Source organism: Aquarana catesbeiana, linkage group LG06, assembly GCF_042186555.1.
Source record: "Aquarana catesbeiana isolate 2022-GZ linkage group LG06, ASM4218655v1, whole genome shotgun sequence".
Lineage (NCBI taxonomy): Eukaryota > Metazoa > Chordata > Amphibia > Anura > Ranidae > Aquarana > Aquarana catesbeiana.
In genome coordinates this window covers 59,245,878-59,390,056 of record NC_133329.1, presented here as the reverse complement: position 1 = coordinate 59,390,056, position 144,179 = coordinate 59,245,878, and the positions used below count along the sequence as shown (strand labels likewise).

The following is a 144,179-nucleotide window of genomic DNA, read 5'->3' as shown; positions in this document are numbered from 1 at the left end:
TTTTTAATGCACAATAAAACAAATGTGTAGAATAATACTTGGATATGTGTTTTAGTAGGCAGTTACATTTAAAAAATACAATGTAAAATTAACAAGGGACACCAACATAATTGTATCTTTGATCTTAAAAACTACGGGATAATGGTGTTGTGGTAACTTGCCCAAAAAACAAAAAAAGCATAATAATATTATTCTTGATATCACTAGAAAAAAAAAGCCTTTGAAAATTTGTTTATTTATAAAAAAAATAATAATAATACTTTCTCTGACACCATGCTGCTTTTCTGGGTTCTAAATGCCAATTCAGCCTCATGCAGTTCCATACAGCTCTGACACCTCTCCTATCCAAGATCCTTTACCTTATTTTCTGAATGGCCCTAGAGAGCGCCCAGGTTTGGCCATCAGTCTCAGTAACTTCCAGCCAGGGAGGGTAACTAGCATTGCATCAGGTGGAAAGGGCCTGCAGATAAATGCAGAAGCACTCTTACAAGCCTGCTGAATCTGACTGCAGTACTTCAGAAGCCAGAGGATGACCCTTTTCCCCCTTGTAGATGTATCCTGTATGATGTAATCCTCTCCATGCTGTTCACAGGTCTCCTTAGTTACTGCTGGTTTTGCAGACGTGACAAAACTCAAAGCAATCTAAAGTGAAGTTCTGCCTTGTAATCGGTTTTTCTTGTGTTCCTGTGTAATGGGTGGAAAAGAAGTCGCAATCCGTCCAGAAATGACCATTTATGGATGAAGAAGGAAAGTGGACAGATAGCAATGTTTATCTTTATACAGGTCAGTATGAGGGCTGCATTATATATAGTACAAATAATGATGGACTGAAAAAAGTCCTCATCAGGGCTACATTAATCCAATCAGAGTCCACCCTTATATCATAGTCCCCAATCAGAGTCCACCTTTATATCATAGTCCCCAATCAGAGTCCACCCTTATATCATAGTCCCCAATCAGAGTCCACCCTTATATCATAGTCCCCAATCAGAGTCCACCCTTACCTCAGGGTCCCATCAGAGTCCAGCCTTATAGCGGACTCCATCCTTCCATCAGGGTCCCCATCAGAGTCCTCCCTTACATCAGGGTCCCAATTGGAGTCCACTCATATCAGAGTCCCCATCAGAGTCCACCCTTATATCAGAGTCCATCCTTACATCACGGTCCCCATCAGAGTCCACCCTTCCATCAGGGTCCCAATCAGAGTCCACTCTTATAGCAGAGTTCCCTCTAGAGTCCACCCTTCCATCAGGGTCCCAATCAGAGTCCACCCTTCCATCAGGGTCCCAATCAGAGTCCACCCTTCCTTCAGGGTCCCAATCAGAGTCCACCCTTACATCAGGATCCCAATTGCAGTCCACTCATATCAGAGTCCCCATCAGAGTCCTCCCTTACATCAGGGTCCCCATCAGAGTCCACCCTTATATCAGAGTCCATCCTTACATCACGGTCCCCATCAGAGTCCACCCTTCCATCAGGGTCCCAATCAGAGTCCACTCTTATAGCAGAGTTCCCTCTAGAGTCCACCCTTCCATCAGGGTCCCAATCAGAGTCCACCCTTCCATCAGGGTCCCAATCAGAGTCCACCCTTCCATCAGGGTCCCAATCAGAGTCCACCCTTCCATCAGGGTCCCAATCAGAGTCCACCCTTCCATCAGGGTCCCAATCAGAGTCCACCCTACCTTCAGGGTCCCAATCAGAGTCCACCCTTACATCAGGATCCCCATCAGAGTCCCCCTTTTATCAGGGTCCCCATCAGAGTTCATCCTTACATTGAGGGCCCCATAAGAGTACCCCCTTACATTTGGGTCCCCATCAGAGTCCACCCTTACAACAGGGTCCCCATCAGAGTCCCCCTTTACATCAGGGTCTCCATCAGAGTCCCCCTTATATCAGAGTCCATCCTTACATTACGGTCCCCATCAGAGTCCACCCTTCCATCAGGGTCCCAATCAGAGTCTACTTATACTGTATATCACAGTTCCCATCAGAGTCCCCATCAGAGTCCATCCTTATATCAGAGTCCATCCTTCCATCAGGGTGCCAATCAGAGTCCACCCTTATATCAGGAACCCCATACGAGTCCATGCTCATATCGAAGTCCCCATCAGAGTCCACCCTTATATCAGGGTCCACCCTTATATCAGTCCCCATCAGAGTCCACCCTTACATCAGGGTCCCCATCAGAGCCCTTCCATTTATCAGAGTCCCCATCAGAAAATCACCCCTATATATCAGAGCCCCTTTTACATCAGGGTCCCGGTCAGAGTCCCCCTCACATCATGCCCCCCCCCCCCACATTAGGGACCCCCTGATGGGAACTCTAAGGCTGGCTCTGCTGACCTTAATCCTCAATCATGCATGCTGCTGTGGCTGGACAGGGCTGGATGGTGCACCGACTTGTACCAATGTTTTGGGCAGTATGTGCCTAGGGATGAATGACTGGAATGCAAGCAGTCTACATTGTGGGCATTCATCCCAGGGTACATACAGCCCTAGAAGATAGTGCCGCTCAGTGCTCATTCCAGCCACACCAGCTGTTAGCCTCCCATAGACTTGTACAGTTTGCTGGCAGTGGGGCTGGACGCTGCACTTGAACCTTCCATCAGCACTTGCTGGAGCCTCATTTCCTGGGGCTAAACGCCCAGTGTGCATAAGGCCTAAAGGTCCAGTCAACTTCCAGTCTATATACATTGTATTTGGAGGAGGTGTTTTTGGATCCCTTGGAAATGCGTTGGCTACTTTTTTTATTGTCCCCCTGACCCTTATTGGAATTAAGTAAAGTATCTTGACCTTTCAGCAGTGGTGTGGCACTTCAATTACCTTTTCGTTACATTATACTACAAGCAGTGGAGATTATGGAAATCCTCTGGGTTGTAGGAGCTGCCTGCCAAATAACCAGATCACCTACATCAGCATCATTACATTAATTTATGCTGGACATCATAAATGCACATATAGATCATATTCATCCCACATGTTCAGAGATGTGTCCGTGGTCCCTATAGTGGACGGTACACGACGGTACACGAACCTGTACATTGCGCTGTGCCTGAAAATGCTTCGGCAGCGGTTTCCAAACTATTGTGGGCAAAAAATTGTAACTTCAATAAACTCACCATGCCTCTTACTAAATACCTTGGATTGTCATCTTTACAAAAAGGGGTTATTTGGGGGGTATTTGTACTGTCCTGACATTTTGGGGCCTCAAGAAATGACATAAGGCCGTCAGTACTTCAGGATTGATCCATTTTCAGTGATACGTAGCATAGCTTGTAGACTCTATAACCTTCCCACAAACCAATTATCATCATACACTTATCAGGATTTTGTTTACCAAAAGACACGTAGCAGAATACTTTCTGGCCTAAATTTATGACGAAATTTGATTTCATTGGATTTCTTTTAACCACTTGCCGACCAGCCGCCGTCATTATACTTTCGGCAGGTTGTCACGATCCCGTGAACCATCGTTAGCTATACGTCAGTCCCTTTAAGCGGGATAGCAGGTGCGCCCGCACGCCTGCTGCACAGCAGGGGTGCCAATGCTGGTGGGGGGTCTGCGCTGATTGTTTATCAGCGCAGCCCCCCCGCAGATCACCACACTGGACCACCAGGGATCGCCACTAGGACCACCAGGGAAGGGGCAACATGTGGATGGCCAGGTATGTACCCCACGGCCATCCACATGTGTTCCCCAGTGTGCCAAATCTGTGCCAATCAGTGCCCACAAATGGGCACTTATTGGCACCATTATGTTGCAGTGATGCCCAGCAATGCCACCCTTAGGGGCATCACTGCAAACAAGCAGTGTCATCAGTGCCCACATCAGTGTCCATTCATGCCACCTGTCAGTGCCCATCCGTGCCCATCAGTGCCCGTCTATCAGTGCCCATCCATGCCCATCTGTGCCAACTATCAGTGCCACCCATAAGTAACCATCAATGCCACCTACGAGTGCCCATCAATGCCACCTATGAGTGCCCATCAGTGCCGCCTATAAGTGCCCATCCGTGCCACCTATGAGTGCCGCATACCAGTGCCACCTATCAGTGCCCATCAGTGCCACCTATCAGTGCCCATCAGTGCCGCCTATAAGTGCCCATCCGTGCCACCTATGAGTGCCCATCAGTGCCGCATACCAGTGCCACCTATCAGTGCCCATCAGTGCCACCTATCAGTGCCCATCATCAGTGCCCGTCAGTGCCACCTCATCAGTGCCACCTCATTGGTGCCACCTCATCGGTGCCCATCAGTGCCGCCGTATTAGTGCCCGTCAGTGCAGTCATATCAGTGCTTGTCATTGAAGAAGAAAACATACTTATTTACAAAAAGTTTTAACAGAAACAAAGAAAAACTTGCTTTTTTTCAAAATTTTCGGTCTTTTTTCAAAATTTTCGGTCTTTTTTTATTTGTTGCGCAAAAAATAAAAACCGCAGAGGTGATCAATACCACCAAAGGAAAGCTCTATTTGTGGGAACAAAATGATAAAAAATTTGTTTGGGTACAGTGTAGCATGACCGCGCAATTGTCATTCAAATTGCGACAGCGCTGAAAGCTGAAAATTGGCATGGGCAGGAAGGTGTCTAAGTGCCTGGTATTGAAGTGGTTAAACGGAATTTCCCTGATGGTTTCCTTACTAGGAATATGTGCGAATAGCACCCTTTCCCTTCCTCTTCAGGGGGAACAGTTATAATCACCCTGTGTTGGATGAGTTCCTGAAGTAGAGCTGACATCCCTAGAGATTTTTCTAGGTCCCGGGAGCCTGGGTTACCTAAAAGTGATTTGAAGGGGATTGAGAGAATTCCAGTCTGTAGCCCTCTGCTATTATTTTGAGGACGAATGGACTGGAGGTCGCTGTTTTCCACTGTGGAAAAAAGGCTTGCAACCTTCCTCCCACAGTCGGAGGACTGTCACTGGTTCTTTGTGGTTTGGCCAGGAGGTCGGAATAGTACCCCTGACTTCCCCCTTCCTCTTTGGGACCTCCAGGGTCTTTTATACTCTGTCTCCTTCTTATCTTCGGTTTGTCGAAAAGAATGAAAATTCTTCTTGGTCTGTGGAATTTCTTTCTTTTTTATTAGGGAAGGCCTTTTTCTTATCAGCCATTCTATCAAGTACGGCTTCCAGATCAGGACCAAAAACTAAGTTCCCCTCAAAAGGCAACCCACATAATTTTGCCTTTGCGGCAGTATCCCCTGACCATGTTTTAACCCATAAAGCTCTGCGAGCTGAGTTTACCAGGGCCACGGATCTTGCCAACATTTTAATAGATTCGGCAGAGGCATCTGCCATGTACTCTATGGCTTTTTGTAGTACAGGCAGAGTGTCTAACAGGTCCTTGCGAGAAGTCCCTGCTTTGATATGTGTTTTTAATTGCTCGAGCCAATGTTCCAGGTTCCTGGCCACCACAGTTGATGCCATAGCTGGTTTTAAATTGGCTAGAGTTGAATCGCATGCCTTTTTTAATTGGGAGTCTGCCCTCTTGTCCACGGGGACTTTCATGACGCCCATATCCTCAAAGGCCAAGTCTGTGTTCCTTGACACCTGTGAAAAAGCCACATCAAGCTTTGGCTTTTTATTCCAGACCTGATTACTATTGTCCTCGAAAGGGAATCTTCGTTTGAGAGATGTAGGGAAAAAAGGGGCCCTCTCTGGGTTCTTCCATTCTCTTTTCACCGTTTCGGATACAAACTTATGCACTGGGAATACCCAATGTTTCACTTCCCCCACGCCCTGGAACATTTTATCGTGCAAGGACAGCTGAGCCCTGTCCTCTTTGATGTTTAGAGTTGTATGTATAGTCTTTAAGAGATCATCCACTTCTTCTAAAGACAATCTATAGCGAGAAGAAGAAACTTCTTTTTCTTCATCCTTCTCTTCCTCAGAACCTGGGGAAACACTTCTCTCTTCGTCCTCTCAATCACTGTCCCCTCTGGGTGCAGAAATACGTGGACGAGAACAGGATGGTGAATTGCCACTACTGTTTGTCTGTGCCGCCGGGTGTTTATCCAAAAAAGAATGGAACGACTCAAACGTGTCCGCTAGTTCTTTCCGGAAGGTGTTTAATAGTTCTCCTGGTTGGGTAGCAGGTGTAGCTGGGAAAGTATCCTCCCTAACTAGATCTGCTATGCAAGTCCTGCATAACGCTTTAGCCCATGATTCCCTAAGCGTATTCTTGCAAGATGGGCATTTCCTCTTAGGAGGAGGGGAGGAATGTTTGACTTTCTCTTTGGCTTTAGCCTGAAATACACCAACACAAGGCCTTCTATTAAAGCATATCTATATATATACATAAACATGATAAATGATTAACGGCTTTAACCCCTAGAAAAGACCATAACCAGCTGCCAAAGAGAAGAGCTAACCCTTTAGCTCCTATATTTGTTACCATAGCTTCCTCTAGCGACTCTCCCCCACTGAGTCACCATATACAGATAAAAACACACTTTCCTTAGTACTAAGTTTTTTTTTAAAAAGGGAGAGTGGTGCCAGCTCCCTTGCATCCCCCCAGGGGAGCAAGGGAGGGAAGAACAAGACCCTTAGATAAACTACAAGGACCTCTGCCCCTGCTTACCTGAGTCTGGCTGGTGTTAGTGGCTCCTGCTCCTGCCACCGCCGTCTGTTCCTCTTCCATATTGCCAAAGCTGTAGCGCCGCCCGGCTGCTTTTATTTAGAATTTTCCCAGTCCTTACGCCGCTGTGCGGACCCGGAAATAACACCAGCTTGAGGCCGCCTCCTCCCCCTGCGTTCCAGCGGCTGGAACCGGAAGCCGCGTCGCGCTGCCGGAAGTCCCGCCCCCGGCCGGAGTGACGCACTCGCCACCCATGACCCGGAAAAAGCATGGAGACTGAAAAAAGACAGAGAAGACGCCGCTCTCACCTCTGTGAAGCACGCCATCCTCCTTCCAGCCCACAGCCACCGGTCTGATGAGAGCGGGACCCCCTGCAGCCTGAACCCTCGCCGGGTATGAAGGGGAGCAGACACCGGAGAATACCCCTCACTTAAGGGGAGATGCTGGGCTGGCCTGCCTGAAAAAAAATAAAGCACACAGGTATGTCTCATACTGTCTCCACCTGGAGAGAGCTTAGCACACCCCTGGTTCCCTGCAACGCTTCCACCATGGTCGGAGGAAACACTACAACTGAGGCCATGGTGGAAGTGTCCGGTCTATAAAGATAACTGACTGCAGTGTTTCCTGGGAAAGTGGGTGGAGCTGCGCTCTCCCCCAGGTTTTGTCCTGAAAGACGAGCTGAGAAAAAGGACGTCAATTTTGTTTGGGTCTAACGTCGCACGACCGCGCAATTGTCAGTTAAAGCAACGCAGTTCCATATCTCAAAAAACGGCCTGGTCATTGAGCAGCCACTTCTTCCCGAGCTGAAGTGGTTAAAACAGAAAGTAGAAAATATATTGTTATTTTCAAAGTTTTCGCTCTTTTTTCGCTTGTATCGCAAAAAATTAAAAACCCAGTAGTGAATAGATACCACCAAAATAAAGCTCTATTTGTGTGAACAAAATGATAAAAATACTACTACATAGGGGATTTTTGGTCCCCTGTGTAATAAAAGATACAGTTTGTAGCCCAAAATAATGAAAATAGTATGGCTGTTTTGCCTCTACGATTTAGCCCCAGAAAGGGCGAAACGCGTTGGAGAAGTTCTCTACAGGTGGAGAACAGGAACTGAAGCCATCGTTTACCCATCTCATCCACATTTATGCAACAGGGAGTGTTTTTGAGTGTACACCATTTTGTTGTTAAAAAATACAGTTTAGTGGGAAAAAAAAATGTAGAAAAATTTAAGTTTTATCTAAGCACTTCAATAAATATGTTTGACCCCCTTCTCCACCCATTCCCACATACACACACATACAAACGTAAACAAATCCTCCCCCTGAATCCCCACTCCTACTGTAAATCCTCCCGCCAAATCCCCCCTCCTAGTATAAATCCTCCCCTAAATCCCTCCCTTTATATAAATTCTCCCCCCACCAAATCCCCCCACCTAGCACAAATCCTCCCCCCAAATCCCCACTAGTATAACTTCTCCCCCCAAATCCCCACTCCTAGTGTAACCCCCCCCCTTAAATCCCCACTCCTAGCACAAATCCTCTCCCCCAAATTCCCTCTCCTAACATAAATTCTCCCCCCCCAAATCCACCCTCCTAGTACAAATCCTCCCCCCATATCCTCACTCCTATTGTAAATCCTCACCCAAATCCCCACTCATAGTACAAATCTTCCCCCCAAATCTGCCCTCTTAGCACAACCCCCTCCAAATTAGCCTTCCCAGCACAAATCCCTGCCCCCCCCCCCCCCAATTCTCCCCTCCTAGCACAAATGTTCCCCGATTCTGCCCCCTAACACATATGTTGTTGTCCCCCCCCCCCCATATTCCTCTATCTAGCACAAATTTCCCCTATTACTCTTCCTTTCCCAGCACAAACAGCCCCCCTCCCGAATCTTATAGCAGTAGTGAGGAGGTGTGGGCTCTCTGTGCCCCCCCCCTCCCCAGGCTGGCCCCCCCATGAACTTTGTACCCACGCCCGCTGCAAGTCTGGGCAGAAGAAGTGTCACTGAGGAGAAATCTGGGAGGAGGTGTGGGCTTTGTGTGCTCTCCCCGCTCCTGTCAGTGAAGCGCTCCTCCATACAGCAGATCACACAGGATCTTCTTAGATTGCACAGTACATGGCTTGATTACCCGTCCCCTACCTACCCCAAGGACTGCTTTACTCCTGGAAATGTGGGTAGAGGGCAGGTAATCAAGCCATGTACTGTGCGATCCAAGAGGATCCTGTGTGATTTGCTGTATGGAGGAACGCTTCACTGACAGGAGCGGGGAGAGCACACAAAGCCCACACCTCCTCCCAGCTCTATCCTCACTGACAATTCTCCTGCCCAGACTTGCAACAGGCGTGGGTACAAAGTTCATGGGAGTGCCGGCCAGAAATGGGCACAACTCAAATCTGGGGGAGGCACAGCCTACCCCAACACCGCCCCCTAGATCCGGCCATATATAGATGGGTGCCCTTCTAGGAAGGGCACCTGTAGGCACATGCCTAGAGTGGCTAATGGGAAATTCAGCCTTTGGGGTACCTATGTACAAAACTGGTGATGGTACTACACGTTATGTTACGAGTGAGAGCAATAAATCTAGGGCCATTATTCATGGTTAGAGGAAGGTGCAGTACCCACTGCAGGGAACTGTGATTACCGGACCTGGAGTCTGTAACACCTGTGCTCAGGCTTGAAGTGTCCTCCACACACTGATGAAGGATATAAAAACCACAAGATGGGCCGGCTACTCGTAAATCTGTTCTGAAAGTCTTTATTGGCTACATATCAGTGACAAGAATGAGCTAACGCGCAGGGCTGATGCAAGGATTTTTGACACCCTAGGCGAAACCTCATTTTGCTGCCCCCATTGGCCCCACCCTTGACTCCACCCCCTTTGCACTGCCCATGTGACTGGAGGTGGCGCTATACAGGAAGCATCGGCTTTGCTTCCTCTAGCGCTTGCTCGAGTGCTGCGCCTCTAGTTACAATACCGGACGGAATAGCTGTCTGAGACTGAGTTAGTTACATGCTGCAGCCTGCAGAGCATGCGAACACGGAGGGAAACCAGCGGCCGGGCCCCCCTAGACAGCAGTGCGCCCTAGGCCTAGTGGTAGCACCGGCCCTGCTAACGCGTTTTGTTGAAAGCCTTAATCATATCTCAGATCATAGCTATGATTAACCTCTTGGCACTGTCGGCACGCAACTATGCGACCTCTTGGCAGGTGGGCCTTGGCACCGGGCGACTGCATATTTGCGTACCACATTGCAAACACAGCTGTGCCGAGAGCGCGCGCCCTGCGTGTGCGCCCAGCACAGTTACCGCCCGGTGGCTAACGTAAAAGCTCCCGATCACTACTTGCGATCGAGAGGTTTCTGATCATGTGACCACTGTGACAGCCAATCACGGTGGTCACATGATCATAACCCCCACCCCACCCCCACCCCCCCGTTTCCTGGCAACTGAAACCCCTTAAAGGGCCGGGAGGCTTCAAGGGGTTAAAGTGTTCATAAAGTCTTGTTTTTTTATTTTTTTTTTTCTCTAAGAATAACAAACATGTTATACTTACCTGCTCTGTTGCAGTGGATTTGCACTGAGCAACCCAGATCCTCCTCTCCCCGGTCCCTCTTCGGTGCTCCTGGCCCCTCTCTCCTGTCAAGTGCCCCCACAGCAAGCAGCTTGCTATGGGAGCACCCGAGCCAAGTCACAGCCCCCTGTGTCCATTCAGACACGGAGCCCTAGTTCAGCCCCACCCCTCTCTCTCCTGATTGGCTAACTGACTTTGCTTGACAGCAGCGGGAGCCAATGGCGCCGCTGCTGTGTCTCAGCCAATCAGTAAGAGAGTCCCGGAGGGCCGAGGCACTCGTGGACATCACTGGATCGAGATGGGGCTCAGTGTAAGTATTAGGGGGGGCTGCTACATACAGAAGGTTTTTTTATCTTAATGCATAGAATGCATTAAGATAGAAAAAACCTTCTGACTTTACAACCACTTTAAGGCTTTTGCCGAAAGCAAAACGGATTTCCGCGTTGCCGGTGTCCTGTCGAGAAAGGTCCCCCAGTTGGATAGTGTCCACCCTGTACTGCGCAGGCGCAGCACTTGCACAGTACGGAGGACAAAGGAGACGCCGAAAGTCTCCAAACATGAACAGCTGTCCATCAGCTGTACACGGCGCCTGCGCAATTAAGACTACATTGTGCCACACGCTCCCGATGCTTGTGCAACTCTGCAAGGGGCGGGTGTAGGGGCGGATGCATACAGAAGAGGCCGCATGATGGGCAGAGCTCATACGATGGGGGTGGATTTCTCAAAGGGGCGGATCTTTGCGGGGCTTGCAAAACCCACCCTTCAGTTTGATAAAACCACCCCGAAAACCAACCCCAACTTATCAGCTCCTCCCATCATTGCAAAATACGGCCTCTTCTGTAGGCACCCGCCCCTTACACTCTTCTCAATAATACATCTGCCCCTTTGAGAAATCCACCCCCATCGTATGAGCTCTGCCCATCATGCGGCCTCTTTTGTATGCATCCGCCCCTACGCCCGCCCCTTGCAGAGTTGCATGAGCATCGGGAGTGTGCAGGAGCGTGTGGCACAATGTAGTCTTAATTGCGCAGGCGCCGTGTACAGCTGTTCATGTCCGGAGACTTTTTGGCGTCTCCTTTGGCCTCCGTACTACGCAAGCGCTGCGCCTGCACAGTACAGGGCGGACACTATCCGACGGGAGACCTTACTCGTCAGAACACCGGCTCATGTTGTGGTTTCACATTATTCATGGTTGACATTAAACTGATGACCTGTAGGGGGTTTTGAAGTTTCGCCCCTGGGAAAATTTCGGTAGGAAAGTTTGTCGCCATTTCTCGGGAGCACTTGATATGTTGGGTATCTTTTTACTTCATCTTTTATAGTTAGTGTATATTTTTACGCTTGATAAACTGTTGCGTTAAAAATCATGTGACATAGAAACTGGAAATACGGACATTTTATTTTCCAGGGTTTCATACACTATATAATGGTTGAGGGGGGGGGGGGGGGTTAAGTAATCTTCAGGCCTATAATGATTTTATGACCATGTGTGCAAAAAATGCAAAACAATGGCTCTGACAGCAGTGGGGTTGTATCAATGTTAGTTTTATTCAGCATTAGGATCATCCTATCTGTGAAATCCAGAGGTCTCCTTTCTGTGGGTTTTGTTGACGTGACAAAACTGAAAACGACAAAAAAAGTGAAGTTTTGCTTCGTAATGATTTTTTTTTATTTATGTTGCAACAGCCAGAAAAGAATTCTAAATCGGTCCAAAAAATTACTATTTAAGGATACAGGATATGAAATGTCCTTTGGTACGTGGAACAGATGAGAACGATACTTCAGTTGTGCATTTAGATGTTCGGCTTTAACCTTCACCGGTTCTGGGGCTTCATAGGTGACCTATCAGTACAAGTAAAAAAAATGTGAAATTTCCCCTTATAAACATATCACAATATACAACAAAGGTAACAATTTTCAGAAATGCTCCATCTTGTATTATTCAAAAGTCATAGCTCCCAACTGTCCCTGATTTCGAGGGACTGTCCCTGATTTGACGCATTGTCCCTCATTCCTCTTCATATGTCCCTCATTTTGGTCTGATCTATATAGTTGTATATAAATGCACTTTTTATCTATCAAAAAGTGTTTTCCAGCATTAAACCTTTCATCTGATTTCTAAATTGCTGCATTTGTAAATTCCAAAAGCCAATATAAAGGAATAGTAGTGGTAAAAAAAAGCACATGTGGGTTTAATCAATCTTGGTTTTTTTGTACAATTCTCCTTTAAGGGGGTGTGACAAGTGGTGTGTCCTATGCCTGCATGCTTTTGTTGATAGGTGTCCCTCATTCCCATCTCAAAAAGTTGGGAGGTGGTTTGCAAAAGTCATCTTATATTTGCACTCCAGTGACTTTGCCTCGGCTCAGATGATGTCATCACTCTGCTGCAGGCAGGAGGAAGCATTTCCTCAGTTTCCTTTTGTTCAGTGGCCAGATTGCAACATTGTAACTTTTATCCAACATATTTTATATTAACCACTTCATGACCACCCTATAGCAGTTTTACTGCTACAGGGCGGCTGCTGTGTGCGGGATCATGTATATAAACGTGATCCTGCACTTCTGAATGCGTGCTGCCGCCGGCTCGCTCCAGCTGTGATTATACACAGCAGGAGCCGATCAGCGAGTACTGGAGACTTGATGTCCACCGGCACCCGCTGATCATTTGGTACACAGGCAGAACGGCAGTCTGCCTATGCAAACAAGGCAGATCGCCGTTCTGTCAGTAGGGAAGGCATAAATCTTGTGTTCCTGCAAAGCAGGGACAAGGATCCATGTCTTTCCCTAGTAAAAGCACCTCCTGCACTGTTAGAAAATACTGGCTAGGCACACATTTAACCCTTTGATTGCCCCTGATGTTAACTCCTTCCCTGCCAGTGTCATTAGTACAGTGACAATGCATATTTTTAGCACTGATCACTGTATTAGTCTCACTGGTCCCCAAAAAGTGTCAGTTAGTCTCTGATTTTTCCGCCGCAACGTCGCAGTCCCGCTATAAGTCGCTGATCTTTTACCATTACTAGTAAAAAAAATTCCATTAATATATTCCAACATTTGTAGACATTATAACTTTTGCGCAAACCAATCAATATACGCTTATTGGAATTTTTTTTACAAAATATGTAGCAAAATACGTATTGGCTTAAATTTATGAAGGAACTAGATTTTATATGATATGTTTTATAGCATGTAAAAAGGTTGTTGTTTTTTTTTCTTCAAAATTGTCGGTCATTTTTTGTTTATAGTGCAAAAAATAAAAACCGCAGAGGTGATCAAATACCACCAAAAGAAAGTCTATTTCTGGGGAAAAAAGGACCTCGATTTTATTTGTTACAGTGTCGCACGACAGCGCAATTGTCAGTTAAAGTAACGCAGTGTTGTATCGCAAAAAAGGGCCTGGTCATGAAGGGGGGGAAATCTTCCGGGGGGAGGGGGCTGAAGTGGTCTAATATAAGTAGCACCCTCTAGTGTGCTAGAAGAGTAATGTAGTTTTCTTGTGAGAGTAGGTAAAATTCCAGGCTTGGTTGGCAGCTAAGCCTGGGTGTGTTTTTGTGATGTTGGTTGGGATTGACCTAGAGTAGTGCTGGGTGACTCACAGGTGGTGTCACCAGGACCTCCCACTTCTTTCCAGAATCTTCTGGTACTTTCTGGAAAGAGAGGTGGAGAGGGGAGGTGGAGCCACCTGGGGTGTTCTGAGGAGCCCTGACCAATCCCATACTTACCAACTGTCACAAATTTCCCGGGACATTCCCGGGATTTAGATCCTTTTCCCGGTTTCCAATGCCGCCATTTTCTTGAAAACCAGAACAAACCAGAGGCCGGATGGCTGCCAATAGAAATTGAGCTGCGGCACCGCCCACCTCACGCCCTGCTGCCGGTTTGTCTGTGACCTGATGTGGGAAGGGGCGGGTGGTGATCGGCGCCGCAGCTCAATTTCTATTGGCAGCCACCCGGCCGGCTCCGCCTATTTTGTTCCACTGACTCTGCCTGTTCGATCTGGTTTTCTGTAATGGCGGCGGAGAGAGTCTCCGCTGCTGGGGGATACCTGATGAGAGGGGGTCTCTGACTGGGGATATACCTAATGAGAGGGGGGCTTCACTGGGGGATACCTGATGAGAGGGGGGCTCCACTGGGGGATACCTGATGAGGGGGGGGCTCCACTGGGGGATACCTAATGAGAGGGGGACTCTGTTGGGATTGCCTGGTGTAAGGAGGGACACCGCTGGGATTGCCTGGTGTAAGGAGGGAGTCCGCTGGGATTGCCTGGTGTAAGGAGGGACTACGCTGGGATTGCCTGGTGTAAGGAGGGACTACGCTGGGATTGCCTGGTGTAAGGAGGGACTACGCTGGGAATGCCTGATGTAAGCAGTGACTTCGCTGGGGACACCTAATGTAAGGAGGGACTCTGCTGGGATTGCCTGATGTAAAGAGGGACTCTACTGGGATTGCCTGGTGTAAGGAGGGACTCCGCTTGGGACATCTGATGTAAGGGGGATACCGCTGGGAATGCCTGATGTAAAGAGGGACTCTACTGGGGATACATGGTGTAAGAGGGACTCCGCTGGGATTGCCTGGTGTATGGAGGGACTCCGCTGGGATTGTCTGGTGTAAGGAGGGACTCCACTGGGATTGCCTGGTGTAAGGAGGGACTCAGCTGACATTGCCTGGTGTAAGGAGGGACTCAGCTGACATTGCCTGGTGTAAGGAGGGACTCCGCTGAGATTGCCTGGTGTAAGGAGGGACTCCGCTGGAAATGCCTGGTGTAAGGAGAGGCTTTGCTGGGAATGTCTGATGTAAAGAGGGACTCTACTGGGATTGCCTGATGTAAGGAGAGACTCCGCTGGGAATGCCTGATGTAAGGAGGGACTCCGCTGGGAATGCCTGATGTAAGCAGTGACTCTGCTGGGGACACCTGATGTAAGGAGGGACTCCGCTGGGATTGTCTGGTGTAAGGAGGGACTCCACTGGGATTGTCTGGTGTAAGGAGGGACTCCACTGGGATTGCCTGGTGTAAGGAGGGACTCCGCTGGGATTGCCTGGTGTAAGGAGGGACTCCGCTGAGATTGCCTGGTGTAAGGAGGGACTCCGCTGGGAATGCCCTATGTATGGAGGGACTCCGCTGGAAATGCCTGGTGTAAAGAGAGACTCCGCTGGGAATGCCTGGTGTAAGGAGGGACTCCGCTGAGATTGCCTGGTGTAAGGAGGGACTCCGCTGGGAATGCCCTATGTATGGAGGGACTCCGCTGGAAATGCCTGATGTGAAGAGAGACTCCGCTGGGAATGCCTGGTGTAAGGAGTGACTTTGCTGGGAATGTCTGATGTAAAGAGGGACTCTACTGGGATTGCCTGATGTAAAGAGGGACTCCACCGGGATTGCCTGGTGTAAGGAGGGACTCCGCTGGGAATGCCTGATGTAAGGAGGGACTCCGCTGGGAATGCCTGATGTAAGCAGTGACTCTGCTGGGGACACCTGATGTAAGGAGGGACTCCACTGGGATTGCCTGGTGTAAGGAGGGACTCCACTGGGATTGCCTGGTGTAAGGAGGGACTCTGCTGGGATTGCCTGGTGTAAGGAGGGACTCCGTTGGGAATGCCTGATGTATGGAGGGACTCCGCTGGGAATGCCTGGTGTAAGGAGAGACTTTGCTGGGAATGCCTGATGTAAAGAGGGACTCTACTGGGATTGCATGGTGTAAGGAGGGACTCCGCTGGGAATGCCTGATGTAAGGAGGGACTCCGCTGGGAATGCCTGATGTAAGCAGTGACTCCTCTGGGGATACCTGATGTAAGGAGGGACTCCGCTGGGATTGACTGATGTAAAAAAGGGACTCTACTGGGATTGCCTGGTGTAATTAGGAACTCTACTGGGATTGCCTGGCGTAAGGAGGGACTCCGCTGGGGACATCTGATGTAAGGGGGACTCCGCTGGGAATGCCTAAAGTAAAGAGGGACTCTACTGGGGATACATGGTGTAAGAGGGTCTCCGCTGGGATTGCCTGGTGTATGGAGGGACTCCGCTGGGCATGTCTGATGTAAGGAGGGACTCTGCTAGGAATGCCTGGTGTATGGAGGGGACTCCGCTGGGGACACCTGATAACAGGTGATGTGGCAAGTGACACACTCGGGGATTTCACTGATACTACATTATGGTGAATTTAACTATTTCTTTTTATATTACAATGTAATAATAGAAATAATGCACTTCAATCATCCTGTCACCATAACAACCATGGTGCCGGGATGATTGAAGGCCAACAACAGGTGTTTGGAGTATCCTTATCTGCTGATTGTTAAACTTTCTGAAATACATATGTTTTTATTGTGGTGTAGGATCTGGGCCTGCTGTCCCTCCATCCCTCTTCTTTCTTTCCTTCTTTCTTTCTTTCTTTCTTTCTTTCTTTCTTTCTTTCTTTCTTTCTTTCTTTCTTTCTTTCTTTCTTTCTTTCTTTCTTTCTTTCTTTCTTTCTTTCTTTCTTTCTTTCTTTCTTTCTTTCTCTCTCTTTCTCCCTTTGTTTCTCCCTTCCACCCCTCGTTCATCTCAGACTCTAACCACACCCCCTTTGAGTCACATCCCCTTTAGATCGGGTGGAAGATGGAGATGGAGTGTTAGGCTTTAGGTCGGAGGGGTGACCTTTGGCCTGGGCTCAGGTGTGGTCAGGACCCTCTTATAACCTGCAGAGGTGTCCTGACCAGGGAGCACAGGAGGAGCAAGAAAGGACAGTGGGATAACACTGGGGAGTATACATACTGCCGGGAGGACTGGGGGGCACGCCTGAGAGGACTGAGATGCAGCGGTCTGGAGGATGGTGGTGGCAGTGGAAGGGGCAGTGCTAGCTAGTCTGTAGAGTGCAAGGAAGTAATGTGCTGTAGGAGTGAGGTGTGATACTCTGTAAGGAAGTTTAGGAGGTTAAGAGGAGATTGTATATACCATGGTGTATATAGTTGATCCAAACATTGACTTTTGATTACCTGGGCATCTCATAAGTTCCCTAACCCCATCCAAGTTTAATTCCCCTCAATAAAAATACAAAAACAAGTGCAAGGACTGCTTTCATATCTCTGAGCGAGTGAAAAGTGTGTGCCTGGCTGGGGCAGGGTGGCAGATGGACCACAACAACAACCAACAGGCTGACTTGGCCACTCCCACCCTCTCCACAGCCCAGCGCTCCAGTGAGCGCGGAGGAGGGTAGAGCAGAGAGCGGTGACTGACAGTCACCAGCTTTCTGCTTAGGGAGCTCGGAGAACCAAGCGATTGGCGGTGTTTGATCACTCAGTTTGTGTAAGTGTAGAGGCCCATACACACGATCAGACTTTTTGATAACAAACATGCAAATTACCTGTTTTAAGGCAACATCAGATCGTGTGTACGATCCATCGGACAAAATTTTTCGGTTTTCATCAAACAAATGTTGGCTGTTTGAACAGACAAACTTTCCTGCAGCAAAAGTCCTACATCGCCTAGTCCGATCGTGTGTACACAAATCCATCGGACTTTAGTCCAAAGTACAAACACGCATGCTCAGAACCAATGCAAAAGATCAGACAACAATACAGAAGTTGACCAAAGGGTGGCGGTAATGAGCTGAAAAACCACGTGATTTGGTGAAAGTTGGCTGAAAAAGTCCTGCCGTGTGTATGCATACCAAGTTCACGGCCAACGCCCTTTGGACAGAAATCCACGGAAAAAGTTTGTTTGAAGTCCGATCATGTGTACGAGGCTTTAGGGTAATTGGCGCTCCCTATCACATGAAAAGTGACAGACCCTGATCGCTTGTTAGGTGCTATGTGCCTCTAATGTGACTAATAAATGTGCATAAACCAATAGTGCAATAGCCAATGTGCATATAACAGTAGTGCAAAACCTCACTAAATGCCAAGTTAATATGAACTATGATGATAAAGCAAATTATTAAGACAAAAAATATAAAAAATATATAAATGTTAATGTTTTAAATAACATAAATGCAGGTATAAAAAAATAAAGATAAAAATAAAAATAAAAAAAGGCCAGTCCCAAATGAAAAGTGTATGGCAGGTAATTAGATCTTTTATCCATAAGGAGTACCAGATAAAGCTTCTTAAAAGGGAAGTATGTTTTTCTTTTGGGGGGGGGGGGGTTTAGACTTACCTAGGTGGCTCCAGCATCGCCCCCCCCCCCCCCCGCCAGCTCTCAGACTGAGATCAAACTGAGTGATCAATTAAATAAAGTAACGGACCCGTGCTTAGGGGAGAGTTGATATTTTTTTAGGTGTGCAGCCTACCCTGCTAGGTCCCCAAAGGGGACTAGATTGATAATATGTGTAAGTATAATGCCGTGTACACACGAGCGGAATGTCCGACAGAAAAAGTCAGATGGAAGCTTTTCATCGTATATTCCGATCGTGTGTATGCCTCATCCGACTTTTTTTATTTCGAAAATTCTGACGGACCTAGAAATAGAACATGTTCTAAATATTTCTGACGGAACCAATTCCTAATCGGGAAAGATCGAATTACCTGCCACAGTACTCATGTTACCTACGTGATCGAATGCCCCTGCCACCTTCAATATGTGGGTAGAACCACTCGTCCCTTATATGTTCGAATAAGAGAGCATATTAATGATTATCATGCATTTCCCTAATATTATGTATTCTCAGTATCTCTGGACTGAGCTACTGATGACTTTTACCAGGTAATATCAGGTTTGCACCTTTACCTGATTATTCTTATGGCTACTTTCACCAAATCACGTGGTTTTTCAGGTCATTACCGCCACCCTTTGGTCAACTTCTGTATTGTTGTCTGATCTTTTGCATTGGTTCTGAGCATGTTTGTACTTTGGACTAAAGTCTGATGGATTTGTGTACACACGATCGGACTAGGCGATGTAGGACTTTTGTTGCAGGAAAGTTTGTTCACACAGCCAACATTTGTTTGATGAAAACCGAAAAATGTTGTCCGATGGATCATACACAGGATCGGATGTTGCCTTAAAACAGGTAATTTGCATGTTTGTTATCAAAAAGTCCGAAGTTTTCTCCGATGGAATTCCGCTCAAGCGGTCTTGCCTACACACGGTCACATCAAAGTTCGACCGTCCAGAACGCGGTGACGTACAACACTTACGACGGGTCTAGAAAAAGGAAGTCCAATAGCCAGTAGCCAATAGCTTCCGTCTCGTACTTGCTTCAGAGCATGCGTCGTTTTTGGTACATTGGAACGGCATACAGACGAATGGGTTTCCCGATTAGGAATTGGTTCCGTCAGAAATATTTAGAACATGTTCTATTTCTAGGTCCGTCAGAATTTTCGAAATAAAAAAAGTCGGATGAGGCATACACACGATCGGAATATACGATGAAAAGCTTCCATCTGACTTTTTCTGTCGGACATTCCGCTCGTGTGTACGCAGCATTATACTTACACATATTATCAATCTAGTCCCCTTTGGGGACCTAGCAGGGTAGGCTGCACACCTAAAAAAATATCAACTCTCCCCTAAGCGTGGGTCCATTACTTTATTTAATCGATCACTCAGTTTGATCTCAGTCTGAGAGCTAGCGGGGGGGCGATGCTGGAGCCACCTAGGTAAGTCTAAATCCCCCCCCCCCAAAAGAAAAACATACTTCCCTTTTAAGAAGCTTGAGCAGATAAACACAAAATAAGATAAATACTATACTCTCTTTGATGCATGTTTTATTCTATACCACAATATATTACTCTCTGGAAGGTTTTTCTTCAACCCATTTCTACTACTAACCCTTCCCTTTTCTTTACCCCCTACTTATAGTACAAATAGGGGCAGAAAATTTGCTCACCTACTATCCCAGGGAATACCAAGCAACAATGACGGACCTGATTGTAGTTTATAATCCATTATTGTTTTATATTGCTTTTTATTATTATTTTATCATTACCTCTCTCTAACATTAGGTATTTATAATAATGCCTGACTAATGTTCTTACACTTGTAATCTAATTTCTATTTTGTACATTCTATTTTATTCTTCAATGCAAATATTCTAACGCAATGCATTATCTATTATATAATCTATCATAATATACTACAATCTTACCTTTATTTTATTAATTCTTGTTTATATAAGAAGTTGTAATGTATGTTTTGACTTTATCTCGTAATACTTGTTTTCTTACATTACTGATTTATTGTAATTCATTGCAGTCTATAAAAAATAAAAATTATTTAACGAGAAAGAAGCTTGAGAAGTGTCCTCACTGTTTTGTGCCACTGGAGTATCCCACGGCTGCCCTTTACCCTGTCCAAGTCCAACTTAAAATAAAGCACCGATAGTTGATGCTTTAGCTCCAAAAAGAGTGACGCGTACTTTGTTGACAATTCTACTGTATTTGGCTAGGAAACGAATAGTGCTTTCATGGAAAAAGTCTGCCCCTCTGACTATTTCAGCATGGAAGGCTGTTGCCAACAAGGCCGCCCCACTATATAAGGCTACTTACATTAGTAGAGGTATACCACGAAAGTTTGATAAGGTGTGGGGTAGTTGGATGAATAGTGTGTCCACAGCTGTCTGATTAAGTGGCTATTTATGGGCTAAGTGTATATCGTTCCAATCATATGTGTGGAAACAGATTTAGGATGGGACAACTTGCTTGTTCTTAACATTGGAGTGATGGTGCGCTCTTTCTTCAATACATACGTCAAGGGTGCTGATATAATACATGAAGGGAGTACATTCTGGTTGGGCCTTACAATCTCATTCTGATTTTCCTTGGGTGTGGATCTCGGGGTTATCCAATGAGCCAAATGCTGAAGAAGCGTATGTTGTAATATTGTGTGTGTGTCCCGTTGGGCTTTTATTGTTCGTGTTCTTGTATTTGTAAGTGCAAAATGTATAAATAAAACTTTTCAAACAATAAAAAAATAAAATAAAGCACCAAAAAAAGGATACCCTTAGACTGTTTATTGAGCCAGAAGAGTTACTGATCCGGTATGCCTGGCTGCTGGTACACTAGTTTGGGGAAAAAACCCTGGGACTACTCAGCGGGCCCTTTAGGGTGAGCGCTATACCTGATAATTAGATGAATTGGCTGGAGTCTTTAGCCTCGTACACACGGTACGATTGTTGGCAGGGGATTGTCTGTTGACATTGTTGTCTAAAATCTTACCGTTAGTACGCTCCTTCTGACAATTGTTGCCCAACTTTCGGCCAACAAATGTTGGATGGCAGGCTAGTACATTTTCGGCGGACAACGGTTTGACGTCAGATTTTCATATGGTCAGTACACAAATCGGTCACACAAAAGTCGAAAGTACAAACATGGATGCTCGGAATCAATGCTCACCAAACACAAAATTAGCAGAAGGGGCCAAAAGGGTGGCGCTCAAGAGCTGAAATTCCTCATAGTATGTCACTACATTTGTGTTTGTGGCACGACAATTGTGTACCATTAGTATGCAAGACAAGATCCTGGCACACGCCCTTTTGATAAAAATCAGATGCTCGGTTGGCCAACAATCGTACCGTGTAGGGTGTGGCTTTAGGATGGAAGCCAGAAAATTCCCAGCTTTGGTAGTCAGACAACACACCTGCAGAAGGCTGAACCGTTATACCTACCTCCTCTTCATTGTCTCCCATAATCGTTAAGTATGGCAATAAAGCCACCTTCACCACAGTCCACATGGCTAGAACTGCCTGCTCTTCACTCCCTCTGAGAACCCCCACGCAGTCCTCACAGGACAGAGCTATGACCAGATCATAGGACCGAAGGGTGCAGTCAGACGGCTGAAACACCGCAAGAGGAAATCCTGGGAAATCATACAATAAATTACCAGCAGATACAGTCATGCACCAAGGAAGAGGAAGCATGAGTATAAAAAGTCTTAAAGAACATCATAATTAAAAGGAAGATTGCCTAATAAAAAAATTAAATAGGCTGAAGAAATATCTGAATACACCAGCCTAAAAATGAAGGCCTTTCCTTTCAATGGTAAAGTAAAAAACTCTGCGATCTGTACCATTTGATGGTACTTGTGCCCACATCCTCCTCATCTGCAGCATTAGCACGCTCTGCCAGCTCATGAAGGACAGGCAGGGTTCTTCAGCAAGTGGGTAGGGCCTGCTGCGCCTGTGCACATGCAAATTTACTTCTCGCTGAGTGCTTATCAATATCCGGGACCAGGCGGGGACTGTGGTCATGCAAAGAATTTAAGGCCGTTCCCCAACTTAAAGACAAGCTTTACTATGCCCTCGCTGAGTTAACCTTTTGCAGCGATGTTACTCACACCCTATAGTGCTTTACAGATCCAGGTTCTTTAGAATACACCAGAACTCAAAATGCACCCTTTTTAATAACTTCAGACCATGCTCAAAGCAACTTTAATGTAAACTTGCAATAACAGTTGCAACAGAGTAAAACATCCTTTCCCTAACTAAACCTATCTGTGGCTGCCCCAGCATACCTACACAGGAAGGGTCCTTATAAGTAAAGTCCATAGTTTTGACCAGATGCATTTTCTTCTCATGGTTCTCTCGACTCCGACTTTCTCCCCTTTTCCAGCCTCCTAGGCCGGGACCCCTGTTTCCTTTTTATATAGTTACAGGACCAGTGGATCAGACCCAAAAAGCATGCAAAAGTAGACCGGAAACAGCGGCAAAAGTTATTAACTCCTCCCCCCTGGATCAGGCAGCCATGCTAACTAGCTTGCTGTAGGCAACCTGCTAACACATCCCCCTCCTTTATCGCAAGCCGCCCCGGCTGTGAACAAACTAAGGATACAACATAACTGCACATCATTACAATTAGTAGTGGAATGCAAAGCTAAATCAGATTACAGTTAGCAGTGCAACTCAACAATAATAATTTAACCAGATATCTAGAGAATAACACAGTGAAAAAGCGGCATACATTTTAGACATAAAAGTCCGGATCCGGGAGATACACTGGTTTACTGGTGGTTGGGTGGGTTCCCTTGACACAGTGGATAGTAGGGAAGAGGCACCCAGGCTTGACGATTTCAATCCTGTCCATGTAGATGTGCCTACTGATGCTGTACTACTTGTAGAAGTGATGGAACTCGGCTTTAATTTGATCGTTTTGCTGCCAGAAACTCTGAAGGTGCTCTGGGACATAAAACCTTTCCCAAATGGCACAGCTGTACATCTTGGGCCGTTCCTCCTCAAGCTGATGAAAGAGTGCCTCTGGCACATAAGGGAAGAGGCGCCCATTCCCATACGTGGGCACCAAAGTATCTCTGAAGTAAAGCTAACTGAGTGATCCTGAGTGTTACCTTGAGGCAGATATGCAGCTGCCAGGCAGTGGTACTCGAATTTGGTTCGTTCAATAGGGGCCTTTTGAGGGCTAGAAGGTGCCCCTGGGATGGCGAGGTAGGGCACACAGGGCTCTGGTGACGGTTGGGACTCCTCATTGCTGTCGAAAACCAGAGCATCCCATGAGATCCTCTTGGGAGACTCCGGATGGGAAACTTGGAGCCTCTTTTGCAGCTGTGGGTGTGGGTATGGCTGTTGCAGCAGAACGCAGGAGGGGCCACTGTGAGAGGACCGACACAGGGGAGTTTAGGATGGTTGCGGACAAGTCCAAAGCTGGCGGTGATGACACCTCCAGGATGATCTCCAGAGGTTCAGCAGGTGGAGATCCAGGTGCGGGAAGGCAGAGGTGCAGCTTAACCCCTGGTTCAGTGGGGACGCCATCCTAGGAGAGTTGCTCGGGGTCGGCTGAAGGATCTTGGCTGGGGGTTTTTGTGAGGTGGCGGCTCTGGTGCCATTGGAAGCCATGGGAAGGCTGTCGGAGCTGAGGTCTCGACCTTGAGCATCTCCTGGAACAGGCAGTCCTCACAAAGGGGAATGGGAGCCTGCGGGTGGAAAAGTGTCAGGCCGGACAGATTACCCGGAGTTCTTTGCGGGTGCATGTGCTACAATGGGCGAATCCGGCAGTAGGCAGAAATCAGACTCCGGTATCAGTAGTAACCTGCAGCTTCTTCCATGGTAGTTGCTGTCCAGCCATGAAGGCTCATAGCACAAATTTTAAAGCGGGGTTCCCAGTTAAAAAAAAAAAAAAAGTTAAAAGTCAGCAGCTACAAATACTGCAGCTGCTGACTTTTAATCGGACACTTACCCGTCCCAGGGTCCAGCGATGCGGGGGATCGAAGGCCCACTCATCCCCCCCCTCTGCTCGGCGGCGCCGGCATTTTAACTGCATTTTAACTTCACAGCCGGGCACCCACTGCGCATGCACGAGCTGTCACTGGCCCCGCAATCATCTGGGACCGGTCACGTGTCCCAGATGATTGACAAGAGGGAGGGTGGAGAGGTGATCTCCCTTCCTGCGCCGAGGGAAGTGACGTCAGGAGCCCAGGCACCAAAGGAGGCAGACTATGAGGTACCCCCTAGCAACAGGCATTTAGAGGTGAGTAAAAAAAAAAATTTCTCCAAATGATTTTTTTTTTTTTTTAAGCACATTACTATTTTTTTTTGGGGTGGAACTCCACTTTAAGGACCTAAGCATCTTTCCGGGACCAGTTGCTATATACGCCCCTTATCATCTTTTCCACCAATCTGGTGAGGGTACCTTATGCAGGAGCCAATCAGGAAACAGACGTGTGTAGTTCATGTGGAGTATTTCATGGCAAGCCTGGACAAGTTCTAACTAAAACAGCCATGGTCTCCTTAGGGCCCGGGGTGGTCTTCAGGTGCATGTGGTGGGCATAGCTTGCTAACGGAGGACTAGGTGGAGACTGCAGTTATGTAAAGAATCAAACATTAAGGCAGTTCCCTGATTTAGAGATGAGCTTCACTATGTGTAGTGTTGAAGAGTCCTGCCGAGCACATAGCCCCATGCGTGCTCATTAACTCTTTCCGTCTTGTACCTCGTGAACTACACTATATTACCAAAAGTATTGGTACACCTGCCTTTACACACACATGAACTTTAATGGTCTTAGTCCGTAGGGTTCAATATTGAGTTGGCCCACCCTTTGCAGCTTTACCAGCTTCAACTCTTCTGGGAAGGCTATCCACAAGGTTTAGGAGTGTGTCTATGGGAATGTTTGACCATTCTTCCAGAAGCGCATTAGTGAGGTCAGGCACCGTTGTGGACGAGAAGGGCTTGCTCGCAGTCTCCACTCTAATTCATCCCAAAGGTGTTCTATCAGGTTGAAGTCAGGACCCTGTGCAGGCCAGTCACGTTCCTCCACTCCAAACTCGCTCATCCATGTCTTGACATATGAAGGACCTAACCCACCGTCACTTACCCCACCCGTTATACATAAACTTTAACCCCTCCAAATCCCCCCACAAATGACGTGACAAGATTTTGGAGTAAATGGCCTGACAGCCTTTTATTAACAATTACCATAAATTAAATAAATAACATTTTTAAATAACCATTAACCAACTTTCTATATACTTTTTTGGGGTCTTCGAGGGCAACGACACACAACTGGTCACTGTGACCAACTTCTTTTAAACTTTAGGCCTCCAGTTACAAGCCCCCGACTCAGAGACGATACTCAACCTTCGCAGTGACCTGACTTTTACCCCTTCCTGGTTAACCCCTCGTTAACCGTAAGGTACCTGAGAACCCCATACCACAGATGGGTACCAACCAACCAGGCAATTCTAACAACTAGTGCAGGAGACAGTGCACAGTGCACAGCCAACCAGCATCCGCTCCACTCTGCTCCTGAGAGTCTTGCTGACTGATCCGAGATTCCTGGTGGTAACTTCTTGCCGGCCTGGCTGCCGCCCCCTGTTAAATGCCGCCTGGAGCCATGGTCCCATTGGGTCCCATGGTAGGTCCGGCCCTGCGTTCATCCCTTCTTCTCCTTTTACTCCAGAACTCCCTTTATGGACCTTGCTCTGTGCACTGGTGTGCAGCCATGTTGGAACAGGAAGGGGCCATCCCCAAAATTGTTCCCACAAAGTTGGGAGCATGAAATTGTCCAAAATGTCTTGGCATACTGACACCTTAAGAGTTCCCTTCACTGGAATTAAAGGGCCAAATTGTCGGCACTATATAAATGCCTGTAATAATAAATTAGATATGTGCCTTTTCAGTCATCAGGCAACACAGTACGTATCTTATTGTAACTAAATAGGATCAGATATTGGAATGCTAGCTTGGTATGCAGATGACATCCTTTTTTTTTTTTTTTTTCTTAAATATTCTTTATTAACATTTCTTTAAAATTTACATACCTTCCAACCACCGAGTTATGACAACACCAGGTTCATATAAACAAAATTTGCTGGGGAGAGGGCAGCATACCCCACATCCGTACATACTATACACTATAACACATGCCTGCTCTATCCACAAATTGACACAAAGTGCCCTGTGTTTAAACAACAAATAACTGTTTACCCTACCCCTCCCTCCTACCCCCCCACCCCTCCCATCCCATCCAGGATCCCAAAGTCATTCAGTTAATCCTTACATCCAATGCTTATCAACCAGGGGTTCCATATCTTTTCAAAATTTTTAAGGTTCCCTCTTCTAATATATAGGGCTCTCTCCTTCCAAATTATCTCATTTACTATTTTTGCCCACTCCTCAACCATCGGGGGCGAGACTGTTTGCCATCTTTGCATGATCAACTTCCGAGCTTGATACAAACACCTCAAAACTGCTGTTTTTAGCGTTGCCTCCTCCAGACTCCATACTCTATATCCAAGGATGCATAATCTGACATCTGTTTCCAAAGATATCCCCCACTTGCCACTAATGGCTCCTACTACCCCCATCCAATAACGGACTAGCTTGGGACATCTCCAGACCATATGTATCAGATCACCCTCCTCACCACACCTGGAGCATTTAGCATCTAATCTTAAACCAAATCTAAATAGTTTTTTTGGGGTGTAATATGCTCTATGTACCAGCATTAAATGAGAGACTCTCTGTGCGGGGGATACTGAGACCTCCTGCCCGATCTCCAGAATTTTTCTCCATTGTACGTCGGTTAATTTCCCAACATCCACTTCCCATCCTTCCCTACAACCAAGATGTTCTGCCCTTACGGTACTTTTACTACACAATTGCGCATATATTCCTGAGATAAAGCCCTTTATTTTCCCAGATTTAACCACTTTCTGAAGCAATGCTGCATCGGTCCACACTAATGGGCACGTCCTAAACTGAGCATTCAAAGCAGCTCTCATTTGTAGGTATCTAAAGAAAGTTTGTCTCGGGATTCCATTTTCAGTTTGAAGTTCCCCGAAGGATTTTAATACGTTTCCTTTATATAACTGGGATAGTCTATTTATGCCCCGTCTCTCCCATTCTCTGAACTCCCCCAGGGCCACCACCTCCTGTAGATTCCTATTGTGCCACAAGGGGGCATATTCTGTGAACCCCACATATCCCATTAAGCTCTTTGTTGCCTTCCACACCTTTGTTATCATCCTAATTGTGGGGCCGCTACCAGGGAGAGAGTCTGCCTCCAATGCCTCCACCACTGTCTTATGTGGCGCCTCCAGAGTCAACAAACCTCTGTCGGCACTTCCACCTCTTATATGCTGCAACTGTGCCGCCAGAAAGTAACACCTTGGATGCGGAAGAGCCATTCCCCCCTCCTTAACTGGCAGTTGTAAACTCTGAAGGCTAATCCTAGCCTTACCCTTCCTCCATACCAGCTCCCTAAATAACATATCAATTTTCTTAAACCACTTTTTATTCACCCATACCGGTGAGTTATGTAACAAATACAGTAACTGAGGCAGCCAGACCATCTTGATTAAATTGCCTCTCCCTGCTACTGTTAAGGGCAGCCGGTTCCAAATGTCTATTTTGCACTTAAATTTATCCAGTAGTGGGGCTAGATTATCTTCAATATACTCATTGGGATCTTTTGTCATGTTTATACCCAGATAACGTATTGTTGAGATTACTTTTAATTGTGGGATTCCCAATGTCAAAGGATTATTAGGGGTATCTTTTGGCAAAAAGAGCCGATTTCCTCCAGTTCACCACTAATCCTGACAGGTTACCGAACCTCTCCATTATGTCCATTACCTGCCTAAGGGAGCCCTCCATATCTCCAAGAAACAACAGGACATCGTCGGCATACAGGGAAATTTTCTCCTCTCCTGTTCTTCTTACAAACCCCTTCACCTTTGAACAGGACCTAATATAGATTGCTAATGGCTCCATGGCGAGGGCGAAAAGCAAGGGAGACAGAGGGCACCCCTGCCTCGTCCCTCTTTCTAAGCAAATTTTTTCTGAGCTTTCATTATTAACCTTAATCCTCGCGCTCAGGCCCTTATACAGTATTTTTATCCATTTTATAAAAACGGAACCTAGACCGAATTCTTCCAGAGCCCGCCAGAGATAACCCCACTCCAGGCTTTAGTTATGTCTAAAGACACCATGGCTCTTGACCCCATGTTCTCTGTCGGGGTCTGGAGATTCAGGTATACCCTCCTTATATTCATACTCATGATCCTGTGGGGGATAAATCCCGTTTGATCCGAGTGTATGAGTTTATAAATAATTTTATTGAGTCTGGACGCCAGCACCCTTGCCGTACATAGCAAAGATATTGGCCTATATGCCGATGGTTCCAGCGGGTCCCCCCCTTCTTTATGAAGCAGGATGATATTAGTTTTGGTCATAGAGTCAGGCAACCTCCCTACCTGTAGTGCCCAATTCAATGTTTTGAGTAATTCTGGTAACAGGATTTTCCCATATTGCTTATAGGTCTCAACCGGGAGACCGTCTGGCCCCGGGAATTTTTGGTTTGCCATTCCATTCACCACTTGGCTTAATTCAGCTAATGTTATTGGCGCGTCTAGACCCTCTCTGTCCTCTCCTGAAATGGTAGGGATTAGTATATCCTTGAAAAATTTCTCCATATCCTCCTCTCCGACAATCCCCTGCGACCTATACAGGTTTTCATAGTACTTCCCAAATGTGTCGATAATCTCTGAACTCTGAGAAGAGATCTCACCATTTGGGGTCCTAATTGCAGGAATTGTCGACGAGGAGGAGTTGGTTTTTTACTAAATAGGCCAACATACGCCCCACGCTTTCTCCTTCCCCAAAGACCCGTTGTCTCTGAAAAAGTTGCTTATTCTCCCCCCTCCTTAGCACTGCTATTCTATAAGACTCTTGTTTCTCCTCCCACAATTTCTGCCTCTGTAGTGTTGGATCCTCTAAAAATTGCTTCTCTGCCATCTCCAGATCCCTCCTAATCCCTTCCTCCCACTCTCTTGCTTTCTTCTTGACCCCACCCCCTGGATCAGTATACCCCTGAGGAATGCCTTCAAGGTGTCCCATTGTATGCCCGCTGTAGTTGAGCCTTCATTGGATCTTACAAAATCTTCTAACTTTATTATTATCCTCTCTGGTTCCTCCATTAACTCCAACCAGTATGGACTCAGTTTCCAGAATCCTCGAGCCTCTCTACCCCCAGTATTCACTGAGACCACCATCAAAGAATGGTCGGAGACACCTCTCGGGAAGTATACTATGTCCTTTATTATCGGCAACGCTTCTGCATTCCCCAGAGTCATATCTATCCTGGAAAAAGTGGAGTGGGAGGCCGAGAAGCAGAAATACTGCCTCATTCCAGGATTCCGAACCCTCCATACATCTGTCAATCCTGCCTCTACCAAAAACTGGCCCAAACGGCCCTCTGTTAAATTATGTGTTTGAACTCTCGGAAATCTATCCAGACCTTTGTTCGTCACCTCATTAAAATCTCCCACGACTATTACCGGAGTATCCGTTTTGTCCAACATGAATTCCCTTAGGTTGTACAACACTTCGAGTTTAAAAGGTGGGGGGATATAGATGTTAGCTAAAACAAACATTCTGTTTTCTACTGAGCAATACAGAAAGATATAACGGCCCATACTGTCTATACTGGTCTGCCGACAGGAGAACGCCACGACCACTTTTCACCAATATGCTCACCCCTCTGGAATAGGAGGAGTAAACCAAGTGATATTGGGCCTGAAACCTCCTGTTTTGAAGATATTTCGTTGTGTCCTTTATCAGGTGGGTCTCCTGCAAGCAGACCAAACCCACCCCCCTTATTTCCAACAGCGAAAAGATGGCAGATCTCTTATTCGGATTCCCCATCCCCGTATATTCCAGGAGCCTATTTTAAAAACCTTAGACTGCATCAGAAAAGCAAAGGGCAGAAAAGGGCACCTAAAAACCCTGTAATACAAAAACCAAAAAAAAAAAGAAAAGAAGAAAGAAAAACCCAGCTTTAAGCTTAGTACAATATGTTGTGCAAAGAACCTCCATACCCTCTGTGACTCCAAGCCCATAGGGCAACTAGCAAAAAACCCTGCTACCAATTCCGTAAAGTACATTACATAAAAAGAATATAAAAAGAATCCTTAATTACCCTCTGTGCTTTAACGCCCATAGGGCTTATACTACTATTCTTACTGTTACTATACATTCTGGTGACTATTCCAAGTGTTCCCCCTCATCTTCCATTTTCCTTTCATATTTACCACACTTGTGCTCAATCCTGCGTCCCCTTCCCCTACCTCCCTGCCTTCCATCCCCAATACTAAATGTATTCTAATTTCACTCTGTCTTGATTTTACAAACCCCCCATCTCCCCACCACCCATCTGTCCCACCCCCCCACCCCCCTCAAACCAACCACCCCAACACTCTCCCACCCCCCCCCCTTCCCCCACCTTACCAGGTTCGCCCAAGGGGCTTTATTCGTGACCACCTCATACACTCCTTGTGCCATTCCCATTCCTACCATGATTCCCCCCACCCCCTACTGAAAAATGTACACATGTGCCAAGTTTTAAGTGTAATACCATCCCCTTCTCTCTCATTCCTACTTTAACATGCAATATCCCTCTTCCACCCTTTGCCAAGTCCATAGTTCTTCCCAAAGTCCCAAATCTTCATGTCGGTTATCCTAACTCACTTGGCTCCTCTCTTTGAATTTCAGTCTCTGTTTATTTCCTTCAAACCAGCGTGTTACTCCTGTCGGAGAATCAAAAAAGAGAACCTCCCCAATTGCCTCTACACGTAACCTAGCTGGGTACAGTTGAGCATACTTGATTTCAGATTTTTGTAAAGTGCGTTTGATCTCCACAAACCCCTCCTTGCGTCTCTGCAGCTCTGGTGAGAAGTCCGAAAAAAATGAAATTTTGGCCCCTTTGTAGAGGATAGGCCCCTTCTCTCTAGCTTATTATTATGATTATCTTGTCATAGTGATTCAGGAACTTCATTAATAGAGACCTAGAGCGACCTCCTGGAAGCGGAGCCCTGAAGGGGACCCGATGAGCTCTTTCAATCGCAAACTGTAAAGAAAATGCATCTCTTCCGAACACTTCTATGAGCCATCCTTCCAAAAAGACAGTAAGATTATGCCCCTCACATCCTTCTGGAAGCCCCACTACCCTTACATTGTCCCTTCTCCGACGGTTTTCCATCTCATCCATTTTTTCAGTAATTCTACCCAGTTGATCCTTCATGATTTTAACATCTTGCTGTAGGGGAAATACGTCATCTTCCATTTGGCTCACCCTTCCCTCCAGAGCTGTTATCCTTTCTACTGCCTTTTGCAACCCTTGTTTTATTAATAACAGTTCATCTTTAACCTCTTTAATTTGGCAGCTTAGTCCCTCCAATGATGTTTTACACGAATTGACCGCTTGTAATACTTCCCTCAGGGTGGGTTCTGCCTCTATAGCGGGAACAATGGTTGGTAATGGTATATGATCTTTTTCCACCATCCCTGTACCTTTATTATTGTTCGCATTCTTGAGCCCCACTCCTACTGCGACTGATGATGCCTGTCCCTGACTTTTCCTATCCCCAGAAGCTTTAACTTGCGTTGCTTGCCCATTTTTTGTGGGAGTCTGTTCAGGGGTATGTGCAAATTTCTCTAGCTTTGCCACTGCTGCTGCCACCTGACTTCCCTTCTCCTTTGCAGATCGCAATGACTGAGGTCCCAGATTCTCCGTATTAACTGGCTCCTCCCCTCTTTTTCTTGACATTGTTAACTTTGAATATATAAATAACACAGAGAAAAAAAGGGGGGGGGCACAGTGAGCGGCAGGACCCAGAGTGATCACAGACAACAAATGTCACTGAAAGCAAGAGCAATATAAGCGGCACTACGACCTTCAATCAGGGAGTATTTATACTGTACAGTATTAATTTGCTCAGTACTTTAAGAGTTGTACCACGGATGCCCATGCACTCCTCGGTCCCCTTGTCTTGTAATGCAGGGTCACTTGCAGGGTCACCATCCCTTGGCAACAAGCACAGCAAACTGTCAGGGCCTATACTCTATTTCAAAGTCCCGCTCACCGGCCCTCTCCGGTCCCCGGACTTCAGCGGCGCAGCATCTGGACACCAGCCAGCCTCCACAGGAGTTCTGCAGCAGACTCTTAGCAGGGGTCTTCCCGGCTACCCCAGCTCCAGGGCCGCCAATCTTTCACCCTCACCGCTCCGCTGCATCCAAGTGCTTACAGCTCCCCGGGCTCCAGTTGCGCTGGCGCAGTAGCGGCAGCAGCTCCGACAAAAAGCCACGGTGTAGGGCGGCTTTTAGGCTTCGGGCGCCGGTTCCCCCGCCAAGCGACACCTCCACACCCGTCCACTTCAGCTCAGGACACCAGGGACCCACAAGGCACAAAACTGCCTGATAATGTCGGCCGGCCGCATGCTCCGTCAGCAGAGGTAAGCAGAAAGGAGATTCTCATCCCACTGCTCACTCACACTCCACACTCCGTCAACACCAACCGCAGATGACATCCTTACATATTCCTGCCAGACAAAACCGTCAGCAACCTTACTTCTCTCTACTGCAATTAAGCAATGACCATATGAGTCAATGACCCACGCACAGTCTATTCCCTAGACCAGGGAACTTCAAACCTTTTAATATGATGGCCACATCATATATTTTACAAATTTTTGCCAGCTGAAGAAAATCAGTTTTATACAGTTATCCCCCTTATATCCAGACGTGCCTATCAGAGAATGCCTTACATCCAAAAGTGCCCAGAGTCCCCCCTGATATATAGGCATGCCCACTAAAGTCCTCCCTTACAACCAGGAGAGCCATCAGCTCCCCCCCTTACATTCAGGAGTGTCAAGCAGGGTGTTCCCTAACATCCATGTATGCCTAGCAGAGTCCCCCTTACACCAATGTGTGACCCCCTTACATCCCAAAGTGCCAATCAGAGCTCCACATACATTCATAAATGCCCATTAGAGTCTTCTCTTACATCCAAGAGTGCCCATTAGAGTTCCCTCTTACATCTGAGCAGGGGATGTGACGTTCTCCATATTATGATACACAGACCAGCACTTTTGTTTTGCTTTTTTTTTTTTCGGTCCGTCAGCGGAGCAAGAGAAGAAGAAGAAGACTTCGTGGGACATTTTTATTTTTTTATTTTTTAATAAAGGACTCGTCCCCAAGCCATGTCATGTCATTTTTACCATTTTGACACTTTATGTGAAATAGTAGGGGTACATTTGTACCCCGTTACCATTTCACACAGGGGGGAGGCCGGGATCTGGGGGTCCCCTTGTTAAAGGGGGCTTCCAGATTCTGATAAGCCCCCCCCCACCCGCAGACCCCCACAACCACTGGGCAAGGGTTGTGGGGATGAGGCCCTTGTCCTCATCAACATGGGGACAAGGTGCTTTGGGGGCTACCCCAAAACACCCTCCCCATGTTGAGGGCATGTGGCCTGGTACGGTTCAGAAGGGGGGGCGCTCTCTCATCTCCTTTTCCTGTGGCCTGCCAGGTTGCGTGCTCGGATAAGGGTCTAGTATGGATTTTTGGGGGGACCCCCACGCCATTTTTTTTTTAAATTTTAGTTCGGGGTTCCCCTTAATATTCATACCAGAACCAAAAGGCCTGGTAATGGACTGTGGGGGAATCCCATGCCGTTTTTTTCAATGACTTTTATCTGTATTGCCGAGACCCGACAATTCATTATAGCCGCGAGTAGTTTTAAATGACTTTTTTTCTAAACACGGGGAAACATGCGCTACTTTAAAGGCATACTATAGACACCCCCCAGGTACGAAATTTAAAGGAGTATTTCACTTTTATTGTTTCACTTTAAGCATTATTAAAATCACTGCTCCCGAATAAACATCTGTTTTTAAAACTTTTTTTTGCATTGATCCATGTCCCCTGGGGCAGGAACCAGGTCCCCAAACACTTTTTATGACAATAACTTGCATATAAGCCTTTAAAATTAGTACTTTTGATTTCTTCCATAGACTTTTAAAGGGTGTTCCGCGGCTTTCGAATTTGACGCGAACACCCCAAATTGTTCGCTATTCGGCGAACGGGCGAATAGCCAATGTTCGAGTCGAACTCATGTTCATCCCGAACATAAAGTTCATCCCTAGTGTGTATGTATTCACCCCCTTTGTTATGAAGCCCATAAAAAGCTCTGGTGCAACCAATTACCTTCAGAAGTCACATAATTAGTGAAATGATGTCCACCTGTGTGCAATCTAAGTGTCACATGATCTGTCATTACATATACACACCTTTCTGAAAAGGCCCAGAGGCTGCAACACCTAAGCAAGAGGCACCACTAACCAAACACTGCCATGAAGACCAAGGAACTCTCCAAACAAGTAAGGGACAATGCTGTTCAGAAGTACATCTCAGAGTTAGGTTATAAAAAAATATCAAAATCTTTGAGTTGCACCATCAAATCTATCATAACCAAATGGAAAGAACATGGCACAACAGCAAACCTGCCAAGAGACGGCCTCACACCAAAATTCACGGACCGGCAAGGAGGGCATTAATCAGAGAGGCAGCACAGAGACCTAAGGTAACCCTGCAGGAGCTGCAGAGTTCCACAGCAGAGACTGGAGTATCTGTACATAGGACGACAATAAGCCGTACGCTCCATAGAGTTGGGCTTTATGGCAAAGTGGCCAGAAGAAAGCCATTACCTTCAGCAAAAAACAAAATGGCATGTTCTGAGTTTGCGAAAAGGCATGTGGGAGACATGCCAAAATGTATGGAGGAAGGTGCTCTGGTCTGAAGAGACTAAAATTTAACTTTTTGGCCATCAAAGAAAAGCTATGTCTGGCACAAACCCAACATATCACATCACCCAAAGAACACCATCCCCACAGTGAAACATGGTGGTGGCAGCATCATGCTGTGGGGATGTTTTTCAGCAATCGGGACTGGAAAACTGGTCATAGTTGAGGGAAAGATGGATGGTGCTAAATACAGGGATATTCTTGAGCAAAACCTGTACCATTCTGTGTGTGATTTGAGGCTAGGACGGAGGTTCACCTTCCAGCAGGACAATGACCCCAAACACACTGCTAAAGCAACACTTGAGTGGTTTAAGGGGAAACATGTAAATGTGTTGGAATGGCCTAGTCAAAGCCCAGACCTCAATCCAATAGAAAATCTGTGGTCAGACTTAAATATTGCTGTTCTCAAGCGCAAACCATCCAACTTGAAGGAGCTGGAGCAGTTTTGCAAGGAGGACTGGGCAAAAATACCAGTGGTAAGATGTGGCAAGCTCATAGAGACTTATCCAAAGTGACTTGGAGCTGTGATAGCCGCAATAGATGGCTCTACAAAGTATTGACTTTAGGGGGGTGAATAGTTATGCACATTGACTTTTTCTGTTATTTTGTCCTATTTGTTGTTTGCTTCACAATAAAAAAAACAGACCTGGAAACTCAGCACAGAGATGGCTGGAACCCCTCATAATGGGCACAGCAAGTATACAGACCTAGGAACTTAGCACAGGGATGGTGGGAACCCTCATAATGAGCACAGCAGGTATGCAGGTTTGTAGCTCTGGCTGTAGGTTTAGGGTCGTTGTCCTGCTGGAAGTTGAACCTCCGCCTCAGTCTCAAGTCTTTTACAGACTCTAACAGGTTTTCTTCTAAGATTTCCCTGTATTTGGCTCCATCCTTCTACCCATCAACTCTGACCAGCTTCACTGTCCCTGCTGAAGAAAAGCATCCCCACAGCATGATGCTGCCACCACCATGTTTCACGGTGGGGTTGGTGTGTTCAGGGGGATATGCAGTGTGAGTTTTCCACTACACATAGAGTTTTGCTTTTAGGTCAAATAGTTCAATTTTGGTCTCATCTAACCAGAGCACCTTTCTTCCACATGTTTGCTGAGTCCCAAACTGAAAATGGGACTTCTTATGGCTTCCTTTCAACAATGGCTTTCTTCTTGTCACTCTTCTATAAAGGCCAGATTTGTGGAGAGCACGACTAATAGTTGTCCTGTGGACAGATTCTGCCACCTGAGCTGTGGATCTCTGCAGCTCCTCCAGAGTTACCATGGGCCTCTTGGCTGCTTCCTTACCCGGCCTGTCAGTTTAGGTGAACGGCCATGTCTTGGTTGTGCCATACTCTTTCTATTTTCGAATGATGGATTGAACAGAGCTCTGTGAGATGTTCAAACCTTGGGAATTTTTCTAACTTAACCCTGCTTTAATCTTCTCCACAAGTTTTTTTTTTTGTAATTCCTATATTTAATTCCAAAATGATGCAGTTTAACAGTCATAAACAAATAACAGTGGTTTATAATAAAAACATAAACCTAACAGGATTAAATATCAGCATGACATTGTCAATTATCAGTTCCCCCGGTTATGTACTCTGCAGTATACAAGTAGGGGTGAGGCTATGTGATGAAGCTGTCAGTGCGTTATGCCAGGGGGGGGACCACAGTCTGTTACCCTAATAACCCATTACGGGTGTCATAGCTAACAGGGTCATTTAATAAGAAACATACTCACAGCTGTCTGGGAGGCTTACCCCCTCCCCCCCAGGTACCAGCTGGGCCCAGCCATGGGACTTCTCCACAAGTTTTTATCCCTGACCTGTCTGGTGAGTTCCTTGGTCTTCATGATGCGTTTTTTTTTTTTCACTAAGATTCTCTAACAAACCTCTGAGGGCTTCACAGAACAGCTGTATTTATACTGAGATTAAATTATACACAGGTGGACTCTATTTACTAATTTGGTGACTTCTGAAGGCAATTGGTTCCACTAGATTTTAGTTAGGGGTATCAGAGTAAAGGGGGGCTGAATACAAATGCACGCCACACTTTTCATATATTTATTTGTAAAAAATGTTGAAAAACATTTATCATTTTCCTTCCACTCGACAATTATGTGCCACTTTGTGTTGGCCTATCACATAAAATCCCAATAAAATACATTTATGTTATCAGTTGTAACATGACAAAATGTGGAACATTTCAAGGGGTATGAATACTTTTTCAAGGCACTGTATCATTCATGGACGCCTCACCTTTCAATTTTCAACTTTTCTGATATGTAATTATTAAAAACATTCTTTTCTAAAAATTCCCTCATTTAAAGTCCACGTTTTTCTGGATTTTCATAGGGACCGCCATGCCACTTAATACATTTTAACACCCATCTGTCAACTTTGTGAGAACTGACACCATCTTCACACTTATTAAGCATTCTGAGAATCTTCTTAATCATTTCAGAAAGGGAATTTTGTTTTCTCACAGCATCTCAGACTCAGTCTTGAAGTTATTTATGTGATTAAAGTGATTGTAAGCTTGTAAAACAACCCATTCAATTTAAAATAGAAATGAAAGGCAAAACATTTGTGTATAGATATAAAAAAAAACATAAATACCCTTTCTCCCTTTTTTTTAATAAATGATCACATTCCCTCTGTTCTCAGCTGCATAAGAGCTGGGGGAGGCTAGACAGCAGCACAATGAGCTTCCCAAGCTGTGCGGGGTAGGGGCGTGTCAACACAAATCTGATAATTGGAGGAGAGCAGGCTGACTTCCCAGCATAGCTAGAGAACTGACCACAGTGTGTTCTCCTGCTTAGCGTGGTCAGTTTTTAATAGGAAAGCAGAGGGACTGGCAGGAACACCAGGGATTTCACACAAAGGAAGCAATACAAAGAGAACTGGATACTTTCTCATACAGGTACATGGTACAGCAGCCACATATCAGAAATATGAAGTGTTGGGGTAACAAATGCTTGAACAGTTCAGGTCTTCTGGTCAAAAGCACATTTTCCTGACACCAACATGGCAGCATACATATGATATAGCTCCGCCCCTATATCCTCCCACAGGACCTGTTTAGCTCTCTAAAAGTCTAACTGAGAGCTACCTCCCCCATTCTCCTTTTTGTCCTCAAAGATCAACACCTACAGACAGTTACACTCAGGATAAGCTCTTGCCTGCCGACTATGTCGGAGTCCATCTGGGTTCAGCCTCTCCCAGCACGCAGTCCCACATCTTAGGCTGCTAAATGCACCAACAAGGTGGGGAGCCCTTTCTGGTGGCCTTTTGGGGCCGAGGTGTTCTCTAATCAGAGACGATATCCCTCTTGTGGCATGCCTGCTGTGGGGTCCAGATCCAACAGCTGGGACTGCATGATGTCTTCTCTCCTATGGAACTCTTTCCAGGTCTGTCAATTTCTATAAAACATTTTTTTCTTTTTCTTGCTCTCATGTTTCTAAAGACCCCCATACACACTGTGCAGCTGTTGCAGGAGGCCGTTTGTTGGTGAACGCCTGGAGAGCAGTACAATAATGAGAGTCTGCGTGCATGATGCATGGTGGCGGTTCCTTACAAGTTTGGGGCTGCATTTCTGCAAATGGAGTTGGAGATTTGGTCAGGATCAATGGTCCTCAATGCTGAGAAATATGGACAGATACACATCCATCATGCCATACCATCAGGGAGGCGTGTGATTGGCCCCAAATTTATTCTGCAGCAGGACAATGACCCCAAACATACAGCCAATATCATTAAGAACTATCTTCTGTGTAAAGAGGAACAAGGAGTCCTGGAAGTGATGATTTGACCCCCATAGAGCCCTGATCTCATCATTGAGTCTGCCTGGGATTACATGAAGAGACAAAAGGATTGGAGGCAGCCGACTTCCACAGAAGATCTGTGCTTAGTTCTCCAAGGTGTTTGGAACAACCCACCTGCAGAGTTTCTTCAAAAACTGTGTAATCGTACCTAAAACCATTGATGCTGGTTTGAAGGCAAAGAGTGGTTCCCCCAAATATTGATTAGATTTCTCTTCTGTTGTAATTGTATGGGGGGGGGGTTGGTCTGTGTCCCATTATGGATATATTCTTGAACATCCTGTCCTGAAGACACAACAAGAGATAAGAGGGTGTCTCTCAAGAGTTAGGAAAACCCCCTCTTCAACAGTTCTACAGAAAGATTGTCCCCAGTGGAAGATTTCCCCTCTATTCCTGTTCTAGTGACAGTTCACAGTCTGGATTATCTCTCGTTCACTGGGACAAATATAGTGGGTGAAAATTTGATTACAGATAGGTTTCAGCTAGTAGAAAGTAAAGTAACTACAGACATAGGTGTGCGCAACCTATTGCATTAGGGTATACACCCCAAAGCTCAAACACACATGACTTTCTCTGCAGCCTCAGCTGCACGGGGCAGTGAATGAATGAAAAGTGCTCTGTGCTGAGCAGCTTCCTGTTCATTCACAAACTGAAGCATAGTAAATGCATGCTTCCTTTATGAATGACCACAGTGAGTGTGTTCACTGTGTACATTTAGAAAAGAATGGGGCCGGTAAATGACCAAATGATTAGCCCCTTCCCCCACTCTCCATCCTGAAATATCCCCCCAAAACAGCTGGGGGGAGGGGAGAGGAGGGAATCCAGCAGCAACATGAGGGGAAGCCCGAGCATTAGGGGGATTCGGTACTCCACAGAATTATTAGGGTGTGCCCAGACACACCTGGCACACCCCCTATGCACACCTAGGACTACAGATCAGAGAGCTAGGAGCACTTGGTATCTGGAGGAAAGTGATATGTGGGTACTCTTGATATTTGTCTAAAGGAGTGAAAGGGAAAGGAAGAACTGCAATCCTTATCAAACCCTAGTTCCCACCTCCCATAAAATGTACAGTGGATGCACAAGAAGTCCGAGCTACAGAATGTGAGAGGGTAAACAGCAGTGGCGGTGCGTCCATTAAGGGCAAACGGGCGCCGCCCCCTCTCTCCAGCCACCCCCCTCTGTGTAGTATGGATAGATTCATGCATTTCATTAATCTATATATGGGCACTGTAGCTACCCCCTATTCAGGCATCTGTCCCCGATTCCGACGCCGGGCGCCTGAAATACAGCGGTGGGGGGGTGTTTTTGAAGCACCTGATTAGAGCCATAGGCAATATTGCGCTCGCAGTTCACCCAGATGTGTTAGCAAAGCAAATTAATATTTGCTTTGCTAACAGAGAACCGCCTCTCAGCCAATCAGGAGGTGCGGATGTAATACCGGTCACCTGATTGGCTGAAGGCAGAGGCGATCCCATTGGCCACCGTGCAGAACAGGAAGAAGACGCACACGGAGGACGCAGGAGCCATCGCTGCGCTACCAGTCCCACAGCTCGCTGCCTGACCCACCACCATGATGGGGTAGGTCCCCGGCAGACAGCGGGTGGGCGGGGGGGGGGGGGGCACAGTGGCTGCATATTATTTGCACAAAGGCTGCAATTGATGGGGCACAATTAGCTGCATTTGCTGGGCACAGTGGCTGCATATTATGGGCACCGAGGCTGCAATTGATGAGCCACAGTTGGCTGCATTTGCTGGCCACAGAGGTTGCATATGATGGGTACAGTTGGCTGCATTTTATGGGCACAGTTGGCTGCATTTGCTGGCCACAGAGGTTGCATATGATGGGCACAGTTGGCTGCATTTTATGGGCACAGTTGGCTGCATTTGCTGGGCACAGAGGCTGCATTTGATGGCACAGTGGCTGCAATTGATGTTTTTGTTTCAGTATTGTTCCGAATTTTTCAGTTCGTTTGCGCCCCCCAAAAGTTTTGAGCACCAGCCGCCACTGGTAAACAGCACACTTGTCATGTAAGTGATATATGGAAGGCTATTAAAATAAAGTATTACAATAAAACAATTAGATTGCTGAATATCCAACCTAATTAAAAGAATGGTTGTTCTGTTTCAAATGCTACTTTTTGACATATTATCCAGACAGAACGGTCACCTGCTGATTTGGCACCATCCACAGGCAGCTTGACTCTTGAAAAAGACACATACATTGAATGCAATGGAAATTTACACCAGCTAATTGCATTTCAGAATATTATAGTTTTTTTGTCTAACTAAGGGTAGACACCAAATTGAACTCACCTCATCCCGGAATTTTGTAATTGGAAAGGAAGAACAAAAATGGGACTATAGCGGTGCTTAATCATATAATACCATATGGAAAACTCAAACTCAATAAATAAAAAGTAAGAAAAAGTTTATTGATAATTATCCAGAATTGATTAAGAAAGAGAGTGATTAAACACTAAAGATCATTCAGGATATAGAAATTCCAGGTAGTGGTTGCATTAATAGTTTGCTGCGGGTTGAGTATTCATACATTATCCCGACATGTTTCGCCTCTAGGCTTCATCAGGGGATGTATGCGTCAACCATAAGCAGAAAAGGCAGCTATACAAAACGTAAATGAAAAATAAAGAAATAAACATCAATCAAATACATGAATAATTATGACGGGAATTTCAATGTTGACAAATCTATCAAAAAGCAAGGGGACTTACGACCAGAAGCCCTATTTCCCCTGAATAGATGGAAAAAAGTAGAGGGGCTAGGGAACGGGGGAGAGAACAGCCACAGCGGAAATGCCACAGATCACAGGCATTTATGCAACCATAGTGAGCGCTCGAATGACCTGACTGTCAAAAGAAAATTTCAGAATATATTTTTCCAATTTTTGGAAGTGTAAGAAGACAATGACTTTCCTGAGCTCTTTCTCTGCAAAGAACTAACTCTTGACTGAAGGAACATGGAAGAAATGGGGAGCTTCTAGCTAGGACTAAACTAACTAGCACTAAATAGGAGGGGAGGACAGAGAGAGAAACCAAAATCACATAGTAAACAAGTTGTAGTGGCCCAAAACTTCCCCTAGATGTCATCTTACTACTAAATAATATTAACCTGATGCAGTTCAATACATCACAGACAAAAATACATCTAAGTGGGACAGAACAAGGGTGAAGGCAGGTCCAGCATTTTGCTGGAAACAAAATTTGTTGGAGCAGATGAATATGTGGATATTAGGCTGCTGCACTCCATCCCTTAATGCCCCAACAATTTGCATTATGCACTTTTATTTGTTTTTACCAATTATTATGTTTTTTGATTGAGTGCAATATGATATTTATTTAGCACACTTATTGTGCACCACTTTATTTGTATGCTTAGTTTTTCATATCGTTATCATTTTCGTTATATTTATTATAGCGCAGTTTTTTTGGTTTCTTATTGTCTATTGTGAAATTTTCACGGTTGAATTGCTGCTTTGTTCGGGGGTTTTTTCTCTATGGTAGCGCGGTGATTATTTCTGTTTGATTTGTCTATACTTTTATTTGTTATCCTAAATGACCCTGTAAAAAATGAAAATAAGCATGAGATTTATGTTGTAAAGCACTGTGTAAACTGTCATGTTATAAAAATCCTGTATAATAATAATAATATTGAGCTCCAATTAAAAATCTGTGTTGCTAAATTTTGTTTAATTTTATAATATATATTATTATTATTATTATTATTAATATACAGGATTTATATAGCGCCAACAGTTTACGCAGCGCTTTACAATATAAAAGGGAGACAATACAGTTATAATATAATAAAATACAGGAGTATTAAGAGGGCCCTGCTCAGAAGAGCTTACAATCTAATAGAGTGGGGCAGGTGTTACAAAAGGTTGTAACTGTGGGGAATGAGCTGTTGGAAGTGGTAGGAGATTAGTTGGAGACATGATAGGCTTTTTTGAAGAGATGAGTTTTCAGGGATCGCCTGAAGGCAAGAGTAGGAGATATATAAAAACACGAGACATAAACAGATTTCAAGAAATTATTATTTTTTAATTTTAAACTGAAAAAAAAAAAAAAACAAGTGTGGACCACACCTTGGTTTTTTTTGTACCTTTCATTAGGCTGGATTCACACCTATGCATTTTTAGTGCTTTTTGCATTTTGCAGATTTGCACTACAGTCCATTTACCATGGTTTCCTATGGAACACGATCTGTAGTGCAAATCTGCAAAATGCCAAAAAGCACAAAAAATGCATAGGTGTGAATCCAGCCTTAATTTGCCTGATTTGTAGGGAATTGTTTTTTATTTTTCAAAATTAAAATCCTAATTATTTGTCTAACTTGAAGTTTGCTATCTACTTATTAAATGTATGTTATTTAACTTTTATCTTAAGTTATAAAAATGTACGTTAATAACTTTCAGTTATATGTCTGATTTTGTAGGGAATGCTTTTTATTTTTCACTAATTTTTTTTTTTTTTTTATTTGTCACATTTGTAGGAAATACTTTTCTATTTTTCAAAATGTTTTCTTTTTTAACCACTTAAGGACCAGCCTCGTTTTGAATTTTAGGTGTTTACATGTTTAAAACAGGTTTTTCTGCTAGAAAATTACTTAGAACCCCCAAACATTATATATGGTTTTTCTTCTAACACCCTAGAGAATACAATGGCGGTCATTGCATGACTTTTTTTTGCACCGTATTTGCGCAGCGGTCTTATAAGCGCACTTTTTTTGGAAAAAAATCACTTTTTTGAATAAAAAAATAAAACAACAGTAAAGTTATCCCAATTTTTTTTTATATTGTGAAATATAATGTTACGCCAAGTAAATTGATACCCAACATGTCATGCTTGAAAATTGCGCCCGCTCGTGGAATGGCGTCAAACTTTTACCCTCAAAAATCTCCATAGGCGACGTTTAAAAAATTCTACAGGTTGCATATTTTGCGCTACAGAGGAGGTCTAGGGCTAGAATTATTGCTCTCGCTCTACCGGTCGCGGCGATGCCTCACATGTGTGGTTTAACCACCATTTTCATATGCGGGCGCTACTCGCGTATGCGTTCGCTTCTGCGCGCGAGCTCGTCGGGACAGGGGGGGTTTTAAAAATTTTTTTTTTTTTTTTATTATTTATTTTACAATATTTTATTTATTTTTACACTGTTTAAAAAAAAAAAAAAAAATTGTGTCACTTTTATTCCTATTACAAGGAATGTAAACATCCCTTGTAATAGAAAAAAGCATGGCAGGACCTCTTAAATATGAGATCTGGGGTCAAAAAGACCTCAGATCTCATATTTACACTAAAATGCAATAATAAAAAAAAAAAAGTCATTTAGAAAAGTGACATTTGAAAAAATATGCCTTTAAGAGGCGTGGACGGAAGTGACATTTTGACGACGCTTCTGCCCAGCAGTGTCATGGAAACGAGTGATCTTGGCCTCACTCGTCTCCAGACACACCACGGCACAGGACGCGATCGCCTCCGCCGCTACCGACGGCTCCGGTAAGCGGCGGAGGGCACCGGATCGCGGCGGGAGGGGGGGGCCCTCTCCCGCCACCGATAAAAGTGATCTCGCGGCGAATCCGCCGCAGGGACCACTTTTATCTGAAAGCCGGCCGCCGCACGAAAACGTGGATACCGGGGTTATGGCAGCTAGCTGCTGCCATAACAACGATATCCCCGTTCAAACTTAGGACGTACATAGTCGTGCGGCGGTCGGGAAGTGGTTAATCATTTTGTGTCAATTGCTTCAAACGAAGTTTCAAAATTACAGAGGGACAAGAGACGTTTAAGTCAAATTTTTACCCTAAAAATTTCAGGAAAAAAAGCCAGCGTCAAATTATTTACGAGTGTTGAAGTGAATCATTTTAAGTCCATTACCCATTAAAGAATTCAAGTAAAAGAAAAGCATAATTTAGCAGTCACACTAAAAATGTGTCTTTTTTTTTTTTTAAATCATATTTTCTGTTTAGCACTTTGTTAGCTGTGAAACCATATTACTTTGTTGACGGAACATAAATGGGGAACATGAAAAAAGTAAAGCGAAGAACTTGAATGACTGGGAGTGGGAGGCTTCTTTCAGCAATTCTCAGTGAAGTTCTCAGTAAACTTTTTGTCACAGTTTGAAGATGAAGTGACGATGGCGGTAAATTTGAGGTCTCCTACGCACTTTGGGATGTTGCTGTGTCAGGTTTCTTTGAAGGGTATGGGTCTCCCTCTGACTAATGACTTTATAGTATCATATTAGTATTTATTACAATAACGGTGTTAGGCACCAGCTGACTGACATGACTTCAGCAAAAACCAAAAACATTGATTCAAGATGTCTAATTTTTTTTTTTATTAGAATTAGAATTTTTATTAGAATTCAGAAAGCAGAATTACATTTTTATAACTTTTAAAATTACATTTTTTATTTAACTTATAAAATATTACATTTTTTTAAAAACCAAATCCTCTCCGGACTTGGACTAGGCCACCATATCGTTACACCCTATAATACAAATAAAGCAAAAAAAAAAATTGTACATATTGATCTAATTGCTCATCCTCATTTGTGTTTAAAGTGCCGGTTCACACTACAGCGACCTGAAAGTTGGCACGACTTTGCCTGGCAACTTTGAGGCAACTTCAAGGCAACTTTGAAGGAACTTCAGGGAATTCCTGGGTAATCTTCCTGTAATGTCAGATCCAAATCACATCAATTAAGATAAGGATCCGACTTGGAGGCAACTTCTTTTGAAATCTATGGGTACAAGTCAGCTAGAAGCAGTACAGGAACCTTTACTGAAGTCGAAGCGACTTCAGTAGTGTACATTAAGACAGCTCTCATTCACTTCAATGGAATTTATTATGTCCCGTGACTTGGGGTGTCTTGAGGTCTGACAAGTCGGATCCCAAGTTGCTCTAGTGTGAACCGGCACTAATGAGGATTGTTTTGTGTGGCTGCACATCTACAGAACAAAAAGGAAACAAAAACGTGAACTTGATTGGTGTCTGGATAGAAATCTCATTATATCTAATTTGATTTGCTCCTTCTACTACTCCCGAGTCCCGACCCCTATCCTGCAATGTTCAGTGCCTTGAAAAAATATTCATGCCCCTTGAAATTTTACACATTTTGTCATGTTACAGCCAAAAACGTAAATGTATTTTATTGGGATTTTATGTGATAGACCAACACAAAGTGGCACATAATTGTGAAGTTAAAGGAAAATCATAAATGGTTTTCAATTTTTTTTCCCAATAAAATGTGAAAAAGTGTGGTGTGCATTTGTATAGCGCCCCCGAGTCAATACTTTGTAGAACCGCCTTTCACTGCAATTACAACTACAAGTCTTTTTAGGGATGTCTCTACCAGCTTTGCACATCTAGAGAGGGACATTTTTGCTCATTCTTCTTTGCAAAATAGCTCAAGCTCTGTCAGATTGGATGGAGAGCGTCTGTGAACAGCAATTTTCAAGTCTTGCCACAGATTCTCAATTGGATTTAGGTCTGGATTTTGACTGGGCCATTCTAACACATGAATATTCTTTGATATAAACCATTCCATTGTAGCTCTGGCTGTATGTTTCGGGTCGTTGTCCTGCTGGAAGTTGAACCTCCGCCCCAGTCTCAAGTCTTTTGCAGACTCTAACAGGTTTTCTTCTAAGATTGCCCTGTATTTGGCTCCATCCATCTTCCCATCAACTCTGACCAGCTTCCCTGTCCCTGCTGAAGAAAAACATCCCCACAACACGATGCTGCCACCACCATGTTTCACAGTGGGGATGGCGTGTTCAGGGTGATGTGCAGTGTTACTTTTCCACCACACATAGCGTTTTGCTTTCAGGCCAAAAAGTTCAATTTTGGTCTCATCTGACCAGAGCACCTTCTTCCACATGTTTGCTGTATCCCCCACATGGCTTCTCACAAACTGCAAAAGGGAATTCTTATGTCTTTCTTTCCCCAATGTCTTTCTTCTTGTCACTCTTCCATAAAGACCAGATTTGTGGAGAGCACGACTAATAGTTGTCCTGTGGACAGATTCTCCCACCTGAGCTGTGGATCTCTGCAGCTCCTCCAGAGTTACCATGGACCTCTTGGCTGCTTCTCTGATGAATGTTCTCCTTGCCCGGCCTGTCAGTTTAGGTGGACGGCCATGTCTTGGTAGGTTTGCAGTTGTGCCACACTCTTTCCATTTTTGGATGATGGATTGAACAGTGCTCCGTGAGATGTTTAATCACCTCAATACAGGGCACTTAGACACCTTCCTGCCCAAGCCAATTTTCAGCTTTCAGCACTTTCGCAATTTGAATGACAATTGCGCGGTCATACAACACTGTACCCAAACACATTTTTTATCATTTTGTTCACACAAATAGAGCTTTCTTTAGGTGGTATTTGATCACCTCTGCGTTTTTTATTTTTTGCGCAACAAATAAGAGCCCGAAAATTTTGAAAAAAAAAAAAGTTTTTCTTTGTTTCTGTTAAAATTTTTTGTAAATAAGTACATTTTCTTCTTCAATGACGGGCACTGATAAGGCAGCACTGATGGGCACCGATGAGGTGGCACCAATGAGGTGGCACTGATGGGCACTGATGATAGGCACTGATAGGTGGCACTGATGGACATTAATAGGTGGCACTGATGGGCACTCATAGGCGGCACTAATGGATTCTTATGGGTGGCACTGATGACTACTTATGGATGGGACTGATAGGTGGCACGGATGGGCACTGATGGGCACTGATAGGTGGGCACTGATGGGCATGGATGGGCACTGATAGGTGGCACAGATGGACACTGATGGGTGGCACTGTTGACACTGATTGGTGGCACTGATAACATTGATGGGTGGCATTGCTGGGTATCACTGCTTTATAATGGTGCCAGTCAGTGCCCATTTGTGGGCACTGATTGGCACAGTTTGGGCACAGACTGGGCACATTGGGCACATGTGGATGGCCATAGGGTACATTCCTGGCCATCCACGTGTTGCCCGCTTCACTGGTGGTCCTGGGGGCTTCCCTGGTGATCTAGTGCGGGCATCTGAGGGGGGGCTGATAAACAATCAGCGCAGACCCCCCCTGTCAGGAGAGCCGCTGATCGGCTCTCCTTTACTCGCGTCTGTCAGACGCGAGTGAGGAAAAGCCGATCAAGGGCTCTTCCTATTGACATCGTGATCAGCCGTGATTGGACACAGCTGATCACGTGGTAAAGAGCCTCCGCCGGAGGCTCTTTACCAAGATTGGTGGAGCGGTGTGTCAGAGTGACACCCCAGGGGCGCGCGGAGGCATGTTATCCTGAAGGATGTCATATGACGCCCAGTCAGGATAACTGAATCACCGCCCGGCCGTCAATCTACTATAGGCCGGGCGGGAAGTGGTTAAAGCTTGGGAGATTTTTTTATAACCTAACCCTGCTTTAATCTTTTCCACAACTTTAGCCCTGACCTGCCTGGTGTGTTCCTTGGCCTTCATGAAGCTGTTTGTTCACTAAAGTTCTCCAACAAACCTCTGAGGGCTTCACAGAACAGCTGTATTTATACTGAAATTAAATTACACACAGGTGGACTCTATTTACTAATTAGGTGACTTCTGAAGGCAATTGGTTCCACTTAGTGGGCATCAGAGTAAAAGGGGCTGAATACAAATGTACGCCACACTTTTCAGATTTTTATTTGTATAAAATGTTGAAAATCATTTTCCTTGCCTTTCACAATTATGTGCCACTTTGTGTTGGTCTATCACATAAAATTCCAATAAAATACATTTACATTTTTGGTTGTAATATGACAAAATGTGGAAAATTTCAAGGAGTATGAATACTTTTTTCAAGGCGCTGTATATGTTTTTTTGTTTTTTTTTCTCACTAGTAGTGGCTATTATCCTCCTGAGGAAGCAGGCAGAGACTTCTGCGAAACATGTCAGGAAATCAAAGCCATACTTGGAATAGATAACGTATTCCAACAGGAGTTAGTCTAGTTATTAATGTTTATATGAATAAAGTGTGATTTGAGGAGTAATCTTCCCAGATGATTTTAATCATAGTTGTACTGTGTATTACTCTTTGGGGCACCGTTAAAGTTTATTTTGTTTATTCGGTATCTCCATAACCCTATCGGATGTGGTGTCCCTTTTGTTATCCCATATACACCATATCCACCCATAATTTTGACTTATAGAATTTCTTTAAAAATGTAAAATAAAAAGTTTAAAGAGTTTTCCCTACTCTTGGAAAAACAAAAAAAAACAACCTTAATTTTACCTTCCATGACTCCTGAGAATTTTGCTGAAATGGCAAAATTTGGCTTAAATGTTACAATGTTTTTATTATTTTTGCCAAAATGAAAACGTTCAGTTTGTCTCATTTGTAGTAGTGTTTGTGTGTGTGTGTGTATGTACAGGGGCTTATTTAGATATTGCACATGGTAAAGTGGAGAATAATGGACTTTTAAGGCACAAAAATACAAAAAAAATAAATAAAAAAATACCAACATTTCATTTCATATATTCTACAATGTAGAAAAACATCTAAAATCTCTTAAATAAAACCTGATGTCCAAAATCAGCTACTATCATAATATGAGAGCCACAACCAATCCTATAAGGGTATAACGAATAAGCCAAGAGTATAAGGCTGCCAACATCCACACGGGATTGGTGTGGGTTTATGTAGCTGATTGAAGCTTAGCTCAACATGTTTCGCGACAGTGGGCTTCCTCAGGAGCTTAAGTACATATTCTGGATAAATAGAAAATACACAATAAGAATCTTTTACATAATATATATAGTGTGCATTCATAGATATCATAAACCATATTATTATTTTCCATTTTCACGGCTACAGGAACCGTGCCAGCCACTGATACAGGGAGGGCAGTGAGTGAATGTGGAGACACGTGCATATACAGCAACAGCCACTAGAGTGCAATGAGGTGTACCTATATTTCAAAGGTGAATAATAAAGTACATAAATAAATAGATTACTCCAAGATATAACAACACTATTATTATTTGGATATTGGACTGCTGGACAATTGATACCAGTAATTATTGAATGCTGGACAATTTATACAATTTTTAAATGTTGACTCAACAGGAAAAGAAATCCACTATAAAAATGTATCTAAACTCAAAAACATAAAGCACTGTTACCTTCCTTCTGCAAACTAATAATCCCATCACCTTTCAATGGAGAAGAACAAAAGCAGACATGCTTGAAGTCCAGCCTGGCTGACAACCATGGCTCCCTGCAGAGATACAGCAGAGGAGTGAGTGTAGCCAGCCACTGTCAGTAAGCATTTACGAAGACAGAAGATGGAATTTGTAATGTGTCAACAAATTATTATACCAACCTTTCATACATAAAATCACAAAATTGTATTATGCATATTCAAAAGTTAAAAACAGTCATAATCTTAAAAACCATCATGGGAAATTCAAGAGGTCACAGTATGTGTACAGTATTTTCAGCTCAACATGTTTCACTATGCAACGGCTTCCTCAGGAGACTTGTGAAGTACTGTACAAAGTAATTCCCGGGTGCAGAGGCGGCTCTAGACTTTGTGAGGCCTTAGGCAAAACTTAGACATGAGGCCCCACTCACACCCGTAATAGAAAAAAAAATTAAGTGATACAAATTAACTGTATAAACTGCATATATTAAGAACCTTAAAGTGCTGGTGTCAGTTTCCTCTATCTCAGTGCTGGCGTCAGTGTACCTTCTCAGCACTGGCATCCGTGTGCTCTCAGTGCTGGTGTTGGGGCACTCTATCTCAGTGCAGTGTGTCTTGGAGCTGGTGTCAGTGTCATCTATCTCAGTGCTGGTGTCAGTGACCTCTATCTAAACGCTGGTGTCAGTGCTGGCATGCTTTCAGTGCTGGTGTCAGTGTTCTCTATCTCAGTGCTGGTGTCATGACACTCTTTCTCAGTGCACAGAAATGGGGTCCCTGTCTCCAGGTGAGATGGGGTCCGTGTCTCCAGGTGAGATGGGGTCCCTGTCCCCAGGTTAGTGAGAAGGGGTCCCTGTCTTCAAGTGAGAAGGGGTCCCTGTCTTCAAGTGAGAAGGGGTCCCTGTCCCCAGGGGAGATGGGGTTCCCATCCACAAGGAAGATGGTAGGGGCCCTGTCCCCAGAGAAGAAGGGGTCCCTGTTGGTGTTGCCAGGGGAGATGATAGGGGCCCTGTCCCCAGGGAGGATGATGGGGGCCTTGTTTCCGAGTGAGAAGGGGGTTGCTGTCCCCACATGAGAAGGTGTCCCTTCCCCAGGAAAGATGAGGTCCCTATCCCCAGGGAAGATGGTGGGGGCCCTGTCCCCAGGGAAGAAGGGGTCCCTGTAGCCAGGAGAGATGATGGGGCACTGTCCTCAAGGGAGATGGGGGCCCTGTCCAGGTGAGATGATGGGGCCCCTGCCCCCAGGGGAGATGATGGTGGCCCTGTCCCCAAGGGAAATGACGGGGGCCCTGTCCCCAAGGGAAATGACGGGGACCCTGTCTCCAAGGGAGATAAGGTCCCCATCCCCAGGGGAAATAATGGGGGCCCTGTCCCCAGGTGAAATGATGGGGGCCTGTCCCCAGGGGAGATGATGGGGGCCCTGTCCCCGAGGGAGATGATGGGGGCCCTGTCCCCAGGGGAGATGATGGGGGCCCTGTCCCCAGGGGAGATGATGGGGGCCCTGTCCCAAGGGGAGATGATGGGGGGCCTGTCTCTAGGGGAGATGATGGGGGCCCTGTTCCCAGGGGAGATGATGGGGGCCCTGTTCCCAGGGGAGATGATGGGGGCCCTGTCCCCAAGTGAGAAGGGGCCCCTGTCCTCAAGTGAGAAGGGGGTCCCATCCCCAGGAAAGATGATGGGGGCCCTGTCCCTAAGTGAGAAGGGGTCCCTGACCGCAGGGGAGATAAGGTTCCCCATTCCCAAGGAAGATGGTGGGGCCCTGTCCCCAGAGAAGAAGGGGTCCCAGTTGCCAGGGGAGATGATGGGGGCCTTGTCCCCAAGTGAGAAGGGGTCCCTGTCCACAGGGGAGATGGGGTTCCCCATTCCCAGGGAAGATGGTGGGGCCCTGCCTCCAGAGAATAAGGGGTCCCTGTTCACAGGGGAGATGATGGGGGCCCTGTCCCCAAGTAAGAAGGGGTCCCTGTCCGCAGGGGAGGTGGGGTTTCCCATACCCAGGGAAGATGGTGGGGGCCCTGCCTCCAGAGAAGGGGTCCCTGTCCCCAGGGGAGATGATGGGGGCCCTGTCCCCAGGGGAGATGAAGGGGTCCCTGTTGCCAGGGGAGATGAAGGGGGCCCTGTCTTCAAGTGAAAAGGGGCTTCCTGTCCCCAGGAGAGATGGTTTTCCCATCCACAGGGAAGATGGTAGGGGCCGTGTACCCAGAGAAAAAGGGGTCCCTGTTGGCGTTGCCAGGGGAGATGTTAGGGGCCCTGTGCCCAGGGGAGATAATGGGGACCTTGTCAACAAGTGAGAAGGGGGTCCCTGTCCCCATATGAGAAGGCGTCCCTTCTCCAGGAAAGATGAGGTCCCCATCCCCAGGGAAGATGGTGGGGGCCCTGTCCCAGGGAAGAAGGGGTCCCTGTAGCCAGGAGAGAGATGATGGGGGCACTGTCCTCAAGGGAGATGGGGGCCCTGTCCCCAGGTGAGATGATGGGGCCCCTGCCCCCAGGGGAGATAATGGGGGCCCTGTCCCCAAGGGAGATGATGGGGGCCCTGTCCCCAAGGGAGATGAGGTCCCCATCCCTAGGGGAGATGATGGGGGCCCTATCCCCAGGGGAGATGATGGGGGCCCTATCCCCAGGGGAGATGATGATGGGGGCCCTGTCCTCAAGGAAGATGGGGTCCCTGTGCCCAGGGCAGATGATGGGGGCCCCCTGTCCCCAGGGGAGATGATGGGGGGGCCCCTAACCCCAGGGGAGATGATGGGGGGCCCTGTCCCCAGGGGAGATGATGGGGGCCCCAGGGGAGGAGGGGTGGGGTATGGGGTCATGTGAGGGGATATGTGGTCACTTACCATATCCAAGCTGCAGGGCACTCATCCACAGACAGGGCGATCAGCTTATCTCCAAGGCGAGAGAGATCTGTGTATGACGGGGGAGAAGGTGGGAGCTGGCAGACAAGCCTGCAGTGTCCTCCGGCTCTCATAGGGCTGTTGCACATGTGTGCTTAAATTTCCTTAGCGCGGGGGAAGTGTGCAGAGCATCTCCAGAGCACTGCAGAAAGGAATGGATGCAGCCGACTTGGGGGGGCGAGACTCTGGCTGGGGAGGACACTGAGCTGGGCGGCGCTGCATTAAGCAGGAGAGAAGAACCCCAAGGAGCTGGCCAAGGACAGGGCATGAGAAGAAACATTGCAGCCAGTGCGATAGAGCAGGGAGCTCTGCTACAGAGCCGACTCTTCAATTAGGCAAATTAGGAGCCCGCGGGGCCCCTATGAGTTGCGAGGCCTTAGGCGGCCGCCTATTTTGCCTAATTAGAGAGCCGCCTCTGCCCGGGTGCTTAAAAAAAGTTTGTTGAAGATCATTACACCAGCGAACGTTGGAACCAATAGAATTAGATGGCCGCCATGTTGGGAGCCTGGAAGCCAGTAGTTGTTTGCCTGCTCGGATTACTACAATGATACACGCCTGAACTCACTATCTATTTAATACCTGGTTAACCGAGTTGTCTGTTCTGGTTCGTGCAAACTGGTTAAATCCTTCAGTTTAAATTATCCATTGGGATTCTCTACTGTTGCTTGCCTTTTAATGGTGATCCTTTTAAATTATCATAGTGATGCATGCTTGCACTGATTGTCCACTTAAAATCTGACCAACTGGCCTATTCCCATCATTATGGCAAGCCTGCATATGCATCCAAGTTCTAATTACCCCTGGGAGTTTCTTTTTGCTGTTTATTTGAAACGGCTCCCATAGTGGGTTTTATTCCCCCTATGACACACTGATATTTCTAGCTGCAATTCCATTGGTTCCAACATTCGCTTATATATTGATCTTCAATGAACCTTTGTTCAGTATCCGGGAATTACGTTGTATAGTGCACAAGTCTCCTGAGGAAGCCATTGAATGGTGAAACATGTTGAACAGAAAACACTGTACACATACTATGACCACATGAATTTCCCATGATGGTTTTTAGATTATGACTGTTTTGAACCTTTGAATATGCATAATAACATTTTGTGATTTTATGAATTAAATGGTATATTAATTTGTTGGCATCTTAAAAATCAAAAATCCTATCTCCTGTGTTCGTAAATATTTTGTGCATTTCTGGTATGTGGTGTCTTTGATCCTCAGGTCTTGAGCTGATTCTTCAATCGCTGTCAGGAAGGGTGTTGTTCACATTATTATCAGGTGAAAATAAAGGAGAAAAAAAGTTAAAAAAAAAGAAAAAAGATACAACAACCAAAGGATTAATCAATTAAAATTGGTCTGGTGCTGCCAGCGAGACACCTCCATCCCTATAATATACAACAAAAATACAGAATTTCGCCCTCGGACTTTGAGTGAAGTGAACACATGAGGCCAGTAGAGGTATATAAAATAAACATAGAATCAAAGTTTATTGAAAGTTATAACAGTCATCATATGCATAATAAGTAATTGCTTAAAAAGGTACTTCATAATAATTGATACATGATGGTAACAAGCATCCTATGGACTCAACGCGTTTCGCAAGCTTCTGCTCGCTTCTTCAGGAACAGATGAGTATAACATGTATAGGTCAACCAAGCCAAAGACTAGTGTCCCAGATGGTGGCGGCGTAGCATGTCTAGCCCGGGAGCTGAAGGAGTGGAGCCAACCGAGACCCACCGGGGAACAAATAGGGGATAAGCAAGGCATAAATAGTGAAAGTATATACATCTATATCCCTCAGTGTGCATGTTTGTAGGTCACAGCTGGGGGGGGGGGGTAGATGTATGTGTTTCCAATGTGAAATGTATCCTCCATTGAAAGGGGAGCCATGGGAAAGAGGAAAAAAAATGTAAGATACAGCAACCACATATAATATACTACATTTTTGTTTCTGGTTTAAGCTACACTTTAAAAATGGTGGAGTGTAAATTGTGGAACCTAAGGGTAAACTGCCTGCATTTTACAGGCATTAAAAATTTGGACTCTTCAAAAAATGAGGACACTAAAAGAGATTTGGTGAGTGGAGAAGCCTAAATGAAAGTCATGAGAGAAATCAAAGTCACCAAACTGGCAGGCTGTGAATTCAAGAAGCATGAGATCCCCCAAAAATTACCAATCTGGTGCTCCTATTGAGATGGGCCATACGATGGGCCATCTTGTCATCTTTGCGCCATAATATGTATACCCTTCAATTTTCGGCTTTAAGCGCTGTCACACTTTAAATGACAATTGCGCGGTCATGCAGCACTGTACCCATATCAATTTTTTATAATTTTTTTTTCACACAAATAAAGCTTTCTTTTAGTGGTATGTAGTCACCTCTGGGTTTATTTATTTTTTGCTAAACAAACCAAAAATTAAAAAAAACAAAACAAAACATTTTTCGTAGTTTGTTATAAAATGTTGCAAATTTTTCTTCTTCACTGCGCTGATGAGGCGGCACTGATGGTCACTGATGAGGCAGCTCTGATGAGGCTGCACTGATAGGTGGCACTGATGGGCACTGATAGGTGGCACTGATGGACACTAATAGGCACTGGAAGGTGGCACTGATGGGCACTGATAGGTGGCACTGAAGGGCACTGATAGCCGGCACTGATTGACACTGATAGGTGGCACTGATGGGCATTTATAGGCACTGGTAGGTGGCACTGATGGGCACTGATAGGCAGCAATGATAGGTGACAATGATGAGGAGGCACTGAAGGGCACTGATAGCCGGCACTGATTGACACTGATAGGTGGCACCGATGGGCATTTATAGACACTGGTAGGTGGCACTGATGGGCACTGATAGGCAGCAATGATAGGTGACAATGATGAGGAGGCACTGATGGGCACTGATTGGCAGCACTAATGGCCACTAATTGGCAGCACTGGTGGGCACTGATAAGTAGCACTGTTGGCACTGTTGGGACTGCACTGATAATCAGAGCACTGTTAGTGCCTTGATTATCAGTGTAGATGTCCCTTTAACTCAAGCTGGTTTTCAGCTCTCTTCTCCCCTCCTCATGTTGCCATGTGTTTACATCATGATCAACTATCACTGGGCACAGGCTGATCACACGGTAAAGGGCTGCTGTGATTGGGCCTTTACCCCAATCTGTGATCAGCTGAGTCCGAAGGACTCCGCATTCACAGAGTGTGCTGCACGTGCACCGCAGGTGGCGCGCTGGCAGCACAGGAATGGAAAGAACGTTAATGGATGCCCTCCCAGCAAAGTAAGCCCGTGCTGAAGCCTCCTTTTGGCTAATGCATGGCGGGAAGGAGTTAACCTACATGGATCATTCAAATTTCACATGTTGGTAGAGTAACTCTTCCTGTACAGTATCTCTACTTCTTTTTTGTCATTGCAAGTAAATAATGGATTCCAAGCAGAAGCAATGTGCCATCACTGAAATCTTGATGAAGGAGAGGTGCAGGTTGTCTGACATCCACAGAAGGCTAGATAATGTTTACAGAGATGACACCATTGACAAATATATCCAATAAAAAGACATTGCTCTTGTCAATGGTGTCATCCCCATAAACATTCTGTTGCCTTCTGTGAATATCGGACAGCCTGCACCCGTCTTTCGTCAAGAACTCAATGATGGCACATTGCTTCTGCTTGGAATCCATTATTTACCTGCAATGAAAAAAGAAGACAAAGAGTTGCTATAGAGGAATCCTTACTTTACCAACATGTGAAATTTGAACAGCCTATGTAAGGTAATAAAAACGTTATGCCAATTTTTACAGTACTTTTGGTACGGCTCTAATATATACTGTATGAGTGTTGAATTAGGTCCAACACAAACCTGACACCCTCTAAATAAGCACCATCAGAAGATGTTGCTCAGTTTTCCAAAGCCTGTTATAGGCTCTACTTAAACTTTAAATTAGATCTTAATTTACAATGCTACGATATATGCTAGATTCAGTAGAAAACTGGAACACGTTGTTCAGGAGTTATCATCAGTGGATTACTTAAAAACAAATAAATGGGATTAAAATGTTGAAATTGTAATATTCAGCTGGAGTGTGCCTTTAAAAACTCTTAAACATGAATAACCAATGTCTAGATGGTTTCTGCACTGAAACAGCATTCTTTAATGGTTTCCTCATTGACAGTTTGTAAATATACAAACTTGTAATACAAACAAAAATGTAACTTCTCCTTAAATTCGAGTTTCTTTAATTCTCGACTGTCTCATAGTGAGCAAATAGGAAGTTTAGGAAACCCCAAGACAAAAGAGTAGCAAATGTAGAGGGAAATCCCTTCTGCCTCAGGAAGGAGTTTCATTTGGAAATTGAAAGCTTTGAGGGGTTCAAATATAAAATCCCAGGGATGGTGCTAGCAGTAGACAGAGAGCAGAGGAGCAGCACTTGACATAGCTCACACCCTCAGCCAAGATGAACAAGCTCATACCAGGTAGGAAGATACTATCTAAGGCAATTTTCTCAACCTTTTCGACACAGAGGAACCCTTAAAAAAAATTTCCGGGCTCAGGGAACCCCTACTAAAAATTTACTATATCTACAACTCCTGATACATTAGTGTGATGGTCAGTAGGGAAAATGCTCCTTACACTTGTGGTCATTGGGAAGAATTACCCCCTTACAGATAGCTAAAGAGATCAATGGTGACAGGGGGAACTTATCTGAGAGGCAGAAATTACTCATTTCTCAAAGAATTCCTAGCAACCTCTGGAGGAACCCAAGGGTTCCACGGAACCCTGGTTGAGAAACCCTGATATAATGACTATTCTGTGGAGATCACAGACAGCTATACGTGTTTAGGAAAATTGACTGTTTACCCATAGGATCGTCCTTTAATATATATATATATATATATATATATATATATATATATATATATATATTTGCTAATTACTCCCTCTAAACTCACGGGGGGGGGGGGGGGCAATAGTACCACATTGGGCAGGCATTAAACACATTTTAAGGCAATTTTTAATCAAAAATTGGGAAGAGGTTATACTGAATAGCTGGTGTGACAACAACTCAATATTTAACTGCCTGTAATGGGAGTACCAGAAGGGTGGCACCTTAATACCTGGGGTTCTAGAACAATGGCACATTGATGCTTGAAGTTCTGGAGCAATCTAACACTTGGGTTCCAGAGCAATAACAGGCTCACACATGGGTTCCAGAACAATGGAAAACTGACACATAGGTTTTAGAACAATGACAAACTATCACTTGGAGATAAGGGTGCATCCGCGCTTGGGTTCCATATCTGTGGAACAAACTGACACTATCAGAATAATAATAAGCTTATTATCTGAGATCCAGAACAAAGACATAATGTCAGCTAAGAATAATGGCTTAATAATAATTAGGGGACCAGCACCTACTGATACAAGGATCCTTAAAACACACTGGGGTCCAGAACAATGACATTGTGGGGTTGATGTACTAAAACTGGGGAGTGCAAAATCTGGTGCAGATCTGCATAGAAAACAATCAGCTTCCAGGTTTTATTGCCAAAGCTTAATTGAACAAGCTGATTGACTATCATGCATGGCTGCATCAGATTCTGAGTGCTTCAGTTTTAGTTTTTCTACCCCTTAGAACAGTATCTCACTTAAATTGTCAGAACAATGGTACAGGGACTTGTGGGATTCAGAACAATCACACACTAACACTTGGGCACCTAAAAATTGGGCACAATCAATTTTTTTTGCATTACGTTTATGAAATTTGAGTAATAAAAAGCTGTAGCTTTTTTGCATGAGGCTAAAGGACAATTAAACCAAGATAAAGATAAGGAGGCATAGCTATACAGAGCTTACTGTAGTAGAAACTAGGGATATGAATGAGCAAATAATAACTAGATTGGTCTCACCATCACGTTACTTTTCGTCAGTAGACTCGTGTGAGTTCTGATAATTGTGTCTGTGGTCAGTTTGTTGTTGTTCAGTTAGCTAGTGTCTGGATTACTTCATTGTGTCACCCGGTTTGTGTTTTTTTCTCTCACGAGGAAGGAAATTCAGAGGTTTCCAATTTAAAACTACCCAGAAAGTGACTTGCAAAATCGGCTTTGAGTGAGATGAGACAGCTACTTTATAGAGAGAGCAGTTGGAGGGGAAAAGCTTGGGAAAACACGAGAGACGAACGCCAAAGTGCAAGCGCTTCTAAAATAGTCTGAGAGCTAAAGATGTAGGGGACCTGCTTAAAGTATGCCAAAGAACCTTAAATGTTTTATTGAATATCAGTGGTGAATTCAAAGTTTCTATTGTGTAAGTAAAACCTTTTTATGCTCCTTGCAGGTGCATTGTGGCTTCCCCTACTTGGTGGTCTTGTTTGGTGCTGGGCAGCAGATGGAGCTCCTGTAACTGGCACATCAACATCAAAGAGCCAAGTGGATGACTTCAGCAAGACCTTAATTCTCTCCAGGAAGCTTCTGAAGGATAGCAGGTTTCTGTCTCATACCTATGTAAGTGTTTCCAATCATATTTCCCTTAGTCAAGTTTGCAAAATCAGTCTGTCTACTCTCTCTCTCTCTCTTTTGTGCCTGGGTTGGACTTTCCACATTTATTCACCAGCCTACCTTCTTGGAACTGTAGCTTGGAGTTTTCTCCTTGTCTGATATAAAATAAAACTCCTCTTTTTTTGGATAGAATGTGGAAGAGTTAGAGCTTTTGCTTTTTTTTTTTTGCTGTCTGTACATTCATGAGAACTTTGTAGCAGGCAGATAAAGGTGAATTTACTAGCTAAAATAATATTGAACGCATGAAGTACTCTTTTGTGAAAAATCTTGAACCTTTACCTGTTGATATCGCCTTTTCTCATTTGTCAGGTTTTTGTTTAAAATGTATATCTGGCCAAAACTTTTTTCATTTTGGAAGAGTAAAAAGGGATTTATAATTCCATTTATTTTATACTGCTAATTGGGGCTCCATTAGACAGATTCACCTCACTTACTGTTCTTATGACTACGGGGGGAGATTTTCTAAAATACTGTACTCAGAAATTGGTGCAGCTGTGCATGGTAGCCAATCAGCTTCTAACTTCATCTTGTTCAGTTAAGCTTTGACAATAAAACCTGGAGCCTGATTGGTTTCTATGCAGAGCTGCACCAGATGTTGCACTCTCCAGATTTAGTAAATCTTTCCCTTCCTGTCTGGTAAAACCAGTGGTGGTAGGTGAGGGGAAATTTTCCTTTAGCGCCCTTTCACACTGGGGTGGTTTGCAGGCGCTATTGCGCCAATAATAGCGCCTGCAAACTGACCCGAAAGTGCCACTGCTTTGTCTCCAGTGTGAAAGCCCGAGGGCTTTCACACTGGAGCGGTGCGCTAGCAGGACGGGAAAAAAAGTCCTGCTAGCAGCATCTTTGGAGTGGTGAAGGAGCGGAGTGTATACCGCTCCTTCACCGCTCCTGCCCATTGAAATCAATGGGACAGCGCGGCTATACCGCCGGCAAAGCGCCTCTGCAGAGGCGCTTTGCTGTGGTTTTTAACCCTTTCTCGGCCGCTAGTGGGGGGTTAAACCGCCCCTCTAGCGGCCGAATACCGGCGGTAAAGCGCCGCTAACAATAGCGGCGCTTTACCGCCGACGCCGCCCCCCGCCCCAGTGTGAAAGGGCCCTTAGGCTGGGTTCACACTGCAGACGGCCACGGATCGCAGCAGTGTTCTTCGTTTCAGGGAGGAATCAGGGCAGAATCTTTGTCTGAATTCAGCCCGGAAACAAAGACAAACAGGACTCCTGTGCAAGCTGCTCCGCAGCCACCCCGGAGATTTGTGAACCGGCTCCATAGAGAGCCAGTCACAATCTCCTTTCATGCGAAACCCGCATCCAATTTGCAATGGTGTGAACCCAGCCTTACTCTCTAACTTGGTAACCAGTCAGGAAGGTAGGGTTCTAACCCTTTAATTAAAAAAAAAAAAAAAAAAATTCTGTTTGTGTACCCTTTATGGATTGTCCATAATAATATAAAGCGAAAGTACCCCAGTTTACCTGCCGGCAAGCTCATTGCAATACTCAGAAGTTTACTAACCATACCAGAAGGGAAGAAAATTCTTCTAACAGTACTGAATACGTATCTCACAGAGGTTCCACACCTACTGTAGAATGAAAAATAAAATGTTTTGGCTGACACTTTTTTTGTGATCCGTTATAAACTCCCAATTATTTTCTTTTTTTCAGCGGTTATGGAATCTGCCAGGATCTCACTTGGATTTCTCAGAGACTGACCAAATGTTCCCTTCTGTCACAATCGACATTTCCTCCTGGCTAAGGTTACAGGTGAGTTAGTGTTTTTTCTTTTTACTGGGAAGGTCTACAATTTGCCCAGAACATCATTCTGGAAAGACATAGCCTTCACCAACTTGTTTCCGCAATGTTTGTCCCATAGGCGGGCGCACAGGGTGTGCCTGAAGTGCCCGGGCACACCCTAATCACCCCATGCACATTAGTATTATCACTCTGAGTGCTGGCAGGAACATTGGAAAAATCTTCCTCTTGCCGGCTATGCTATAAGATAAGTGTTTACGCTTTTAAATTTTCTTTCAATGTGGCGGCAGGGAGATCAATGTGCTGGAGTCATATATATATATATATATGTAGCACTAACCCCCGAAGGAGCTGCTGAGTTAAATCGGGCTGTTACCGTCAACTTTTTACCTTTAGTTTCACCAATACCAGAACTTGGAGTCCATGTTGAGCTTTGTCTCTGACAATGTAGGCACCAGTCACTTTAGTACTTTTTCAATGCTTTAATAGGAAGTAACTTGAAGAAGTAGCAAGAAAGAGGTAGAAGAAGAGTTGCAGGGAGGTTCAAATACCTTTATCTTTATATCACTGAGGACTTTAAATCTCGGGGACGAATATACTTTCAGTCCAAGATTAAATCTTTGCTCACCCGGATAGGTTTCTCTCACTGACCTAGCAGCCGGAGTGTAGCACGAACAAAAAGTCTCTGCCACAGACTTGAGAAGAACAATTCAACTGTACGATCCTCTGCCACAGGACATAGTAGTTTTAGATGAACAGCAACACAGTACCAGAACCTTTAAGCCGACCCAGCAGTACTTGTGCGATAGATTAGATTAAGATGCATCCTCCAATTGAGTCACCAGGCCCCTCCTGAGATACCAGCGTTCCGCTCGGTCATCTCCAAGACGGGTCCTCCCCTGGGTCTTTTCAATTGTCCGGCTTCTTCCCGCAGGACAGACAGCACAGGACCATCTCCGTAGTAGTAGGCCCCAGACAGGCTTCTCGGCCCACTTGCACGGCTGCAGCAACGCAACCCTCCGGCCTGGAGGGCCACGAGGTAGAACTCCCCGTCACATACCTTTAGGTCAGGAGGGCCAGCAGGTGAAAAAGAAATAAAAATGGCGTCTGCCCTTAAGTACCCTCTCCCAGAGTGCACAGCAGCGGACCACTTCTGCTAACTTGCCTCTGAGAAAGAAGAGCACTGAATATACTTCAGCTTGTTGCTTTCCAACACTGACCTATGGTGACAACGACACCTACAGGCAACAGTGCGGAACTGCACGCAACACAGCCAATGCTGGAACAGAGGCTAATTTTGCCATAGATTAAATTTGAACTATGTACAGCACAGATGACCCACTAAATTTACATATAAGCGGTAGATTAGAAATCTACCAGCGCCACATATATATATATATATGTAGACACACACACACATGTGTTTGAGCTTTAGGGTGCACACCCTAATTCAATAGGCTGCACAACCTAAGGTTCTTCTCATGTCTGCTGGACATTGAATGTATGCAAAAGAAATCTGTTGGTGCATCCTTTCTCCAAATATTTTTTTTCCGACACTTTCCTAAAAGATTTCTTTTTACTGGTGCCAAGTATGCGGTGTGGTCAATGGGTCTTATCGGTGTGCCTGCAACTAGGGTATTGGTAGGAGGGAATAGAGTACACCTCATGTGCTTTTGATTTATGGGTAGCCCTTTATCTACACTATATAATCAATGTACTTGTGAAATAGAGAAGATTTTTTTGGTGTTCCTGAATGAGGACCCTTTTAATATCTTTCTCACGTTACAAAAAGTAAAGCTGAGATTGCATTTTTAATCTTTAAATAAAATGGTAATCCTTTCATTTCCACAACATATACATAATCCCCCTTCTTATGCCCCGTACACACGGTCGGATTTTCCGACGGAAAATTGTGATAGGACCTTGTTGTCGGAAATTCCGACCGTGTGTGGGCTCCATCACACATTTTCCATCGGATTTTCCGACACACAAAGTTTGAGAGCAGGCTATAAAATTTTCCGACAACAAAATCCGTTGTCGGAATTTCCGATCGTGTGTACACAAATCCGACGCACAAAGTGCCACGCATGCTCAGAATAAATAAATAGATGAAAGCTATTGGCTACTGCCCTGTTTATAGTCCCGACGTACGTGTTTTACGTCACCGCGTTCAGAATGATCGGATTTTCCGACAACTTTGTGTGACCGTGTGTATGCAAGACAAGTTTGAGCCAACATCCGTCGGAAAAAATCCTAGGATTTTGTTGTCGGAATGTCCAATCAATGTCCGACCGTGTTTACGGGGCATAAGTGTTTCACTTGATGTTTTCCTCAGTTGCTGACCCCTTTACCCTTCTTAGACAGGTGACCGGCTCCAGGTTCTGAGCCAGGCTTTACACATATATCCTGTATATTTGGAGCATCTGGAGAAATGGGAGAAAAAACAAGAGGAAGATGAAGCTCCAAATTTAAGAGCGACGGTCAGCAAATTTCGCATTGACCTTCGAGACCTTCTCCATCACATCAAACAGCAGGTTAGTAGCTCCATGTACACATGACAAATGGCATCTGTAATAATATTCTTATAGTGATGGTTGAACATAAAGGTTTTACATTTATATTGACTCCGGGAGCACAGCCTGGTTCCAAGGGCCCGTCAGCAGCTCATACTTCTCAATGTAGTCTTATATTGTTGATATGCCTTCATCTGCTGCACAAATCTCTGATACAAAACTATTTTAAAGGTTTATAGCTTTAATTAATTGTGATCTATATGACCAAGTGCTGTTCTATTAGATCAATAGTAAGTTAGTTTTAAGACATCCAATTCTCAGTTGTCAGTCTTCAGACATCCAATGGTGAGTTTTCAGTCTACGGGCAGCCGATGGTCAGTTTTTGTCTGCAGACAACCAACAATCATTTGTCAGTCTACAGATAACAAATGGTCAGTTTTCAGTCTGCGCACAGCCAATGGTCAGTTGACAGTCTAAATACAACCAGTGGCTAGTTGTTGGTCTTCAGACAAGCAATGGTGAGTTGTCAGTCTATGTACAGCCAATATTCAGCTTTCAGTCTGTAGACAACCAATGGTCAGTTGTCAGTCTACGGAAAGTCAATGATCAGTTTTCAGTTTACAGACAGCCAATGGTCAATTGTCAGTCTACTGAAAACCAATGGTCAGTCTTTAGTTTGCGAACAGAAAATGGACAGTTGTTGGTCTACAAGACACCCAATGGTTAGTTGTTGGTCTACAGACATTCAATGGTTAGTTGTTGGTCTACAGACAACCAATGGTCAGTTGTTGGTCTAAAGACAACCAGTGGTTAGTTGTTGGTCTACAGCAGTGTTTCTCAACTCCAGTCCTCATGGCTCTCCAACAGGTCATGTTTTTAGGCTTTCCATTATTTTGCACAGGTGATTTGATTAATTTCACTGCCTTAGAAATACCACAGCCGTTTAATTTGAGGAAAATCCTGAAAACATGACCTGTTGTGACACCTCGAGGACTGGAGTTGAGAAACACTGGTCTCCAGAAAACCAGTGGTTAGTTGTTGGTCTAAAGACAACCAGTGGCTAGTTGTTGGTTTACAGAAAACCAATGGTTAGTTGTTGTTTTACAGACAACCGATGGTTACTTATCAGTCTACAGACAACCATTGGTTAGTTGTCAGTCTGTGGACAAATAATGGTCGATGTACCAATGATTCCCTTTGCTGTAAAAAAGATGTTGCAAATCTGCTTAAACTTTTTAAATTTTCCACTTCACAATCATCTCTGTCTCTCTGCACAGATCAGGCATGCCCCCTGCTAACTAAAACCTATAGCTCTGCAGTGCAGTCAGCAAAGCTCATGCTCCCTTCTGATTGGAGACTCGCAGGAGGTATGGCGAGCCTCTTCAGAGAGAGCAAGGGCCCATCTTGAAGCATGCTGGCAGAGGACAGGCTTTTCTACTCAGACTGTGGCTGCTTTCTAAAGAAAACAAACCTTGAACTCCTTTGGTTTTGATGTGCTTGGCATGTATTTAGTGGATTTAAACTGAAGTTATGTTCAGTTAGGCTTTAACGAACATTTGCTGCTACACTTAAAGTCCAACAAAACTGGCCAGTTAACTGTACTAGATGAAAAAGGCTGGGGTCTTGTAACAGTAATTTAACGTAACCTATTTTTCTTCCATAGATGATGTCTCTTGGAATTGACCCTCCACAACCCCTGAAACAACATGACCCTCCAGCCGACGGCAACGACTGGTGCAACCGTGTCAAGATGTACCGAGCCCTTCGTAGCCTGGAACGGGCCTTGTTTCGGGCAGTAAGGGAATACACAGCTCTGCTGCGCTTCAGAGGTTAAAAGAAAGGAGCCTTTTGCAATCGGGTGACCCACTTTTCTGGGTCCATTTTTTTTTTTTTTTTTTTAATGTTTACTGCCCAAACCAAAAACCACAATACTGACAAAGACGCTATATGTGATAGAAGCGATGCTGCCAAGGCTTATGAGACCAGGAGCTGGGAGAGAAATATAGGGACTTCGGTCATCCAGAGGGTATGTACTACGCCCAGTGTTTAAACTGGATTCATTTGCTGCTATCTAGATTATACTGGGACCTCATGGCCTGAATGTAAATCCTTGTTGGTTATACTATAGTATACACACGTTTTGCCACTCCTATAGCAGCCAATTACATACCCCCTTTCATTCTCTTATACCTCAGTGAAAACACAAACTAGGGGAATCTCATTGGCTGCTGTAGGCACCAGTAATATAAGTTCCTTCAGGACCATGAGGCCCCTATGTATCTAGTCATCCTCCCAGCAAACAATTCCGTTACAATGTAATGCCTCCTGAGAGTATTCGTGACTTTTTTTTATAGTTTTTTGTATTTATTTTTATTTATTGTAAGAAAATACACTGGATCGCATGTTTTCATATGATCTTCAGATCTTGATCCTGTCCCTCTTTAAGGGACAGGATCTCCCACATCGGCAAACCATTTGTGGTCTAAGTAATACATTGTTGTATGTTTTTAATATGCCAGTATGGTTTGATGACTTGTGGGTATGTTTCATTTTCTTTCTACTGAATTCTGATTGATGGCTGCTTTTTGCAGCCACAAGAGGTCCAATCACAAGTTAACCTTTAACCAGTCAGTACTGTTTTAATATTTCAGCTTTTTAAATGCTGTAATGGAACATTACCTAAAGGTTAGGTATTGGAAATCCAGATGGCACCATGGTGTCCTGGGTGGATCCATTGAATATCTGACAAGAGTCGCCTCTATGTTATTCATGGCCCGTCTCATGCGGACACCGTCATCCTATGATCCATGGGGAAAGTGAATATGAGGTGCTGGAATCCTCAGGGTTCTATACAGTATATGCTTGCTTTATATTATTCTTGCCATCCTAAAGTATTGCAAAGGTGTAAATATAAAGAACCTTAATATTGAACTGTGAGCTTCTGCACACTGAAGGCGTTCCATGATCACCTTGGGTTATGATAGGGACAAGTACAGTTAGAATTGAAGTGCCACACCATAGGAGTCAAGTCTAAATATGAGTTTATTCCAAAGGTAGATTGCGTGCAAAGCTAACACATTTTTAGGAACTGTAATTTTGCCCCCTTCATGAGGTCCAAAAAGAATAAAACCAGGATACAGCGTATGTGGATTCAAAAGTCAGTATAGGTTGAACTAACTTCTGATGTATGCTGTGCAAACTCCTAACACTCCAACAACATCCAACTACGGTATGTACCGACTCTTGAGTTCACATGCACTATATTTTTTTCATTCTTTTAAATCAGCAACTCTCAACCAGGCTTCTATAGCATGGTAGGGCTCCTCCAGAGCTTGCTAGGGTTTCCTCGAGTTGTAGCTTCATTGTGTTGATTTCTGCAAAAGGTTATGTGTCCAAAGCCATGAATGCACTTGACAGAGCCAACAGCATGACAAAAACTATCTTTTTTTTTTAGCTATCTGTAAGGGTGGCATTGTGACCACCACTTTAAAGAGGGTTCTCTTTCCACTAACCACCAATGATATGGGGGGGGGACATTCTTCCCACTGACCATTAATGTAAAGGGGAGGGCATTCTTCCCACTGACCACAATATAGGGAGCATTCTTCTCCCTGATCATCACTGTAAGGGGAATCCCTGCCACTCACCACCAATATGATGGGCATTCTTCCCTCTGACCATCAATGTAAATGCATTCTTCCCGCTGACCACCAATGTAAGGGACATTATTCCCACTGACCACCAATGTAAAATACATTATTCCCACAGACCACCAATGTAAAATACATTATTCCCACTGACCATCAATGTAAGGGGCATTCTTCCCACTGACCACCAATGTAAAGAGTATTCTTACCACTGGCCACCAATGTAAGGGGCATTCTTCCCACTGATCGCCAGTGTAAGGGACATTCTTCCCACTGACCACCAATGTAAGGGGCATTCTTCCCACTGACGACCAATGTAAGGGACATTTTTCCCACTGGCCACTAATGTAAAGAGCATTTCTCTCTCACTGACCTCCAATGTAAGGAGCATTCTTCTCACTGGCCACCAATGCAAGGAGCATTCCTCCCACTGACTCCCAATGTAAGGAGCATTCTTCCCACTGATCACCAATGTAAAGGGCATTCTTCCCACTGATCACCAATGTAAGAGGCATATTTCCTAAAGGCGACCAATGTAAGGAGCATTCTTCCCACTGGCCACCAATGTAAGGAGCATTCTTCCCACTGGCCACCAATGTAAGGGGCATTCTTCCCATTGAGCAGGAATTTAAAGAGCATTCTTCTCATGATCACCACCGTAGGGGAAATCCTTCCCATTGACCACCAATGTAAGAGGCATTTTTCTCAATGACCCTTGATGAAATTATTTTAGCAGGGGTTCCCTGGGACCTGTAAATTATTTTAAGGGTTCCTCTGGTGTAAAGAGGTTGAGAAAGGCTATCTTAAACCCCGATGAAGGGGGTAGAGGTACTGCCCCTGAAACATTTTGGCTTTGCAAAAAATCTATCATTGGAAAAAACTTTTGGCTTCAATATCATGGTTTGGCACTTCCGTTCCCAATTTACTTCTCTTGTGATCCATCCAACAAGAGCTTACTAAGTGACATTTTAGGATGTCATACTGCAAGCAAACCCTGGCAGAGAGTCAGAGGTATCTGGATTTGCATCACCATATCCTTTCAGTAGCATTCTTTCACAATATTAAAGAAAAGATGTAACTATACTGGTTAAAAATAATTTTGTGATTGGCAATCTTAAAAAAGTCAGTGTTACCAGTCTTAAAAGATTGTATAGACCAGGGATAAGCAATTAGTGGACCTCCAGCTGTTGCAAAACTACAAGCCCCATCATGCCTCTGCCTCTGGGTGTCATGCTTGTGGCTGTCAGAGTCTTGCTATGCCTCATGGGACTTGTAGTTCTGCAACAGCTGGAGGTCCACTAATTGCATATCCCTGGTATAGACTGTGATGAGCAATCAAGGAAAGCCCAAAGGGTGTGCACTATTTGTTGTTTACAGTATTTCCATGGTAGATTATCTCTTCACATACACTATATTACCAAAAAGTATTGGGGCGCCTGTCTTTACACGCACATGAACTTTAATGGCATCCCAGTCTTAGTCCGTAGGGTTCAATATTGAGTTGGCCCACTTATCACTGCCCAGGACTAGGCGTAGACTGCAAGTATGTAAAGAATCAAACATTAAGGCAGTTCCCTGATTTAGAGATGAGCTTCACTATGTGTAGGGTTGAAGAGTCCCGCCAAGCACATAGCCCCATGCGTGCTGATTAACTCTTTCCGTCCTGTACCTCGTAAACTACACTATATTACCAAAAGTATTGGGACACCAGCCTTTACACGCACATGAACTTTAATGGCATCCCAGTCTTCGTCCGTAGGGTTCAATATTGCGTTGGCCCACCCTTTGCAGCTAGACCAGCTTCAACTCTTCTGGGAAGGCTGTCCACAAGGTTTAGGAGTGTGTCTATGGGAATGTTACACTATTCTTCCAGAAGCACATTTGTGAGGTCAGGCATGTGGACGAGAAAGCCTGGTTCTCAGTCTCTGCTCAAATACATCCCAAAAATATTGAAATGTTATAAAAAAAAAAGAAAAAAAAAAAGATCTTCCAATTTTTAAAAAAATATGTCCTTATTAGGAATATAATGACGTTTGTTCCTCCAAGCGTGCGTGATGTTGGACAAGCTCTAACCCAACAACAAAGTTCTCATGGAAAAGATTCAAAAGTGTAAAAACCGTCCCAGGGCTTGTATGGGAACTTCACGAGCCTGAAACTCTGGGCATTGCACAATGCAGTGTGGAATTTATTTAGCTTAAACATCTTCCCCTTATTGGAAATAAATGAGTAATGTTTCATTCTAAATGAGCTGATACCATTACATTGTTACCATAATTCTGGAAGCGAGGGTTCTGTTACAGAGACAAGTATTCCATACATGGACTCTTGATCTTCCTGACGCTATAAAAGAGAATAACTGGACAGCGAATAACACATGAGCGAATCAGCAGATCTACATAGGGATCTACAGAGGGCTAGGAAGAACAATTGAATCTCATGTTCCACTGGGATCTATACCTGTGCAAAACAAAAAATTTTATTTATGTTTACAGTTTTATTGTTTGCAAGATGTACTTTATCAAAAAAAAACAAAGGGAATTTTTGAAAAACAAAACAAAAACAGTTGAAAATATATATATATTTATATACCGTGTATGTATGTGTATGTATATGTATATATATATATATATATATATATATATATATATATATATATCATTTGCTGTACTTTAAGTGTCTGTTACATTTGTTTGGTGTGATTTTTTTTTTATAACTGCTATTTATATTTTTTATATGTTATTTATCTAATATATGTTTTGTATTATTTTTAAGTAAAATAAAATAAGCTGCATCTCAAAATCTTGGATTGGTTTGTAGTTATGGTGCTAATTTGTTTTGTAATGGTTTAGGCTCATTGGATAAAAAAAAGACAGAACATTTTATGTAAACTGTGGTGTTATAGTAGGGGTTTAAAGTGAACTGGTCACTTTGCACTTTCAGGGAAATGTGACAGGTTTGCTTGATAACCCAGAAAGGTATTTCCGTTGATTTCTTCCCAGTGCTCCCATTTTACCTTGGTATAGTTAAAAGGAATTAGTAAGCTCAGAGTCCATCTGTGTTAGGGCTTCATAGGACTAAAGATCCATCCCGCACAGCTGACAGTGCTCAGGTCTGGTAATTGGGTGCTTGAGTGCCCAGCACCGAATCTTTGGATTAGAAGAAAATGACATGCTCCTCCACACCTGGAAGTATCGAGTATTTCAAAGATCTTTGGTTGGCACATGGAATGGTGGGGGAGCGTGGTAAAGTTAAGTATTAATGGAAGAAGGAAAGGGCTATGAAGGGAATCTGTCACTTGAATGGACAAAAAAAAACTTTTATGAGTTCTTCTATCCAAAGATAACATTTCAGTTAGGGGCAGTTGGCTGACTTCCCCATTGGTGTTTTATTCTTCATGGAATTCATAATGTGAAAAGAGAGAGTTAAAGGCCCCTGTTATGACTGTAGTTGGACCCGTTGGAAAGGTTGGGTTTAGGGTTCTCATCACTAAAGGTCTTCAAAAAGCCTGAAAAGTGAAAGCGAGTCATACTGTAAGCAGTCACTGAAAACTGATACTTCAGTCTTGGGATGACTGACCCTTTAGCCCTTATACCCTTCATTTGACTGCATTCCCTATTAGTGTTTTATGCTTCATGGACTTTATAATGTAAACAGAAAGAGTTAAAGCCCCTTGTCATGAGTGCAGGTGGACTATTGAAAGATTGGGTTCAGGGATCTCATCATTGAGGTCTTCAAAAAGCCTGAGAACCAGTGAAAGTGAGTCACCCTGTAAGCCATCATTGAAAACTGATACTCCGGTCTTGGGATGACTGACCCTTTAGGCCTTATACCCTTCATTTGGCTGACTTCCCATTGGTGTTTTATCCTTAATGGAATTCCCAATGTGAATAGAGAGAGTTAAAGGCCCTTGTCATGAGGGCAGGTGGACCAGTTGGAAAGGTGGGTTTAGGGATCTCATCATTGAGGTCTTCAAAAAGCCTTAGAACCAGTGAAAGTGAGTCACCCTGTAAGCCATCACTGAAAAATGATACTTCGGTCTTGTGGTGACTGACCCTTTAGGCCTTACACCCTTCATTTGGCTGACTTCCCCACTGGTGTTTTATTTTTCATGGACTTCATAATGTGATAAGAGAGAGTTAAAGCCCCTTGTCATAAGTGCAGGTGGATAGGTTGAAAAATTGGCTTCAGGGAATTCATCACTGAGGTCTTCAGGGAAGCCTGAGAACCAGTGAAAATGAGTCATCCTGTAAGCCGTCACAGAGAACTGATACTACAGATTTGGGAAGATTGACCCTTTAGCCCTTATGCCCTTCACTCTCAAGTTTCTGCTATACCCGTGCCCTGGAAGTACTCCAGTGTTTACTAGAAAGGAAGTATTGGAAGATCCCTGGTAGAAGATGCTAGGAATACAACCTACGTTCTGAGTCATCGAGAGGAAAGAGGGAAATTCTGTCTGACCACATGTGATGATAAAAACATAAAACATCCCCATCTTGATTTTTATAGTATACATCTTGTAGCACTGTGCTGACAAAACAGAAGCCGTTTAATATTGCCAGAAAAAAAATATTCACTTTCAGTTTTGGTATAGAAAGGCGTCAACAATTTGTTTTAAACATGGACTGTTGGCTATTATTGTTACAAGATCTGCTTGTTTCTTGGTTTGTGAATCAACATAAGGATTGAACCTGATTAGATAGAGTACATCTACTGAGCTAGCCACGGTGGCTTTAAGTGATCACACCAGACCACAAGAGAACCATGCCTGGGTCCACATCTTCCAGGTGGTCCCAGACACAGTACACTTAGCCATTCCCAGGCATGTTTTTGATCACTCACACTACAGAAATAAACGAGACCCAGGGGGTGAACCCCAAAGACTGAGGTTCTATTGAATAAGGTTCCCTCCCACACTCCAAAGATATGCTGGTAGATTAGGTGGCTCCTGTCCAAACTGGCCCTAGTATGTATGAATGTGAGATAGGCATCTTAGATTGCAAGCTCTCAAGGGCAGCAACTGATGTGAATGTACAGTGCTATGCAGAAATTTTAGGCAGGTTTGAAAATTTTTTGTAAATGTAAAGTAAGAATGCTTTCAAAAATATAGATTTAAATTGTTTATTTTTGTATCAGCGAACAAAATGCAAAGTGAGTGAACAGAGATACAAACCTAAATCAAATCAATATTTGATGCAACCACCCTTTGACTTCAAAGCAACATCAATTCTTACACTTGCACACTTTGTACACTTTGCACAAAGTCAGGGATTTTGTTGGATTAGAGTCAGGTGTATGATTAACCAATTATACCAAGCAGGTGGTAATGATCATCAATTTCATATGAAAGTTGAAACACAGTCATTAAAGTGGTTGTAAACCCTAAAAATAAAAACCAAAAAGAAAAACAAAAACCTGCAAGACAAAGGCATAATGAGCTAGTATGCATAGCATACTAGCTCATTATGAATTACTTACCTGAGATTGAAGCCCCTGCAGCGATCCTCGTTCACCGCTCCGGCTGCCGACAGTGAACCCGGGGGTTACTTCAGGGTATAGCGGGTCTGGTGCTGTGATTGGTCGGAGCCGCGATGACATCACTCCCGCGCTTGTGCGCGGGAGCCACCGGTAACGGCACAGACTAACTGAAGCAAGTGCGCATGTGCCGATGACGTCGGCACATGCAAATACATGGGATATCTCCTAAACCATGCAGGTTTAGGAGATATCCAGTGTAGCTACAGGTAAGCCTAATTATAGGCTTACCTGTAGTAAAAAGTGGTTGTAAAGGGTTTACAACCACTTTAACTGAAACAGAAACAGTGGTGTAGGAGGCTTGAAACTGGGTGACAAACAGCCTAACTCTGCTACTAAGGTGAGGTTGTGGAAGACAGTTTGATGTCACAGGTCATACACCATGACAAGACTGAGCACAGCAACAAGACACAAGGTAGTTATACAGCATCAGCAAAGTCTCTCCCAGGCAAAGATTTCAAAGCAGAATGCGGTTTTATGGTGTGCTGTTCAAGCTCTTTTTTTTGAAGAGCCGGGCAATGTTAAGGGCCATAGACGCAGTGATCGGCCAAGGAAACTTAATACTGCAGATGGAAAACTCATTGTGCATCGAAAGATGTTCAGCAGTGCCATCAGCACAGAACTGGTGGAAACCGGTAGGAACCAGGTACACCCATCTACTGTCTGGAGAAGTTTGGCTAGAAATGGTCTTCATGGAAGAATTGTGGCCAAAAGGCCATACCTCTGACGTGGAAACAAGTGACTCAACTATGCAGGAAAACATTGCAGAAAAATGGCAGCAGGTAGTCTGGACTGATGAGTCAAAATGTAAAATATTTGGTTATAGCAGGAGGTAGTTTGTTGGTGAAGGGCCGGAGAACGGTACAATAATGAGTGTCTGCAGGCAACTGTGAAGCATGGTGGAGGTTCCTGGCAAGTTTGGGGCTGCATTTCTGTAAATAGAGTGGTAGATTTGGTCAGGATCAATGGTATCCTCAAAGCTGAGAAATACAGGCAGATACTTATCCATTATGACATACCATTAGGGAGGAGTGTGATTGGCCCCAAACTTATTCTGCAGCAGGACAACAACCCCAAACATACAGCCAATGTCATTAAGAAGTATCTTCAGAGTAAAGAGGAACAAGGAGTCCTGGAAGTGATGATCCCCCCCAGAGCCCTGATCTCAACATCATGGAGTCTGTCTGGGATACATGAAGAGAGAGAAGAATTAGAGGCAGCCGACATTCACAGAAGATCTGAGGTTAGTTCTCCAAGATGTTTGGAACAACCTACCTGCTGAGTTCCTTCAAAAACTGTGTGCAAGTGTACCTAGAAGAATTGATGCTGGTTTGAAGGTAAAGGGTGGTCACACCAAATACTGATTGGATTGGCATTTCTCTTCTCTTCATTTACTTTCCATTTTGTTGATTGATAAAAATAAACTACACTTCTATTTCTGAAAGCATTCTTCATTTACAGCATTTTTCTCACAGCTGCCTAAAACTTTTGCACAGTACTGTAAAATATATAAAGAACTGTGTATATTGTTGCTGCTGTATGAATCCCCATAATAAATAAATACATTTGTACAAAATTCCATATCCAGCAAGAAGTAACTCTCCCTATCTTAATTATGCAAAGCATTGCAAATATCCTAATTAGAAGAATGACACCAGTGCAGGGAATTATGGGAGGGCAATCCCCGGCCTCACTGGCATTTATTATTATCCTGTTTATCATAAATAACATTTTATAGTTCAGTTTTTGGAATTACCAAAACAATTATAGTTCATTTATATAAAACAATTAAAAAACAGCTGTGGTAGGGCCATAGAATGTGAAGAAATCTGTTTGTTACACAATCCTTCCTGATTATGTTATTTTCACACATTTCTCAAACAGAGAAAGTCCTTAAAATGATACTAAAGGCTCTGTTTCTATTTTGTACAAATACCAAACATGTTCTACTTGCATGCTCTCTGCAGTGGTCTTGCACAGAGCAGCCCGGATCTTCCTCTACTCGGGTCCCCTGCGCGCGCTCCTGGCTCCTCCCCCTGCCCCTCCTCCCTCTGCTGCTCTGGGGGCACTCGAGTGTGCTCACTCCTGAGCTGCCTCTGTGTGTCCATAAGACACACAGAGCGCATCTCGCCCCCCCCCTGCTTCCTCACTGCCTGTGATTGACAGCAGCGGGAGCCAATGTCTCCTGCTGCTGTGTCTCAGCCAATGAGGAGGGAGAGACCCAGGTGAGCTTCTGCTCTTGAGCACCTCGCTGGATCGAGATCAGGCTCAGGTGAGTATAATGGGGGAGCTGAGGGGGGAAGTGCACACTGAAGGTTTTTTTTACCTTCATGCAGGGCCGGTGCTAGACTATTTTGCACCCTAGGCAAGACCAGCTACTTGCACTGTGACCAAGACATCTGCAGAACAACACCCAGGCTCTCCAGACCTGGTGGAGGAGGATAGCACCCACCCACCAAGGCTCACCATGGACCACGAGGTTGAGCGCCTCCCCCCCCAGTGCCAGCGAGGTCGAGAGCCTGCATTGGAGGTACCATCCGTGGAGGCGATTGAGGCACTGCCACCTACAGCAGCACACCTAGCAGAGGGAAGTAGTTATTTAAGACCATTGTAGGTACAGCCGTGAGCCCTACCCACCAAGGAACTGCCACAGTCAGTGGTGGTGTTTGGGCCTTCAGCTCCTTGGAAGGGGCCAGTAAATGACATATTGATTAGCCCCTTCCCTCGCTCTTCATCCCCCGCAGCCGGGGGGAGAGGAGAGAAGGGAAGCAGGCAGCACTGTGGTGGGGGGACGCAACATGGGGGGGGCACTGGGCAGTAGGGGGAATTGGCACTCCACAGAGTGATTAGGGCACACCTGACGCACCCCCTGCACATGCCTATGGACTAGCTACCATGTTGCAGTCAGATCACTAGAGGAGAGGAGACTGAGGAATTGCTACCTCCTGCCTGCAGCAGACTGATGACATCATCCGAGCCTAGGAAAAGTCACTGACTGGAGCTCAGAGGATGCCTTTTTGGGCTCCATTCACACCTATGCAGTTGTAACAGTGCATGTGCGTTATTGCACTATTTGTGCATCATGTTTAGGGCAGCCTATATTCAGTTCGATGCGTATAAACTGCACAAAAGAAGCACATAGCCCTTTTTTTTTAATATATTGCACAAGGTGCAAGGTGCATTGGGGTGCTGATAGGAATTAACAGGACCACCACATGCCTGCAAAAATAATGCATGTTTTTTATGCCTTGCAGGAATGCATGCGATTATGCATGTGTTCCTGCATTGCACAAATATGAACCTAGCCTTGCACACATCTGAGAATAGACATCTATATTTGTACATGAAAACAATAAAAGAGGAAGTCTGTAGAGCAGTGTGTACATATACAGTACACTGGTAATATAACCAGAAGAAAAACAGCAAGCTTTTACGTGGAAAAAAAATCCCTCAGCGATCAGACACATGTGGAGGAATTCACAAAAACTGGGAGCAGCATGTGACCACACCTTGTCATGCCATGACTTTAGTATTCTCCTCAGCTTCAGAAACTGAGACTGAAATGTTCATTATTTATATTCCGAGGTCTATGTGACTCCAAAGTTACCATAGAATACACTTGATTTCTTAAAGCTGAGTTCTGGCAAATATTGTCTAAATCCATTCATCATGTGTATTCTTCTAGAATCTCGGTGGGCTTTGTATATTTCTTCCAGATTTGTGCAGTAATCCAGCGTGAGACTTCCTGTAAAAAAGACCTCTCACTGCTGCTCTCTCGCCTTGTGGAGGGTGACTGGTCTTGTCCATGCCCCCTCCTGTAGTCCTCTGTAGTGGGTGGAGTCTGTAAAGGCCCCTCCCACAGCTCTGCTCTCTGCACAGGCCATGTAAAGCACAGTGATAAGGTCACTGCTACTTTTACAAGGTAATACAGTAATTGAGTTTGCATTTGATTTATATCCTATGCGGCTATTGAGGAATATATTTAAATGACAGTTCTTGTGCCTGGAGTTCAATTTTAACAACTTGAGCACCAGGCCTATTCTGACACTTCTTCTCCTACATGTAAAAATCAGCATATTACTTAGAACCCCATAACATTATAATTATATTATCCATAGGTGATGCTTTAAAAGCTTTTACAAGTTACCACGTTAGATTAACACAGGAGGTCTGGTGCTAGAATTATTGCTCTCAATCTGATATTTGCGGTGACACCTCACATGTGTGTTGCGATTGCTGTTTACATACACAGGACCGATGCATGCTTTCGCCTTTGCGTTCGAGCGCGGGGAACGAGTTATTTATTTATTTATACGCTGTACCTTTATTTTTTATTTATTTTTGATCACTTTTATTGTTATCATAAGGACAGGTCCTCTTTACTGAGACATCTGGGGTCTATCAGACCCCAGATCTCTCCTCTGCTCTTAAAAGCTTCGGATCATTACAAGATCCATATGATCTGATGCTTTTTACAAACCACTAATGGTATGTTTGCATCCGGTAAAACTGGAAGTGACTAAATACTCGTCACTTCCAGTTTCTTAGACCATAGAGATGATCTGGGCCATTCTGGTCCCTGATCAGCTCTATGGTCAGCCTGCGGAACTATCGGCTGCAATCCCGGGTTCCCCAGTGGGACAGGTGAGCCCGGGAAAGCGTTGGAAGACGGCAGGAAGGGGGGACCTCTCCTGCCGCTTGTAAAAGCAATCCAGCGTCTATTTAGCCACTAGGATTGCTTTATCAAGAAAGAGCTCTGCTCTGAAAGAATTCTGCCAGCTTTAAAAAAACAATACTTAGATGATGCCTGCAGCTGCAGGCATCATCCCAGTATAACCACTTAAAGTCGGGTACTAGTATGTCACCTGGCATTAGGTGGTTAAGGAAACTAAGGAACTAAGGAAAAAAACTGAGGCTGGATAGAGTATGTTATGATGATAATTCTATTATATTATTTATATTATTTATCAGTGCTTGCTGCAATTAGGTTACTTGCCACTCATTTTTATTTAGAAGTATTTTCTGAAAATGACATATTCACTCTACTTTCACAGCTGTATTTGAATGTACACAAGTTACAGAACTGTGGTACAGTAACGGGGTCTGAATGTGCCCATTATTAAGGGAACAGTAGGTTCCCATTATTGTACCAGCAAGTTTGAGAGGACAGCTATTCACATGGAACAATGCTTTAAACTTTCTTTGTCTATTCTAAGATTGACCGTTAGGGTTGAGAAGTCACTGGTAAAATGGCATAAGCTCAGAGTTTTAGCGAAAGGGGTCCAGCAGCTTTAAAGCCGAACTCTGGGAAATCTGAAAATTCTCTCTTGCAGTGCGACTGCATCTGCACTTCAAGGGAAAATACTGAGGCTGGATAGAGTATGTGATGATGATACATTTATTATATACTGTTCTGTAGGGGCCAGTGGGAGGAGGAACACACAGTGAGGAACACACCATCCAGCACATTATCAGACAGTATTAGAGGCCATAGCTCTACAAGTAAGTGGAGATTGGAGTGGCCAATTGCTGGAAATGTAAGTGAAAGGATATGATCACACTACCACTTTGCTGCCACTACCAATGCACTTCCAGGATGCAGCTGCATTAACGTACAGTGCAGCAGGAAAATACATTTGCTGCATTTTGCTGTATTCTAGCATTAACAGGCTTATATTCTTCTACAGGGTGGCACTATTTTAACAACAAGGTTTCTTCTGTTATTATTAGAAAAGGCTTCTGCCCAAGCAGGGGTAGGCAGAAGAAGCAGCCACATTGGGGGGCTCAGGACCTGCAACAAATGCTGTTGATCTAGTTCATCGCCCATGGCTAGGGGGTGTATTTTGGCCTTTTCGACTTGGGTGGTAATGGACTTTGTCCCGTCTAAGTCTAGTTCCCTTTTACATCCTCCATAAGCTCACAAACCGCGCCCTTTCCCTCTTACTTCCATTTGTTTGGAATGAGCGGCGCATGTTAGTTGCAGGCATGCGCCCTGCTCTATGCACACTACAAGCCCCATAGTTCATAGTCCATCTCAGAAGCGAGTAGGAGAGGGTGGCTACATTTCTACACACAGTGGGAACATGGAGAACGAATTAAGCCACCAACTGGAAAACAGATCACAGCAGCAAAAAAAATGAATTTGGAGATTTGGAGGAGGCTGAGAGTGGGCTCGTCTGTGTTATGAATACAGTATATTCTTGAAAATATTTTTTTTTTCTAAATCAGAGTTTAGTGTCACTTTATGGGCTTCCTAAATCTTATATGGATACACATGGAGTAGTATAGTAAATGATTCATTTGTTCTTTATTGTAGTCCTTATTTACACGGCAAATAACCATTCACACACAACATGTAGAGCTGTCCCCTCTTTATTCACTCTTTTGGTTTCTTCTTGTGGAGTCGAGCCTGTAGTTCTTGCATCATCCCAGGGTGGGCCCCTCCAAACCTGTTCATAGAAAGAGGGGAGAACAAAGTCAGGTGAGCAATGTAATTGTAACCTCTTGGATCTCATAGCCTCCAAGTCTAAGCTTCACAAATTCAGCTTCTGAATTGTACTCTACTGCACAGATTCTTACCATTTCTTATCACTGGGGCTATGTGATTATTTAAATCTGACCTCCAGCCTTCCCTTCAGTCTTGCACATTTGTACAGACTCCTCTCCTGTACTGAAAGTGCTTACTCTGATTTCACTGCATACTGTGAGCTTCTCCCAATGTGCATCACAAGCTGCAGCAAGTCAGAGAGAACCTGCATCATTTCCTGGTGGGAGAACATCCAGCATCATGTAGCACTTTCCTTCCCAAACTTACTGTCTCTGGCCCTCCCCTTTTATTAATTGGATTTTAGTTCTTTCAAGAATGGAGGCTCAGCATCACATGTGGGCCTTATCTAAGCCCATAGAGCCTGCCTAGGAACAACCACTCCTCAAGGCATCACCCCCATAGTCCTTAGGCATTAAAGCGGTAGTAAACCTCACCTTTTTAGAAACAAAAGAAAAAAACCCTGCAAGACAATGGCGTAATATGCTAGTATGCATTGCATACTAGCACATTATGAAATACCTTAGAATGAAGCCCTCCAGAGGCACGTTGTCACCACTAACAGGACTTCTCTCTGTCTTCCTTCTGGGTTCAAGTGCTCCCGGTATTCGATTGGTCGAGCCACGATGACATCACTCCTGCGCATGCACGCGAAAGTCACGGCTGCAGCACTGAGCTCTGAAGGAACTGTACGGGTATGTCGTCCCTTCAGAGCGCATCCACTGATGACGTCATTGGCTGCATGCAGTGTGAATATCTCCTAAACAGTGCAAGTTTAGGAGATATTCACTGTACCTACAGGTATACCTTATTATAGGCTTAGGCTACTTTTTTTAAAAATAGCGCCTGCAAAGCACCTGTAAAGAGCCTCTCCTGTCACTCGGTGCGCTTGTGGGACGTTAAATAAAGTCCTGCAAGCAGCATCTTCGAGGCGCTTTTGGAGCGGTGTGTGACGCCCCTGTGCCTCAGTGTGATAGTGCCCTAACCTGTAGGTACACGTAAAAAAAACTTTACTACCACTTTAACCTGTAAAAGAGAAATATGGATTCTTTTTTAATCATACTTACCTTTGTGGATGCAGCATCGGTCCCCCACCAGCTCTAACACTGAGAACAGAGCGATCAAACACTGCTGATTGCTTGGTTCTCAGGGCCCTCTGCTCTTTCCCCCTTGCTTACTGGAGCGCTGGGCTGTGGAGGGGTGGGAGCAGCTGGCTTATGCTCTCAGCGGTTTTCTGAGAGGCTGAGCCAGGTGGCGGTCCAGGCATGTGAGCAGATCCTGACTTCATTGTTGCGATCTTTCCCAAGCCTGCATCGGCTCTGTGACATCAGCTGACAGCAGGCTTCAGCACGCTGTCAGCTGAAAACGGGTCACAGGAGTGCAGAACAAACTGCTCTCCTGTTATCCACAGTACAAGTACAGCCAAACGAGCTTTGGCTGTTCTTCTCCTTTAACTAAAATATCAATTTTGGATAACTGACCCTATAAATAAACTGTGCTCTACACAGAGTCAAGAAAAACTTTCTTTCAATAGTCACAGTTAGAATCCCTGCTTCTGGCTTTAACTAAAAGTATTTATATTTTGGCCCCATTAGGGTTTCCCCAATGGAGTTAAATTATGGAGGAAGCTGAGGGAATTTCACACTCATCATTATGATTGGAGAAGTTTTCTTTTTCATTGTTTGTCACAAGGAAGGTGAAATCAGTGTTTGCAGCAATTTGGTTACTTGCCACTCACTATATATTTAGCAGTAATATCTGAAAATGACATGGTCAGTCTACTTTCACAGTGGTATTTGAATGTATACAAATTACAAAGCTATCTCACAGTTGTGGTACAGTAATGGGGTCTACATGTGGTCATTATTGAGGGATCAGTAGGTTCCCATTATTGCACCACCATGTTTGAGAACAACTACTGAAGTGGAACAGTGCTAAATATTTCTTTGTCTATTCTAAAATAGACCAGTAGGATTGAGTAGTCACTGGTAAAGCAGCATAAGGCTTGGTTCACACTGTGTGAACCAAGCTGGGGTTCCTGTGCGTCCCCGTTCACCGTTTCAGGTCTGCATTCGGTTTGAATTTTTGGCTGATCTTGAACCTTAAACGGACCATAAGACGCACAGGACTCTTCTTCAAACCTCTCTGCAGCTGTCCCGGAGCTGTGTGAACCGGCTCCATTGAGAGCCAGCCACAGTCTCCTGACAAGCAAATTGGATGCGAGGAAACCCGCATCCCATTCGCACTAGTGTGAACCCAGCCTGAGCCCAGTGTTTTAGCAAAAGTGGTCCAGCAGCTTTCAAGCCCAACTCCAGGAAACCTAAAAATTGTGGCTCTGCACCTTCACTTCAAGGGTTAACTGCTTATTTATTCTTACCTGATCCTACGCTCTCCCCTGGCAGACAGCATTCCCCTATACTCCAGGGGTGGACTGTCCATCAGCGTCATCACATTCAATGCTGGGCTATCGATCCTGCTAGATGACATAAGGGCCTTAGACCAATGGATTATGGTGTTCAGCTTTAAACTCCTCCAGGATAGCCATGTAACTACACCATACTGGTTCCATATTTCCAGGAACAAGGAATTATGATAAGAAAAACTAAGGATAGTGATGGGACTGTAAAGTGGTATCTCCAGGGCTTTTTTTCAGGGGGAACTTGGTTCCACCACCTCTGGCTCAGACCCTTGGGGGGGTCTGGTCACCACAATCACTTGTAAACACAGAAGTTTCTGTATTTACAAGTGACAGCTCTGCACAAGTGACAGCTCTGCACTCTGTGTGTAACCCCCTGAACTCTGCACTCTGTATGTAATGCAATCCTGGTATTTAAGACCCTCCTACTGTTTGTGAAATTTGACTGATCGCACCCACTATTTGATGTGATTTGGAGGGTGTGTGTGGGTGGAGGGGTTTTAGGAAGTCGTGGTTGAGTTCCAGCGCCTATTGTTTGAGAAAAAATGCCCTGGGTATCTCCATTTTTACAATAGCATGGAGATATATGAAAGGAAGACAAGTTAGCTATCATTATAGTTTAGCAGCATTATCTTCATGCAGGAAAATTATGTGGCTTGTCTTTCAATCCTGGCCACTCCTTGCACCTATTTAGAGGATAACAATACTTTTACATAATTTGGGGACAACCCCCCCCCTTTCCATCCCATATATAACTCCTACTACAGACGTCGGATCTTCCAGCGTACTAGCTAATGCTGTTCATGGCAAGAGATGTTTCTTTCATTGCCGCTTAAACAGAAAAGCCATATATACGCAATATGCAACAGCCCAGGAGCTTAGAAAGCAGGACCACCAAAGCTAACGTAAACCGCAGTCCATGAAGAATGTTGCTGGCTGATTCGAGATCTGTAGTAGAGGGTATAAATGGGATGAGTGGGTGATGGAGGACACTTAGACCAAAAATTATGTTAAAATATTTCTATCCTTTATATATAATAATATGTATAATCTCATTTGTTACATATTTAAAAGGCGGAAAGTAGCAATACCAAATTGTAACCAACAGGTGTCACTGTTGTTTTAAAATTTCTCTAGTTCAGGGCGAACTGCAGCAATAATACAGTTGACCCCTGGAAAGTCGCGGTTCAGAGTTTGCGGCCTCAGTCATTCGCGGATTTTTCCTTAGAATCGAACTAATAATGGTCCACGGAAACCGCAAATATCCTCCGCAATTTTTTTTTTTTTTTTCAAATATAAGTTTTTTTTATTAAGTACGCACAAAGGGAGAAATCCCATCATTACAACAAAAGTATAGATGTCATTACACATGAAATACAATGTGTTTGAGAACATTAAACATGTTGTATCAATATCATCAACACATGTATGGGATATTCATGTATATCAGTTTATATGTGAATATGGAAAGTGACAGGAACCTCCCTAAATCTTTTTCCCTCCGCAATTTTTTTTTATGGCTTTTTCATGGGAATAAATAATTTTTCATGCGTTTTAACGCTAAGTTATTAGGAACAATATAATTTACTAATTTTGTAACATAAACATTACCGTAAATTCAGCTAAACTATAAAAAAAGGGATTTTTTTTTACCACACCCAAAATTTGTGGTTTTTGTACAACAATAATGCCCTGTACACACGATCGGACATTGATCGGACATTCCGACAACAAAAGCCATCTGATTTTTTCCGATGGATGTTGGCTCAAACTAGTCTTGCATACACACGTTCGCACAAAATCCGATCGTTCTGAACGCGGTGACGTAAAACACGTACGTCGGGACTATAAACAGGGCAGTAGCCAATAGCTTTCGTCTCTTAATTTATTCTGAGCATGCGTGGCACTTTGTGCGTCGGATTTGTGTACACACGATCGGAATTTAAACGATCGGATTTTGTTGTCGGAAAATTTTATATCCTGCTCTCAAACTTTGTGTGTCGGAAAATCCTGACAGAAAAAAGTCCGATGGAGCCCACACGATTGGAATTTCCGACAACACAATTCGATCGCACTTTTTCCGTCGGAAAATCTGATCATGTGTACAGGGCATAACTGTACAACAATACTCTTTTTTTGGGTAACCCCTTGCAAAGCACCCCCTTCCCCCCAATGTTGAAGGGGCTGTAGAGGCTTTGCCCCTTAACATGGGAATACCAGCCAATATGCCTGGTGTGCTGGGTATATCTGGAGAAGTGAGGACAATCTTTTTTTACATTTTTGTTAAATTTTGTTTAAAAAATTGGTATTGATACTTTACACCACTAAATATATAACAAAGGTGGTTGTACAAAGGATAGAAAAAACTTTTACATATTTGTTGGGCTAAGTGTCCTACCTGACCCAAAATATAAGAGCTGAACCTGTATTATATCCACAGGTTTGGCAGTCTCCAAAAGCTGGTGGCAGACTCCAGAGGGTTGATGGTGTCTTTCTCTCAAACCCATTCACTATCATTTGGGAGATGGTTGATTGCTGCCCTATACCCGGAAGCACACAGGAAGAAGTGGCAGAGGAGAGCTGGCAATGTATCACTGAGTCTAGGGACCCCTTTGCAAAGACACAGTCACTTTGCTCTAAATTAGCAAGGTGACGGTAGCTACTTAAAGTAGGACACCAGAGAAACTCGAAGAGGCTGGTTTAAAATGGAAAGAGAAAAGGACGGCTGTGAGGGCCATTACATGTTTTCTTCCAATCTGCGATTTGCCTTTGAAATGCAAGATTGGATTTACAGCAACTTTGGCTAATACATGGAAATTGGAGAAGTTTTTATAAACGAGGCACTTTTCTATGCTTTAACCAATAACAACCAGTGACACAATACCATTAAGCTATACTGTATGTTTTTACAGTTACTGACAGTCAATAGAGTTACTACCCTTTGGTAGCCTTGTTTATCCCTCTTTTAGTGATCCATGATTTTAGCTTTTATGCTTACCCAGCATGCTTTAGGAACCCCTTCTTTGGCTTGATCAGTTCCTCTGAGGCCTTCTTCTCCTCCCTAGATTCCCCTTCATGGTGCGATGGCGCAGGAGCTGGGGTCATATGTGCTCCTGCTTCCCTTTGGGGTGGCTCAATGGGCTGCTCCTGCTTCCCTTTGGGGCGACGAACAGAGGACTTTCTGCGTAACATTGGCTCTGAGGTGGTACCCTCATCCCTGGGTTCCTCAGCAGGGTGCAATAATTCAGGCTTTGGGGCCACAGCTGGTGAAAGTATGGGTATCCCCCCCAAAAAATGTGGAACTCCCATTTTTAGTGGCATTATCACTGGTGGTATTGATTTAACTGGCTCATCTTCAAATGCCACTCGATGCTGCCCCTGATGTTGATGAATTGAGGACTCTCCAATTAATATCTGCTCTGAAATGGTACTGTCATTCCTAGGTTCTTCGGTGGGGTGTGGTGACTCCGCAGATGTGATCAATGGCAATGATGGCTCCTCCTGAAATGTCACTGGACGTGGCCCCCTTCGTCGAATAGTGGACTTTCTACGTAATAACGGCTCTGAGGCATCACTCATCTCTGTAGCTTCTTCGCTGGGATATGAGGACTCAGGAGCTGGTGACATACCCATATTTAGTGGTGGGAGTGCTGATGAACCAGCCAGCTCTTCCTGAAACGTCGGTTGATGCTGCCCCCGTCGACGAATAGAGGACTTTCTATGTAATAACGGCTCTGAGGTATTACTCATCTCAGTAGCTTCCTCAGTGGGATAAGATGATTCGGGATCTGGTGTTACTCCCATATTTAGTGGTGGGATCACTGACGGATCAGCCAGCTCTTCTTGAAACATCACTAGACGCTGACCTGGGCGTCGGCGAACTGAGGTTTTTCTGAGGAGGAGAATGCGGCTTTTCTGTGCACTGACATCCAGGATACTGTGGAAGGGCTAAGCAGAGAAATGACTTCATGAGAGACCAGTTGACCATATCATAAATAATTATTAATAAATAAATCAGCAGGTTTTTAAATATAACTGTAGGACAGGATTATGCAGAGCAATACAACATGTGCACTGTGATATGGTACATGCTCCTAACTACTTACTGCATAGAACTGTAGAGAAGCCATTAATTCCCTACTTTATACTAGAGGCGAGTTTCCGGTTCGGGGTAACTCCTGCGGGTTCGAGATTCATGGTCAGTGAGTGAATTTATGTGCAGATTCAAACGGGAACATTTTTTAATGGCCTTTGAACTATGGGCAGCAGGCTTGGAAGGACCAATAAGATGGCTTTTGGCTAAGCCAGCCCCCTCTCTATAAAAGTGGAGTTGGAACCGGTTGTATGGAAAGTATAGGGAAACCAGACAAACCTCAGGGGAGGGATTAGGGCAGTTAAGAAACTGTACTTTAAATCTGATTGCTAGCTCTTTAGACAATCAACCCATTTGTTGTGTTTTTTATTATTATTGGAGACTTGTTTGTCTTTTATTCTATTTTGTGGTTGATTTGAGGTCAGCAGTCACTTTTAGCTGCCCTCCCATCCAACTTTTATTTATTTACATATTTATTTATTTATTCATTTATTTATTCTTTTGTTGCAAGGTTTCGCTTCAAAAGAAAAACAAGATATTTTGGGGGTTTCTGTGAAAATTGTACTGTTCAGTAACATCACATACAGCTTTAAGGCATTCCCCAAGCATGTTGTTTCAAGGATTTGTGTATTTTCAATGTTTGCCTCAAATTAAAGACAAATTGGGCAATGCCATGGAGGACATACATTGGTACATGTCCCCTATGACATTGCACAGCTTTCCATGCCTTTTGTTTTTTGACAATAGTTTGCCTATTGTCCCTAAAAAGGCCACAATTTAACAAGATTTGCCCTCATAGACTTCTTTAGGATTTGCCTCTTAGTTCTGGTTCATCAAACATTAAACAAAATTAGCCAAACCTTTGGCAAAACCAACCCGGGGAGATTCGCTCAACACCACTATATACCAGTGGGGTTGGTATATTTAGCAAACAGAAGCTTCTACTTGTCTAAGATCAATGTTCACAAAGCTCACCACTTTGGTGTCTAAATCATCCTCTTCTTGCACAGCTGGCTCATTTGACATTTCCATTTCATCAACTAGAGTTTGCTCTTGACCTCTGGTGATGTCCGCATGACATGATGTCTGTTTTATTGGTGGATATTCCTCCTTGATGCTGTGTTCTCTGTTTTCATACTCAACTTCATTCAAGTAGATTGTGGTGGTTTCTTCATTAGTGGATGATTGCACTTTATTTATGTCCACCTGGATAAGACCAGTTTGTGTTTGAGACTTGATATCTATCTCTGGCCCACAGAGCTCCCTTGTTAAAGAATTTTCACCATTTGCTGAAGTGTTGATGATGTCCACATTCACAGCTTCTTCTAATGCACTTGTGTTAATGACCACAGTTCCGAAAACAGAATCTTGTTGGCTGACATAACCCTCAATTTGACTGGGTTCATGAGTGAATCCAAGATTTTCTATAGAAATTACCTTCTGTTCATTGTCCACCTCTTCTTCCACAGTGGAGTTCTCTAATCTGACATATTCTTCAGTTGCATACACAGAGTTACCTGAAGTTAGATGGGATGCTTTTTCATCTTCTTCTTCTTCCACCCTGACATCTGACTCTACGAGTTTGATAGAAGATGAAAAGTTTGCAGTCTTAATATCGAGATCTGCTGTAATCACAGACTGAATTTCTAACAAAAGATCTTTGCCTGTCTCATCATTTGAGTCTGAAGTGGATCTCCAGTTGTCAGTGGGACCTTCTAAAAGTGATCCAGAAGAACTATCAAGATCCTTGCTAATTTCTGAAGCTTGCTCTTCACCATAAGCACTTAACTGGTCTTCGGAAGAAACCGTTACTTTTCCGTTTAAATCATCCACTATTTCAGGAAACCTACGTACTGTGTGATCTGGGCTAAGCATATACTGAATTTCCGACAAGAGATCAAGTTCTTTGGGTGCTTTAGAGTTGTTTTCAACCTCAAAATCTGCTAATTCTGTCACCTCTAAAACACTATCCAAATTAGATGCTGTAATATGTGAATCATACAATACACTCTCCATTTTTTGTGTGTCTAACGTGGCATCGGTTCCATCTGATGACACACTGATGCTTTGGTCTAATAGACTTGAGTAGATGGTAGAGTTGATATCTGATAATAGGTCTAACTCTTTTTCATGACTTTGAAAGATTTTGTCTAATTGGTTTTCCTGTTCCGCAGTAGTGTCTAGGACAATAGTGTGGCCTGTGCTAGTATTCTGAGCCACCGCATTGATGGCCTGATGAGAAAATCCTTCATCTTCATAACTTTCTTTAAGGAGTTCTTTATTATCTTGCTCAAGCTGAGGTTCATATTCCTCAATGACTTTAATATATGCCTTGTTCGTATTATTTGAAAAATCATGCTTTTCTTCTGTGTGATCTTTATCTTCATCTGTTAGAAAAGCATTTTTTAACACAAACTGCTCTTTAATCACAAACTGTTCCTTGGGTTCAAATTCTACTTCCGTGGGAGCAATTTTGGCCTTGCTATCTTCTTGTGATTTGCTAGTTTCTATCTGAAAATCCTCACAGAGGTTTTTATCATTATGCTCCTCAGTTGTATGTTCTTGCAGGTCCTCTACTTCACAGGTGGATATTTTACTGTCGGATTGGTTCTCTGTTTTTAGACTTACTTCTTTAAAGAAATCTCTGTGTTCTTCAGATAATTTGTCTTCCTGCATCTGGTCATTGCTTGATTTCTCTACTTGGTAAGCTTCAACTGTAACCACAAACTGCTCTTCAGTTAAATATTCAACTTCTCTGTGGCCAGCCTTGAACTTGCCGTCTTCATTTGATTCGTTGGTCTCTGGCTTAAAATCTTCATGTGTGTAGTCATTATCTTTCCTCTCACCTGACTGTTCTTGTATTTCACAGGTAGTTGTTTCATTGTGAGATTCACTTGCTGCTTGAAAATGTGTATCTTTAATGATCCCACTCAATTCTTCTGATTCTAGACTATCCCTTAGGATATCATCAGCAATGGATATACATAACTTGATCACTGATGCACTTTGTTCTGTTCCATCAAGATCTTTATAATTTATTTCATCACTTTCTTTGGAAATTGTTTGGAGTAATCCATCTTCTTGCAGCTGATCAGTGCTGGACCCTTCTATCTGAGAAGTTTCATTAGGGACCTCAAATTGTGTCTCAGAAACAAGCTGTTCTTTGGTTATATTTTCTGCTTCTAAGCAAACAGCATTGACTTCATTGTCATTTCCTTGTGATTTGCTGGTCTCTGTCAATGAAACCTCAAATATGTGGTCATCATTGTTCTCCCCAGCTGTGTGTTCTTGTTGTTCCTCCACTTCACACATGGAAGTTGCCCTGTATGATTTACTCTCTTGTAGTAAACCTGCTTCTGTAAGGACCTCTGTGAGATCTTCAGATCCTATAACGTCTCTTATCTGGACATCCTCAGAAAATGATGTACATATTTCATTCTCTAATGCACTTAGCTCTGTTTCATACAATTCTTTGGGCCATAAGTTATCACTGTCTCTGGAAACTGGTTCTCTAAGTAATTCTTCTTTCAACTGATCATTGCTGGATCCCTCTGCTGGGCAAGGTTTATCTGTGACCACAAACTGCTCTCCAGTTAGAAATTCCACTTCTACGTGGCCAATCTTTTCTTTGCTATCCTCTACTTGTAATTCACTGGCATCTTGCTGGAGATCTATGTATGTATATTCAGAATTTTGCTTAACAGCCATGTTGGCTTGTACTTCACAGGTAATTGATTCATTGTGAGATTCACATTCTGATGTAAAATTTACATCTTTGGAGATCCCACTGATTTCTTCTGACACCAGATCCGCTCTTATCAAGTCATCTTCAACAATTAATGGACACATCTCAACCATTGATGTGTTTTGCTCTGTTTCATACAGTTCTTGGTGTCTTACTTCATCAATGTATCTAGCAATTGGTTGTTCTTGTAATCTGTCTTCTTGCAACTGGTCGTTGCAGGATACCTCTGTCAAAGAGCCTTCATTATGGACCACCAACTGCTCTTCAGCTACCAACTGCTCTTCACATAAAAATTCTACTTCTATATGACCAATCTTGACTTTGCTATCTTCTTCTTGTGATCCCTCTGTTGTAGAACCTTCATTGGTAATCACCAATTGCTGCTCAGCTACTAACTGCTCTTTTTCTATGTGATCAATTTTGACTCTGTTAACTTCTTCTTGTGGTTCCTTGGCATCCAACTGGATTTCTTCATGAGTGTAGTCATTATTTTGCTTTTCATATCTTTGTTCTTGTATTTCATATGTAGTTGTTTCATTGAGGGATATACTTTCTGTTTTAAAATCAGCATCTTTAATGACCTCGCTGCATTGTTCTGACACCAAACCCTCTGTTATCAAGACATCCTCAACAACCGATGTTAATGTTTCAATCACTGATATACTTTGCACTGTTTCAAACAGCTCTTTATTGCATAAGTCATCACTGTCTCTGTAATCTGATTGGCCAAGTAATCTATCTTCTTGTAACTGGTCACCGGTGCTTGATCCCTTTATCGGAGAAGCTTCATTATCAACCTTAAATTGCTCTTCAGTTACAAAAGGTTCTTCAGTTACATTTTCTGCTTCTAAGTGATCAGTATTGCCTTCACTGTCATCTTCTTGTGATTTTCTGGTCTCTATCAATGAAACCTCCCTAATGTAGTCATTATTTTGCTCCTCAGCTGTGTGGTCTTGCAGTTCTTTTACTTCACACGTAGATGTGTCACTGTGGGATATGCTCTCTTCTTTCAAACCAACTTCACTAAAGGATTCTCTGCTTTCTTCTGATACTAGACTATCTCTCAGAACATCATTGACAATGGATGTGCATATCTCATTTACTGTTGTTCTTGGCTCTGTTACATGCAGTATATCATGGCTAACTTCATTGCTGTCTCTGAAAACTGTTTTTTCAAGTAATCTGTCTTCTTGTAAATGGTCTTTTGCAGAAGCGTCATTATCTATTTTAAATTGTCCTTCACCTACAAGCTGTTCTTTAGTTAAATGTTCAACTTCTAAGTGACCAGAGCTGACTTCACTATCATCTCCTTGTGATTTTCTTGTCTTTTTTGATGAATCCTCATATATGGAGTTATCATTTTGTTCCTCATCTGTGTACTGTTGCAGTTCATCCAGTTCACAGGTTGATGTTGCACTGTGGGGTTCACCTTCTGTTATTAAACTCACTTCTCTAAAGACATCTCTTTCTTCTTCTGATACTAAACTATTTTCTATCAGGACTCCCTCAGCAATGGATGTGCATATCTCGCCTGTTAATTTGCTTAGCTCTGTTTCATGCAATTTTTCATTACTTTCTCCGGGAACCGGTTGACTGGTTAACCTGTCTTCATAGTGCTGGTCATTCCTGGTCCCCTCTGCTGAACAAACTTTATCTTTTAAAACAAACTGCTCTTCAGTTAAAAATTCCACTTCTGTGTGATCAGTCCTGACCTGGGTATCTTCCTCTTGTGATTCTGTAGCATCTGGCTGGAAATGTTCATGTACATAGCCATCATTTTGAATTATAGATGTGTGTTCCTGTACTTCATAGGTCATCATTTCTTGGAAGGATTCACTTTCTGCTCTAAAATTCACATTGAATTCTTCTGACACGTTATTCTCTCTTTCCAAGATATCCTCAACAATTGATGTACACATCTCTATTACTGATGTGCTTTGTTCTGTTTCAAGTGGTTCTTTACGGTATACTTCATCAATGTCTCTGAAAACTGGTTGTCCTTGTAATCTGTCTTCTTGCAACTGATCATTGCTGGAAACCTCTATCAAAGAATCTTCTTTATGAACCACCAACTGCTCTTCAGCTGCAAACTTCTCTTCATTTAAAATTTCATCTTCTATGTGAGGGATACTGATCTGGATATCTTCTTCTTGAGATTCTCTAGCATCTGGCTGGAACAGTTCATTTATGTGTTCATCATTTTGAATTATAGATGTGTGTTCCTGTACTTCATGGGTCATTATTTCTTTGATGGATTCACCTTCTGCTCTAAAATTCACATCTTTTAAGTTATCATTGAATTCTTCTGACACATGATCCTCTCCTTTCGGGATATGCTGAACAATTGATGTATGCATCTCTATTACTGATATGCCTTGTTCTGTTTCAACCAGTTTTTTATGGCATACTTCATCACCGTCTCTGAAAACTGGTTGTCCTTGTAAATTGCCTTCTTGCAACTGGTCATTGCAGGATACCTCTATCAAAGAATCTTCTTTATGGACCACCAACTGCTCTTCACTAAAAATGTCTTCTTCTATGTGACCAACCCTGACCTGGATATCTTCTTCTTGTGATTCTCCAGCATTTTGCTGGAAATGTTTATGTATGTAGTCATCATGTTGAATTATAGATGTGTGTTCCTGTACTTCAGGGGTCATTAATTCTTTGATGGATTCACTTTCTGCTCCAAAATTCACATCTTTAAAGATATCATAAAATTCTTCTGACACTTGACCCTCTCCTTGGGAGATATGCTCAACAGTTGATGTACATATCTCTATTACTGATGTGCCTTGTTCTGTTTGAACCAGTTCTTCATGGCAGACTTCATCACTGTCTCTGAAAACTGGTTGTCCTTGTAATCTGCCTACTTGCAACTGGTCATTGCAGGATACCTCTATCAAAGAATCTTCTTTATGGTCCACCAACTGCTCTTCACTTAAAATGTCTTCTTCTATGTGACCAATCCTGACCTGGATATCTTCTTCTTGTGATTTTCTAGTATCTGACTGGAAATGTTCATGTATATAGTCATTATTTTGAATTATAGATGTGTGTTCCTGTACTTCATGGGTTATTATTTCTTTCATGGATTCACTTTCTGCTCTAAAACTCACATCTTTTAAGATATCATTGAATTCTTCTGACACTTGACCCTCCTCTTTCGGGATATGTCCAACAATTGATGTATACATCTCTATTATTGATGTGCCTTGTTCTGTTTCAACCAGTTCTTTATGGCATACTTCATCACTGTCTCTGAAAACTGGTTGTCCTTGTAATTTGCCTTCTTGAAACTGGTCATTGCAGGATACCTCTATCAAAGAATCTTCTTTATGGACCACCAACTGCTCTTCACTGGAAATGCCTTCTTCTATGTGACCAACCCTGACCTGGATATCTTCTTCTTGTGATTCTCCAGCATTTGGCTGGGAATGTTCATATAAGTAATCATCATTTTGAATTATAGATGTGTGTTCCTGTACTTCATGGGCTATTAATTCTTTGATGGATTCACTTTCTTCTCTAAAATTCACATCTTTTAAGATATCATTGAATTCTTCTGACACTTGACCCTCTCCTTTCGGGATATGCCCAACAATTGATGTATACATCTCTAAAACTGATGTGCCTTGTTCTGTTTCAACCAGTTCTTCATGGCATACTTCATAACTGTCTGTGAAAACTGGTTGTCCTTGTAATTTGCCTTCTTGCAACTGGTCATTGCAGGATACCTCTATCAAAGAATCTTCTTTATGGACCACCAACTGCTCTTCACTTAAAATTTCTTCTTCTATGTGACCAATCCTGACCTGGATATCTTCTTCTTGTGATTCTCCAGCATTTGGCTGGGAATGTTCATGTATGTAGTCATCATTTTGAATAATAACTGTGTGTTCCTGTACTTCATGGGTCATTAATTCTTTCATAGATTCACTTTCCCTTGTAAGATTCACATCTTTAAAGATATTATTGAATTCCTCTGACACTTGATCCTCTTTTTTTAGGGTCTCCTCAACAAATGATGTACACATCTCCACTACTGATGTGTTTTGCTCTGTTGCAAACAGTTCTTTATGGCATACTTCATCACTGTCTCTGAAAACTGGTTGTCCTTGTAATCTGTCTTCTTGCAATTGATCATTGCAGGATATGTCTATCAAAGAATCTTCATTAAGGACCATTAAACGCCCTTCATCTACAAGCTGCTCTTCATTTAAAATTTCTACTTCTGTGTGACTATTCTTGACTTTCCTGTCATCTTCTTCTTGTGATTCTCTGGCATCTAACTGGAAATCTTCATGTGTGTAGTCATCATTTTGCTGCCCAGTTGTGTGTTCCTGTATTTCATAGGTAGTTGTTTTGTTGTGGGATTCACTTTGAGATTTAAAATTAGCATCTTTAAATATATCACTGCATTCTTCTGGCACTAAACCCTCTCTTATCAGGACATCCTGAACAATTGATGTACGTACCTCATTCAGCGATGCATTTTGATCTGTTTCATATGATTCTTCAGGGCATTCTTCACTACCGTCTGTGGGAGCTAGCTGTCTAAATGAGTTGCCATCTTGCATCTGTTCAGTGAAATGTCCTTCTGTCAGAGAAGCTTCATTACCAGAACCATACTGCTCTTCAGCTACCCACTGTTGCTCTGTTAAAAGTTCTACCCCTATGTGACCAGTCTTAACGTTGCTATCTTCTTCTTGTGGTTTGCTGGTCTCTGGTGGAAAGTCTTCATGTTTGTAGTCATAACTTTGTTTCTCAGTCATGTGTTCTGGCTGCTCTTCCATTTCATTGGTGGAGGTTTTATTATTGTGTTCACTTTCTCCTTCAAAATTTGCATCTCTGAAGACCTCTTTGTGTTCTTCTGATGGTGGACCATCTCTTAATTCGACATCTCCCACCAATGACATACATATTTCATCCACTGACGTGCTTAGCTGTGTTCCATGCAAATTTTCGGGGTATCCATCATCACCATTTCTGGAAACTGGTTGTCTGAGTAGTGTGTCCTCTTCAAACTGGACAATGCCGGATCGCGTTTGCTCTTCAAAAGACTTCAGAACATCTTTTGCGTCTGATAAAAAGGTTTCGTCTTGAACCTCTTTTCCATCCTGTTCACTTTTGATAATCTTATCAGTTTTCAGTATACTACATTGAACTAAGGTAAGATCATTCTCAGCTGATGCAGTCTCTGTTATGTCCCTATGGGCTGAATAATGAATTATGTTTTCAAGCTGTTTGTTATCAGTGTCCTCAGTTGGGTAGTCTTGACCAAGGATTGCCTGTTCCAGAAACAGGATATCAGTCTGCTTTTGCTCATCTGTGAAATCTTTTGGTAAACCAACATTCTTTGTATCTAATGTGTCACTTGATTGTCTAATATCATCTATAGATTCTTTCACATGTGTGGGGTCACATTCTAGAAGATCTTTCCTATCTTCTAATAGGTATTCTACCTGGTACTTTTCTTCCTCTAAGAAAGAGTCCTCTTTTCTTACAGTCTCTTCCGTGCCATCTGAGGCAGCAAGAGATTCCTTTTCTGATTTGTTCACTGTTTCTCGCAAAGCATGTGACTCGTTTTTATTTTCCGTAAAGAGTGTTTGCTCAAGATTTACATTGTTAATATTGGACTTATCTCGATTTCCAGCAGACTCTGTTTCAAATGAAAGTGTTTCTTCACTGGAAGGAATGTGATCCAAATGTTCTTCTTTTGATCTGCTATCTGTTGCAGTCGCAAATGACTCCTCCATTTTGAAATCCACATGCACATTTTGGTCGGTCACGGCTCCCAAGGAATCACATCTCTCACCATGCTCTGCTTGAGCTGGGTATTCATCATACCACACTGTTTGACCCTCGTTTAATCCATTCGTCTCTTCTTCCTCACTGGTTGACTGTCCATCATAATGACTATCATAGCTGCAGGTGGTACCTCCAAGATAGTTCCCTTCTCTTTCTTTGCTAGGAGACTCACCCAAGTCTTTTATTATGTATGAACTTCCTAATTGTTCACGATCTTCTCCTGGTTGCAATTCCCCTTCAAGAATTTCATCACAAACCATCTGAAGTGTATTTCTCGATGCACGTTCAGATTTTTTGAATAAATCTTCTGTACTTGGAGAAAAGTGAACCCTTCTCTTAATCTTTTGTTTTTTGGAAATATTAGGCTGCCTCTCAGATTCCTTAAATTGATGTTTTTCCTCCTGTTTTTCTGTCAGATGCCCTTCTATACCCTGTACGTCTTCCTTGTTGGTAGGTTTGCTTAGGTCCTTTGCTGAAACTTCCTTCCCTTCTTCCTCAAAATTTCTATTGCTTTGTCCAAACACCAAAGATTGTGTTTTTATGGTTTCTTCTTCCAAATTGGTTTGTTTATTTTCATTCTGTTCTAAAAAAAAATTGCTTTTTGTTAATGACACATCCACAGATGTCAGATTCTCCTCTGTGTACCCTAGGTCTGTGGATAAGATCGACGCTGGCATTGAACCTAAAGTTTCATCAAGATCGCGTAGGTTATCAGAGCCTTTTTGATCCTCAACTTTTTGAAATAAATCACAGTGCTTTGCTAAGCGGTTGGCTGTCTCCAGTAGGTCTTCCAATGTCTTCCTGCTATCTCCTCCTTGGCTGGAAGAGCTTTCTGGTTCATCCACCGGTGTTACCAGTTTCTTGTTGTTTTCAATCACATCTAAAATGGTATCAACATCAAACTCCAATGTGACCGTAGAATCTATAGACTCCTCCAATACCTGTGCTTCTTGTTCAGTAGCTATGCTATATTCCCATTTTTCTGTTGTGATTTCGATAAGACTTTTAATTTTTTCTTCCTCCTCTTGTCCAGTAGTGCCCACCAGCTGTTTCTGATCTTCAAATGAAAGACTTTGTAAGGTAATTGGCTGAAAGAGACTTTCTTCATACTGACCATCAGAAGATGGTTCTCCAGTATGTTGTCCACCTTTATAGACTTTATGCTCTGAGTTCCCCGAAGGCTCATTGTCTTCCAAATTTTCAACCCTACTTGTGAGTTCTTCTTCATACTGGGAAACTTTAATTTCACAACCAATCAATACTTTTTTTTTCAACTCTAGCAGGTCAGGAGGGTTCACCTGTTCCTGATTAACAATGCTTTGGACATTGTGGGGTATGACCACTATGTTTTTCGATTCTGTCGACTCTATAACCTTAATTTCATTGCTGCGAGTGACTTCTGCTGTTGTATGAAGAACAATATCTACGTCTTCTGTTATTTTGTGTTCCAGGTCCCGTCTTCCCCCAGGATCACTCTTTCGATGTCTCAAATCTGTTTCCTGTGTTCGATAGTCCTCATCTCCTGTAATGTAAAATGAAACAGTTTAGGGTTGATCAGTTTCTTCAACATTTTATACAGTGCTGATTTTATAACATTTTAGGAGTGGAAACCCAATTAAACAAATCTATACTCTTTCTAAAATTGTTAAAAATGTATGTCCAGCCAAAGGGTATTTTAACTTTATAACATAGTTTTTTTTTGGTTCAGTAAATTAGGCTGTGTGTAAGAGGGGCATTGTGGTTGGCTAGTTTTGGCACCCAAGCACAAGGCCCATCCCCTGCTCCAGCCCTGCTAGAACACAATCCCACCTGCTGAGATTGACCCCTATGCCATCTTATGCCCTGCTCCTCGCCATGGGCCTCCTCACGATATCCCTGGCCACAGACCCTTAAATCCACAAGAAGGAATGTCCACATGATAGTTGACTTCATTTCACTTTACTGATTTTGTTCAGGGAATGGTAAGACAGTCACATCACAAGGAAATGCATTCCAGAGTCACTTGGCATACACAGCCAATCACATAAAGTGGATGATCTGCAGCAGTCTCAGGGGAAAGCATGTGCAGCACTTTACAGCACTTTACAGCCACCTCTCTAGTTTTTCCTCTGCCCAGGATCATCAGTACTCACAGGACAGTGTTGTCTGTAGACATCTTCTAGCTGGGTACACCTCCTCCAGGAACACTCTAGGGAAGCAGTCTTACCCAGGGATTTCCAGCCTCCCCTAAAAAGCCTTTGCAATTCGCCCTAGCCCCCACCTCCATAAGGGACAGAACGACTACACCTGAATCCTCTTATGTACAGGTCCACTCCACCCGGCCTCCTGCCCAGTCCAGGGCCTACATGTGCCAGTTACATCCTCACAGGTGTGGTGTGTTTGGTTCCCATTCCCCAAGAGAATGTGTGCTCCTCCCCACCCAGCGTATACTGTATATGGGTGCTGACTCATCCATGACATCACTCTAGCTAAAAGGGAAGTTATCTCTTTCTTTTAAGGAATTTGTTACCCCAACATTTTATATTCCAGATATGTGGCTGCTGTACCATGTACTTTTATGAGAAAGTCTCCTGTTCTCTTTGTATTGCTTCCTTTGTGGGAAATCCTTGGTGTTTCTACCAGTCCTCTGGCTTTCCTATTAAAAGCTGACCACACTCAGTGATGGGGGTGAACATCCGAAGATCCCCAGAGGTTGCCCTGTTCCATAAACTACCCAATGAAGTGCCCAGGAAATCAATAAAATTGATCACATATATACTGTTAGCGGCAAGGATTACAGTTGCTCGGCAAAGGAAATTGGTTAGACATGTGCAATTCGTTTAGTTCTGAATTTGTTTTTTAATGAATTTTGACAAATTCGTTAATTCCGAAATTTCCGAATTTTTCAATGTCGGAATTCTGAATTTCCAAATTTCGAATTCCGAATTTCCCCGAATTTCTGAATTTCGGATTTCCGAATTCCGAAATTCCGAATTCCGAATTTACGAATTTTGAAATTCCGAATTTTCGACTTTCCGAATTTCCAAAATACGAATTTCAGAATTTTCGAATCTTCGAATTTCGGATTTCCGAATTTCCGAATTTCTGAAATACGAATTTCAGAATTTTCAAATTTTCGATTTTCCGAGTCTCGAATTTCCGAAATTTCGAATTTCCGAAATTCAAAAATTCGAAAATCCGAAAATTCGAAAAGCTGAAAAAAAAGAAAGAAAATCAGTAAAATGTGAAATAGTAACTAACTATTAAATTATAGGTATTGGAATTTCCTTTCAAATTTGGCTGTTAGTGAACGTGAATTTATCCGAAGTTACGAATTATCTGAAATAATGAATGCCACATCTAAACAAATAGAATGGAACAAATTAATAATAAGTAATAATAATAAAAAGGTTTTATTATTATTATTTATTATTATTAGATCGTTACGTTCCATTCGTTTAGATGCGGCATTCGTTATTTCGGATAAATTCGTATTTGTTACCTTCACTAACAGCCAAATTTGAAAGGAAATTCCAATACCTATAATTTAATAGTTAGTTATGATTTCGAATTGTACTGATTTTCCTTCTTTTTTTCAGATTTTCGAATTTCCGAATTTTCGAATTCCGAAAATACGGAAATTCGGAAATCCGAAAATTCAGAAATCTGAAAATTTGAAATTCCGAAATTCGAAAATTCGGAAATACGAAAATCCAGAAATCCGAGAATTCGGAAATGTGAAAATCCGAATTTTCGGATTTCTGAATTTTCGAATTTCTGAATTTTTGAATTTTCAAAATTTCAAAATTTCCGTAAAAAGCAAAAAAACGAATGAAACGAAAACAAACAAATTTTTTGTCAGTGCACATGTCTACAATTGGTTATTCCTCTGGAATATGTTAAAAAAAAGTTAACTGGATTATGGTTAAGGACAAACTCACTCACATAACTCCATAATAACTATAAAAAAATGTAATAAAATATGGGACCCATGGATCCGTCACATTTCGGTTCCCTAATGAGCTCTGGGCTGACCTTCTTCTCTTATTTTTTTTCTTCTCTTTTACTTTTCTTCTCTTCCCCCCTCTTTTTTGTGTTGTTTAACTCAAATATATATTGGGTTGTTAGAGCTTTATTAAGTTTTGACTTTGAAGACATTCTCAGGAGTTGGCATGAAGTTCCCCTGTTCCCCCTTATCCACTATTCCCCCTCCACCCCTCCCCCGCTTATTTTTCTGTACCATACTCAAGTTCCTGCACTCTATTGCACATGGTTACAATTCTGACTATTGATTAGAATTGTTTTCTAGTAGATAAGGTATACGTTTACAACTTCCTCATATTGTCTGTTGGACTTTCTAATCTCAGCAGATTTATCTGAAAACGTCCCATGATTATTGTTTGTTCGCTTATATTCATGGACCATGTTATTTTTGTTTATTCATATTTTCTGTATTCATGTATTTGTCATAGTGACAATCCGAGAATTGGCCTCTGCTTAACTGCTACTTTTGTTATTGCTGGATTTTTTTTTTCAATAAGAACACTGAAATATAAAAACTGACCACACTAAGCAGGAGAACACACCATGATCACACCATGGTCAGTTCTCTAGCTGTGCTGGGAACTCATCCTGCTCTCCTCTAATGATCAGACTTGTCCTGACACCCCCCCCCCCCCCCCGCTCTGCTGCACAGCCTTTCACTGGGAAGCTCAGTGTGCTTCTGCTTCTCCCCCCTCCAGCTGAGAACAGAGGGAATGTGATCAATTATTTAAAAAAAAAGGGAAAAAAAGGTATTTACAGTATCATGATTTTTCTTTTTAAATGTTTTGCCTTTCATTTCTATTTTAAACTGAATGGGTTGTTTTACAAGGTGATCGCTTACAATCACTTTACCGTTCCTTTTCATGGGTTATAATGGCAACATAGCCATCTAGTGGCCAGCCAGCTAACTACACCGGCTTACATGTGTAAAGAAAAATATAACTGTATAACATGCCAGGAACCCATTTACAGCCTGCAATCCACAGTCCCTAGCATAGTCCCTGGCATAGTCCTTGGCATAGTCCCTGGCATAGTCCTTGGCATGCCCAAGAACCAAAAAAAGGACTGATTTATTGCTTGTGTGTGCAAGAAATGGCATCACTATCTGTTTAACAGTGGTGTAATAACAGAAAAAGGGTCAGGCCTTGGTCTCAAAAGTTCGCCCTCATCAATGAATACAGTATATATATTACATGGATATATATATATAGTTCTATATATATATAGATATATATATATTAAGATGGATATATTACAGGTAAACTGGGGAACACCGTAAGGCTCTATCTCCTGTCCTCAATGGGAAGTGTTCAGATTTTGCTGGAGTTGCAGTCTTTACCTGGATGGACCTTGGCGCTGTCTCCATTCTCTTCTGTGACACAGAGGAGCTCTGGGGATGAGGTTAGCAGGTCTGTCTCCTGGAAGAAGAAGAAGACACCAACGTTACATCAACAAAGTTCAAGTCATTGCTAATGGGTCAATCCACTTTGGTGGATACCGGCATATTAACCACTTCAATACCAGGCACTTAGACACCTTCCCGCCCAGCCCAATTTTCAGCTTTCAGCGCTGTTGCAATTTGAATGACAATTGCGCGGTCATGCTACACTGTACCCAAACAAATTTTTTATCATTTTGTTCCCACAAATAGAGCTTTCTTTTGGTGGTATTTGATCACCTCTGCAACAAGTTTTTCTTTGTTTCTGTTAAATTTTTTTGTAAATAAGTACACTTTCTCCTTCAATAATGGGCACTGATACGGCGGCACAGATGGGCACTGATACGGCGGCACTGATGGGCACCGATGAGGTGGCACCAATGAGGTGGCACTGATGAGGTGGCACTAACGGGCACTGATGATGGGCACTGATAGGCGGCACTGATGGGCACTGATAGGTGGCACTGATGGGCACTGATAGGTGGCACTGGTATGCGGCACTGATGGGCACTCATAGGTGGCACCGATGGGCACACATAGGCAGCACTGATGGGCACTCATAGGTGGCATTGATTGGTATATATGGGTGGTACTGATGGGTACGTATGTGTGGCACTGATGTGTGGCACTGATGGGCACTGATAGGTGGGCACTGATGGGCACTGACAGGTGGCACTGATGGGCAATGACAGGTGGCACAGATGGGCAATGACAGATGGCACAGATGGGCAATGACAGGTGGCACTGATAGAGCATTGCTGGGCAGATCTGGGCATATCATGGACATAATAGTGCCAATCAGTGCCCATTTGTGGGCACTGATTGGCACAGATTGGGCACATGTGGATGGCCATGGGGTACATACCTGGCCATCCACGTTGCCCCTTCCCTGGTGGTCCTAGTGGCATCCCTGGTAGTCCAGTGGGGTGATCTGAGGGGGGGCTGCGCTGATAAACAATCAGCGCAGACCCCCCCTGCCAGGAGAGCCGCCGATCGGCTCTCCTCTACTTGCGTCTGTCAGACGCGAGTGAGGAAGAGCCGATCAACGGCTCTTCCTATTGACAGCGTGATCAGCCGTGATTGGACACGGCTGATCACGTGGTAAAGAGCCTCCGCCGGAGGCTTTTTACCAAGATCAGTGTAGCGGTGTGTCACACTGACACACCGCTCCACCGATCGCCGCGATGCGCGCCCCCGGGGGCGCGCTGCGGCATGTTATCCTGCTGGACGTCATATGACGTCCAGTCAGGATAACACAACCACTTCCCGGACGTCAATCCGCTATAGGGCGGGCGGGAAGTGGTTAAATTACTCACTGGCTCTTTATGCCTCTCAGGAGTAGGAAGTGAGATCCCAGGGCACCCCAACCGAATAGAGAATATCCTCCTCTACCTGAGTGACAGATACTCTAAGGACACCACGTTAAACGAATGCAGATAATTTGGTATATTACACTATATTGTCAAAAGTATTGTGACGCCTGCCTTTACATGCACATAAACTGGCATCCTAGTCTTAGTCCGTAGGGTTCAATATTGAGTTGCCCCCCCCCCCCACCCACCCCTTTGCAGCTATAACAGCTTCAACTCTTCTGGGAAGGCTGTCCACAAGGTTTAGGTGTCTATGGGAATGTTTGACCGTTCTTCCAGAAGAGCATTTGTGAGGTCAGGCACTGATGTTGGACGAGAAGGCCTGGCTCACAGTCTCCACTCTAATTCATTCCAAAGGCGTTCTATTGGGTTGAGGTCAGGGCTCTGTGCAGGCCAGTCAAGTTCCTCCACCCCAAACTCGCTCATCCATGTCTTTATGGACCTTGCTTTGTGCACTGGTGTGCAGTCATGTTGGAACAGGAAGGGGACATCCCCAAACTGTTCCCACAAAGTTGGGAGCATGAAATTGTCCAAAATGTCTTGGTATGCTGACGCCTTAAGAGTTCCCTTCACTGGAACTAAGGGGGCCAAGCCCAACCCCTGAAATGCAACCCCACACCATAATCCCCCCCCTCCACCAAATGATTTGGACCAGTGCACAAAGCAAGGTCCATAAAGACATGGATGAGCAAGTTTGGGGTGGAGGAACTTGACCTGGCCTGCACAGAGTCCTGACCTCAACTCGATAGAACACCTTTGGGATGAATTAGATCAGAGACTGTGAGCCAGGCTTTCTCGTCCAACATCAGTGCCTGGCCTCACTAATGAGCTTCTGGAAGAATGGTTAAACATTCCCATAGACACTCCTAAACCTTGTGGACAGCCTTCCCAGAAGAGTTGAAGCTGTTATAGCTGCAAAGGGTGGGCCAACTCAATATTGAACCCTACGGACTAAGACTGGGATGACATTAAAGTTCATGTGCGTGTAAAGGCAGGCTTCCTAATATTTTTGACAATATAGTGTATGTATATCTGGAAAACAATGTCTTGTACCATTTGCTGCCAACTCTAAATAAGATTTACATGCTTAAAAAAAAAGGTGTTGGAGGTGGAGCTGGGAACTCAAAAATGGAACTCTTTCCACTGGGGTCCCTAAGAGACACACAAAGCCATTGAAGTCTTGGCTTACCCCTCCACACTACGGTGAGCCTTTAACTATAATTGGATGTCTTTGGTCGGTCAGTCTGTCATCTTACAGGTCTGACTGTGCTACATTTGCTGCATCATCTGATTAAGCTAATCAGTGCTTAGTACTAAAATAGCTCCTCTAATGCCAATTCCTTATAAAAAAAGGACAATGATTTCCATTTGTGTACTTGAATCTGTACCTACCATGAATGGGCTAGCTGCTTGGGTTTATCCCTAGTGTTTTCAATTGTTCCCTGAGTGGTACCCATAATGTACATCAAGTAGGGATTTTTGATATCTTTTAATACAGTAGGAATGTTTAAAAATGAACTGTGGGCACAAAAATAAAAATGTAATTATATACAGTATCTCACAAAAGTGAGTACACCCCTCACATATTTGTAAATATTTTATTCTATCTTTTCATGTGACAACACTAAAGAAATGACACTTTGCTACAATGTAAAGTAGTGAGTGTACAGCTTGTATAACAGTGTAAATTTGCTGTCCCCTCAAAATAACTCAACACACAGCCATTAATGTCTAAACCGCTGGCAACAAAAGTGAGTACACCCCTAAGTGAAAATGTCCAAATTGGGCCCAAAGTGTCAATATTTTGTGTGGCCACCATTATTTTCCAGCACTGCCTTAACCCTCTTAGGCATGGAGTTCACCAGAGCTTCACAGGTTACCACTGGAGTCCTCTTCCACTCCTCCATGACGACATCACAGAGCTGGTGGATGTTAGAGACCTTGCACTCCTCCACCTTCCATTTGAGGATGTCCCACAGATGATCAATAGGGTTTAGGTCTGGAGACATGCTTGGCCAGTCCATCACCTTTACCCTCAGCTTCTTTAGCAAGGCAGTGGTCGTCATGGAGGTGTGTTTGGGGTGGTTATCATGTTGGAATACTGCCCTGCGGCCCAGTCTCTGAAGGGAGGGGATCATGCTCTGCTTCAGTATGTCACAGTACATGTTGGCATTCATGGTTCCCTCAATGAACTGTAGCTCCCCAGTGCCGGCAGCACTCATGCATCCCCAGACTATGACACTCCCACCACCATGCTTGACTGTAGGCAAGACACACTTGTCTTTGTACTCCTCACCTGGTTGCCGCCACACACGCTTGTCACCATCTGAACCAAATAAGTTTATCTTGGCCTCATCAAACCACAGGACGTGGTTCCAGTAATCCATGTCCTTAGTCTGCTTGTCTTCAGCAAACTGTTTGTGGGCTTTCTTGTACATCATCTTTAGAAGAGGCTTTCTCCTGGGACGACAGCCGTGCAGACCAATTTGATGCAGTGTGCGGTGTATGGTCTGAGCACTGACAGGCTGACCCCCCACCCCTTCATCCTCTGCAGCAATGCTGGCAGCACTCATATGTCTATTTCCCAAAGACAACCTCTGGATATGATGCTGAGCACGTGCACTCATCTGCTTTGGTCTACCATGGCGAGGCCTGTTCTGAGTGGAACCTCTCCTGTTAAACCACTGTATGGTCTTGGCCACCGTGCTGCAGCTCAGTTTCAGGGTCTTGGCAATCTTCTTATAGCCTAGGCCATCTTTATGTAGAGCAACAATTCTTTTTTTTCAGATCCTCAGAGAGTTCTTTTCCATGAGGTGCCATGTTGAACTTCCAGTGACCAGTATGAGAGAGTGAGAGTGATAACACCAAATTTAACACACCTGCTCCCCATTCACACCTGAGACCTTGTAACACTAACAAGTCACATGACACCGGGGAGGGAAAATGGCTAATTGGGCCCAATTAGGACATTTTCACTTAGGGGTGTACTCACTTTTGTTGCCAGCGGTTTAGACATTAATGGCTGTGTGTTGAGTTATTTTGAGGGGACAGCAAATTTACACTGTTATACAAGCTGTACACTCACTACTTTACATTGTAGCAAAGTGTCATTTCTTCAGTGTTGTCACATGAAAAGATAGAATAAAATATTTACAAAAAATGTGAGGGGTGTACTCACTTTTGTGAGATACTGTATATACTGTATATGCCACATATGATATAAATCCACTTTCTGTTGCCAAACCAGTTATTATCTTGTAAAAGTATCAGTGGCATCATCACTGTGCTGTACACAGCCTGTGCAGATGGCAGAGCTGTGGGAGGGGCCAGCAGGCTCCACCCACTACATGTTGCCTACAGAAAACTACAGAAGGGGGGCGGAGACAAGACCAGTCCCCCTGCACAAGGAGAGAGATCAGCAGTGAGCAGTCTTTATTACAGGAAGTCTCACACTGGACTACTGCACAGATCTGGAAGAAATATACCAAGAGTCAAGAAAAATACACTTGACCGACAGATTTAGACTATATTTATCTATCCCGGAGTTCAGCTTTAAAACCCACCTCATGTTTTGGTTTTTATTTTGTTTTTTTATTTTGTTTTTGTTTGTTTTTTTGCCTGTGTAGCAATGGGGAGATTTTCCTTCACTTCCTGTCTTGGAACACAACAGGAAGTAAGAAGAAATCTCTCCGTAGTAAGGGAAATCCTCCAGTTGTGTCCCATAGAATTGTCCCCATTTAAAGATTCCCCCACTATTTCTGTAACAGTGACAGCTCAGATTTTAAGATTTTTTCCTCACTTTCAGTCCAGGTGACACCAGGACAAATACAGAGGAGACACAGACAGTAATAAAACCTGACAGGGGCTCCTTAGAGGATTAAAAACCCGACAGGGGTTCTTTAGAGGAATACAAAACTGACAGGGGTTCTTTAAAGAAATGAAAACCTGACAGGGGCTCTACAGAAAAAAAACTGTCAGGTGTTCTATAGCGAAATAAAAACCTTACAGGAGTTCTATATATAAAGACCTGTCAGGGTTTCTATAAATAAATAAAAACCTGTCAGAGGTTTTGATAGAGAAATAAAAAAAACTGTCAGTGGTTCTATAAAGGAATCAAAATATTTCAGGGGTTCTATAGAGAAATAAAAACCCGACAGGGCATCTATAGAGAAATAAAACCTTGTCAGGGGTTCTATAAAGACATTAAAAAGTATCAGAGGTTCTACAAACAAACACCTGTCAGAGGTTTTATAGAGAAATAAAACCCATCAGAAGTTCTGTGGAGAAATAAAAACCTGACGGGTCTTCTATAGAGATATAAAAACTTGACTGGGGTTCTATAGATAAATACAAATCTGTCAGGGGTTTCATAAAGAACGGAACCTGACAGGGGCTCTGTAGAGAAATAAAAAACTGACAGGGGTTCTATAGAGAAATAACAACCAGGCAGGTTCCATGGAGAAATGAAAACCTGTCAGGGGTTCTAGAGAAAATCCTGGCAGGGGTTTTATGGAGAAAAAAAAATCTGTCAGGAGTTCTATAGAGTAATAAAAAAAAAATGTCATGGGTTCTACAAAGCAAAACTGTCAGCGGCTCTATAGATTAAAAAAAAACCTGACAGGGGTTCTATAGAGAAGAAAACTTGTTGGGGTTCTATAGAGAAATAAAAACCCGGCAGAGGTTCTGTAGAAATAAAAAAAAATGCTATGGGGTCTACAGGAAAAAAAACTGTCAGGGGTTCTATAGAGGAATAAAAACCTGACAGGGGTTCTATAGAGAAATAAAAACCTGGCAGGGGTTCTGTAGAGAAATAAAAACCTGGCAGGGGTTCTGTAGAGAAATAAAAACCTGTTGGCGTTCTATAGAGAAAAAAAATCTGTTGGGGTTCTACAGAGAAATAAAAATTGTTGGGGTTCTATAGAGAAATAAAAACCTGGCAGGGGTTTTATAGAGAAATAAAAACCTGTTTGGTTCTATAGAGAAAAAAAACTGTTGGAGTTCTACAGAGAAATAAAAACCTGGCAGGGGTTCTGTAGAGAAATAAAAACCTGGCAGGGGTTCTGTAGAGAAAGAACAACCTGGTGGGGGTTCTGTAGAGAAATAAAAACTTGGCAGGGGTTCTTTAGAGAAATAAAAACCTGTTGGGGTTCTATAGAGAAATAAAAATCTGTTGGGGTTCTATAGAGAGATAAAAACCTGGCAGGGGTTCTGTAGAGAAATAAAAACCTGACAGGGGTTCTGTAGAGAAATAAAAACCTGGCAGGGGTTCTGTAGAGAAATAAAAACCTGTTGGCGTTCTATAGAGAAAAAAAATCTGTTGGGGTTCTACAGAGAAATAAAAATTGTTGGGGTTCTATAGAGAAATAAAAACCTGGCAGGGGTTTTATAGAGAAATAAAAACCTGTTTGGTTCTATAGAGAAAAAAAACTGTTGGAGTTCTACAGAGAAATAAAAACCTGGCAGGGGTTCTGTAGAGAAATAAAAACTTGGCAGGGGTTCTTTAGAGAAATAAAAACCTGTTGGGGTTCTATAGAGAAATAAAAATCTGTTGGGGTTCTATAGAGAAATAAAAACCTGGCCGAAGTTCTGTAGAGAAATAAAAACCTGACAGGGGTTCTGTAGAGAAATAAAAACCTGACAGGGGTTCTGTAGAGAAATAAAAACCTGACAGGGGTTCTGTAGAGAAATAAAAACCTGACAGGGGTTCTGTAGAGAAATAAAAACCTGGCAGGGGTTCTTTAGAGAGAAAAACCCTGCCATTGGCGCACAGGTGCGTTTCTGCGTGCGGGGAACCATACAATGTGTTTTTAACCACTGAAAGACGTCAATCCTGTGCATGAGTTGCCTGTGTGCCCCTTGTGGGGCTCACAGAGTCTATGAGACTCGGCTGATCACAGATCGGAGTAAGTGGCCGATCCCAATCCCGATCCCGATCCCGGCCCCTTACCATGTGATCAGCTGATCACCTGATGTAAACAGAAGATCGGTAATCGGCTTTTTTTCCCCCTCCTGCTGACAGCAGGAGGGGGAAAAAAAGACGATCACTGGCTTCTGTCAGAGGGACATCGGTCCCGAACAGGGAGAGCCACTGCTGCTATGCAGTGCCCACCAGTGCCGCCTACCAGTGCCCACTAGTGACACCTATCAGTGCCCATCAGTGCCCCATCATCAGTGCCACCTATCAGTGCTGCCTATCAGTGCCCACCAGTGCTGCCTCATATCAGTGCCCACCAGTGCCACCTTATCAGTGCCCACCAGTGCCACCTTATCAGTGCCCATCAGTGCCACCTATCAATGCTGCCTATCAGTGCCCACCAGTGCTACCTTATCAGTGCCCACCAGTGCCGCCTATCAGTGTCCACCAGTGCCACCTTATCAGTGCCCACCAGTGCTACCTTATCAGTGCCCACCAGTGCTGCCTCATCAGTGCCCACCAGTGCCACCTTATCAGTGCCCACCAGTGCCACCTTATCAGTGCCCATCAGTGCCACCTATCAATGCTGCCTATCAGTGCCACCTATCAGTGCCCACCAGTGCTGCCTCATCAGTTCCCACCAGTGCTACCTTATCAGTGCCCACCAGTGCCACCTTATCAGTGCCCACTAATGTCACCTATCAGTGCACACCAATGCTGCTTCATATCAGTGCCCACCAGTGCCACCTTATCAGTGCCCACCAGTGCCACCTTATCAGTGCCCATCAGTGCCACCTATCAATGCTGCCTATCAGTGCCCACCAGTGCTACCTTATCAGTGCCCACCAGTGCCGCCTATCAGTGCCCACCAGTGCCACCTTATCAGTGTCCACCAGTGCCACCTTATCAGTGCCCATCAGTGCCACCTATCAATGCTGCCTATCAGTGCCACCTATCAGTGCCCACCAGTGCTGCCTCATCAGTTCCCACCAGTGCTACCTTATCAGTGCCCACTAATGTCACCTATCAGTGCACACCAGTGCTGCCTCATATCAGTGCTCACCAGTGCCACCTTATCAGTGCCCACCAGTGCTGCCTTATCAGTGCCCACCAGTGCCACCTTATCAGTGCCCACCAGTGCCACCTTATCAGTGCCCACCAGTGCCACCTTATCAGTGCCTACCAGTGACGCCTTATCAGTGCCCACTAATGTCACCTATCAGTGCACACCAGTGCTGCCTCATATCAGTGCTCACCAGTGCCACCTTATCAGTGCCCACCAGTGCTGCCTTATCAGTGCCCACCAGTGCCACCTTATCAGTGCCCACCAGTGCCACCTTATCAGTGCCTACCAGTGACGCCTATCAGTGCTGCTTATCAGTGCCACCTATCAGTGCCACCTATCAGTGCCCACCAGTGCTGCCTCATCAGTTCCCACCAGTGCCACCTTATCAGTGCCGCCTATCTGTGCTCATCAGTGCCCATCAATGAAGGAGAAAAATTACCGGTTTTCAAAATTTTATAACAAACTATGAAACTGCTTTTTTTCTAAATTTTTGGTCTTTTTTTGCAAAAAAATAAAAAACAAGGAAGTGATTAAATACCACCTAAAGAAAGCTCTATTTGTGTGAAAAAAAAGATAAAAATGTCATATGAGTACAGTGTTGTATGACCGTGCATTTGTAATTGACATTGTGACAGCGCTGAAAGCTAAAAATTGGCCTGGGCAGGAAGGGGGTAAAAGTGCCCGGTAAGCAAGAGATTAAAAAAAGAGTCGGGGGCCCCCCTCTTTGCCCATATTTCTCATAGTACAGTGGTCCATTCAATGGAATAAGCTGCTGTGCCCGCAATGAGCGCTCTCAGACGTGCGATTATTGGTTTTCTGTGGTCTGACGGGTGCAGAGAAGACTTTTTGGTCTTTTTATTCTTTGGGTTCTAATAATAAAAATAGAAGGAGGAGTCAGAGAACACAGAACCTCTGATAGGAGAACAGGAAGTGGAGGATGACACATCGATGACAAATGCCGCAATCGACCGACCACAAGGACATAAGCAGAAGTGTGTGTGACTGATGGTCTTTGTTTAACCTTCTCACTGCCGCTGAGTTGCCCCATATCTGTTCCTCTCCCAAATAGTTAAATGTAGAAGGAGAAATTGGGATTTTTAAGGTGCAAATTAATTTAAAGAATAGTAACAACTGTTATATATGAGATTTTTTTTATTTTAGAAGAAAATAAAAAATTGTTAAAATACAATTGGCAAGTACAAATCAACAAGGTTTCATGGATACAGCATTGAGAGATGGAATTCCCAACATGCTTCACCCATATATCGGGCTTCTTCAGGGGATGCTGTCCAAATAGAGGTACAAGCCTCCTTTATCTTTTGAAATGTGGTCAAATCACTAAAAGGTCACAGGTGTCTATCTGCGTCCAGAGAACCATATGCTCAAGGTGATCATAGGGGACATTCAAGGACCAAAAAAAACAAAGTTTCATGGATACAGCATTGAGAGATGGAATTCCCAACATGTTTCACCGATATATCGGGCTTCTTCAGGGGATGCTGTCCAAATAGAGGTACAAGCCTCCTTTATCTCTTGAAATGTGGTCAAATCACTAAAAGGTCACAGGTGTCTATCTGCGTCCAGAGAACCATATGCTCAAGGTGACCATAGGGGACATTCAAGGACCAAAAAATAAAGTTTCATGGATACAGCATTGAGAGATGGAATTCCCAACATGTTTCACCCATATATTGGGCTTCTTCAGGGGATTCTGTCCAAATAGAGGTACAAGCCTTCTTTATCTCTTGAAATGCGGTCAAATCACTAAAAAGGTCACAGGTGTCTATCTGCGTCCAGACAACCATATGCTCAAGGTGACCATAGGGGACATTCAAGGACCGAAAAAATAAAGTTTCATGGATACAGCATTGAGAGATGGAATTCCCAACATGTTTCACCCATATATTGGGCTTCTTCAGGGGATTCTGTCCAAATAGAGGTACAAGCCTTCTTTATCTCTTGAAATGCGGTCAAATCACTAAAAAGGTCACAGGTGTCTATCTGCGTCCAGAGAACCATATGCTTAAGGTGACCATAGGGGACATTCAAGGACCGAAAAAACAAAGTTTCATGGATACAGCATTGAGAGATGGAATTCCCAACATGTTCCCCCATATATCGGGCTTCTTCAGAGGATGCTGTCCAAATAGAGGTAACAAGCCTTCTTTATCTCTTGAAATGTGGTCAAATCACTAAAAGGTCACAGGTGTCTATCTGCGTCCAGAGAACCATATGCTCAAGGCGACCATAGGGGACATTCAAGGACCCGAAAAAACAAAGTTCTGCAGTGGAAATGCTGCCTGAAACCACCAGTACTTATTGATAAGACTAGCATTCAGTAGCAGCCAATCAGCACTGTCCAGTAGGGCCGGGACAAATGGTGGGCAGGAGGGGCGGCCGCCCTGGGCACTGTAATATCATGTGAGGTGGGGTGGGGTGCCGTAAGGAGATTGTGGGAGAGGGGATTTGTGTTGGAAGGGGAAATCTGGGGGGGCAGCAGGGGGTAAGCATTGTTCTAGAAGAGGAAATCTGGGGGGGAGGGGGTGCACAAATCATCCCCAGCAGCTATTTCCTAGTGTACCACCACCCCCTCCCTGTAGAATGTAAGCTCTACGAGCAGGGCCTTCCTGTCCCTTCTGTATTGAACTGTACTGTAATTGTGCTGCCCCCCCCTCTACATTGTAAAGCGATGCACTATATAAATAGTGTATAATAATAATAATAATAATGTAAAGCGCTGCGCTATATAAGTACCTGTAATAAATAATAAAAAAAATCAGACTTCATATGACTTCTTTCTCAGAAGACCTAAATAATGGGGGCTCAACCTGTGGCCCTCCAGTTGTTGCACAACTACAAGTCCCATCATGCCTCTGCCTTTGGGAGCAGTGTAACTGTCCGCATCTTGCAATGCTTCATGGGACTTGTAGTTCCGAAACAGCTGGAGGGCCACAGGTTGAGCAGCCACGACCTAAAGTCATATTGCTTGTAGGCAGGAGAGTCGGGTGGTGTCCTCTGCTGGCTGCCAAGGGGGCGATGTTGGGCGGTCATATATCAGCTGCTTTTACTACTGGCACCATAGGATTAAGCTGTCCTCTGCTATGGGCTGTGGGTACCATCTTGGGGAAGCCTGTTCCCAAACTAGGCTTGGATTCCTGTGAGATTTTGGCAGCCATTTTGGATGCAGATGTGCTATATATATAGCACAGTTTGTGTCACGAGTTGGCCCTTGGACTGGGAAGTTGACAGGAACCTGTGTTGTGTAGGGATTCTTAGGATATGGATACTTCCTCAATTGGGTGGTTTGGGGTGCTTGACCAGAAGGTGCAGGCAGCCTTGGAGATAGGACTTTTGTGGGTGAGGCAATCGGCAGAGTGCACTGGAGAGAGCTCCCCTGGTTGCGGAGGTTTCCCTTTGTGGGACACTCATTTGCCTTGAAAAGCTGAAAGTGAGGACCTGTGAATAGTCATTAATGGAACACCGCAATGTAACAATCAGAAGATTAAGGGACACATCCTCTGGTAATTTCCACTGTTCTGTATGAAGTGAAGTTCTGTGTGCCAAACCTGTTGAACCTGTATTTGAAAAACTTCCCTAAAGTCTGTATATGTTGCTTTATTGAATTAAACGAAAATTGCTGTGGTCTGCTGGCTCAAAACTTAAAGTGGTATTAAAGGTTTGGTTTTTTAAAAAACAAACGTGTTATACTTACCTGCTCTGTGTAATGGTTTTGCACAGAGCAGTTCTGATCCTCATCTCCTTGGGTCCCCCGTCGGTGCTCCTCGCTACTCCCCCTGACCAGTGCCCCCCAATAGCAGGCCACTTGCTGTGGGGGCACTGGTGCGTGCACGCTCCGGAGCCCTGCTCTATGCGTCCATAAGACACATGGAGCCACGGCTTGCCCCCACACTCTCCTTATTGGCTTACTGGCTGTGATTGACAGCAGTGGGAGCCAATGGCTCCCGCTGCTCTCAGCCAATAAGGAGAGAGAGAGAGAGACTCGGGACAGCTGAGGCTCTCGTGCACGTTGCTGGATCAAGAGGGAGCTCAGGAGAGTATTATGGGGGCTGCGGCGGGAGCAACACACAGAAAGTTTTTTATCTTCATGCATAGAATACATGAAGGTAAAAAAAACCTTCAGCCTTTGCAACCACTTTAAACCTCATATGGTCAAGGTCAAGCACCATTATGTGGGTACAGGAGAGACTGTAATGGAGATGGCTGCTGAGGCGCTGCATATGCTTTCATTTGTGACTACTGCGGAATGTCCACTAAATGTGATTGACTGTGTATGTCAAGTGTCTCTGGAACGTATGTCCTTGTGATGTGACTGTTATGCCCTTCCCTGAATTCCATCAGTAAAGTGCAGCAGACTACTTTATGTGGGAAAGTAAAGGTCAATGGTTGGGGGCAAGCCGTGGCTCCATGTGTCTTATGGACGCATAGAGCAGGGCTCCGGAGCGTGCACGCACCAGTGCCCCCACAGCAAGTGGCCTGCTATTGGGGGGCACTGGTCAGGGGGAGTAGCGAGGAGCACCGACGGGGGACCCAAGGAGATGAGGATCAGAACTGCTCTGTGCAAAACCATTACACAGAGCAGGTAAGTATAACACGTTTGTTTTTTAAAAAACCAAACCTTTAATACCACTTTAAGTTTTGAGCCAGCAGACCACAGCAATTTTCGTTTAATTCAATAAAGCAACATATACAGACTTTAGGGAAGTTTTTCAAATACAGGTTCAACAGGTTTGGCACACAGAAGCACAGTCAAATCACACTTGTTTAATAATAATAATAATAATAATAATAATAAAGAGGTAAACAGAGTAAACATAGTCAAAACATAGCCAGAGTTCAGGTACCGGAACGGATAGTCAGACAAGCCAAAACATCAGGGAGCCAGAGATGAGCGTAGTAGAACAGCAAGCAGGATCTGGAGGCAGAGGGAATGTCAGCCAAGCAAGTCTTTAACAGGAACACAGGAGAGCGTTTCTAGAGATGTGACCAAGGCGAAGGCAGAGATCATCTGGGCTGGACGGCTTAAGTAGGCAGGACTGACGAGCAGGATATCAACAGGTGAGTCACTGTGGAGAGGAAGGAGCTGGCAATTAGCCGACAGCTGAGCGGCCAGCTTTGAGAAGGAAGGGCTGAGCCCAGCCCTGACAAGGGTTCAGCCTCAGCAGGAGGGATAGTGTTCTAGCAGGACAGCAGCAGAGGTGGGGACTTGTAGTCTTGGCACCAAATTCAGCCAACCACGAAGCCCCACTGACATGCAGATGGAGCTCAGAGACATAGAGTCTCCATGCTATTCCTTTACTTGGCTCTTAGTGCCAGGATTCTGAAGCTGGGTAAACAGTTTTTTTTTTGTTTGTTCAACCAACAGGTTGAATAAATAGAAAACTGATAGATCGCTCTACCAACACAAGCCATGTTGATGCAGGGAATCTCTCCCATTGAGACTCTGCGTTCTGACAGGACGGGACAGAATACACTGATCAGCACTTGTAGCCATTGGTTGCAAGTGCTGACTGAATCCTGGTTTGCCAGCATACCCGTTAAAAACAGAAGTTGGTCGTCAGACCAGCTTCTGTTGAACAGACAACTGTACACACTGATCGAAAGTCGGCCGGTTCTTGCTGAACCAGCTGATTTTCGTAGGCTTTAGCCGGAACCCTTCCAGATAGGAGAGAAGGTTTAAAAGCTTTGTCAGGTTTTTATTGCCATCTCTGTTGGGAAGATATACCCTCATTTTCCATGAAGATGGAAAGCGATACGCATCACGCCCACCTCTCCTAGGATCCAAGGTTGAGTCTACTCTACAAACGTACAGCCATAGGCTCTTCCGGATTTCACCGGGAACATTGATCCTATAAACATTTACAGTAGGAGATATTTCTCCTGATCAGCGTCACATCCTATCAGGAGACAGCTCTCCTAACTGGTGCAGTCCCAAATTTCAAAGTGGCGCATGGCTTGGTGTTCCAGCAACGGACCACTACGCCTCTGCTTAGCCCCCTGCTACAGTACTTACCTGACTACTCATGCCACCTCTGTCCTCCATGCCAACCTTCCAGGTCACTTAGTGTCTCCAGATGCGCCCCAGTATGCCCTCTATTGATTCCTACTGCACCGGGTGTACCTCTATGACACCAGTGTCCCCATGAAGCCTCCAATACGTTTATGCATCAAGTAGACCAGCCTTGAAATAATTGTCACATCTCACTGAGCCTCATTAATTAATGGGTCATTAAGAAAACGCTCCTTACATTGGTGGTCAGTGGGAAGAATGCCCCCACATTGGTGGTCATTAGGAAAACGCCCCTTACATTAGTGATCAGTGGGAAGAATGCCCCTTAGAATGATGGTCAGTGGGAAGAATGCTCCTTAAATCGGTGGTCAGTGGGAAGAATGCTCCTTACATTGGTGGTCAGTGGGAAGAATGTCCCTTACATTGGTGGTCAGTGGGAAGAATGTCCCTTACATTGGTGGTCAGTGGGAAGAATGCCCCTTACATTGGTGATCAGTGGGAAGAATCTCCTCTTACAAAGGAGGTCAAAGGAAGGAATGTCCACACATAGAGTAGTCTGCTGCACTTTACTGATGGAATTCAGGGAAGGGCATAGCAGTCACATCACAAAGACATACATTCCGGAGACACTTGACATACACAGTCAATCACATTTGGACATTCCGCAGTAGTCACAAGTGAAAGCATATGCAGCGCCTCAGCAGCCATCTCCATTACAGTCTCTCCTGTACCCACATAGTTGTGAGGTGTTTAGCTCCCATGTCTAAAGTGCACTAAGGCTCCTCCCAACCTGGCTTGTAGATGGGCACTGACTCACCCATAACATCACTACAGGAGGGCTCTAGCTAAAAAAGGAAGCTATCACTTGCTTATAACTTTTCTCTATACAGGCTATAATGGGAACAGAGCCATCTAGTGGCCAGCCAGCTAACTGCACCTGCCTAGATGTAGTGTAAAGCTGGCCATAGTTGGATAGAATTTCAAACAAAAATTCTTGGCAAAATTTGTGTGAAAATTCTCAGAATATTCGAACGCTCTTCTAAATATTTAATGTGCCTTTAAAATTTGATTTAGGAATGAATTTAAACCACAAACACTGCTCTTTCGGTGCACTGTGGTGACAAGAAAACGAACGTTGATTTGACCCCACTAATGAATAGAAAATCTAAAAAAACTTTCTTAAAACATTTGTTTCCCAAGAATTTTTGCTTGAAATTCTACCCATCTATGGCCAGCTTAAGACATCAAGGGTCTGGTTTAGATCTCTCAGCAGATTTGTAACAACCATGGATGAGAGACAACCATGCTGTTCATCTACCTTTTCCATCTCTTGTCATTGGATCACCACATGGTGGAAAGATGACGTCTTATGAGCAGCGGGACAATGGTGCTTGACCTTGACCATATGAGGCTTAAAGTGGTTGTAAAGGCTGAAGGTTTTTTACCTTCATGTATTCTATGCACGAAGATAAAAAACTTTCTGTGTGTTGCTCCCGCCGCAGCCCCCCTAATACTCTCCTGAGCTCCCTCTTGATCCAGCAACATGCACGAGAGCCTCAGCTGTCCTGGGTCTCTCTCCTTATTGGCTGAGAGCAGCGGGAGCCATTGGCTCCCACTGCTGTCAATCATAGCCAGTAAGCCAATAAGGAGAGTGTGGGGGCAAGCCGTGGCTCCATGTGTCTTATGGACGCATAGAGCAGGGCTTGGTAATGTGCACGCACCAGTGCCCCCACAGCAAGTGGCTTGCTATTGGGGGGCACTGGTCAAGGGGGAGGAGCCAGGAGCACCGGAGGGGGACCGGAGGAGATGAGGATCAGGACTGCTCTGTGCAAAACCATTACACAGAGCAGGTAAGTATAACACGTTTGTTTGTTTTTTAAAAAGCCGAACCTTTAATACCACTTTAAGTTTTGAGCCAGCAGACCACAACAATTTTCGTTTAGTTCAATAAAGCAACATATACAGACTTTAGGGAAGTTTTTCAAATACAGGTTCAACAGGTTTGGCACACAGAACTTCTCTTAATACAGAACAGTGGGGATTACCAGAGGATGTGTCCCTTAATCTTCTGATTGTTACATTGCGGTGTTCCATTAATGACTATTCACAGGTCCTCACTTTAAGCTTTTCAAGGCAAATGAGTGTCCCACAAAGGGAAACCTCCGCAACCAGGGGAGCTCTCTCCAGTGCACTCTGCAGATTGGCTCATCCACAATGGTCCTATCTCCAAGGCTGCCTGCACCTTCTGGTCAAGCACCCCAAACCACCCAATTGAGGAAGTATCCATATCCTAAGAATCCCTACACAACACAGGTTCCTGTCAACTTCCCAGTCCAAGGGCCAACTCGTGACACAAACTGTGCTATATATATAGCACATCTGCATCCAAAACGGCTTCCAAAATCTCACAGAAATCCAAGCCTAGTTTGGGAACAGGCTTCCCCAAGATGGTACCCACAGCCCATAGCAGAGAACAGCTTAATCCTATGGTGCCAGTAGTAAAAGCAGCTGATATATGACCGCCCAACATCGCCCCTTGGCAGCCAGCAGAGGACACCACCCGACTCTCCTGCCTACAAGCAATATGACTTTAGGTCGTGGCTGCTCAACCTGTGGCCCTCCAGCTGATTCAGAACTACAAGTCCCATGAAGCATTGCAAGCCGCGGACAGTTACATTGCTCCCAAAGGCAGAGGCATGATAGGACTTGTAGTTCTGCAACAACTGGAGGGCCACAGGTTGAGCCCCCATTATTTAGGTCTTCTAAGAAAGAAGTCATATGAAGTCTGATTTTTTTTATTATTACAGATACTTATATAGAGCAGCACTTTACATTATTATTATTATTATTATACACTATTTATATAGCGCCAACAGTTTACATATCACTTTACAATGTAGAGGGGGGGCAGCACAATTACAGTACAGTTCAATACAGAAGGGACAGGAGGGCCCGGCTCGTAGAACTTACATTCTAAAGGAAGGGGGTGTGGGTACAATAGGCAATAGCTGCGGGAGATGATTTGATGGGGAGTGGCTCAGGTACAGTTCTTAGGTGGGTGTGGGATAGGCTTCCCTGAATAAATGAGTTTTCAGGAATCTCCTAAAGGTGGACAGGTTAGGGGCTGATCGGACATACCGGGGCAGGGAGTTCCAGAGGATGGGAGAGGCTCTGGAGAAGTCCTGAAGGCGAGCATGGGAGGAGGTAACAAGGGAGCTAGAGAGCAGGAGGTCCTGGGAGGAGCGGAGGGGACGATTTGGGCAATCACTGCAGACGAGGTTGGTTACCTACAGTATATATTATACTGTACATTCACATCAGTCCCTAGCTCTCAAAGAGCTTACAGTCCAAGGTCCCTAACTCACAATCATACATGTAGTACACATACGAGGGCCAATTTACTGACCAGCATGCCTTTGGAGTGTGGGAGGAAACCAGAGTAAACCCACGCAGGCACAGGGAGAACATGCAAACTCCAAGCAGATAGAACCAAGGTTAGGATTCGAATCGGCAACCCTAGGCGGAAGTGCTCACCACTTAGCCACTGTGTTGCCATTGATTTTACAGGCTTTTCACATTAAGGGGGACTATAGTCTCTTGCCAAATTTCTGACTACGATGAATTAAGGGTAGGTTGCAGCCCAACTCTAACCACTCACTTGACAGGCACAAAAAAGTCTTTGTTTCTAAAACTCTAAACAAAACTTTTTTTTTTTCGCATAGAAATATACATTTTTAAACTTTCCCAGGTTTTGTATTACTGTCTGTGATATCCCCATACTTCCTGTCTTGGTGACACCCTACCTATCAGGGTGTCACTGGCATAGGAAGGGAGGTGAAATTTCACAGATGCTAACATTATAGAAGTTCTAACTTTTTACCATTAAACATAGTAACGTAAGTGTTACATCTAGAGAACAGATTCACATACCTTCTTGCCACATGTCTCTTCCGGTGCGGGTGGTCCTTCTGACTCTTTCTGAATCGGCACGTTGGTCCTGGCATTTCTGGGCTGTGGGGCATTCGGTGGAGCTCCAAAAACTTGTGCTGTTAAATTGGTGAAAAAATTCTGCAAGGAAGAAGAGAAAGGTCATGTGATACTGCAGCCCAGCAGTGACTTAATTATACAGAGGGCCCCTGAGTGTGTTTAATTCATGGGCCCCTATGCCAGTTTAACATGATCATGCATAAGGTTCAGTGTACTGACGTTCTGAAAGAACGCAGAATTAGGTTATATTGGGCCTCTATTAGAAATCATGGAGCCCTGTACATGCCACCTGTCAGGTAATCTGACGCCACCACCCCTCACCAGTGTATTCCTATACATTTTAAATCTGTGCCTATAAAATGGGGGATAGAAAGCAGCGAGTGCACAGAAGCGTTTTTGAGCCCCCTAAGCTCCCCAAGCTGGTTGTGATGACCAGAGTTGACATGGAGCAGAAGCCTGCGTGGCGGGAGCACACACCTGTGCAAACTACTCAAACTGGTGGCCTTCTGCTTCATCCCATTGCCTTCTGACCGCCTTGATAGTCTGGGTGCTGGCCTTCCAGTGCATCAGAAGGAGGGTCATTCACAATATCAAGGAGAAGAGCCCAAGTGGCACAACCCATCTGTACATCTCCAACCACATGTGTATGGTGGAGTTGCTTGAAGGTGGTCTGGTATGGTGGAAGCTGGACTATCACTTAGGCCAGGGCTTGACAAATTTGCCTTGAATCTAGAAGCCAGCTAAAAAAAGTTAGGAGCCATTTTTTTGACTGGCAAAGCTTTGTTTTCAGGGATGAGATGGTGGATCTTGTATTTGCACATGGAGAGGACTAGGGCCAGGCACCGTGGGCAATTAACTTATGAGGATGGTGAGTGTGTTCTGATGTGACGCAGAATGATATTTTGTGCAGTGTGTCTGTTTATTTTTTCTGAGTCGGTTTTTTGTTCGGATTGTGAAGTGGCAGAGTGGAATGGAAGCTATAGATTGCTTTGGGATGGGGTGGCTGTCTCATTCAGTTGTGGTGCTGCTGCTGGGTGGGATGGCTTTCTCACTGGGTGGTTTCGGGGGATGCATGTCCCTTTGAGGCTCTCGGGTTGTGGGGATTTGACACTAGAGGTTGTTGGGGCTGAAGTTTTCAGTCTGTGTGTGTTGTGGTCGTATGTGGCATGCTGTGTGAGCTGGACTCTGCTCGCCTCCCTGCTTTTCTCCAGCACAATGCGCGGGGGATGTCGGGGAGGTGGACCATGGTGCACAAGGATTGGTTGGTCCCGGGGTGGAGAGTGTGGCAGAGCCTTTCTGCGCAGCGGCGGTAGATCTGCTGGGGGAGGGGACGGAGAGTGTGCAGGGGTGCTGGTATGTGAGGAAGAGAGGGGGAACTTTGTGGGTGCAGGTGGGCAGCACAGCTGTTTTTTTTTTCTGTTTTTGTTTATAGATGTTGGAGCTGAATCAGCTGTTGTTGCCCAGGGCTGCATGTCTAGGGCATCAGGCCTGGTGCCAGCGATGGATGGGTTGGCCACCTGGTGCCGGGGATTTGTTGAACCCTGGCTTAGACCCCATTCACACTATTAGATTTTCTGCAGATTTTTGTCTTTAAATTTACCAAAACCATGTAGTTCAAGGGCCTGCCTGATTGCATACAAATTGAAACTCTTAGGTTTTGACCTCATTTTATATGGTTTCAGTAAATGTGAAGAGAAAAATCTGCCGAAAATCTAACAGTGTGTATGGAGCCTTAGGCATAATGGCCCTCAATACCAAGTCAGTGATGCTGGAGGGCCAAAGGCTCCTGGACTTCTCAGGTCCTCGACTTTGGCAATGGCATGCACCCACAGACAGCCCGTGCCAGGTTCAGGCCACCCTGCTGACCCAATAGGGCTCGGTACAGTCTACTGCTGGACCATCACTTGAGCAGCACAGCAAGGTAGCGATGCTGGAGGGCCAAAGGTTCTGCAGATTCCTGAACTCCTCAGATCCTAAATTTATGCAACTGCATGCACCCACAGGGAGCCCATGCCAAGCCCAGGCCACTCTGTTGACCCGATAGGGCTCAGTACAGACTACAGCTGGACTACTGCTTGGAAAGCAGGGCCCTCAACACCAAGGTGGTGGTGATGATGGAGTGACAGTGGCTCTTCAAAATCCTGGACTTCTTGTGTCCTCAATCGTGGCAGCTGCATGCACCTACAGACAGCCCCTGATAACCCCACTGACCCACTGACCCAACAGGGCCCAGTACAAGAGTACTGCACAGGTCCTATACAGCAATATTCCCATTACAAGTTTCATATTATATGATGGTGGCAAATAAAAACATGTAAAAATGCATCTTCTAGGTACAGGGAGTGAGTTCATTGCATACGACTGATAATCTTCCAGGAAGCCTTTGCAATATGAAGGCTGCCATTACAAATGAGGCTTATTACAATTTTTTTATAGACTTATATACATCGGACCAAAAAGAAGGACAATTAAGGAGGAATTGGTGACAGAGGGACTTTGTTCAAAAACATGGACAGTTGGTAGGTATGCACACTTACCTGTACCATTTCCCACACAGACCACCCCGTGGCCCTTTATCTCCTTCCATAGTGACCAGAATTGAAGTGGTGGTGTGCTGGAAGAGATAAAGGTTGCCTATCCTTTAAATGGAGCTGCTTTGGCTCTCTGGGTTGTGTACATATTGGTTGTTGAAGGCCCAGAACACTGAGTGATTGTTTTGTAGTCCACCCGCAATGGCGAACCTTGTGTTTATACAGCCGCACAAGCTTGCCCAATCATAGTAATTATTTCCCTGCAAGGGATTTTGCAGAACTGCACATACTTGCCAGCTACCTGGGAAATCCTTGTCTGACAACTGTAATATTTATACAGTATGTAAGCTGTTTAATTAACCATTCCAAAAATCTGGTGCACCTGCACCGAACCTTGCCAAATGTTAAAGTGTATCTACAGACAAAAGTTCCTTATGAATTTTTTCCTAGATTAGGAAAAGTTAAGAACCCTGTCAAATTTTATTGATCAGTAATTCTTCAAATAGGGAGGAGCTTTAAATTAGCCAATGTGTATTAAAAGATGTACCGGGGACAACTGGCAGCTATTGTCCTAGGACTTCTGTAGGGCAAAAGTAAATATAGGAGAAAGGATAATATTTATTTTAAAGGTTTTTATTTTATTTTACTATTATTTCTTTTTTTTTTTTGCATTTCATCTCTTTTTAATCATTATAGTCTAGAAGTATGTCTACCTTTTAGAATTTGGAGTTAATTACTCCTAATTAAATATAGCATTAGTCGAGAAATTCACATAGCTCTTATATTTTTAAACAAAGGCATGTTTCTGCACTGAAGTGTAATGAATTATCAAAGAGCTGAACCTATATATCACCCGCATACCAAAAGTGATATGAAAATATATATATATATATATATGTACATAAATAATAGTGCACACTAATATTTACATAGATCTTATACTATCACTATACTGTATGTGGCAGTTTGACTATATACAATTCTATGAATCACTATTAATGAACTCATATGAATTTTTTTTCCTTAGTTTTTATTGTTTTCAGTCATGAAAAAGTGCAAAAGAGGTACAAGATAACATAGACAAAAAGCTCATCACAAAGCATGTAAGATGTTAAAATATATATATAAATATATATATAAATCTTCTAAAATAGAAAATTTAAGATAGAACTGTGAATATCAAACATAAGATCTGACAGCATAGATACAATCAATCATTCAGATAAAGCAAAAGAGGAAGAAAAATAATGCAATATCAACATGACTTTAAAAATATTCCTCTAATAGATTTAATTGATTTTAAGTTGCAATTTATAATAAATGTTTAATTTTAAAAATACATTTTTATTACTACAGTATATGTATGTTATTATTTTTATTGTGTTTTTTTTATAATTACCTTTGCATAATAATCTGTATTTGAAAAGACACATTTTTTATTGGTATTTGTCTAGAGGTTTTTTCGTTTAACAATTTTTATAAACATTTTTCTTTATTAAAGCGGACCTTCAGTCATTTTTTCAAATTTCCATCTATTAAATCTTCTGCCCTTGTTGTTGTCTTAACTTTAGATAGTAAAACATTTTTTTCCTGCCAGTAAATCCCTTATACAGCCCACTTCCTGTTTCTTGTCTGGTCATTAGCCTAGGCTTATGACATCATGCACAGCTCTCATTGTCCTGAGAGTTTGCCAGGAAGAGAGAGGGGGGGGGGGAGTCATAAGAGGGCCAATCAGAGCTGCAGAGCTGGAGGTGTGCCTGTGTGTGTGCGTCTGTGCAAATCCAGGAAGTGAACAGGCAGCAGCTTCAGCTGCCCACAGTTAATATGGTCGGAGAGAAGCTTCAGAATGGCAAAGATGTTTTTATTATAAATTATGTGAGCAGACTGCAGTTCCTCTTTAATCAGTACTTGAAAATAAAATATTATTTTTTTCTCTTGAGTTTTTTTATATAATAGTTATAATTATTTTTCTGTGTTAATCCTTCCTTGAAAATATATATTTTTTAATAATATATAGTTTATATATAGTATTATTATTTTTCTAGTTTTTAAAAAAAAAAATAATATTTGTTATTATTTTTCTATAATATATATCTATATCTATAGTTATTTTATAATAATTTTTAATTGTTATTTTTCTGTAATAATCCATACTTGGGGGGGAAATGTATGATAAAAAAAATATTTAGATAAGATGTTGGGGGGCTGGGGGGATAAATGAAAAGTATAATATCGTTTAGCTAAGATATTAGTTATATTCCCTGTTTTCTATATTTAGAGCCCTGAAGAAGGAGTAATCTAACAGCCCCCAAAATGCGTTGGTGTTTCCTTGGCGATTTTAAATAAAATACCATTCTGGAATTTTATAAGTATATTTCTCTTCCTTGTCCTATGTGGAATTCTATTGTTGTCTGTGTCCCCGCTGGGGAGATCCCCCTCTCTGTTGGTTCTGGTGACATTCCGTTTCATAGAACAAAAGAAAATAGGGTAATTCTTCCAATGGAGACCAGTGTTCATTTTGACATCAAATTTTTGATTTCCTTTTAGTTATAGTCTGTTGACTAAAATGCCATTTTAGTTTTAGTCGTATTTTAGCCTTATGACTAAAATGCCATTTTTGTTTTTATCACATTTTAGTCATCTGAGTTGTTTTAGTCGTATTTTAGACGACCAAAATCAAATGGATTTAGTTAAATTTGAATGCATTATTTCTTTAGAACTGCCAAACATTCTATACTCCTGGAGTAAAAATCTAATAACATGTTTATTATTTATGGTATTAAGGTTTCAACATTGCACTACAGACACAGATTTAGCTGTTGTGATATAAACTCACTTTAGTTTTAGTTATAGTCTTTTGACTAAAATGCCATTTTAGTTTTAGTCATATTTTAGTCATCTGTATTGTTTTAGTTTTAGGCGTATTTTAGTCGACTAAAATAGTATTAATTTAGTCGATGAAAGTACCACTGAGGAAGACAATTGTTTCAGTGACAACTAAATGAGCTTTCCTCTCACGTTTGGAAGAGTTCCTTCCACTTTCTCTTGTGATTCCAGAACAGGAAGTGAAAGAAAATCTTCTGATGGGGACACAGGCTGCAAAATAATCCCAACTTTTCCACACTGCATACAAAGCTATATATATATAGATATATATATATATATCTATATATATATATATAGATATATATATATATATATATATATATAAATGAAAAAAAAGTTTGGCTTTAGCTACACAAAGTTCCTTTTTATTGCCCCCCTATGCTATTTCCACCCCCCCTCCACACCCCCAAAATGAGAACCCAGCTTCGTGCTCTGTAAGAATTGCAACATTGGTTCAGGAGCAACATCAGAGGGTATTCTAGTGCAACATGAGGATCACAAGCCTCTGACTGAAAGACCACACCGCCCCAATCCTCAGACCCCACCCCCTTCTGCCCCCCCACTCACCATAGCATCCTGTACAGCCTGGTAGACCCGCGGGAGATGCCGCTGCAGGAACTCCATGCTGCTTGCAGACCCTGCGCTGTCTCACGGCCGTCTCTGCCCCTGCGTCTGTTCAATGAGACTTGTGTGCGGGAAGTGGCCATAAACCACAAGCAATGTGTAACTTCACTGTTATTTCTCCTTCTACAGATTACACTTCCTCTTCAATCTGCATAACCCATTCACTGCTGGAGGCCTGCACCTTACAGGCACATTAGAGTGTTATTAAAATGTATTAGGTGCTTTCGCTTACTGAGTACGCACCTACTTTAAATCTCTCTAATCTTTGCCCATGTTCCAGTTTAAGCTGTCATGACCGCTGCACCAGGTTTGCCTGTTTCAGGGTGGCTCCTTTCTCTTGCAGCATCCTATGGAGCCACCCTTGCATGCAGGGACTAGAGTTGTGTATCCCTACACTGCGTGCATCAGTAGAAGCCAGTGCCGAGACAAGGTCATCCAGCACCCAGGGCAAAGATGGCGAATTGCACCTCCCCCCACCGTTTGGAGTCCCCTGTAGAGACCCACCTTTACATCAGGTGTCCTCATCAGAGTGCACCCTTATATCAGGTGTACCCAATAAATTCCTCCTTTACATCAGGTGCCCCTAGTAGAGTCCTCCTTTACATCAGGTGTCCCCAGTAGTGTCCCCCTTTACATCAGGTGTCCCCAATAGAGTCCTCCTTTACATCAGGTGTCCCCAATAGAGTCCTCCTTTGCATCAGGTGTCCCCAGTAGTGTCCTCCTTTGCATCAGGTGTCCCCAGTAGAATCCTCCTTTATATCAGGTGTCCCCAATAGTGTCCCCCTTTACATCAGGTGTCCCCAATAGTGTCCTATTTTACATCAGGTGTCCCCAATAGAGTCCTCCTTTACATCAGGTGTCCCCAGCAGAGTCCCCCTTTACATCAGGTGTCCCCAGCAGAGTCCTCCATTACATCAGGTGTCCCCATTAGAGTCCCCATTTACATCAGAAGTCCCCAGTAGAATCCTCCCTTACATCAGGTGTCCCCAGTAGTGTCCCCCTTTACATCAGGCGTCCCCAGTAGAGTCCCTCTTTACATCAGGTATCCCTAATAGAGTCCTCCTGTACATCAGATGCCCCCAGTAGTGTCCCCCTTTACATCAGGTATCCCCAATAGTGTCCTATTTTACATCAGGTGTCCCCAATAGAGTCCTCCTTTACATCAGGTGTCCCCAGCAGAGTCCCCCTTTACATCAGGTGTCCCCAGGAGGGTCCCCCTTTAGATCAGGTGTCCCCAGTAGAGTCCCCTTTTACATCAGATGTCCCCAGTAGTGTCCCCCTTTACATCAAGTGTCCCCAGTAGAGTCCCCCTTTACATCAGGTGTCCCTAATAGAGTCCTCCTTTACATCAAGTGTCCCCAGTAGAGTTCCCCTTTACATCAGGTGTCCTCAGTAGAATCCTCCTTTACATCAGGTGTCCCCAGTAGTGTCTCCCTTTACATCAGTTGTCCCCAGTAGAGTCCCCCTTTACATCAGGTGTCCCCAGTAAAGTCCTCCTTTACACCAGTTGTCCCCAGTAGTGTCCCCCTTTACATCAGGTGTCCCCAGTAGAGTCCTCCTTTACAACATCCCCAGTAGAGTCCCCCTTTGCATCAGGTGTCCTCAGTAGAGTCCACCTTTGCTTCAGGTGTCCCCAGTAGAATCCCCCTTTACATCAGGTGTCCCCAGTAGTGTCCTACTTTACATCAGGTGTCCCCAGTATAGTTCCCCTTTACATCAGGTTTCCCTAGTAGAGTCCTCCTTTACATCAGGTGTCCCCAGTAGTGTCCCCCTTTACATCAGGTGTCCCCAATAGTGTCTTATTTTACATCAGGTGTCCCCAATAGAGTCCTCCTTTACATCCGGTGTCCCCAGCAGAGTCCCGCTTTACATCAGGTGACCCCAGTAGAGTCCTCCTTTACATCAGGTGTCCCCATTAGAGTCCTCCTTTACATCAGGTGTCCCCAGTAGAATCCTCCTTTACATCAGGTGTCCCTAGTAGAGTCCTCCTTTACATCAGGTGTCCCCAGTAGTGTCCCCCTTTACATCAGGTGTCCCCAATAGTGTCCTATTTTACATCAGGTGTCCCCAGTAGAGTCTTCCTGTACATCAGGTGTCCCGAGTAGAGTCCTCCTTTACATCAGGTGTCCCCAGTAGTGTCCCCCTTTACATAAGGTGTCCCTAATAGTGTCCTATTTTACGTCAGGTGTCCTTAATAGAGTCCCCTTTTACATCAAGTGTCCCCAATAGAGTTCCCCTTTACATCAGGTGTCCCCAGTAGTGTCCCCCTTTGTATCAGGTGTCCCCAGTAGAGTCCCCCTTTGCATCAGGTGTCCCCAGTAGTGTCCCCCTTTACATCAGGTGTCCCCAGTAGTGTTTCCCTTTACATCAGGTGTCCCCAATGGTGTCCTATTTTACATCAGGTGTCCCCCGTAGAGACCTCCTTTACATCAGGTGTCCCCAGTAGAGTCCTCCTTTACATCAGGTGTCCCCAGTAGAGTCCTCTTTTACATCCGGTGTCCCCAGTAGTGTCCCCCTTTACATCGTGTGTCCCCAATAGTGTCCTATTTTACATCGGGTGTCCCCAATAGAGTCCTCCTTTACATCAGGTGTCCAAAGCAGAGTCCCCCTTTACATCAGGTGTCCCCAGTAGAGTCCCCCTTTACATCAGGTGTCCCCAGTAGAGTCCCCCTTTACATCAGGTGTCCCCAGTAGAGTCCCCCTTTACATCAGGTGTCCCCAGTAGAGTCCCCCTTTACATTAAGTGTCCCCAGTAGAGTCCCCCTTTACATCAGGTGTCCCTAATAGAGTCCTCCTTTACATCAAGTGTCCCCAGTAGAGTTCCCCTTTACATCAGGTGTCCCCAGTTCATTTCTCCCTTACATCAGGTGTTCCCAGTAGTGTCCCCCTTTACATCAGTTGTCCCCAGTAGAATCCCCCTTTACATTAGTTGACCCCAGTAGAGTCCCTCTTTACATCAAGTGTCCCCAGTAAAGTCCTCCTTTACATCAGGTGTCCCCAGTAGTGTACCCCTTTACATCAGGTGTCCCCAGTAGAGTCCCCCTTTACATCAGGTGTCCCCAGTAGAGTCCCCCTTTACATCAGGTGTCCCTAGTAGTGTCCCCCTTTACATCGTGTGTCCCCAATAGTGTCCTATTTTACATCGGGTGTCCCCAATAGAGTCCTCCTTTACATCAGGTGTCCAAAGCAGAGTCCCCCTTTACATCAGGTGTCCCCAGTAGAGTCCCCCTTTACATCAGGTGTCCCCAGTAGAGTCCCCCTTTACATCAGGTGTCCCCAGTAGTGTCCCCCTTTACATTAAGTGTCCCCAGTAGAGTCCCCCTTTACATCAGGTGTCCCTAATAGAGTCCTCCTTTACATCAAGTGTCCCCAGTAGAGTTCCCCTTTACATCAGGTGTCCCCAGTTCATTTCTCCCTTACATCAGGTGTTCCCAGTAGTGTCCCCCTTTACATCAGTTGTCCCCAGTAGAATCCCCCTTTACATTAGTTGTCCCCAGTAGAGTCCCTCTTTACATCAAGTGTCCCCAGTAAAGTCCTCCTTTACATCAGGTGTCCCCAGTAGTGTACCCCTTTACATCAGGTGTCCCCAATAGTGTCTTATTTTACATCAGGTGTCCCCAGTAGAGTCCCCCTTTATATCAGGTGTCCCCAGTAGAGTCCTCCTTTACACCAGTTGTCCCCAGTAGTGTCCCCCTTTACATCAAGTGTCCCCAGTAGAGTCCCCCTTTACATCAGTTGTCCCCAGTAAAGTCCCCCTTTACATCAGGTGTCCCCAGTAAAGTCCTCCTTTACATCAGGTGTCCCCAATAGCGTCCTATTTTACATCAGGTGTCCCCAGTAGTGTCCCCCTTTATATAAAGTGTCCCCAATAGAGTTCCCCTTTACATCAGGTGTCCTCAATAAAGTTCTCCTCTACATCAGGTGTCCCCAGTAGAGTCCCTCTTTACATCAGGTGTCCCCAGTAGAGTCCTCCTTTACATCAGTTGTCCCCAGTAGTATCTCCCTTTACATCACATGTCCCCAGTAAAGTCTCCCTTTACATCAGGTGTCCCCAATAGATTCCCCCTTTACATCAGGTGTCCCCAGTAAAGTCCTCCTTTACATCAGGTGTCCCCAGTAGAGTCCTCCTTTACACTAGTTGTCCTATTTTACATCAGGTGTCCCCAGTAGAGTCCCCCTTTACATCAGGTGTCGAAAATAGAGTCCTCCTTTACATCAGGTGTCCCCAGTAGAGTCCCCTTTTACATCAAGTGTCCCCAGCAGAGTCCCCCTTTACATCAAGTGCCCCGACGAGAGTCCCCCTTTACATCAGGTCTCGCCAATAGAATCCTCCTTTACATCAGGTGTCCCCAGTAGAGTCCCCCTTTACATCAAGTGTCCCCAGGAAAGTCTCCCCTTTACATCAGGTGTCCCCAGTAGAGTCCCCCTTTACATCAGGTGTCCACATGCACCTGAGTTGTTGCCTCCTTCCCCCTTGTACTGGGAGATCGGTACCCACAGCGTGTCCTTCCTCTCTTCAGGATTGTGACAGGTCACATGACAGGGGGAGGGAGAAGGAAGGATACAGTCTGCACGCCTTCCTCAGCAGTGCCACGCTGAAAATGAGAACGGTTCTACCTCAGCGCCAGCTCTTTTCTGCCCCATGCAGGCTGGAGGAAGAAGAAAGCTGAATCCTCTCTTCGGCAGCAGCTATCGGCCATTGCTCCTTCTGACAGGTGTGACACTGCAAGCACCTCAACACAGCCCCCCCCCCCCAGTCCCGGCCCTTATAGAAACACACGGGCCCATAGGCTAGGATGGTAAGGCACTCTCCTGCTCCTCCCTCCTCCTCCCGATCCCTCCTCTAAGTTGACAGACTGACTCCAGACTGCACTGTCCACTGTTAACCGCTTGCCAACCAGCGCACGCCGATGTACGTCGGCAGAATAGCGTTGGTAGGCAAAAGGGCATACAGGTACGTCCCCTTTAAGAAGTGGTGTCGCGGGTGCATGCCCGCTGCAGTCTCCGTGACCGTGGGTCCCGCAGACTCAATGTCCGCCGGGTGCCCGCAATCGTGTCACGGAGAGGAAGAATGGGGAGATGCTTTTGTAAACAAAGCATTTTCCCATTTTGCCTAGTGACAGGACAGAGATCACAGCTCTCTGTCATCAAGAGCAGCGATCAATGTCCTGTGTGTTAAAGCCCAGACCCCTCACAGTTGGAATCACTCCCTAAGACACACTTAACCACTTCACTGCCCCTTAGTGGTTAACCCCTTCACTGCCAGTGTCATTTACACAGTAACCAATGCATTTTTGTAGCATTGATCGCTGTATAAATGACAATGGTAACAAAATAGTGTCAAAAAAGGCCGATGTGTCTGCCATAATGTCGCAGTCCCAATAAAAATCGCAGATCGCCGATATTACTAATAAAAAAAAAATTTAAAATAAAAATGCCATAAAACTATCCCCTATTTTGTAGATGCTATAAATTTTGTGCAAACCAATACGCTTATTACGATTTTTTTTACCAAAAATATGTAGAAGAATACATATCGGCCTAAACTAAGGAAAAAAATAGTTTTTTTATATTTTGGGGGATATTTATTATAGCAAAAAGTAAAAAATATTGCGTTTTTTTCAAAATTGATGCTCTTTTTTGTTTATAGCGGAAAAAATAAAAACCGCAGAGGTGATCAAATACCACCACAAGAAAGCTCTATTTGTGGAAAAAAAAGGACGTCAATTTTGTTTGGGTACAACGTCGCACGACCGCGCAATTGTCAGTTAAAGCGACGCAGTGCCAAATCGCAAAAAGTGCTCTGGTCAGGAAGGGGGTAAAATCTTCTGGGGCTGAAGTGGTTAAAGAGGAACTGCAGTTTGCTCACATAATTTGTAATAAAAACATCTTTGCCATTCTGAAGCTTCCCTCCAACCACTTTGCATATTATTTTATATATGCTGTGATTCTGTACATTCTTGTTTATTAAAAAAAATCATACAGACATACAGCTTATTAATAAAAACATATTTACATAAAAATAAACAACTAAACAAAAACAAGCGCACTTACATCAGCAAGTAAAGAAAACCGTTTCCTGATAAGATAACATAGAAAGAAACATATTTTAATGACAACAAAAAAGAGACTACAAACCCCGAACCTCAACTTAAACACAATCCAGGCTAAGGGACATTTTAAGATTTAATCGCCATCAGGATGTGATTCCAAACCCCCCATTAACCCCTGCCCCCACATCATTCACCCCGACTTCCACATCATTCACCTTGCATTCTGCACCAGCCACTCTCATCCCCCTCCCACCTCCCCCCCACCATCATCCAATCCATCACTCACTCCACCCCTCGGTGTCAGCTGACCTCCAGCCGCACTTCGGCCACACCAAGGAGGAGGGGTTGGCACCACCATACACGCTGGTCCAGCACCCTCCACTGCTTTCACTACACTAGGAGAAACAACGGTGCGAACACAGACTTGACAACCACACTTTCTGACACTGACAGGGGAACCACAGACTGGGGGGACACCGACACCACAGACTGGGGGGACACTGACACAACAGACGGCCTCACAGACACAGATTCTGACGGGACAGAGACACTAGGATCCCCTGGTACAACCTCCGCCAACCCAGACTCTTCTCTATCCGGACGGAAGAAATCCTCCTCTAACTCAGGCTTATTGTACAAAGCCTCGGGGCACCAGCTATAAGGGTGACCAACCTTAACACATAGGTTACACATACCTTACAACATTTTGAGATGGGAATGAGGAACACCTATCAGCATAAGTATGTAGGCATAGGACACACCCCCTGCCACGCCCCCTTAAAGGAGAATTGTACAAAAAAACAAGATTGGTTAAACCCACAAGTGATTTTTTTGTACTACTACTATTCCTTTATATTGGCTTTTGGCATTTACAAATGCAGCGATTTAGAAATCAGATGAAAGGTTTAGTGCTGGAAAACACTTTTTGATAGATAAAAAGTGCATTTTATATATAACTATATAGATCAGACCAAAATGAGGGACAAATCAGGAGGAATGAGGGACAGAGGGACATTGCTCCAAATCAGGGACAGTTCCTCGAAATCAGGGGCAGTTGGGAGCTATGGGTTACATGTTACTGTGATTCTGTACCTGCCAAATATGCTGCAGAAATCTCCCTGCACTGAGTCTGGCTGCATCCATTTTAACTGTGGGCAGCTGAAGCTGCTGCCTGTTCACTTCCTTGATTTACAGAGACACACAGAGGCACACCTCCAGCTCCGCAGCTCTCATTGGCCCTCTTATGACTCATCCCCCCCTCCTTTCCTGGCAAACTCTTACAAGAGTGAGAGAGGGAGCTGTGCATGATGTCATAAACCTAGGCTAATGACCAGACAAGAAAACAGGAAGTGGGCTGTATAAGGGATTTACTGGCAGAAAAAAAAAGTTTTACTGTCCAAAGTTAAAACAACAACAAAGGCAGAAGATTTAATAGATGGAAAGATGAAAAAATGACTGAAGGTCCGCTTTAACGCTTTCCCGTGAAGACTGGAAGTTCAGGAAAGCAGCACTGAGAAACAGAAACCAGCAGCAGTGAAAGCTGTAAAGTGCAAGTGCTGGGGTAAGAGTATTAACATTGGGCCCCATAGTTGGTGTCATTGGGAGGAATTGTGCCCTTTATTGGTGTCAATGATAAAATAGCAACCCAGGCAAGCAAAGGGCAACATCTGACCCCCGGGCCGCAGGTTGGAGACCAACAGCAGTCTTGGGGATTTTGGATATCTGCACAAGGGAGGCTTTAACAGGCAAATCACATGACTAGAATACATTAAATACGCACATACAGTGCTGTGAAAAAGTATTTGCCCCCTTCCTGATTTTTTCTTTTTTTTACATATTTGTCACACTTAAATGATTTAGATCATCAAACGAATATTAGTATTACACAAGGATTAGCCAAGTACATTCTAAATGCAGTTTTTAAATGATGGTTTAATTTATTAAGGGAAAAAATCTGTCCCAATCTGCCTGGCCCTATGTGAAAAAGTAATTGCCCCCTAAACCTAATAACTAGTTGTGCCACCCCTGGCGGCAACAACTGCAATCCAGCGTTTGTGATAACTGGCAATGAGTCTTTCACATTGCTGTGGAGGGATTTTGGCCCACTCTTCATTGCATAATTGCTTTATTTCAGCCACATTGGAGGGTTTGAGCATGAACGGCTTGTTTAAGGTCATGCCACAGCATCTCAATCGGATTTAAGCCTGGACTTTGATTAGGCCACTCCTAAACCTTAAGTTTGTTTTTTAGCCATTCAGAGGTGTGTTTCAGATCATTGTCCTGCGGCATAACCCAAGTGCGCATGAGCTTGAGGTCACTATCTGATGGCTGGAATTTCTCCTTCAGGATTTTCTGGTAGAGCTCAGAATTCATGGTTTCATCACCTATGACAAGTCACCCAAATCCTGAAGCTGCAAAGCAGCCCAGACCATCCTACTACCACCACCATGTGTGACTGTTGGCATGATGTCCTTTAATGGAATGCTGTGTTAGTTTTATGCCAGGTGTAACGGGACCCACACCTTCCAAAAAGTTTAACTTTTGTCTCATCAGTCCACAAAATATTTGCTCAAAAGTCTTGGGGATAATCAAGATGTTTTGTGGCAAATGTGAGAAAGGCCTTTGTGTTCTTTTTGGTCAGCAGTGGCTTTGGCCTTGGAACTCTCCCATGGACACCATTTTTGGCCAGTTTCTTTCTTATTGTTGAATCATGAACACTGACCTTAACTGAGGCAAGTGAGTCCTTCAAATTCATTAAATGTTGTTCTGGGTTCTTTTATGACCTCCTGGATGAGTCGTTGTTGTGCTCTTGGAGTCAATTTGGTAGGCCGGCCACTCCTGGGAAGGGTCACCACCAGTGGCGGCTGGTGCTCAAAATTTGTGGGGGGGGGGGGCGCAAACTGAGAAAAAAAAACATAAATTGCAGCCACTGTGCCATCAAATGCAGCTACTGTGCCCATTAATTGCCGCCACTGTGCCATCAAGCACAGCCACTGTGCCCATCAAACTCAGCCACTGTGCCCATCAAACGCAGCCACTGTGCCCATCAAGCGCAGCCACTGTGCCATCAAACGCAGCTACTGTACCTATTAATTGCCGCCAGTGTGCCCATCAATTGCTGCCAGTGTGCCCATCAATTGCCACTACTGTGCCCCATCAATTGCTGCCTGTGTGCCCATCAATTGCCGCTACTGTGCCCTAACAAATTCTGCCAGTGTGCCCATCAATTGCCGCTACTGTGCCCCATCAATTGCTGCCAGTGTGCCCATCAATTACCGATATTGTGCCCCATCAATTGCTGCCAGTGTGCCCATCAATTGCTGCCAGTGTGCCCATCAATTGCCGCTACTGTGCCCCATCAGTTGCTGCCAGTGTGCACATCAATTGCCCCTACTGTGCCCCATCAAATGCTGCCAGTGTGCCCATCAATTGGCGCTACTGTGCCCCATCAAATTCTGCCAGTGTGCCCATCAATTGCCACTACTGTGCCCCATCATATGCTGCCAGTGTGTCCATCAATTGCGGCTACTGTGCCCCATCAAATGCTGCCAGTGTGCATCGCCCGGCACTTACCTGTCTCGCAGTGTGTCAGCGGTGGTGTCCTGTACGCTCCTCGGTGTTTTCTTCCATCCAATCACAGCGCCTGACGTTTCAGCCAATCAGGTGACGGGTAACAGACCCGAGCACCTGATTGGCTGAGTGGCGGTTCAGTGTTAGCAAAGCAAATTCCTTCGCTTTGCTAACACACAGCTGAGTGAACAGTGAACGCACAGCATTGCGCCCGCTGTTCACCTTTTTGGGCGCCTTTTAGAGAATAAGGCTCTAATCAGGCATTTCCAAAAAACACCCCTCGCCCTGTAATTCAGGTGCCCGGCACCCGAAGAGGGGCCGGACACCTGAATAGGGGATGTCAGCGGCGACCATAGATAGATTCATGCAATGCATCTATTGAGGTCTGGGGGTAGCAAGTGCAATTTTACTCAGCTTTCCAAAAAATTTGGTTAAATACAGTTCGGGGGGCAGGTTTGGACAGCTTTTTTCTTTTATTAAATGAAATCATCGCTTAAAACGGCATTTTGTATTTACTCGGGTTATCTTTGTGTAACATTAAAATTTATTTGATGATCTGAATCATTTAAGTGTGACAAATATGCAACAAAATTAAAATAAAAAAATAAGGACGGGGGCAAATACTTTTTCACAATACTGTAATCTTAGAGGAAGATTGTGGTTGAAATGAATGGTCTGTTGACAGGTTCTTCTTAAGGACACAGAAGAATGGCCATTTTGTACTTTGACAAGTTTTTAGAAACTTTGCTTATCTGCTATTTCCTAATAGAATTGGTATTTTTCACCTAGATCGCTGAGTTGTGACATGGCCGGTGTGTCATAACAGGATGTGGCTTTCAGCCTGCAATGCAAACAAACTTATGTTTATAGACTGACCGCTGCAACCCAGTATGCACTGCGCAGCTCACAGGCCTGAGCTTCCTTTATATAATGATATAAATATACCCTGTATCGGTCAGAATTAATACAGTGCCTTGAAAAAGTATTCATACCCATTGATACTTTCCGCATTTTGTCATCTTACAACCAGACTTGTAAATGTATATTACGGTGATTTTTTGTAATAGACCAGCATAAAGTGGCACATAATTGTGAAGTGGAAGGAAAATGATAAATGGTTTTCAATTTTTTTTACAAATAAATATATGAAAAGTGTGCGATACATTTGTATAGCGCCCCCCTGAGTCAATACTTTGTAGAACCGCCTTTCACTGCAATTAGAGCTTCAAGTCTTTTTGGGGATGTCTCTACCAGCTTTGCACATCTAGAGAGGGACATTTTTGCCCATTCTTCTTTGCAAAATATCTAAAGCTCTGTCAGATTGGATGGAGAATGTCTGTGAACAGCAATTTTCAAGTCTTGTCACAGATTCTCAATTGGATTTAGGTCTGGACTTTGACTGGGCTAGTCTAACACATGAAAATGCTTTGATCTAAACCATTCCATTGTAGCTCTGGCTGTATGTTTAGGGTCGTTGTCCTGCTAGAAGGTGAACCTCTGCCCCAGTCTCAAGGCTTTTGCAGACTCTAACAGGTTTTCTTCTAAGATTGCCCTGTATTTGGCTCCATCCATCTTCCCATCAACTCTGACCAGCTTCCCTGTCCCTGCTGAAGAAAAGCATCCCCGCAACATGATGCTGCCACCACCATGTTTCACGGTGGGGATGGTGTGTTCAGGGTGTTGTGCAGTGTTAGTTTTCCGCCACACATAGCGTTTTGCTTTTAGGCCAAAAAGTTCAATTTTGATCTCATCTGACCAGAGCACCTTCTTCCACATGTTTGCTGTCCCCCACATGGCTTCTCACAAACTGCAAACAGGACTTCTTATGGCTTTCTTTCAACAATGACTTTCTTCTTGCTACTCTTCTATAAAGGTCAGATTTGTGGAGAGCACGACTAATAGTTGTCCTGTGGACAGATTCTCCCACCTAAGCTGTGGATCTTTGCAGATCCTCCAGAGTTACCATGGGCCTTTTGGCTGCTTCTCTGATGAATGCTCTCCTTGCCCGGCCTGTCAGTTTAGGTGGACAGCCATGTCTTGGTAGGTTTGCAGTTGTGCCATACTCTTTCCATTTTCTCTCCTCTAGCATGGCTCCACCCCAGCTCCTATTAGAAAACTCTATATTAACCTGTGCACTGCAGGTCAGCCCTGCTGATCAACCTTTGTGTGTTTGGCTTCCTGTTTCCTGCTTGCCGTGTGCTCTACGCTTGTTTCTGTTACCGACCTTGACGTGTTCTCAACTATCCCTGTCTGCTCGTGACCCTGACCTTTTGGCGTGTCCCTGACTATCCCTGTTTGCCTGTGACCCTGAACCTTTGGCGTGAACTCTGTTGTCCTTGTCTGCTTGTGGTCCCGACCTTGGCTTATTCCCTTGCTATCCCTATCCTCCTGTTGCCTACTGTGGGCGTGAGCTGGGGGACACCGGGGGGTCGCGACCTGGAGCCAGTTGCAGCCCAGTCCATCCTCACCACTAGAGGCTCTGGTGAACACCTGCTGGCTCTTAGACTCCGCGCCCTAGGGAATCTTACGCTCTAACCCCGGTGGGATCCTTGTTGGTGTTCCAGCGGCCCTGCCTTCCTTACCACCCTGACTCCCATCCGCAGCAGTCAGCCGTAGGGTCCACTACCTTGTGGTGCACTCCTGATCCCAACAGTGTGCATCTGTCACCTAGCCTCTGGTGACCTGACACCTGTCTGGTGTGTTCCTTGGCCTTCATGATGCTGTTTGTTCACTAAGGTTCTCTAACAAACCTCTGAGGGCTTCACAGAACAGCTGTATTTATACTGCGATTAAATTACACAAAGGTGGACTCTATTTACTAATTGGGTGACTTCTGAAGGCAATTGGTTCCACTAGATTTTAGTTAGGGGTATCAGAGTAAAGGGAGTTGAATACAAATGCACACCACACTTTTCACATATTTATTTGTAAAAAATTTTGAAAACCATTTATCATTTTCCTTCCACTTCACAATTATGTGCCACTTTGTGTTGGTCTATCACATAAAATTCTAATAAAACGGATAATTTATTATCAAATACTTACCGTAATTTTCCTTTCCTGATGGACTTAATGGCAGTCTACGTGTGGGTTAACCCCGCCTCCTCTCCAATGCTAAAGGGCCCCATTACCATAAATTTGAGCTCACCACTAAAGACTGCGTTCCGTAACTAGCCAACTCTTAAACGATGGGTGGGAACTCCGTCTGCCATGGAGTCCATCAGGAAAGGAAATTTAAGGTACAAATATTACAAATATTAAGTATTTGATAATAAATACGTTTTCCTGACAGACTCCATGGCAGTCTACGTGTGGGAAATAACTAGCCAGACCACACGGGTGGGTATGCTGATCAAAAAGAAATTTAATTTGCTCCGTCAACCGACAGGATTCCTCAACCAAAGTTCACAGAAGATAGAGAAGCAGGTTCTATGCAATAATGTGACATAAAGGTATTAATGGAGGCCCACGAGGCCGCTTTACAGATGACATCTGGAGCCACATGCTGGGCTGCTGCCTACAAAGCCGCCATACCCCTGGTGGAATGTGCTGTCACTGCCTCTGGAGGAGCCAAGCCCTTAGCCCTATAAGCCTGCTGAATGGATTGGACGATCCAGTCCGCAATCGTTCTGGTCAAAGCTCGCTTCCCTTTGTTACTCCCAGAGTGCAGGATAAATAGATAGTCAGAACGTCTAAAGGAGGAAGCAACTTGCAGGTATTCCTTTTGTATTTCCCCTACGTCCAGAGGGTGAACTTCAGTGGACCCAGGGGCCCTGAATGTAGGTAGGACAATTTCTTGGTTCTCATGGAACACTGAAGTAACTTTCAGGTTTGAGTCGAGCATAGGAATGAGGACCACCCGGTCCGGGAAGAAAGTCAGGAATGGTTCTTCATGACCCAAGGACCTGATCTCAGAAACCCTTTTGGCCAAAGTGATGGCAACTAGGTAGGCGACTTTTGCAGAAAGGTCTTTGATAGAAATCGGAGCGGATCCAGTCAGATGGTCGAGAACAAGGGGAAGATCCCATTTGGGGAATCTTGGCCTTCTTTGGTGCCTGAGTCTTGTCGCCCCACAGAAGAACTGCTGGATTGGAGGGTGAACGGCCCATGATGTTCCAGAGAAGGCCGACAAGGCTGAGACCTGAGAGAGCTGACGGATATAGACAGATCTAGGCCGGATTGGAAGAAGCCGAGGATATCCTGGATTCCTGGAACTCTGAACGATCTGCGCGTAGAGGATAAGAATTTAGCAAACTTGGCCCATATTCTCCCTTAGACCTTATTCGTGCTCGCCTTTCTCAAGCTCATGAGTGTGGAAATTACTCTTGACGCGCACCCGAGAGTTTCCAGCCCCCCCCTCTCAAGAACCATATCATCAGTCTCAGTAACGCCGTGCAAGGGTGCAGGACTGCCCCCTGAGAAAGAAGGTCCGGCCTGAGAGGAAGAGGAACCGGGTCCCGGAAGCTGAGCTGGGTCAGGAGGGGAAACCATGGCCTGTTTGGCCAGGAAGGCGCTATCACCACCACCTTGACCGCTTCTGCTTGGAGTCTCCGTAAAAATCTGAGGATGATCGGAAAATGGGGAAAAGCATATGCCCTGTTGAAGCTCCACCGATCTGTCAGGGCATCTATACTGAAGGCCTGGTTGCGGCCCCGAGTGTAATACTTCCTGATCTTGAAGTTGCAGGGGGATGCAAATAGATCTACTTCGGGATTGACTCCCAAGGACAGGATCCACTCAAACGTCTCCACATGAAGGGACCACTCGTTGTCTAACTGTGTGCGAGACAGGAAGTCCGCTTGGAGGTTCTGGACTCCGGGGACGAAGACCGCTGAGATATTGACCAGGTTTTTCTGAGCCCAGCCCATGCACCTGTACAGTTGTCAAATAATAAATGAAATACCTAACTACTAGGGAAAATTTTGTTTAGCTTGCACAAATACTTCTGACATTTGTTCAACTTTTTTTTTTTTTTTTTTTAGACCATCTATAACACTAAAATAGGGGGTCCATTTATAAAAAAAAAGTTGGCCGAATGTCAGAAGTATTTGTGCAAGCTGAACGGAATTTTCCCTTTTTTTCTAATTCTAATAGATTAATTCCTGTTTCATCAGCTCCATCTAGTGGCCAAAATGATTCATCATGTAACTGGTGAGGTGGTGATCAGGGACACTGACTGGTGACACTATGCCAAAACAAAAACATTTTGAAATAATTCTTTTCAATTTTTTACTTCTTTTTTTTATTACATTTTTTTTCTTTTTTAAGATTTTTTTTTAACATTCTATCACCAGAGCACCCCAGTGTTACCATAGAAAGGAATGTGATCAGGATTTTTAATTTTTTTTTTACATACTTTGATTGCTTATACCAGTGATATTCATATAAGGAACGATTATGTTTTCTATAGTATAGTAATATAATAATGTATCTATTCATCATTTATCTATTTATTTATCGATTGACCATATATGCGCTGTGCAAAAATGCAACATGTCCCATATTTGTTTCAGTGCTCTCCAACGTAGTGCATTGGTGTGAACTTCAGCCATAGAACAAAAGTCTGCCGGTGTAAATGAGCCTTCCGGGGTCACTAATAGCAGCTTCCATATTCCCTCAGAGCAGAGTGCCTGTCCATACCAGATATGCCTGGATTAGGGTTGCCACCTGTCCAGGATTCACCCGGACAGTTCGGGTTTGGAATCATGTGTCCGGGCTTCAGACTGCCTGAAACCCGGACACATTATTACAGACCGGACTATGGCTTCCCAGCAGGGTTGCTGGCTGCAGTTGTCTAAGCTGAGAGTGTCTGTTACTGCCTAAAGCCAACAATCCCCCCCCCCTCACCCCAAACACACACACAGGGGGTTGAGGAGAGAGGGCTCAATCCGCACCTCTTCCTCCCACCCCTACCCCTCTGTGTCTGCCCACACTCCAATCCCCAGCGCTGTGCCTCAGAAAAGAAATTTGAAGCCCAGCAGCCTCAGCTACATCCTCACCGTCCATCCCTGTCTGTGAGTGAAGTCTCCCACCTTCTCTCTCCTGCCTCTGAGTAAGTACACTAAGGAAAATCAATGTTCTCAGAGCACCCCTTACATCAGAGTTCCCCTTTACATCAGAGTTATCAGTGTTCCCCCTCCTTAAATCAGGGTTCCCAGAGCATCCCTCATGTTAGAATCCTCAGAGTTCTCCCTTACATCAGAGTCCACAGAGCCGCCCCTTACAGTGAAAGGAAACTGCAAGTTCAGATGTAAAAGTGGAAATCTGATGTAAACGGGGACTCTATAATATTAACTTCATATGATTAGAAATGTTATTTATTAGCAAAATACAGTATCTCACAAAAGTCAGTACACCCCTCACATTTTTGTAAATATTTTATTCTTTCTTTTCATGTGGCAACACTGAAGAAATGACACTTTGCTACAATGTAAAGTAGTGAGTGTACAGCTTGTATAACAGTGTAAATTTGCTGTCCCCTCAAAATAACTCAACACACAGCCATTAATGTCTAAACCGCTGGCAACAAAAGTGAGTACACCCCTAAGTGAAAATGTCCAAATTGGGCCCAATTGGCCATTTTCCCTCCCCAGTGTCATGTGACTCAATAGTGTTACAAGGTCTCAGGTGTGAATGGGGAGCAGGTGTGTTAAATTTGGTGTTATCACTCTCACTCTCTCATACTGGTTACTGGAAGTTCAACATGGCACCTCATGGCAAAGAACTCTCTGAGGATCTGAAAAAAAGAATTTCTGTTCTACATAAAGATTGCCAAGACCCTGAAACTGAGCTGCAGCACGGTGGCCAAGACCATACAGCGGTTTACCAGGACAGGTTCCACTCAGAACAGGCCTCGCCATGGTCGACCAAAGAAGTTGAGTGCACATGCTCAGCGTCATATCCAGAGGTTGTCTTTGGGAAATAGACGTATGAGTGCTGCCAGCATTGCTGCAGAGGTTGAAGGGGTGGGGGGGGAGGGGGGGTCAGCCTGTCAGTCCTCAGACCATACGCCACACACTGCATCAAATCTGCAGTCTGCATGGCCGTCTTCCCAGAAGGAAGCCTCTTCTAAAGGTGATGCATAAGAAAGGTGGCAAACAGTTGGCAAAAGTAAGGACATGGATTACTGGAACCATGTCTTGTGGTCTGATGAGACCAAGATAAACTTATTTGGTTCAGATGGTGTCAACTGTGTGTGGGAGCAACCAGGTGAGGAGTACAAAGACAAGTGTGTGTTGCCTACAGTCAAGCATGGTGGTGGGAGTGCCATGGTCTGGGGCTGCATGAGTGCTGCCGGGACTGGGGAGCTACAGTTCATTGAGGGAACCATGAATGCCAACATGTACTGTGACATACTGAAGCAGAGCATGATCCCCTCCCTTCAGAGACTGGGCCGCAGGGCAGTATTCCAACATGATAACGACCCCAAACACACCTCCAAGATGACCACTGCCTTGCTAAAGAAGCTGAGGGTAAAGGTGATGGACTGGCCAAGCATGTCTCCAGACCTAAACCCTATTGAGCATCTGTGGGGCATCCTCAAAGGTAAGGTGGAGGAGCGCAAGGTCTCTAACATCTACCAGCTCTGTGATGTCATCATGGAGGGTTGAAGAGGACTCCAGTGGCAACCTGTGAAGCTCTGGTGAACTCCATGTCCAAGAGGGTTAAGGCAGTGCTGGAAAATAATGGTGGCCACACAAAATATTGACACTTTGGGCCCAATTTGGACATTTTCACTCAGGGGTGTACTCACTTTTGTTGCCAGCGGTTTAGACATTAATGGCTGTGTTTTGCGTTATTTTGAGGGGACAGCAAATTTACACTGTTATACAAGCTGTACACTCACTACTTTACATTGTAGCAATGTGTCATTTCTTCAGTGTTGTCACATGAAAAGATAGAATAAAATATTTACAAAAATGTGAGGGGTGTACTCACTTTTGTGAGATACTGTATATGTATAGTTTATACAAAAAAATTAAAATATTGCTGTGCGTCGCCAAAGTGTTTGGCAAAGTAAGGTGGCGACCCTAGCTTGGATGTATTTCAGAAATATATTCTAAATGCAATATTAATAAAACAAATGTTTCTCAATGGGTGTAGTACACACCACTACATTGCGGTTACATAAGTTTGAAAAAAGTAAAGCAGGCTGCATTTTTCTGCAGCACAATGTGTACAAACGCACGTAAACGCAACACAATGTATGCAAATGCTGGTCTTTGAAAAAAAAAGAGTGCAGGAAAAATTGCTTTTCAATGCATTGCAAATTCCATGAAAACACGTGTAAATGTGATGGTTTTATCTGTGCATTCTGGTGGGAACAGACCTTTAAATATGAGGTTATGGAAAAATAACTTTTTTATTTTTAAGTGCCTTCCAGTCACACTTAACTTCTTAGACCCCATACACACTATTCGATTTTCTGCAGATTTTTGTCTTCAGATTTACCAAAACCATGTAGTGCAAGGGCCTGCCTGATTGCATGCAAATTGAAACTCTTAAGGTTTGACCTCATATTATATGGTTTTGGTAAACCTGAAGACAAAAATCTGCAGAAAATCTAATAGTGTGTATGGGGTCTTAAGCCTCGTACACACGATCGGATTTTCTGCAGACAAAACCTCGGACTTCTGTCCGAAGGTGTGTGCCTGAATTTTGTCTTGCTTACAAACGGCAAGGAATTGTCGGCCAACAAACACAAACGTAATGACGTACTACGTGGTTTTTCAGCTCTTTAGCGCCACCCTTTGGGCTCCTTCTGTTAATTTCGTGTTAGTAGACCTTTGGTGAGTGTTGATTAGTGCTTTTCATTTCGCACTTTTCATTTTGCGCTTTTCAGTTCGTTTCTGAATGGCCGTTCATCAACCAGACATGTTGCGGAATCAGAGGAGATAAGGTGTTATTTATTATTGGCCTTGGACTTATTGCTTTGGCCCAAATCCAGTCCAGGAACAAGAGGAGGAGGAGGATTTCTTGGACCAAAAATTGGTTGCTTTATTAATGGTGACCAATTCTGTCATATGCCTTTGCTGCGGGAGCTCCAGGAGAATAATCCGGATGATTTTCGGAATTATCT

General features: G+C 44.1%; 2 protein-coding genes across 2 annotated transcripts; one reads left to right on the top strand and one right to left on the bottom strand.

The window, feature by feature from the left end:
* Positions 1-57,469: 57,469 nt before the first annotated feature.
* Positions 57,470-63,934, top strand: IL27 (interleukin 27). Its single transcript, XM_073635125.1, has 4 exons — positions 57,470-57,488; positions 59,347-59,513; positions 61,223-61,321; positions 63,670-63,934. The coding sequence occupies exons 1-4, from the start codon at positions 57,470-57,472 to the stop codon at positions 63,865-63,867; spliced, it is 483 nt and encodes a 160-aa protein (XP_073491226.1). The 3' UTR covers positions 63,868-63,934.
* Positions 63,935-79,289: 15,355 nt separating this feature from the next.
* Positions 79,290-125,568, bottom strand: LOC141148497 (uncharacterized). The gene is made up of 6 exons (XM_073636017.1): positions 125,421-125,568; positions 119,380-119,517; positions 100,973-101,051; positions 87,030-97,132; positions 84,960-85,909; positions 79,290-79,450 (listed from the first exon to the last, which is right to left on the bottom strand). Exons 1-6 carry the CDS (start codon positions 125,475-125,477, stop codon positions 79,378-79,380), a joined length of 11,400 nt encoding a protein of 3,799 aa, XP_073492118.1. The 5' UTR covers positions 125,478-125,568; the 3' UTR covers positions 79,290-79,377.
* Between the last annotated feature and the right edge of the window lie 18,611 nt (positions 125,569-144,179).

Bases quoted from the DNA above. Each gene is read 5' to 3' on its own strand.
- LOC141148497 (XM_073636017.1), bottom strand. From the start codon at position 125,477: ATGGAGTTCCTGCAGCGGCATCTCCCGCGGGTCTACCAGGCTGTACAG. The intron at 119,518-125,420 runs GTGAGTGGGGGG...TCTTCCTTGCAG, and splicing joins AGGCTGTACAGGATGCTATG to AATTTTTTCACCAATTTAAC. The intron at 101,052-119,379 runs GTATGTGAATCT...TTCTTCTTCCAG, and splicing joins AAGAGACATGTGGCAAGAAG to GAGACAGACCTGCTAACCTC.
- IL27 (XM_073635125.1), top strand. The intron at 59,514-61,222 runs GTAAGTGTTTCC...TCTTTTTTTCAG, and splicing joins GGTTTCTGTCTCATACCTAT to CGGTTATGGAATCTGCCAGG. The intron at 61,322-63,669 runs GTGAGTTAGTGT...TACCCTTCTTAG, and splicing joins CCTCCTGGCTAAGGTTACAG to ACAGGTGACCGGCTCCAGGT.